The 144,179-nt window shown below is 47.7% G+C and overlaps 3 protein-coding genes, 3 long non-coding RNA genes and 1 gene segment (V, D, J or C); 4 read left to right on the top strand and 3 right to left on the bottom strand.

The window, feature by feature from the left end:
• The first annotated feature begins 3,636 nt into the window (after positions 1-3,636).
• LOC140419393 (Ig heavy chain C region-like) lies at positions 3,637-51,458 on the top strand. The segment is given in 5 exon segments: positions 3,637-3,716; positions 47,346-47,645; positions 47,845-48,156; positions 49,008-49,316; positions 51,009-51,458. Coding segments are annotated over 5 exon segments (1,356 nt in total).
• An 8,925-nt stretch (positions 51,459-60,383) lies between these two features.
• On the top strand, positions 60,384-104,047 carry LOC140419401 (uncharacterized). Its single transcript, XM_072503280.1, has 3 exons — positions 60,384-61,305; positions 67,541-68,520; positions 100,817-104,047. Exons 1-3 carry the CDS (start codon positions 61,210-61,212, stop codon positions 101,496-101,498), a joined length of 1,758 nt encoding a protein of 585 aa, XP_072359381.1. The 5' UTR covers positions 60,384-61,209; the 3' UTR covers positions 101,499-104,047.
• A 192-nt stretch (positions 104,048-104,239) lies between these two features.
• On the bottom strand, positions 104,240-109,569 carry LOC140419396 (uncharacterized). Its single transcript, XM_072503263.1, has 2 exons — positions 109,457-109,569; positions 104,240-108,120 (listed from the first exon to the last, which is right to left on the bottom strand). Exon 2 carries the CDS (start codon positions 108,012-108,014, stop codon positions 106,641-106,643), a length of 1,374 nt encoding a protein of 457 aa, XP_072359364.1. The 5' UTR covers positions 108,015-108,120; positions 109,457-109,569; the 3' UTR covers positions 104,240-106,640.
• A 174-nt stretch (positions 109,570-109,743) lies between these two features.
• LOC140419398 (uncharacterized) lies at positions 109,744-126,879 on the top strand. Of its 6 annotated transcripts, none has more exons than XM_072503277.1 (3): positions 109,744-110,134; positions 110,261-111,191; positions 113,767-116,872. In XM_072503277.1, the coding sequence occupies exon 3, from the start codon at positions 114,076-114,078 to the stop codon at positions 114,907-114,909; it is 834 nt and encodes a 277-aa protein (XP_072359378.1). In that variant the 5' UTR covers positions 109,744-110,134; positions 110,261-111,191; positions 113,767-114,075; the 3' UTR covers positions 114,910-116,872. The 6 variants fall into 6 exon arrangements, 5 of the variants coding, with proteins under 5 accessions (XP_072359378.1, XP_072359376.1, XP_072359379.1 ...); XM_072503275.1 differs by lacking the exons at positions 109,744-110,134; positions 110,261-111,191 and adding exons at positions 112,537-113,181; positions 113,529-113,600; XR_011945758.1 differs by lacking the exons at positions 109,744-110,134; positions 110,261-111,191; positions 113,767-116,872 and adding exons at positions 111,475-113,181; positions 123,478-126,879.
• Positions 118,348-122,432, bottom strand: LOC140419402 (uncharacterized). The gene is made up of 2 exons (XR_011945759.1): positions 121,679-122,432; positions 118,348-120,534 (listed from the first exon to the last, which is right to left on the bottom strand). It is a non-coding gene; the product is annotated as an uncharacterized lncRNA (long non-coding RNA).
• Positions 126,880-128,198: 1,319 nt separating the features above from the next.
• On the bottom strand, positions 128,199-140,204 carry LOC140419390 (uncharacterized). Its single transcript, XR_011945754.1, has 2 exons — positions 140,115-140,204; positions 128,199-129,998 (listed from the first exon to the last, which is right to left on the bottom strand). It is a non-coding gene; the product is annotated as an uncharacterized lncRNA (long non-coding RNA).
• LOC140419391 (uncharacterized) lies at positions 139,961-143,505 on the top strand. Its single transcript, XR_011945755.1, has 2 exons — positions 139,961-140,018; positions 140,841-143,505. It is a non-coding gene; the product is annotated as an uncharacterized lncRNA (long non-coding RNA).
• Positions 143,506-144,179: the final 674 nt, after the last annotated feature.

Here is a 144,179-nt window from a genome sequence, read left to right as displayed (position 1 = left end):
TACATGTGGCTCCAGTCAGACAGCAACATGTCTGACTCTTCAGTTCCTTCTGAGCTGCCCCAGCAAACCACTCAGTTCAACAGCAATTAGGGACAGGGAACACATGGTGGTCTTGCCGGTGAGTCCCACATTCCATGGAAGCATGTAGGAAAAAATACAGAATATACATGTTGATCTGTTGCAAATGGGCCCTTGTCTGATAGTCTAATTGTATTTCTATCCATCATCACAATGTTATGAGATGTGGGAGAGAGCTCCAGCCGGCTGTTGTTGCTAAGAGAGGCTAGAAAAGCTGGATAACTCTCCTTTCCTGAGATGGGAACAGTTCAGATAGGTTCGCAATTTAAAACGTAAAATGATCTCCAGTACTGTTGCTGGGTAGATTTGTTTATAAATAGTCCTCATTGACAATGTTAAGAATTTGAAGTTGGCTTGCAGCCAAACGGTCAGTACTGAGGAAACAGATCTCTGAAAAAAAATCCAGATGTTTCCTGTAAACAACTTTGAACATTCGAGCCTGCCTGCTGCAAGCGGTTGGATTGCTGCCAAATACTGTGTGGGGCAGATTAGCCTGAATATGAATGGACAGAATGGGATTTATCCATTCAAACAATAAATGTTTCAGTCGCACATGAAGTAAACGTTTTAAATGGTGTTCCATCGAAATAAATATATTCAGTGAATGCTGTGATCACGCTGAGATTAGACGCGATCGGAACATTGTAAACTGACCAGATGCTATTTAATTTATATTAGTTTCGAGTAAAGGTCACTGTAGTTATTGAAGTCCGTTTGTTAAAAACCTAATGAAGTGAGAGTGAGTGGTGTTGATGGACCCAATCCACAAGCCCAATAAGACGAGGTACTTAAATAAAATCATAAAACTGCCTTGAACCCGCCTGAATTCCTGGAATATTCTCCGAGTTGTTGACTTCATTTAAACGGAGGCGTCTCTTATACCTGATTCGCACCGTGTTCTGTGCAGTTTAATTTGTGCTGATTTCCATTATTATTTAACCGTCCCTCTCATTTCTGCCAATGAGTGGAGAAATGACCAGTTCATGACCTGCTTCAGTGGAAGATAAAACATTTATTCTTGTGATATTGTGTAATATTCCGCAAAATCCTGATATCCTGTGTTCCCAACATAGCGAATGTTAGACAGCCGGTGCTCAGTGAAATTAGCGGCATTGATTTGGATGCTGAAGGATAACTTTGCTGATCGCCCTGTCCGTTCTGATTCATTCTGTCAAATGTTAATGTCAATTTTATGTTTGCAAGCGGGTTTCTTTTACCGCCTATTTTCACAGGACTGTGTGAGGCTCAGGGGCAGTTCCAGAAATGTAAGGAGAGTCATTGTGTAATGTTAGGAGCCTTGTCTGCAGACCCGCAATGCTCAGTGATGGCCATCCGCACTGCAAATGGAATCACCTTGTTCATTCCCGCATTCCGACATAAATCGTCAACAATTCCTCTGATAAATGATACATGTTTACAAATGGAATAGGGACCCGGAGTGTTGCAAATCAGACTGACACACAGCCTATTCCCTGACAAAATAATTAGTCTTTTTAAGATCATCTCAATATATTGGAGTAGAAATAAAGGGACTGAATTTGCAATGGAATCGTTATTTTCTTAACAGATGAGCAAAAGTAATTTCGCAATGGGGACATTATAAAGAATCGATTCAGGGAAACAAATATCCCGCTACAGATAAATGTCTATTTAATAATAACCCATAGTAAATCTCTGGGTCCATTCTGTAGGAGGGGGGGGGGGGCCGTGGGGGGGGGGGGGGGGGAGGTGGGACGTGGATCCAGTCGCCGCCTCCACCAGGGAATCAACAGGCGGCGCCTGGAAACCCGCCCCCTTCTGCCGGGTATTTAAATGCCGCTCACTGGGACCCGAATCCAACAGTCCGGGAGCTGGTTTGTTCACTGAGTTCCTGACACAACCATTTCCCCCAAATGACCAGAAGGATGAGGTGGGCCATTTCTCTCAGTGTGTTGCTGACTTTCTTATCCCGTGAGTAGTTTTTATTGTCTAAGTCTCTCACTGTTACTGTCTCAGTGTTAGTCTCTCTCTGGAATGTTCCAGAGTCACCAATCATTTCACCAGCATTAATCCTCGGGGTTTTGATATATTTTTACAGGTGTCCAGTCGGAGGTTGTGTTGACTCAGCCAGAGGCAGAGACCGGGCGTCCCGGAGGCTCCCTGAGACTGACCTGTAAAACCAGCGGCTTCGATCTTGGCAGCTACAGCATGTACTGGGTCCGCCAGGTCCCCGGACAGGGGCTGGAGTGGCTGGTTCGGTACAAGAGTTCATCCAGCAACAACTACGCTCCAGCAATTAAAGATCGATTCACTGCGTCCAAAGACACTTCAAACAACATCTTCTCTTTGGCCATGACGAACCTGAAGACCGAAGACACCGCCATCTATTACTGTGCAAGAGATCACAGCGAGAGGAACCAGGGCTGGACCCGCACAAGAACAGCTCGAGAGGGAATTCAGCAACTTACACCTTAACCTGAAGGTCAGTACTTGATTCAAATGTAATATTGATGTCAGTGATCAGAGTCAAAACACAAGCTGCTTCTTACATAACTAACACAGAGAAAATTAAACAGTAAAACCGAACAAACCAATCGATCTGAAAGTATTAGCTTCTGTCTGTTGATGTTTACTGTTAACAGTTTCAGTAATTACAGGCCTGGATATACTCATCGTTGTATTATTTCTGATACTTGGAGAAAGTCTATTTGCATTGCGTTTTATGAACTGCTGTCTAAATTGTAAATTCGATCAGAAGTAATCGTCTATTTGAAGTGAATATTGAGCGGCAGGGCTGAACAGGGAGTGAGTGCAGTTTTTGTGCGGGTGTCTGTCACTGTGACTACAGGGGGTCACAGTGCTGTGCACAGCGACATCCTCATACAAAAACCTCAGTGAAAGAGTTTGTCCAAATTTGTGATCAGGGCCACAGCAGGATTGTCAACGTAAATGAGGCTTAAATAAAACACAATATTAGTTTGTGAAAAGGTAGAACAATCTTCCACTTTATCTCTGTGGAACGACACGCTAAATGTTTAAAAGTGTTCCGATCCTCTTTATAAATATATTGACCAGGACAAGCTGAAATAACTCAGATTCGCTCTTGGAAGAGACAGAGTTAGTTTTTTGAACGCGCAGTGAAATTAAATCTCTGTATTTTACAGTTAACAGTCTGCCGCAGTATTTGACACGCTGTGTCTCACTGTGATAACTGGATCACAGCAGTTACTGTCAATACAAAAAGCCCCTCAGCACTAATTAACTGAGGCTGGCTCAGTGATCGCTTTTACAATCCAACTTTATTTACAGTGAAGTATTATTCATATCCAGCATTGACAAAATGACAATAATTAACATGGAAATCTGTGACAATTATTCACTCGTTAGTTGGTGATTTCAAGAACATGATCATGTGTTACTCTGAAATATAAAACATTAGGGTCATTTCTGAACAGCAAGCGATCTCCACAAGTACAATTCTAGTTTAATGAAAATTTACCGTGATTTTACCTTGTCTCTGGTTTGTGAATATTCAAAATAATGGTGGATTTCTGTCTATTTTGTGCAGGTGCGGTTATTGTACGGAGCTGCCCAGGGAATGTGACACTGTGACGCTATGGACTACTGGGGACAAGGCACCATGGTGACGGTGACTGCAGGTAAGAACAATTCCATTATTTATGAACTGTTTTACTTGAGTCTTTGTTTTATTTATTTTTTCTATTTTAACTACGCATTCGTTCACTGAATTGCGGGTTTGCTGGATTCTGTATTGAGATTTTGTTGGAATGCTTTATGTGATTCAGCTGAAAAAGGAATTATTCTGCCTCTTGACAAAAGGTTCTGCTGAGGGATTCAGTCCCTGGTTGTTGTGATTTGATGTTTATTTGCTGAGGATACTGTGGCCGGGTTACTTTAAATACCTCACGCCTGTTAAACAGTTTGGTATTTCTGCAATGTTTAATCTCGGTGACATCTGGTGGCTGCAGATTTTACCGCCTCCTGCACAAGTGTTAGAAATCTACCCAATATTCACAAAATATGCTGAAGTATCTGTATCAATTTATTGAACACTTCCCGCGTATTGACAATGCTGATGATATTCTTCCATATTTCTGTTTGTTTTAATTGTTCATTCACTTGCTGAAAGGCGAATTTGGTGGGTTCTAGATATAAATTTTCTTGAAATGCTGTTTGATTCTATTGAAAGTGTTTGAAGAATTGAGCTGGTTCTCCATGAGACGAGTTTCAGCCTCTCGGTGATGTAATTTGATGTATTTCTGCTGAGGAGATTGTGTCTGGGTGATTTTGAATTAGTAAAATTTGTGAAACGATTCTGGCGTTTCTATATTCTTTAAACTCGGTGATATTGAGCGTTTCCATGTTTTGTAATTGAATGAAATAAGATACGTATTTGAAACTGTTTGGCACACGATTGTGGGTGGAAAACAGTTAGGATTTTAGAGTGTTTTATAAAAGTGATGATTGCAGATTAAACTAAGCCACAGTTTAAAATGCTCTTTCCGAACATAATTTGTTACTGAAATCACAGTCTGGCTTTTCTTCAATGTTCCATCTTGGTAGGATTGATGGATGCAGCTTTTATCTCTCCTGTCAACTGTTTAAATGCGTTTGAAATATGGTCCAACATGAATAAAATGTGGTAAAGTTTCAAAAATATTTTGCACATACCCCACATCCTCACAATGATGTTACTGTTGTTCTGTATTTCTATTTAGTTTGATAATTCATACATTTGGTGTCGAACTGGTTTGCTGGATTCGATATTCAGCTGTTTTTGAAATGTTACATTTGATTCTGTTGAATGTAGAATTGAGCTGCTTCTCAATGAAACGGGTTCAGTCCTTACAATGAGTTTTGGTGTTTTGCTGCTGAGGAGATGGTGTGTCTGGGTGACTTTGAATAAGTACAATTTGTGAAGCGGTTTTCTGTTTCTACGTTGTCTCTGCATTGTTCAAACTGGGTGACATTGAGCAGTTACACGTTTTCTGGTTAAATGTAAAAAGGTTTGCGCGTTTGAATCTCATTGAAACACAATTGTGGGGAGTAAACGCGTCAGGTTTCGAAAATAAAGAAAGGAATTAAAGATTTGATAGACATTTTTAAATTTTACCTACTGATTACTGATTAAACTAAACCATGGCGTCATTAAGATCGCAATTCGTTACTGCAGTCTGAAACTATTTAATTAAACCGTTTTCAAATTCGTGAGTAAAATTAATATGACAAACAATTATAATGCGGTATTATCACCATATTATCCAAATATATTTTCATATTAATATCATTAATCATCAATCTCCTTTCACAATTCTGCTGTGCTTTGTACACCATCAGCATGACCGGAAAAGTTTCTAGGCTGGGAATATTTTGTGATTATTTCTGAAACTGTTTTAATAATAACATACTGATTCTACAGCACTGTTCAGTTACAAAAGATATATTTGAATTATTTTTTATTTCTCTGATTTCGTTTGCAGTTACTTAAATATGAGTTTTATATTGCAGTTTGGCAATTTATTTACCCGGTTATTGTATTAATTATGTGCAGCAGCAAGAATATTATCTCTTCAATATTTGTAGTTGTCTCTAACCTAATCATAGAGTTTTCTCAGAGGCGGAAGTCGCTGACAGTGCAGGAATTGTTCTTATGATTTTATTTAAATTGTAGGAATGTTCATACTGCACAGTGCTGGAGATTGACAAGTAAAAGCTTGAAATTCAAAGAGATTAATTTAATTACAAAAGGAGAATATTAGCTTTTGCAATAATAATAACATCGTGTCTCGCAGAGCTGTGCTGTACACAATATAACATTATAGAAATAAAACAAATTATACAATAGAAGAATAGATTATATCTGAGCCTCAAGCTCGTAAATTGAACAAGAACATTTCTCGATCATTTTCTCACCATGTTTCAGGGCTGTGGAGGATCTGACTGAACTGTTTTCATTAAGTTGTGCACTGATTAATTTGGATCTCCTTTTCTTCAGCAATATTTTCAATAATAAAGTTACTCGAATTGCCTGAATGATTAAATCTCAGAAACACTTTATTGATCACAAACTACCAAGGACTTTATTGTTTTATATATATATATAGTTTCGAGTTACAACAGTTTATCAATTCGGGAATACCACTTTAACAAACAGATGAGATATTACACATGTCTGAATTATTCCATCCGATAATTTGAAGTTTAATATTTAATTAAATCCAAATTATTTATCAAATTTCAGGCAGGAGCAGGTTTTGAATTACAGAGAACCATGTTTTATTATTTATATTATAGAGTACAAATCAGCTGACAGGTCAACTAATTGACAATTGGCAATAACTTGCAATGCGACATTAGTACTAACTAATTCAACATAAATTAACTGCTACAATTGAGTAGCATACTGGTGTGTGATATCAAAGCTATTGGAGAATGGTTAATTGGACTGAAAATAATTTAGAAAACAATACATTTATTTGCTCCGGTTGAATAGGTGGCCCGCCTCCATTGTTTTGTTGATTGTATTTAATTAAGACATTGGATCAAATCAGGTAATCAGTTTCCAATGTGAATGTTTCCTGGTTTGTTTATTTCTTATCAAACACTGGATCTCTGTCACAGACATTAAACTCCCCTCAATCTGTTAAATTTAATGGGTTCATTCTCAGTGAAAATATATTTTGCCCAGAAATGTCTGAAAGGCGAAGGGAGTTTGAAATTAATATGAGTTTAATTTCAAAGAGGTTATTAAATTTCTTTTGTCGTAAGTTGACTATTTATCAATTAGAATCAAGCAGTTTGAATGATTCGTTCCCCTGTGTTTCAGAGTGAAATTTGACACACTAGGTACGCTCTCATCCGCACACTCTTTCTCCCTCACACACTCCCTCTCTCCCAGAAACCCGGACTATTCCTCAAACACACAGACACTCTCTCTCACAGAGACTCTCACATACACGATAGCTCTTCAAAAACACACAGTCTCTCACACACACACTCGGTCACACACACGCACTGCCTCACACATTCATTCTCTTACATACTCTCTGTCTCCAACTTTCTCTCTCTCCAACTCTCCCTCACACACCAACAGACTGTCACTCACTCTCTCACATACACAGGCACATTATCCCTCTCTCTCTTCACAGACAATCTCCCTCTCTCACACTCTCTCACAAACACACTCTCTCTTTCACGTTTTACCAATCTCACTCACATACACAATCATTCACAGACACACTCTCACACACATGCACTCTCGCACACATTATCTCTTGCACACACATGCCCTGTCACACACATCTCTCTCACACAAAAACCCTCTCTCACACATACACACTCTCACGCATACGCTCTCTCTCACACACTCTCTCTGACATGCATGGTCTCTCGCACGCACGCTCTCTCACACACACGCTCTCTCACACACACGCTCTCTCACACACACGCTCTCTCACACACACGCTCTCTCGCACACACGCTCTCTCGCACACACGGCCTCTCGCGCACACGGCCTCTCGCGCACACGGCCTCTCGCACACACGGCCTCTCGCACACATGGCCTCTCGCACACACATGCTCTCTTGTACACCTGCTCTCTCACACATATATCCTCTCTTGCATACATGCTCTCTCATACACATGCGCTCTGATACTCACACTCTCTCGCACACACTCTCTCACTCACTTGCTCACTCACACTCATTCTCTCTTGCAGACACACTCCCTGACACACAATCCCTCTCACTCACATGCTCTCTCATACACTTGCTCCCTCACATACATGCTCTCTCAAACACTCACTCTCTCACACACACACCCTCTCTCACTCACAAGCTCTCTCACAGACACGCTCTCTCATTCTCTCTTGCACTTACGCTCTCTGACACACATGCTCTCTCACACATGCTCTCTCGCACTCATGCACTCACGCACACATGCTCTCTCATACACATGTTCTTTTGCACACATGCTGTCCCATGCACACATTCTCTCACGCACATGCTCTCTCGCACACATACTCTCACACATGTTCTGTTACACCCTCTCTCACACACATTCTCACACACATGCTCTCACACACGTGATCTCTCGCACACATGCTCTCTCACATACATGCTGTCTCACTCACATGCTTTGGTGCATACATGCTCTCTCACACATGCTCTCTTGTGAAAGCACTCTTTCACACACATGCTCTCACACACACAATTTTGTGCATACAGTCTCTCTCCTGTGCACACTATTTTGCTCCTCACACAGACACACATCCACTCGCTCGCATAAATACACACAATCGCGCTCTCACACACAGATATTCTCTCACGCAGATATTCCCTCACACACAGATACACTCTCACACCCACACTCACACGTGTACTCTCTCTCTCCCACTCTCTTGATTCATCTCTTGCAGAAACACACACGCATTCACACACATGCATGCAGACACATGCATAGACACACTCACAGGCTCTCAGACACATACCCCCACACTCCCTCACACACACACACACTCAGATACGCACACACATTCACATATACAGGTGAGAGCAACTGAACTAACATCAATAATAAAAATAATAATCTTTATTACTGTCACAAGTAGGCTTACATTAACACTGTAATGCAGTTACTGTGAAAGGCCCCTAGTCGCCACACTCTGGCGCCTGTTCGGGTACACAGAGGGAGAATTCAGAATGTCCAAACCACCTAACAGGTCGTTTTTCAGGACTTGTGGGAGGAAAGTGGAGCCCCCGGAGAAAATCCACCCAGACACGGGGAGAACGTGCAGACTCCACACAGGCACTGACCCAAGTGGGAATCGAGCCCGGGTCCCTGGTGCTGTGAAGCAACAGGGTTAACCACTGTGCAGCCGTGCCGCCAAATCAAGGCAGCATTGAAACGTGTGACCTCAAGCAACCCAACCAAAGAATGAATGGATAGGAATCAGGGGAAGAATCTCCGCTGGTTGGAGTCACAACCAGCACCAAGGTGGATGGATTCCATTGCTGGAGGCCAATCAGCTCAGTTCCAGGACATCACTGCGAGACTTCTTCAGGGCAGTGTCCCAGGTCCAACCATCTTCAGCTTATTCATCAATGGCCTTCTTTCCATCATCAGGTCTGAACAGGGGTTGATGGCAGATGATTGCACCATGCTCAGCACAATTTGCAACTGTGCAGTCACTAAATAAACCTGTAAATAAAGCAACATGGAGGCTCTATCCGGTTCTGGCTGACAAGTGGTAAGTAACAGTCAAGTCACCCAATTGAAGGCAATGCCCACCTCCAGTAAGAACGGATCTAAACACCGCCCCTTGACATTCACTGGCATTACCATCATTGAATCCCCACTAACAACCTCTTGGGGATTAACATGGACCAGAATGTGATCTGGACGAGTCATATAAATGTTGAGGCCAGAAGAACAGATCAAAGGTGAGGAATCCTGCGGTGAAAAACTCATCTCCTGACTCCCCAAAGCCTGTCCGCCATTTAAAGATCCGCTGCAGAAGCTCATCATGTCTCCCTAGACAGCACCTTCCAAACCCATGACAGCGGCCACCTGGACAAGGACAGCAGAGACATGGGAACACCACCAACTGGAAGTTCAATCCCAAGCCATTCAGCATCATGACTATAAAATATATCACCGTTCCTGCACTGCCGCTGGTTCAAAATCATGTAACTGACTCGGGGAAACACCACCTGGACTGCAATGGTTGACGGAAGCTCGCCACCTTCTCAAAGTCAATGAGGGATGGGAAATAAATGCTGGCCGAGCCAGAGACGCCTACATCACAAGAATGAATAAACACAACACACTCTCTCTGACACAATATGACAAGAATGTTGCAGGCAGAAAAATCCCATTTACAAAATGAAAATCCGTTAAGTCGCAGGAATGCTCCTTGTCCCAGTTCTAAATTGTTTTGTGAAAAATGAAATTATATCGGCATTAAAGCAGCTGCCCAGTGATCTACACTGCTGTCTGACTGTACACAGCCGGTGTTACTGAAAGTATTAAAGCAGCTGTCCAGTGATCTACACTGCTGTCTGACTGTACACAGCCGGTGTTACTGAAAGTATTAAAGCAGCTGTCCAGTGATCTACACTGCTGTCTGACTGTACACAGCCAGTGTTACTGAAAGTATTAAAGCAGCTGCCCAGTGATCTACACTGCTGTCTGACTGTACACAGCCAGTGTTACTGAAAGTATTAAAGCAGCTGCCCAGTGATCTACACTGCTGTCTGACTGTACACAGCCGGTGTTACTGAAAGTATTAAAGCAGCTGCCCAGTGAGCTACACTGCTGTCTGACTGTACACAGCCAGTGTTACTGAAAGTATTAAAGCAGCTGCCCAGTGATCTACACTGCTGTCTGACTGTACACAGCCGGTGTTACTGAAAGTATTAAAGCAGCTGCTCAGTGATCTGCACTGCTGTCTGACTGTACACAGCCGGTGTTACTGAAAGTATTAAAGCAGCTGTCCAGTGATCTACACTGCTGTCTGACTGTACACAGCCCATGTTACTGAAAGTATTAAAGCAGCTGTCCAGTGATCTACACTGCTGTCTGACTGTACACAGCCGGTGTTACTGAAAGTATTAAAGCAGCTGCCCAGTGATCTACACTGCTGTCTGACTGTACACAGCCGGTGTTACTGAAAGTATTAAAGCAGCTGCTCAGTGATCTACACTGCTGTCTGACTGTACACAGCTGGTGTTACTGAAAGTATTAAAGCAGCTGTCCAGTGATCCACACTGCTGTCTGACTTTACACAGCCGGTGTTACTGAAAGTATTAAAGCAGCTGCCCAGTGATCTACACTGCTGTCTGACTGTACACAGCAGGTGTTACTGAAAGTATTAAAGCAGCTGCCCAGTGATCTACACTGCTGTCTGACTGTACACAGCCGGTGTTACTGAAAGTATTATAGCAGCTGCTCAGTGATCTACACTGCTGTCTGACTGTACACAACCGGTGTTACTGAAAGTATTAAAGCAGCTGCTCAGTGATCTACACTGCTGTCTGACTGTACACAGCTGGTGTTACTGAAAGTATTAAAGCAGCTGCCCAGGGATCTACACTGCTGTCTGACTGTGCATAGCCCGTGTTACTGAAAGTATTAAAGCAGCTGCCCAGTGATCTACACTGCTGTCTGACTTTACACAGCCGGTGTTACTGAAAGTATTAAAGCAGCTGCCCAGTGATCTACACTGCTGTCTGACTGTACACAGCCAGTGTTACTGAAAGTATTAAAGCAGCTGCCCAGTGATCTACACTGCTGTCTGACTTTACACAGCCGGTGTTACTGAAAGTATTAAAGCAGCTGCCCAGTGATCTACACTGCTGTCTGACTGTACACAGCCGGTGTTACTGAAAGTATTAAAGCAGCTGTCCAGTGATCTACACTGCTGTCTGACTTTACACAGCCGGTGTTACTGAAAGTATTAAAGCAGCTGCCCAGTGATCTACACTGCTGTCTGACTGTACACAGCCGGTGTTCCTGAAAGTATTAAAGCAGCTGTCCAGTGATCTACACTGCTGTCTGACTGTACGCAGCCGGTGTTCCTGAAAGTATTAAAGCAGCTGCCCAGTGAGCTACACTGCTGTCTGATTGTACACAGCCGGTGTTACTGAAAGTATTAAAGCAGCTGTCCAGTGATCTACACTGCTGTCTGACTGTACACAGCCGGTGTTACTGAAAGTATTAAAGCAGCTGCTCAGTTATCTACACTGCTGTCTGACTTTACACAGCCGGTGTTACTGAAAGTATTAAAGCAGCTGCCCAGGGATCTACACTGCTGTCTGACTGTACACAGCCGGTGTTACTGAAAGTATTAAAGCAGCTGCTCAGTGATCTACACTGCTGTCTGACTGTACACAGCCGGTGTTACTGAAAGTATTAAAGCAGCTGCCCAGTGATCTACACTGCTGTCTGACTTTACACAGCCCATGTTACTGAAAGTATTAAAGCAGCTGCCCAGTGATCTACACTGCTGTCTGACTGTACACAGCCGGTGTTACTGAAAGTATTAAAGCAGCTGTCCAGTGATCTACACTGCTGTCTGACTGTACACAGCCGGTGTTACTGAAAGTATTAAAGCAGCTGCCCAGTGAGCTACACTGCTGTCTGACTTTACACAGCCGGTGTTACTGAAAGTATTAAAGCAGCTGCCCAGTGATCTACACTGCTGTCTGACTTTACACAGCCGGTGTTACTGAAAGTATTAAAGCAGCTGCCCAGGGATCTACACTGCTATCTGACTGTACACAGCCGGTGTTACTGAAAGTATTAAAGCAGCTGTCCAGTGATCTACACTGCTGTCTGACTTTACACAGCCGGTGTTACTGAAAGTATTAAAGCAGTGCCCAGGGATCTACACTGCTATCTGACTGTACACAGCCGGTGTTACTGAAAGTATTAAAGCAGCTGCCCAGTGATCTACACTGCTGTCTGACTTTACACAGCCCGTGTTACTGAAAGTATTAAAGCAGCTGTCCAGTGATCTACACTGCTGTCTGACTGTACACAGCTGGTGTTACTGAAAGTATTAAAGCAGCTGTCCAGTGATCTACACTGCTGTCTGACTGTACACAGCCGGTGTTACTGAAAGTATTAAAGCAGCTGCCCAGTGATCTACACTGCTGTCTGACTGTACACAGCCGGTGTTACTGAAAGTATTAAAGCAACTGCCCAGTGAGCTACACTGCTGTCTGACTGTACACAGCCGGTGTTACTGAAAGTATGAAAGCAGCTGCCCAGTGATCTACACTGCTGTCTGACTGTACACAGCCGGTGTTACTGAAAGTATTAAAGCAGCTGTCCAGTGATCTACACTGCTGTCTGACTGTACACAGCCGGTGTTACTGAAAGTATTAAAGCAGCTGCCCAGTGAGCTACACTGCTGTCCGACTGTACACAGCCGGTGTTACTGAAAGCTGATCAATGTGGATAATCAGGACAGGATCGATGGAGAGGAAGAGGAGGAGGTGGGGGTGGTGGACCCGAATGGAGGATCTCCCAGCTCGGCTGTGGACAACTGGCAACAGAAAGCTGAGCCTGAGCGGAAAATCAGCCAGAGAAATATCGTCCTAATGGGCGGGGAGCACTTGGGAATGATCACTCCCCCACACTCACTCACTCTCACTCACTCAGTCTTACTCACTCACACACACCCTGTTTCACACACCCTCACTCACTCACCTACCCTCACTTACTCGCCCTCCCTGAATCTCTCTCACCCACCCACCCTCGCTCACACTCACTCACCCTCTTTCCGCAACCCGCACTCACTCACTCTAACTCTTCAACCCTCAATCAGACACCTTCACTCACACACACTCACTCACGCATTCTCACACACAGACCCTCATACACCCTCACTCACACCATCACTCACACCCTCACTCATACACCCTCACACACACACCCTCATACACCCTCACTCACACACCCTCGTACACACCCTCACTCACACACCCTCACTCACACACCCTCACTCACACACCCTCACTCACACACCCTCACTCACACACCCTCACTCACACAGCCTCACTCACTCACACACCCTCACTCACACACACTCACTCACACACCCTCATACACCCTCACTCACACACACTCACTCACACACTCTCACTCACACACACCCTCACTTACACACCCTCACTCACACACCCTCACTCACATACCCTCACTCACACAGCTCTCTCACCCACAGACCCTCATACACCCTCACTCACACCCTCACTCACACACCCTCACACACACACCCTCATACACCCTCACTCACACACCCTCGTACACACACTCACACACACCCTCACCCACACACCCTCACCCACACACCCTCACTCACACACCCTCACTCACACACCCTCACTCAAGCACACTCACTCACTCACACAGCCTCACTCACTCACACACCCTCACTCACTCACACACCGTCACTCACATACCCTCACTCACACAGCTCACTCATACACCCTCACTCACACACCCTCACTCACACACCCTCACTCACACACCCTCCCTCACACAGCTCACTCACACACCCTCACTCATACACCCTCACTCACACACCCTCACTCACACAGCTCACTCACACACCCTCACTCACACACCCTCACTCACACACCCTCACTCACACACCCTCACTCACACACCCTCACTCACACACACTCCCTCACACAGCTCACTCACACACCCTCACTCACACACTCTCACTCACACACCCTCACTCACACACCCTCACTCACACAGCTCACTCACACACCCTCACTCACTCACCCTCACTCACATACCCTCACTCACATACCCTCACTCACACAGCTCACTCACACACCCTCACTCACACATTCTCACTCACACACCCTCTCTCACACACCCTCTCACACACACCCTCACTCACACACTCTCACTCACCTTTTTTCAGCACCGCGCACTCACCCACTCTAACTCATCAACCCTAAGACATACATTCTCACTCACTCACCCTCTATCAGCAAAGTGCAATCACCCACTCTAACACATCAACCCCCACTCACACACCGTCACTCACACACCCACACTCACACACCCTCACTCACACACCCTCACTCACACACCCTCACTGACACACCCTCACTCACACACCCTCACTCACACACCCTCACTCACACACCCTCACTCACACACTCTCACTCACACACCCACACTCGCACACCCTCACTCACACAACCTCACTCACACACCCTCTCTCACACACCCTCACTCACACACCGTCACTCACACACCCTCACTCACACACCCTCACTCACACACCCTCACTCACAGACCGTCACTCACACACCCACACTCACACACACCTTCACTCACACACCCTCAGTCACACACCCTCACTCACACAGCTCACTCACATAGCCTCACTCACACACCCTCACACACACACCCTCACTCAGACACCCTCACTCACACACACCCTCACTCACACACACTCACTCACATACACCCTCACTCACACACCCTCACTCACTCACCCTCACTCACATACCCTCACTCACACAGCTCACTCACACTCCCTCACTCACACACCCTCACTCACACCCTCACTCACACACCCTCATTCACACCCTCACTCACACACCCTCACTCACACACCCTCACTCACATACCCTCACTCACACAGCTCACTCACACTCCCTCACTCACACAGTTCACTCACTCACCCTCACTCACATACCCTCACACACTCACACAGCCTCACAAACACACCATCACTCACACACCTTCACTCACTCACACACCCTCACTCACAAACCCTCACTCACACACCTTCACTCACACACCCTCACTCACTCACCCTCACACACATACCCTCACTCACACACCCACACTCACACACCCTCACTCACACACCCTCACTCACACACCCTCACTGACACACCCTCACTCACACACCCTCACTCACACACCCTCACTCACACACCCTCACCCACACACTCTCACTCACACACCCACACTCGCACACCCTCACTCACACAACCTCACTCACACACCCTCTCTCACACACCCTCACTCACACACCGTCACTCACACACCCTCACTCACACACCCTCACTCACACACCCTCACTCACAGACCGTCACTCACACACCCACACTCACACACACCTTCACTCACACACCCTCAGTCACACACCCTCACTCACACAGCTCACTCACATAGCCTCACTCACACACCCTCACACACACACCCTCACTCAGACACCCTCACTCACACACACCCTCACTCACACACACTCACTCACATACCCTCACTCATTCACCCTCACTCACACACCGTCACTCACACACCCTCACTCACATACACCCTCACTCACACACCCTCACTCACTCACCCTCACTCACATACCCTCACTCACACAGCTCACTCACACTCCCTCACTCACACACCCTCACTCACACCCTCACTCACACACCCTCATTCACACCCTCACTCACACACCCTCACTCACACACCCTCACTCACATACCCTCACTCACACAGCTCACTCACACTCCCTCACTCACACAGTTCACTCACTCACCCTCACTCACATACCCTCACACACTCACACAGCCTCACAAACACACCATCACTCACACACCTTCACTCACTCACACACCCTCACTCACAAACCCTCACTCACACACCTTCACTCACACACCCTCACTCACTCACCCTCACACACATACCCTCACTCACACACCCACACTCACACACCCTCACTCACACACCCTCACTCACACACCCTCACACACATACCCTCACTCACACAGCTCACTCACACTCCCTCACTCACACAGTTCACTCACTCACCCTCACTCACATACCCTCACACACTCACACAGCCTCACAAACACACCATCACTCACACACCTTCACTCACTCACACACCCTCACTCACACACCCTCACTCACTCACCCTCACACACATACCCTCACTCACACAGTTCACTCACACACCCTCACTCACACACCCTCACCCACACAACCTCACTCACACACCCTCACAAACACTCCGTCACCCACACAACCTCACTCACATGCCCACACTCACACGGCTCACTCACACACTCTCACTCACTCACTCGCCTTCACAAACACACAGTCACTCACTCACCCTCACACACATACCCTCACTCACACAGTTCACTCACACACCCTCACTCACACAGCTCACTCACACAGCCTCACTCACACACCCTCACACACACACCCTCACTCAGACACCCTCACTCACAGACACTCACTCACATACCCTCACTCATTCACCCTCACTCACACAACGTCACTCACACACCCTCACTCACACACCCTCACTCACACACCCTCAATCACACACCCTCACTCACACACACCCTCACTCACACACTCTCACCCACACACCCTCACTCACACCCTCCCTCACACACCCTCACTCACTCACCCTCACTCACACAGCTCACTCACACTCCCTCACTCACACACCTTCACTCACACACTCTCACTCACTCACCCTCACTCACATACCCTCACACACTCACACAGCCTCACAAACACACCATCACTCACCCACCTTCACTCACACACCCTCACTCACTCACCCTTACACACATACCCTCACTCACACACCCTCACTCACACACCCTCACTCGCACACCCTCACTCACACACCCTCGCTCACTCACACACCCTCACTCGCACACCCTCACTCACACACCCTCACTCACACACCCTCACTCGCACACCCTCACTCACACACCCTCACTCACCCACACACCCTCACTCACATACCCACACTCACACGGCTAACTCACACACTCTCACTCACTCACTCGCCCTCACAAAAACACAGTCACTCACTCACCCTCACACACATACCCTCACTCACACAGTTCACTCACACACCCTCACTCACACACCCTCACTCACACACCCTCACTCACACACCCTCACTCACACACCCTCACTCACACACCCTCACTCACTCACACACCCTCACTCACACATTCTCACTCACACACCCTCTCTCACACACCCTCTCACACACACCCTCACTCACACACTCTCACTCACCTTTTTTCAGCACCGCGCACTCACCCACTCTAACTCATCAACCCTAAAACATACATTCTCACTCACTCACCCTCTATCAGCAAAGTGCAATCACCCACTCTAACACATCAACCCCCACTCACACACCGTCACTCACACACCCACACTCACACACCCTCACTCACACACCCTCACTCACACACCCTCACTCACACACCCTCACTCACACACCCTCACTCACACACCCTCACTCACACACCCTCACTCACACACCCTCACTCACACTCTCACTCACACACCCACACTCGCACACCCTCACTCGCACACCCTCACTCACACACCCTCTCTCACACACCCTCACTCACACACCGTCACTCACACACCCTCACTCACACACCCTCACTCACACACCCTCACTCACACCCTCACTCACACACCCTCACTCACAGACCGTCACTCACACACCCACACTCACTCACACCTTCACTCACACACCCTCACTCACACACCCTCACTCACACAGCTCACTCACATAGCCTCACTCACACACCCTCACACACACACCCTCACTCAGACACCCTCACTCACACACACCCTCACTCACACACACTCACTCACATACCCTCACTCATTCACCCTCACTCACACACCGTCACTCACACACCCTCACTCACATACACCCTCACTCACACACCCTCACTCACTCACCCTCACTCACATACCCTCACTCACACAGCTCACTCACACTCCCTCACTCACACACCCTCACTCACATCCTCACTCACACACCCTCATTCACACCCTCACTCACACACCCTCACTCACTCACCCTCACTCACATACCCTCACTCACACAGCTCACTCACACTCCCTCACTCACACAGTTCACTCACTCACCCTCACTCACATACCCTCACACACTCACACAGCCTCACAAACACACCATCACTCACACACCTTCACTCACTCACACACCCTCACTCACAAACCCTCACTCACACACCTTCACTCACACACCCTCACTCACTCACCCTCACACACATACCCTCACTCACACAGTTCACTCACACACCCTCACTCACACACCCTCACCCACACAACCTCACTCACACACCCTCACAAACACTCCGTCACCCACACAACCTCACTCACATGCCCACACTCACACGGCTCACTCACACACTCTCACTCACTCACTCGCCTTCACAAACACACAGTCACTCACTCACCCTCACACACATACCCTCACTCACACAGTTCACTCACACACCCTCACTCACACAGCTCACTCACACACCCTCACTCACACACCCTCAATCACACACCCTCACTCACACACACCCTCACTCACACACTCTCACCCACACACCCTCACTCACACCCTCCCTCACACACCCTCACTCACTCACCCTCACTCACACAGCTCACTCACACTCCCTCACTCACACACCTTCACTCACACACTCTCACTCACTCACCCTTACTCACATACCCTCACACACTCACACAGCCTCACAAACACACCATCACTCACCCACCTTCACTCACACACCCTCACTCACTCAATCTTACACACATACCCTCACTCACACACCCTCACTCACACACCCTCACTCGCACACCCTCACTCACACACCCTCGCTCACTCACACACCCTCACTCGCACACCCTCACTCGCACACCCTCACTCACACACCCTCACTCGCACACCCTCACTCACACACCCTCACTCACCCACACACCCTCACTCACATACCCACACTCACACGGCTCACTCACACACTCTCACTCACTCACTCGCCCTCACAAAAACACAGTCACTCACTCACCCTCACACACATACCCTCACTCACACAGTTCACTCACACACACTCACTCACACACCCTCACTCACACACCCTCACTCACACACACTCACTCACACACCCTCACTCACACACCCTCACTCACACACCCTCACAAACACACCGTCACTCACACACCCACACTCACTCACACACCCTCACTCACACATTCTCACTCACACACCCTCTCTCACACACCCTCTCACACACACCCTCACTCACACACTCTCACTCACCTTTTTTCAGCACCGCGCACTCACCCACTCTAACTCATCAACCCTAAAACATACATTCTCACTCACTCACCCTCTATCAGCAAAGTGCAATCACCCACTCTAACACATCAACCCCCACTCACACACCGTCACTCACACACCCACACTCACACACCCTCACTCACACACCCTCACTCACACACCCTCACTCACACACCCTCACTCACACACCCTCACTCACACACCCTCACTCACACACCCTCACTCACACACCCTCACTCACACTCTCACTCACACACCCACACTCGCACACCCTCACTCGCACACCCTCACTCACACACCCTCTCTCACACACCCTCACTCACACACCGTCACTCACACACCCTCACTCACACACCCTCACTCACACACCCTCACTCACACCCTCACTCACACACCCTCACTCACAGACCGTCACTCACACACCCACACTCACTCACACCTTCACTCACACACCCTCACTCACACACCCTCACTCACACAGCTCACTCACATAGCCTCACTCACACACCCTCACACACACACCCTCACTCAGACACCCTCACTCACACACACCCTCACTCACACACACTCACTCACATACCCTCACTCATTCACCCTCACTCACACACCGTCACTCACACACCCTCACTCACATACACCCTCACTCACACACCCTCACTCACTCACCCTCACTCACACAGCTCACTCACACTCCCTCACTCACACACCCTCACTCACATCCTCACTCACACACCCTCATTCACACCCTCACTCACACACCCTCACTCACTCACCCTCACTCACATACCCTCACTCACACAGCTCACTCACACTCCCTCACTCACACAGTTCACTCACTCACCCTCACTCACATACCCTCACACACTCACACAGCCTCACAAACACACCATCACTCACACACCTTCACTCACTCACACACCCTCACTCACAAACCCTCACTCACACACCTTCACTCACACACCCTCACTCACTCACCCTCACACACATACCCTCACTCACACAGTTCACTCACACACCCTCACTCACACACCCTCACCCACACAACCTCACTCACACACCCTCACAAACACTCCGTCACCCACACAACCTCACTCACATGCCCACACTCACACGGCTCACTCACACACTCTCACTCACTCACTCGCCTTCACAAACACACAGTCACTCACTCACCCTCACACACATACCCTCACTCACACAGTTCACTCACACACCCTCACTCACACAGCTCACTCACACAGCCTCACTCACACACCCTCACACACACACCCTCACTCAGACACCCTCACTCACAGACACTCACTCACATACCCTCACTCATTCACCCTCACTCACACAACGTCACTCACACACCCTCACTCACACACACTCACTCACACACCCTCAATCACACACCCTCACTCACACACACCCTCACTCACACACTCTCACCCACACACCCTCACTCACACCCTCACTCACACACCCTCACTCACTCACCCTCACTCACACAGCTCACTCACACTCCCTCACTCACACACCTTCACTCACACACTCTCACTCACTCACCCTCACTCACATACCCTCACACACTCACACAGCCTCACAAACACACCATCACTCACCCACCTTCACTCACACACCCTCACTCACTCACCCTTACACACATTCCCGCACACACCCTCACTCACACACCCTCACTCACACACCCTCACTCGCACACCCTCACTCACTCACCCTCACTCACACAGCTCACTCACACTCCCTCACTCACACACCTTCACTCACACACTCTCACTCACTCACCCTCACTCACATACCCTCACACTCTCACACAGCCTCACAAACACACCATCACTCACCCACCTTCACTCACACACCCTCACTCACTCACCCTTACACACATACCCTCACTCACACAGTTCACTCACACACCCTCACTCACACACTCTCACTCACTCACCCTCACTCACATACCCTCACACACTCACACAGCCTCACAAACACACCATCACTCACCCACCTTCACTCACACACCCTCACTCACACACCCTCACTCGCACACCCTCACTCACACACCCTCACTCGCACACCCTCACTCGCACACCCTCACTCACACACCCTCACTCACCCACACACCCTCACTCACCCACACACCCTCACTCACATACCCACACTCACACGGCTCACTCACACACTCTCACTCACTCACTCGCCCTCACAAAAACACAGTCACTCACTCACCCTCACACACATACCCTCACTCACACAGTTCACTCACACACCCTCACTCACACACCCTCACTCACACACCCTCACTCACACACCCTCACTCACACACCCTCACTCACACACCCTCACTCACACACCATCACTCACACACCATCACTCACACACCCACACTCACTCACACACCCTCACTCACATACCCTCACTCACACAGCTCACTCACACACTCTCACTCACACAGCCTCACAAACACACCATCACTCACCCACCTTCACTCACAGACCCTCACTCACTCACCCTTACACACACACCCTCACTCACACAGTTCACTCACACACCCTCACTCACACACCCTCACTCACACACCCTCACTCACTCACACACCCTCACTCACTCACACACCCTCACTCACCCACACACCCTCACTCACACACCCTCACTCACACACCCTCACTCACTCACACACTCTCACTCACTCACTCGCCCTCACAAAAACACAGTCACTCACTCACCCTCACACACATACCCTCACTCACACAGTTCACTCTCACCCTCACTCACACACCCTCACTCACACACCCTCACTCACACACCCTCACTCACACACCCTCACTCACACACCCTCACTCACACACCCTCACTCACACACCCTCACTCACACACCCTCACAAACACACCGTCACTCACACACCCACACTCACTCACACACCCTCACTCACATACCCTCACTCACACACTCTCACTCACACACCCTCACTCACACACCCTCACTCACACACCCTCACAAACAGACCAACACTCAAACACCCTCTCACACACACTCTCATAGATCTCACTGACTCACCCCCCCCCCCCCACATTCATTCGCGCTCACTCACGTAGCCTCACTCACACACCGTCACTCACACACCCTCACAAACACACGGTCACTTACACACCTTGACTCACTCTCACACCTTCACTCACACACCCTCTCACACAAGCACACCCTCACTCACACACCCTCACTCACACACCCTCACTCACTCACCCTCACTCACATACGCTCACTCACACTCCCTCACTCACACACCCTCACTCACACACCCTCACTCACACACCCTCACTCACACACCGTCACTCACACACCCTCACAAACACACCCTCACAAACACACCCTCACTCACTCAGACACCCTCACTCACACACCCTCACTCACACACCCTCACTCACACACCCTCACTCACACACCCACACTCACAAACCCTCACTCACACGCTCTCATTCACACACCCTCACTCACACACCCTCACTCACACACCCTCACTCACACACCCTCACTCACACACCCTCACTCACACACCCTCACTCACACACCCTCACTCACACACCCTCACTCACACACACCCTCACTCACACACCCTCACTCACACACCCTCACTCACATACCCTCACTCACACACCCTCACAAACACACCCTCACTCACACACCCTCACTCACACACCCTCACTCACTCAGACACCCTCACTCACACACGCTCACTCACACACCCTCACTCACACACCCTCAATCACACACCCACACTCACACACACCCTCACTCACACACACCCTCACTCACACACCCACACTCACACACACCCTCACTCACAGACCCTCACTCACGCACCCTCACAAACACACCCTCACTCACACACCCTCACTCACACACCCTCACAAACAGTCCAACACTCAAACACCCTCTCACACACCCTCTCACACACACTCTCATAGATCTCACTCACTCAGCCACCCACATTCATTCGCCCTCACTCACACAGCCTCACTCACACACCCTAACTCACACACCCTAACTCACACACCCTCACTCACACACCCTCACTCACTCACACACACTCACTCACACAGCCTCACTCACACACCCTGACTCACACAACCTCATACACCCACACTCACATACCCTCACTCACATACCCTCACGCACAGAACCTCACTCACACACCCTCACACACACACCCTCACTCACACACCCTCACTCACACACCCTCACTCACACACCCTCACACACACACCCTCACTCACATGCCCTCACTCACCCACCCTCACTCATCCACCCTCACTCACACACCCTCACTCACACACCCTCACTCACACACCCTCACTCACACACCCTCTCACACACGCACACCCTCACTCACACACCCTCACTCACACACCCTCACACCACTCACTCACACATCCTCACTCACACTCCCTCACTCACTCACCCTCACTCACACACCCTCACTCACTCACGCTCACTCACTCACCCTCACTCACACACTCTCACTCAGGCACCCTCACACACACACACACCCTAACTCACACACCCTCACTCACAAACCCTCACTCACACACCCTCACTCACTCACCCTCACTCACATACCCTCACTCACACACCCTCACTCACACACCCTCACAAACAGACCGACACTCACACACCCTCTCACACACGCACACCCTCACACACACACCCTCACAAACACACCCTGACTCACACATCCTCACTCACACACACTCACTCACACACACACACTCACTCACACACACTCACTCACCCTCACTTACATACCCTCACTCACACAGCTCACTCACACACCCTCACTCACACACCCTCAGTCACACAGCTCACTCACACACACTCTCTCACACACCCTCACTCGCACACCCTCATTCACACACCCTCACTCACACAGCTCACTCAGACACCCTCACTCACACACCCTCACTCACACACCCTCACTCACACAGCTCACTCACACACCGTCACTCACACACCCTCGCACACATACCCTCACTCTCACACCCTCACTCACACACCCTCACTCACACAGCCTCACTCACACAGCCTCACTCACACAGCCTCACTCACACAGCCTCACTCACACACCCTCACTCACACACCCTCACTCACACACCCTCACTCACACACCTTCACTCACACACCAAAACTCACACACCCTCACTCACTCACCCTCACTCACACACCCTCACTCACACACCCTCACTCACTCACCCTCACTTACTCACCCTCACACACACACCCTCACACACACACCCTCACTCACACACATCCTCACTCACACACACTCACTCACACACCCTCCCTCACACACCCTCACAAACAGACCGACACTTAAACACCCTCACTCACTCACACACCCTCTCACACACACTCACATAGATCTCACTCACTCACCCACCCACATTCATTCGCCCTCACTCACACACCCTAACTCACACACCCTCTTTCACACACCCGCACTCACACACCCTCACTCACACACACCCTCACTCACACACCCTCACTCACACACCCTCACTCACACACCCTCACTCACACACCCTCACTCACACAGCCTCACTCACACACCCTCACTCACACAGCCTCACTCACACTCCCTCACTCACACACCCTCACTCACTCACCCTCACTCACACACCCTCATTCACACACCCACATACACCCTCACTCACACACCCTCACTCACATACCCTCACTCACAGACCGTCACTCACACATCTTCTCACACACGCACTGCCTCACTCACACACACACACTCACTCACCCTCACTCACATAGCCTCACTCACACACCCTCACTCACACACCCTCACTCACACACCCTCACTCACACACCCTCATACACCCTCACTCACACACCCTCACTCACACACCCTCACTCACACACCCTCACTCACACACCCACACTCACATACCCTCGCTCACACACCCTCACTCACACACCCTCACTCACACACCCTCACTCACACACCCTCATAAACCCTCACTCACACACCCTCACTCACACACCCTCACTCACACATCTTCTCACACGCGCACTCCCTCACTCACACACCCTCACTCACACACCCTCACTCACTCACCCTCACTCACACACCCTCACTCACACACCCTCACTCACACACCCTCACTCACACACCCTCACTCACACACCCTCACTCACACACCCTCACTCACACACCCTCACTCACACACCCACACTCACTCACACACACTCTCACTCACACACACTCTCACTCACACACCGTCACTCACACACCGTCACTCACACACCGTCACTCACACACACTCACTCACACACACTCACTCACACACCCTCACTCACACACCCTCACTCCCACTCCCTCACTCACACACCCTCACTCACACACCCTCACCCACACACCCTCACTCACAGACCCTCACTCACACATCTTCTCATACACGCTCACTCACACACCCTCACTCCCACTCCCTCACTCACACACCCTCACTCACACACCCTCACCCACACACCCTCACTTACTCACCCTCACTCACACACCCTCACTCACACACCCTCTCTCACACACCCTCACCCACACACCCTCTCTCACACGCCCTCACTCACACACCCTCTCTCACATACCCTCACTCACTCACCCTCACTCACACACCCTCACTCACACACCCTCACTCACACACCCTCACTCACATACCCTCACTCACATAGCTCACTCACACACTCTCACTCAGACACTCTCACTCACACACCCTCTCACTCAGACACTCTCACTCACACACCCTCTCACACACCCTCTCACACACCCTCCCTCACTCACCCTCACAAACAGACCGACACTCAAACACCCTCTCACACACCCTCTCACACACACTCACATAGATCTCACTCACTCACCCACCCACATTCATTCGGCCTCACTCACACACCCGCACTCACACACCCTCACTCACACACCCTCATACACCCAAACTCACACACCCTCACTCACACACCCTCACTCACACACCCTCACTCACAGACCCTCACTCACACACCTTCTCACACACGCACTCCCTCACTCACACACCCTCACTCACCCACCCACATTCATTCGCCCTCATCACACACCCTCACTCTCACACCCTCACTCACACACCCTCACTCACACACCCTCACTCACACACCCTCACTCACACACCCTCACTCACACACCCTCACTCACATACCCTCACTCACATACCCTCACTCACACACCCTCACTCACACACCCTCACTCACATACCCTCACTCACATACCTTCACTCACACACCCTCACTCACACACCCTCACTCACACACCCTCACTCACACACCCTCACTCACACACCCTCACTCACTCACCCTCACTCACATACCCTCACTCACACAGCTCACTCACACTCTCACTCACACACACTCACTCACACAGCCTCACTCACACTCCCTCACTCACACACTCTCACTCACACACCCTCACTCACACATCCTCACTCACTCACCCTCACTCACACACCCTCACTCACACAACCTCACTCACACACACCCACTCTCATAGATCTCACTCACACACACTCACTCACTCACCCACACTCACACACCCTCACTCATACACCCTCACTCACACACCCTCACTCACACCCTCACTCACATACCCTCACTCACTCACACACCCTCACTCACACACCCTCACTCACACACCCTCATTCACACACCCTCATTCACACACCCTCATTCACACACCCTCACTCACACACCCTCATTCACACACCCTCATTCACACACCCTCACTCACACACCCTCACTCACACACCCTCACTCACACACCCTCATTCACACACCCTCACTCACACAGACTCACTCACACACCCTCACTCACACAGACTCACTCACACACCCTCTCACACACACACTCTCACACACACCCTCTCACACACCCTCTCACACACACCATCATTCACACACCCTCACTCACACACTCTCACTCACACACTCTCACTCACACACCCTCACTCACACACCCTCACTCACACACCCTCACTCACACACCCTCACACACCCTCACTCACACAGCTCACTCACACACCCTCACTCACACACCCTCACACACACACCCTCACTCACACACCCTCACTCACACACCCTCACTCACACACCCTCACTCACACACCCTCACTCACACACCCTCACTCACACACCCTCACTCACACACCCTCTCTCACACACCCTCACTCACACACCCTCACTTACGCACCCTCACTCACGCACCCTCACTCACGCACCCTCACTCACGCACCCTCACTCACGCACCCTCACTCACGCACCCTCACTCACGCAGCCTCACTCACGCACCCTCACTCACGCACACTCACTCACGCACCCTCACTCACACACCCTCACTCACACACCCTCACTCACACACCCTCACTCACGCAGCTCACTCACACACCCTCACTCACACACCCTCACCCACACAGCCTCACTCACAGACCCTCACTCATACACCCTCACTCACACACCCTCACTCACACACCCTCACTCACTCACACACCCTCACTCACACACTCTCACTCACACACACTCACTCACACACCCTCACTCACACAGCTCACTCACACACCCTCACTCACACACCCTCACTCACACACCCTCACTCACACACCCTCACCCACACACCCTCACTCACACACCCTCACTCACACACCCTCACACACCCTCACTCACTCACCCTCACTCACTCACCCTCACTCACACACTCTCACTCACACAACCTCACTCACACACACCCACTCTCATAATCTCATTCACACACCCTCACTCACTCACCCACACTCACACACCCTCACTCACACCCTCACTCACACACCCTCACTCACACACCCTCACTCACACACCCTCACTCACACACCCTCATTCACACACCCTCACTAATACACCCTCACACACACACCCTCACACACACACCCTCACTCACACCCTCACTCACTCACACACCCTCACTCACACACTCTCACTCACACACCCTCACTCACACACCCTCACTCACATACCCTCACTCACACACCCTCACTCACACAGCTCACTCACACAGCACACTCACACACCCTCACTCACACACCCTCACTCACACACCCCCACTCACACACCCTCACTCACACACCCTCACTCACACACCCTCACTCACACACCCTCACTCACACACCCTCACTCACACACCCTCACTCACACACCCTCACTCACACACCCTCACTCACACACCCTCACTCACACACCCTCACTCACTCACCCTCACTCACACACCCTCACTCACACAACCTCACTCACACAACCTCACTCACACACACCCACTCTCATAGATCTCACTCACACACCCTCACTCACTCACCCACACTCACACACCCTCACTCACACACCCTCACTCACACACCCTCACTCACACACCCTCACTCACTCACACACCCTCACTCACACTCCCTCAATCACACACCCTCATTCACACACCCTCACTCACACACCCTCATTCACACACCCTCACTCACACACCCTCACTCACACACCCTCACTCACACCCCCTCACTCACACACCCTCATTCACACACCCTCACTCACACAGACTGACTCACACACCCTCTCACACACACCCTCTCACACACACCCTCATTCACACACCCTCTCACACACCCTCTCACACACCCTCACTCACACACCCTCACTCACACACTCTCACTCACACACTCTCACTCACACACCCTCACTCACACACCCTCACTCACACACCCTCACTCACACACCCTCACACACCCTCACTCACACAGCTCACTCACACACCCTCACTCACACACCCTCACACACCCTCACTCACACAGCTCACTCACACACCCTCACTCACACACCCTCACACACACACCCTCACACACACAGCCTCACACACACACCCTCACTCACACACCGTCACTCACACACCCTCACTCACACACCCTCACTCACACACCCTCACTCACACCCTCACTGACACACCCTCACTCACAAACCGTCACTCACACACCCTCACTCACACACCCTCACTCACACACCCTCACTCACACACCCTCACTCACACACCCTCACTCACACACCCTCACTCAAGCACCCTCACTCACGCACCCTCACTCACACACCCTCACTCACACACCCTCACTCACACACCCTCACACACACACCCTCACTCACACACTCTCACTCACACAGCTCACTCACACACCCTCACTCACACACCCTCACTCACACACCCTCACTCACACACCCTCACTCACACACCCTCACTCACACACCCTCACTCACACACCCTCACTCACTCACGCACCCTCACTCACACACTCTCACTCACGCACCCTCACTCACGCACCCTCACTCACGCACCCTCACTCACACACCGTCACTCACACACCCTCACTCACACACCCTCACTCACACACCCTCACTCACACACCCTCATTCACACACCCTCACTCATACACCCTCACACACACACCCTCACACACACACCCTCACTCACACCCTCACTCACTCACACACCCTCACTCACACACTCTCACTCACACACCCTCACTCACACACCCTCACTCACATACCCTCACTCACACACCCTCACTCACACAGCTCACTCACACAGCACACTCACACACCCTCACTCACACACCCTCACTCACACACCCCCACTCACACACCCTCACTCACACACCCTCACTCACACACCCTCACTCACACACCCTCACTCACACACCCTCACTCACACACCCTCACTCACACACCCTCACTCACACACCCTCACTCACACACCCTCACTCACACACCCTCACTCACTCACCCTCACTCACACACCCTCACTCACACAACCTCACTCACACAACCTCACTCACACACACCCACTCTCATAGATCTCACTCACACACCCTCACTCACTCACCCACACTCACACACCCTCACTCACACACCCTCACTCACACACCCTCACTCACACACCCTCACTCACTCACACACCCTCACTCACACTCCCTCAATCACACACCCTCATTCACACACCCTCACTCACACACCCTCATTCACACACCCTCACTCACACACCCTCACTCACACACCCTCACTCACACCCCCTCACTCACACACCCTCATTCACACACCCTCACTCACACAGACTGACTCACACACCCTCTCACACACACCCTCTCACACACACCCTCATTCACACACCCTCTCACACACCCTCTCACACACCCTCACTCACACACCCTCACTCACACACTCTCACTCACACACTCTCACTCACACACCCTCACTCACACACCCTCACTCACACACCCTCACTCACACACCCTCACACACCCTCACTCACACAGCTCACTCACACACCCTCACTCACACACCCTCACACACCCTCACTCACACAGCTCACTCACACACCCTCACTCACACACCCTCACACACACACCCTCACACACACAGCCTCACACACACACCCTCACTCACACACCGTCACTCACACACCCTCACTCACACACCCTCACTCACACACCCTCACTCACACCCTCACTGACACACCCTCACTCACAAACCGTCACTCACACACCCTCACTCACACACCCTCACTCACACACCCTCACTCACACACCCTCACTCACACACCCTCACTCACACACCCTCACTCAAGCACCCTCACTCACGCACCCTCACTCACACACCCTCACTCACACACCCTCACTCACACACCCTCACACACACACCCTCACTCACACACTCTCACTCACACAGCTCACTCACACACCCTCACTCACACACCCTCACTCACACACCCTCACTCACACACCCTCACTCACACACCCTCACTCACACACCCTCACTCACACACCCTCACTCACTCACGCACCCTCACTCACACACTCTCACTCACGCACCCTCACTCACGCACCCTCACTCACGCACCCTCACTCACACACCGTCACTCACACACCCTCACTCACACACCCTCACTCACACAGCTCACTCACACACCCTCACTCACACACCCTCACTCACACACTCTCACTCACACACCCTCACTCACACACCCTCACTCACTCACCCACACTCTCACACCCTCACTCACACACCCTCACTCACACACCCTCACTCACACACCCTCACTCACACCCTCACTCACTCACACACCCTCACTCACTCACACACCCTCACTCACACACCCTCATTCACACACCCTCACTCACACACCCTCACTCACACACCCTCATTCACGCACCCTCACTCACACAGACTCACTCACACACCCTCACTCACGCACCCTCACTCACGCACCCTCACTCACGCACCCTCACTCACGCACCCTCACTCACGCACCCTCACTCACGCACCCTCGCTCACGCACCCTCACTCACACACCCTCACTCACACACCCTCACTCACACACCCTCACACACACACCCTCACTCACACAGCTCACTCACACACCCTCACTCACACACCCTCACTCACACACCCTCACTCACACACCCTCACTCATACACCCTCACTCACACACCCTCACTCACTCACACACCCTCACTCACTCACACACCCTCACTCACACACTCTCACTCACACACCCTCACTCACACACACTCACTCACTCACACACCCTCACTCACACACCCTCACTCACACACCCTCACTCACACACCCTCACTCACTCACACACACTCACACACCCTCACTCACACACCCTCACTCACACACCCTCACTCACTCACCCTCACTCACACACCCTCACTCACACACCCTCACTCACACAACCTCACTCACACACACCCACTCTCATAGATCTCACTCACACACCCTCACTCACTCACCCACACTCACACCCTCACTCACACACCCTCACTCACACACCCTCACTCACACACCCTCACTCACACCCTCACTCACACACCCTCACTCACACACCCTCACTCACTCACACACCCTCACTCACACACCCTCACTCACACACCCTCATTCACACACCCTCACTCACACCCTCACTCACACACCCTCACTCACACCCTCACTCACACACCCTCACTCACACACCCTCACTCACTCACACACCCTCACTCACACACCCTCACTCACACACCCTCATTCACACACATTCATTCACACACCCTCATTCACACACCCTCACTCACACACCCTCACTCACACACCCTTATTCACACACCCTCACTCACACAGACTCACTCACACACCCTCACTCACACACCCTCACTCACACACCCTCACTCACACACACCCTCTCACACACACCCTCATTCACACACCCTCACTCACACACCCTCACTCACACACCCTCTCACACACCCTCACTCACACACCCTCACTCTCACACTCTCACTCACACACTCTCACTCACACACCCTCACTCACACACCCTCACTCACACACCCTCACTCACACACCCTCACTCACACACCCTCACACACCCTCACTCACACAGCTCACTCACACACCCTCACTCACACACCCTCACACACACACCCTCACTCACACACCCTCACTCACACACCGTCACGCACACACCCTCACTCACACACCCTCACTCACACCCTCACTCACTCACCCTCACTCACACACCCTCACTCAGACACCCTCACTCACGCACCCTCACTCACGCACCCTCACTCACGCACCCTCACTCACGCACCCTCACTCACACACCCTCACTCACACACCCTCACTCACACACCCTCACTCACACACCCTCACACACACACCCTCACTCACAACCCTCACTCACAACCCTCACTCACACACCCTCACTCACACACCCTCACTCACACACCCTCACTCACACACCCTCACTCACACACCCTCACTCACACACCCTCACTCACACACCCTCACTCACACACCCTCACTCACACACCCTCACTCACTCACACACCCTCACTCACACACTCTCACTCACACACCCTCCCTCACACACCCTCACTCACACACTCTCACTCACACAGCCTCACTCACACACCCTCACTCACACACCCTCACTCACACACTCACACTCACACACCTTCACTCACAACCCTCACTCACAACCCTCACTCACACACCCTCACTCACACACCCTCACTCACACACCCTCACTCACACACCCTCACTCACACACCCTCACTCACACACCCTCACTCACACACCCTCACTCACACACCCTCACTCACACACCCTCACTCACTCACACACCCTCACTCACACACTCTCACTCACACACCCTCCCTCACACACCCTCACTCACACAGCCTCACTCACACCCCCTCACTCACACCCCCTCACTCACACACCCTCACTCACACACTCACACTCACACACCCTCACTCACACACCCTCACTCACACAGCTCACTCACACAGCTCACTCACACACCCTCACTCACACCCCCTCACTCACACCCCCACTCACACACCCCCACTCACACACCCTCACTCACACACCCTCACTCACACACCCTCACTCACTCACACACACTCACACACCCTCACTCACACACCCTCACTCACTCACCCTCACTCACACACACCACTCACACAGCTCACTCACACACCCTCACTCACTCACCCTCACTCACACACTCTGACTCACACACCCTCACTCACACACCCTCACTCACACAGCCTCACTCACACACCCTCACTCACACACCCTCACTCACACACCCTCACTCACACACTCTCATTCACACACCCTCACTCACTCACACACCCTCACTCACACACGCTCACTCACACACGCTCACTCACACACCCTCACTCACTCACACACCCTCACTCACACACTCTCACTCACACACCCTCACTCACACACTCTCACTCACACACCCTCACTCACACACCCTCACTCACACCCCCTCACTCACACCCCCTCACTCACACACCCTCACTCACACATCCTCACTCACACACCCTCACTCACACACCCTCACTCACATACCCTCACTCACACAGCTCACTCACACACTCTCACTCACTCACCCTCACTCACACAGCCTCTCTCACACATCCTCACTCACACACCCTCACTCACACACCCTCACTCACACACCCTCACTCACACATCCTCACTCACACACCCTCACTCACACACCCTCACTCACACACCCTCAGCCACACACCCTCACTCAATCACCCTCACTCACACACCCTCACTCACACACCCTCACTCACACCCTCACTCACAAACCCTCAATCACACACCCTCACTCACACACCCTCACTCACACACCCTCACTCACACACCCTCACTCACACACCCTCACTCACACACCCTCACCCACACACCCTCACTCACTCACTCACCCTCACTCACTCACTCACCCTCACTCACTCACCCTCACTCACACACCCTCACTCACACAGCTCACTCACACACCCTCACTCACACACCCTCACTCACACACCCTCACTCACACACCCTCACACACACACCCTCATACACCCTCACTCACACAGCTCACTCACACACCCTCACTCACTCACATACCCTCACTCACAACCTCACTCACACACCCTCACTCACACACCCTCACACACACACCCTCACTCACACAGCTCACTCACACACCCTCACTCACTCACACACCCTCACTCACACACCCTCACTCACACACCCTCACTCACACACCCTCACTCACACACACTCACTCACATACCCTCACTCACACACCCTCACTCACATAACCTCACTCACACAGCTCACTCACACACCCTCACTCACACACCCTCACTCACACACCCTCACTCACACACCTTCACTCACACACCCTCACTCACACACCCTCACTCACACACCCTCACTCACACACCCTCACTCACACACCCTCACTCACACACCCTCACTCACTCAACCTCACTCACACACCCACACTCACAGACCCTCACTCACAGACCCTCACTCACACACCCTCACTCACACACTCTCACTCACACACCCTCACTCACACACCCTCTCACACAGCCTCACTCACACACCCTCACTCACTCACCCTCACTCACACAGCTCACTCACACACCCTCACACACACACCCTACTCACACATCCTCACTCACACCCCCTCACTCACTCACACCCCCTCACTCACTCACACACCCTCACTCACACACCCTCACTCACACACCCTCACTCACACACCCTCACTCACACACCCTCACTCACACACACCCTCACTCACACACACCCTCACTCACACACCCTCACTCACACACCCTCACTCACACACCCTCACTCACACACCCTCACTCACACACCCTCACTCACACACCCTCACTCACATAACCTCACTCACACACCCTCACTCACACACCCTCTCACACGCACTCACACACACACACTCACTCACGCACCCTCACTCACGCACCCTCACTCACACACCCTCACTCACACACCCTCACTCACACCCTCACTCACACACCCTCACTCACGCACCCTCACTCACACACCCTCACTCACACACCCTCACTCACACCCTCACTCACACACCCTCTCACACACACCCTCACTCACACACCCTCTCACACACCCTCACTCACACACCCTCTCACACACCCTCACTCACACACCCTCACTCACTCACCCTCACTCACACACCCTCACTCACGCACCCTCACTCACACACCCTCACTCACACACCCTCACTCACACCCTCACTCACACACCCTCTCACACACACCCTCACTCACACACCCTCTCACACATCCTCACTCACACACCCTCTCACACACCCTCACTCACACACCCTCACTCACTCACCCTCACTCACACACCCTCACTCACACACCCTCACTCACACACTCTCACTCACCTTTTTTCAGCACCGCGCACTCACCAACTCTAACTCATGAAACCTAAATCACACATCCTCACTCACTCCTCCACTGTCAGCAAAGTGCATTCACCCTCTCTAACACATCAACCTCACTCACATATGCTCACTCACCCTTTCGCACACACAAACTCACACACCCTCACTCACTCACACACCATCACTCACTCACACACCCTCACTCACTCACCCACACTCACTCTCCTACCCTCACTCAGTTACTCACTCACCCACATTCACTCTCCTACCCTCACTCAGTTACTGACTCCCCCACACTCACTTTCCTACCCTCACTCAGTCACTCACACACCCTCACTCACTCACCCACACTCACTCTCCTACCCTCACTCAGTTACTGACTCACCCACAGTCACTCTCCTACCCTTACTCAGTTAATCACTCACCCGCACTCACTCTCCTACCCTCACTCAGTCACTCACACACCCTCACTCACTCACCCACACTCACTCTCCTACCCTCACTCAGTTACTGACTCACCCACAGTCACTCTCCTACCCTCACTCAGTTAATCACTCACCCGCACTCACTCTCCTACCCTCACTCAGTTACTCACTCACCCGCACTCACTCTCCTACCCTCACTCAGTCACTCACTCACCCACACTCACTCTCCTACCCTCACTCAGTTATTCACTCACCCGCACTCATTCTCCTACCCGCACTCAGTTACTCACTGAACCACACTCACTCTCCTACCCTCACTCAGTTACTCACTCACCCACACTCACTCTCCTACCCTCACTCAGTTACTCACTCACCCACACTCACTCTCCTACCCTCACTCAGTTACTCACTCACCCACACTCATTCTCCTACCCTCACTCAGTTACTCATTCACCCGCACTCACCCTCCATCCTCACTCAGTTACTCACTCACCCGCACTCATTCTCCTACCCTCACTCAGTTACTCACTCACCCACACTCACTCTCCTACCCTCACTCAGTTACTGACTCACCCACACTCACTCGCCTACCCTCACTCAGTTACTCACTCACCCACACTCACTCTCCTACCCTCACTCAGTTACTCACTCACCCGCACTCACTCTCCTACCCTCACTCAGTTACTCATCCGCACTCACTCTCCTACCCTCTCTCAGTTACTCACTCACCCGCACTCACTCTCCTACTCTCACTCAGTTGCTCACTGACCTGCACTCACTCTCCTACCCTCATTTAGTTACTCACTCACACGCACTCACTTTCCTACCCTCACTCAGTTACTCACTCACCCACACTCACTCTCCTACCCTCACTCAGTTACTCACTGACCTGCACTCAGTCTCCTACCCTCACTCAGTTACTCACTCGCCCACACTCACTCTCCTACCCTCCCTCAGTTACGCACTCGCCCACCTCATTCTCCTACCCTCACTCAGTTACTGACTCACCCGCACTCACTCTCCTACCCTCACTCAGTTACTCACTCACCCGCACTCACTCTCCTACCCTCACTCAGTTGCTCACTCACCCACACTCGCTCTCCTACCCTCACTCAGTTACTCACTCACCCACACTCACTCTCCTACCCTCACTCAGTTACTCACTCACCCGCACTCACTCCCCTACCCTCGCTCAGTTACTCACTCACCCACACTGACTCTCCTACCCTCACTCAGTTACTCACTCACCCACACTCACTCTCCTACCCTCACTCAGTTACTCACTCACCCGCACTCACTCTCCTACCCTCACTCAGTTACTCACTCCCCCACACTCACCCTCCTACCCTCACTCAGTTACTCACTCACCCACACTCACTCTCCTACCCTCACTCAGTTACTCACTCACCCGCTCTCACTCTCCTACCCTCACTCAGTTACTCACTCACCCGCACTCACTCTACTACCCTCACTCAGTTACTCACTCCCCTGCACTCACTCTCCTACCCTCACTCAGTTACTCATCCGCACTCACTCTCCTACCCTCACTCAGTTACTCACTCACCCGCACTCACTCTCCTACCCTCACTCAGTTACTCACACGCACTCACTCTACTACCCTCACTCAGTTACTCACTCACACGCACTCACTCTCCTACCCTCACTCAGTTACTCACTCACCCGCAATCGCTCTCCTACCCTCACTCAGTTACTCACTCACCCGCACTCACTCTCCTACCCTCACTCAGTTACTCACTCACCTGCACTCACTCTCCTACCCTCACTCAGTTACTCACTCACCCGCACTCACTCTCCTACCCTCACTCAGTTACTCACTCACCCGCACTCACTCTCCTACCCTCACTCAGTTACTCACTCACCCGCACTCACTCTTCTACCCTCACTCAGTTACTCACTCACCCGCACTCACTCTTCGACCCTCACTCAGTTACTGACTCACTCGCACACACTCTCCTACCCTCACTCAGTTACTCACTCACCCGCATTCACTCTCCTACCCTCACTCAGTTACTCACTCACCCGCACTCACTCTCCGACCCTCACTCACTTACTCACTCACCCTCACTCACTCTCCTACCCTCACTCAGTTACTCACTCACCCACACTCACTCTCCTAGCCTCACTCAGTTACTCACTCACCCACACTCACTCTCATACCCTCATTCAGTTACTCACTCACCCACACTCACTCTCCTCCCCTCACTCAGTTACGCACTCACCCGCACTCACCCTCCTACCCTCACTCAGTTACTCACTCACCCACACTCACTCTCCTAGCCTCACTCAGTTACTCACTCGCCCACACTCACTCTCCTACCCTCACTCAGTTGCTCACTCACCCACACTCACTCTCCTACCCTCACTCAGTTACTCACTCACCCACACTCACTCTCCTCCCCTCACTCAGTTCCTCACTCACCCGCACTCACTCTCCTACCCACACTCAGTTACTCACTCACCCATACTCACTCTCCTACCCTCACTCAGTTACTCACTCACCCACACTCACTCTCCTACAGTCACTCAGTTACTCACCCACACTCACTCTCCTACTCTCACTCAGTTACTCACCCGCACTCACTCTCCTACCCTCACTCAGTTACTCACTCAACCGCACTCACTCTCCTAGCCTCACTCAGTTACTCACTCACCCGCACTCACTCTCCTATCCTCACTCAGTTACTCACTCACCCACACTCACTCTCCTATCGTCACTCAGTTACTCACTCACCCACACTCACTCTCCTACCCTCACTCAGTTACTCACTCCCCCGCTCTCACTCTCCTACCCTCACTCAGTTACTCACTCACCCACACTCACTCTCCTACCCTCACTCAGTTACTCACTCACCCGCACTCACTCTCCTACCCTCACTCAGTTACTCACTCAACCGCACTCACTCTCCTAGCCTCACTCAGTTACTCACTCACCCGCACTCACTCTCCTATCCTCACTCAGTTACTCACTCACCCACACTGACTCTCCTACCCTCACTCAGTTACTCACTCACCCACACTCACTCTCCTACCCTCACTTTGTTACTCACTCACCCGCACTCACTCTCCTATCCTCACTCAGTTACTCACTCACCCACACTCACTCTCCTACCCTCACTCAGTTACTCACTCACCCACACTCACTCTCCTCCCCTCACTCAGTTACGCACTCACCCGCACTCACCCTCCTACCCTCACTCAGTTACTCACTCACCCACACTCACTCTCCTAGCCTCACTCAGTTACTCACTCGCCCACACTCACTCTCCTACCCTCACTCAGTTGCTCACTCACCCACACTCACTCTCCTACCCTCACTCAGTTACTCACTCACCCACACTCACTCTCCTCCCCTCACTCAGTTCCTCACTCACCCGCACTCACTCTCCTACCCACACTCAGTTACTCACTCACCCATACTCACTCTCCTACCCTCACTCAGTTACTCACTCACCCACACTCACTCTCCTACCGTCACTCAGTTACTCACCCACACTCAGTCTCCTACTCTCACTCAGTTACTCACCCGCACTCACTCTCCTACCCTCACTCAGTTACTCACTCAACCGCACTCACTCTCCTAGCCTCACTCAGTTACTCACTCACCCGCACTCACTCTCCTATCCTCACTCAGTTACTCACTCACCCACACTCACTCTCCTATCGTCACTCAGTTACTCACTCACCCACACTCACTCTCCTACCCTCACTCAGTTACTCACTCCCCCGCTCTCACTCTCCTACCCTCACTCAGTTACTCACTCACCCACACTCACTCTCCTACCCTCACTCAGTTACTCACTCACCCGCACTCACTCTCCTACCCTCACTCAGTTACTCACTCAACCGCACTCACTCTCCTAGCCTCACTCAGTTACTCACTCACCCGCACTCACTCTCCTATCCTCACTCAGTTACTCACTCACCCACACTGACTCTCCTACCCTCACTCAGTTACTCACTCACCCACACTCACTCTCCTACCCTCACTTTGTTACTCACTCACCCGCACTCACTCTCCTATCCTCACTCAGTTACTCACTCACCCACACTCACTCTCCTACCCTCACTCAGTTACTCAGTCACCCACACTCACTCTCCTCCCCTCACTCAGTTACGCACTCACCCGCACTCACCCTCCTACCCTCACTCAGTTACTCACTCACCCACACTAACTCTCCTAGCCTCACTCAGTTACTCACTCGCCCACACTCACTCTCCTACCCTCACTCAGTTGCTCACTCACCCACACTCACTCTCCTACCCTCACTCAGTTACTCACTCACCCACACTCACTCTCCTCCCCTCACTCAGTTCCTCACTCACCCGCACTCACTCTCCTACCCACACTCAGTTACTCACTCACCCATACTCACTCTCCTACCCTCACTCAGTTACTCACTCACCCACACTCACTCTCCTACCGTCACTCAGTTACTCACCCACACTCACTCTCCTACTCTCACTCAGTTACTCACCCGCACTCACTCTCCTACCCTCACTCAGTTACTCACTCAACCGCACTCACTCTCCTAGCCTCACTCAGTTACTCACTCACCCGCACTCACTCTCCTATCCTCACTCAGTTACTCACTCACCCACACTCACTCTCCTATCGTCACTCAGTTACTCACCCACACTCACTCTCCTACCCTCACTCGGTTACTCACTCACCCACACTCACTCTCCTACTCTCACTCAGTTACTCACCCGCACTCACTCTCCTACCCTCACTCAGTTACTCACTCAACCGCACTCACTCTCCTAGCCTCACTCAGTTACTCACTCACCCACACTCACTCTCCTACCCTCACTCAGTTACTCACTCCCCCGCTCTCACTCTCCTACCCTCACTCAGTTACTCACTCACCCACACTCACTCTCCTACCCTCACTCAGTTACTCACTCACCCGCACTCACTCTCCTACCCTCACTCAGTTACTCACTCAACCGCACTCACTCTCCTAGCCTCACTCAGTTACTCACTCACCCGCACTCACTCTCCTATCCTCACTCAGTTACTCACTCACCCACACTGACTCTCCTACCCTCACTCAGTTACTCACTCACCCACACTCACTCTCCTACCCTCACTTTGTTACTCACTCACCCGCACTCACTCTCCTATCCTCACTCAGTTACTCACTCACCCACACTCACTCTCCTATCGTCACTCAGTTACTCACTCACCCACACTCACTCTCCTACCCTCACTCAGTTACTCACTCATCCACTCTCAATCACGGTCAGTTTTCGGTAAGTGAGTGTCTGCAACGAGAGAGGAAGAGAGAATTGGAGCGTGGCGCCCCAATGTGGCTCCATGACACGGGAGTGGCGGGAGCCGCTGGAAAACGCTGGATCTGGGAGAAAGACCAACGAGGCAGGGAACAGGCAGAGTTGGGGCGAAGCACAAAGATCCGGGGGAAACGGTAGAGATGCAGTGGAACGCACAGAAAGCCGTACAGAAGAACAGAGTTGGAAGAAAGGGGAGAGAGCAAGGAATGTGCAGCGAGCCTTGGAAGGTGCAGGAAACCGGGGGAAGTGCAGAGAGCCGATGGAAGCCGTAGATATCCGGAGGAAAGTCCGTGGAGTGGACAATAAGTGATAAGAATCGGGGTGAGGGGCAGAGTGATGGCGAAAAGTGCAAAGAGCTCGCAGAAAGCGCCGGGAACAGGGAAAAACCTCAAGGAACCGGGAAAAGTGCAGAGCACGTGAACACAGAGAGCCGGAGGAAAGCGCAGAGTCGAGGGAAAGCGCAGAGATGCGAAGGAAAACAAAACAAACCGTGAAAAATGGCATAAAGCTGACAGAAAGCGAAGGCAGCAGGCGAATGGTGCCGAGATCCAGCGGGAACCGCAGAGAGATGGGGGACGCACAGGGAGCGCGGGGCGGGGTGCGGGGGGGTTGCAGACAGCCCGGTCTCAGTGGCAGGCGGAATGTGGAGTTAACACCACAATCAGCACAGCCAGGAGCTTACTGAATGGGGGAGGAGGCTCGACGGGCCGAATGGCCGCCTCCTGCTGTTAATGTGCATGATCCTAAAATTAGTGAAAGTTATTATTACTCAAATTTACAGTTTTATTGAAATTACGTGAGTGTGCATTCCGAAGGCAATTTTGAAGCAAAGCTTTGGGCGTGGTTGGCAGTGAGGTGGAGAGAGGAGGGGGCATCAGGCAGCTTGAAAACAGGGAATTTCCCAAACTGCAATGATAGAAATAAAGAGATAATTTCTTTATAATCCCTATTATTGTCACAAGTTGGCTTACATTAACACTGCAATAAAGTTACTGAGAAAAAACCCCAGTCGCCAAATTCTGGCGCCCGTTCGGGTACACTGAGAACTCAGAATGTCCAATCCAGCTACCCAGCACATCTTTGGACTGTGGGAGGAAACCGGAGCACCCGGAGGAAACCCACGCAGACACGTGCCATCTCCGCACAGGCAGTGACCCAGCTGGGAATTGAAGCTGGGATCCAGGCGCTGTGAAGCAACAGTGCCAACACTGTGCCGACCATCACGAAGTGCTGTTAACTGTGAAATACACAGCTCAGATAGCTGTATTGTGACGTACACAGCTCAGTTAGCTGGATTGTGACATCGACAGCTCAGTGAGCTGGATTGTGACGTACACAGCTCAGTTAGCTGGATTGTGACGTGCGCAGCTCAGTTAGCTGGATTGTGACGTACACAGCTCAGTTAGCTGGATTGTGACGTACACAGCTCAGCTAGCTGGATTGTGACGTACGCAGCTCAGTTAGCTGGACTGTGGCGTACACAGCTCAGTTAGCTGGAATGTGACGTACACAGCTCAGTGAGCTGCATTGTGATGTACACAGCTCAGTTAGCTGGATTGTGACGTTCACAGCTCAGTTAGCTGGATTGTGACGTACACAGCTCAGTTAGCTGGATTGTGACGTTCACAGCTCAGTTAGCTGGATTGTGATGTACACAGCTCAGTTAGCTTGATTGTGATGTACACAGCTCAGTTAGCTGGATTGTGACATCGACAGCTCAGATAGCTGGATTGTGACGTACACAGCTCAGTTAGCTGGATTGTGACATCGACAGCTCAGATAGCTGGATTGTGACGTACACAGCTCAGTGAGCTGGATTGTGACGTACACAGCTCAGTTAGCTGGATTGTGACGTACACGGCTCAGTTAGCTGGATTGTGATGTACACAGCTCAGTTAGCTGGATTGTGACGTACACGGCTCAGTTAGCTGGATTGTGACGTACACAGCTCAGTTAGCTGGATTGTGACGTACACAGCTCAGTTAGCTGGATTGTGACGTACACAGCTCAGTTAGCTGGATTGTGACATCGACAGCTCAGATAGCTGGATTGTGACGTACACAGCTCAGTTAGCTGGATTGTGACATCGACAGCTCAGATAGCTGGATTGTGACGTCCACAGCTCAGTTAGCTGGATTGTGACGTACACAGCTCAGTGAGCTGGATTGTGACGTACACAGCTCAGTTAGCTGGATTGTGACGTACTCAGCTCAGATAGCTGCATTGTGATGTACACAGCTCAGTTAGCTGGATTGTGACGTACACAGCTCAGTTAGCTGGATTGTGACGTACACAGCTCAGATAGCTGCATTGTGATGTACACAGCTCAGTTAGCTGGATTGTGACGTACACAGCTCAGTTAGCTGGATTGTGACGTACACAGCTCAGTTAGCTGGATTGTGACGTACACAGCTCAGTTAGCTGGATTGTGACATCGACAGCTCAGATAGCTGGATTGTGACGTACACAGCTCAGTTAGCAGGATTGTGACATCGACAGCTCAGATAGCTGGATTGTGACGTACACAGCTCAGTTAGCTGGATTGTGACGTACACAGCTCAGATAGCTGCATTGTGATGTACACAGCTCAGTTAGCTGGATTGTGACGTACACAGCTCAGTTAGCTGGATTGTGACGTACACAGCTCAGTGAGCTGGATTGTGACGTTCACAGCTCAGTTAGATGGATTGTGACGTACACAGCTCAGATAGCTGGATTGTGACGTACACAGCTCAGTTAGCTGGATTGTGACGTACACAGCTCAGTTAGCTGGACTGTGACGTACACAGCTCAGTTAGCTGGATTGTGACGTACACAGCTCAGTTAGCTGGATTGTGACGTACACAGCTCAGTTAGTTGGATTGTGATGTACACAGCTCAGATAGCTGCATTGTGATGTACACAGCTCAGTTAGCTGGATTGTGACGTCCACAGCTCAGTTAGCTGGATTGTGACGTACACAGCTCAGTTAGCTGGATTGTGACGTACACAGCTCAGTTAGCTGGATTGTGACGGACACAGCTCAGTGAGCTGGATTGTGACGTTCACAGCTCAGTTAGCTGGATTGTGACGTACACAGCTCAGTTAGCTGGATTGTGACATCGACAGCTCAGATAGCTGGATTGTGACGTACACAGCTCAGTTAGCTGGATTGTGACGTACACAGCTCAGATAGCTGCATTGTGATGTACACAGCTCAGTTAGCTGGATTGTGACGTCCACAGCTCAGATCGCTGGATTGTGACGTACACAGCTCTGAGCTGGATTGTGACGTTTGCAGCTCAGATAGCTGCATTGTGATGGACACAGCTCAGTTAGCTGGATTGTGACGTACACAGCTCAGTTAGCTGGATTGTGACGTACACAGCTCAGTTAGCTGGATTGTGACGTACACAGCTCAGTTAGCTGGATTGTGACGTACACAGCTCAGTGAGCTGGATTGTGACGTTCACAGCTCAGTTAGCTGGATTGTGTCGTACACAGCTCAGTTAGCTGGATTGTGACATCGACAGCTCGGATAGCTGGATTGTGACGTACACAGCTCAGTTAGCTGGATTGTGACATCGATAGCTCAGATATCTGGATTGTGACGTACACAGCTCAGTTAGCTGGATTGTGACGTACACAGCTCAGTTAGCTGGATTGTGACGTACACAGCTCAGTTCGCTGGATTGTGACGTTCACAGCTCAGTTAGCTGGACTGTGACGTACACAGCTCAGTTAGCTGGATTGTGACGTACACAGCTCAGTTAGCTGGATTGTGACGTACACAGCTCAGATAGCTGCATTGTGATGTACACAGCTCAGTTAGCTGGATTGTGACGTCCACAGCTCAGTTAGCTGGATTGTGACGTACACAGCTCAGTGAGCTGGATTGTGACGTACACAGCTCAGTTAGCTGGATTGTGACGTACACAGCTCAGTTAGCTGGATTGTGACGTACACAGCTCAGTGAGCTGGATTGTGACGTTCACAGCTCAGTTAGCTGGATTGTGTCGTACACAGCTCAGTAAGCTGGATTGTGACATCGACAGCTCGGATAGCTGGATTGTGACGTACACAGCTCAGTTAGCTGGATTGTGACATCGACAGCTCAGATATCTGGATTGTGACGTACACAGCTCAGTTAGCTGGATTGTGACGTACACAGCTCAGTTAGCTGGATTGTGACGTACACAGCTCAGTTCGCTGGATTGTGACGTACACAGCTCAGTTAGCTGGATTGTGACGTACACAGCTCAGATAGCTGGATTGTGACGTACACAGCTCAGATAGCTGCATTGTGATGTACACAGCTCAGTTAGCTGGATTGTGACGTCCACAGCTCAGTTAGCTGGATTGTGACGTACACAGCTCAGTTAGCTGGATTGTGACGTACACAGCTCAGTTAGCTGGATTGTGACGTACACAGCTCAGATAGCTGCATTGTGATGTACACAGCTCAGTTAGCTGGATTGTGACGTCCACAGCTCAGTTAGCTGGATTGTGACGTACACAGCTCAGCTAGCTGGATGGCTGGTTTGTGATGAAGAGCGATCCTAACAGCGTGAGTTCAATTGCTGCACCGGCTGAGGTTATTCATAAAGACCCCCATTCTCAACCTTGCCCCTCGCCTGAGGTGTGGTGACCCTCAGGTTAAATCACCACCAGTCAGCTCTCAGAAGGAAAGGGCAGTCTCCGGGACTATGACGACATTTCTATTTTATTTTACATGGTGGCTGAAATAATGGGGGAAACTCTCTGCTCCTCTCCTTCAATCCAATGACAGTTACACCATTCAGGCGGCATCAAATGTTATTTTTTGTCTGTGTTAGAAACGGAGAAAGGGATGCGAGTTTCTAATGAGGGGGCAAAGAGATGGTGATTCTCAAATCATAGAACTAATAGACGCTGAAATATGGATGTAACAGTTAATGAGAAAATGTTAGGATAAATGTATCGTCACATTTTGATGTGCTTGGTAACTTATAGATCACAAATAACAGAGTCTAACTTGTTGATCGGGCCATTCTCTCCCAGCAACACCGTCTCCGCCCACTCTCTACAGCCTGGTCTCCTCCTGTCAGCAACACAACAGCGACAACTCCGTGACCTTCGGTTGTTTGGCGATGGACTACTCCCCAGAAATCACCAGCCTTACCTGGAAGAAAGATGGGCAGCTGATCACCACGGGAGTTAAGAAATACCCGTCAGTAAGAAACAAGAAGGGAGCCTACACCCTGAGCAGTCAGTTAACCATCACCGAGTCAGAGGGAGCATGCAGCAACATCAGCTGTGAAGTTCGACACAGCGGCTCAGACAAGAGCATTGGAATGAAATGTAAGTGTTGTGGAATCTGTGAGAAACAGACGCTTTGATTGCTTTATTTACATCTTTGGTCATAACACATTTATGGTTCTCTGCATAGTTCTGATTCCTGCGAGAAATAGTGACCACAGAGAAACTGTTCAAATATAATTAGTCATGTTATTCGTTACAACATCTTCTTCAAGAAATGTCTAACTTGTGTTTCTTGAAGGCCCTCCACCTGTCAACACACCAAATGTTCTCCTCACCGTGAGTTCCAATGAAGAAATCTCAAGCAAGAAATTTGCAACCATGGTCTGTTCAATCAACGATTTCCAGCCAAAGTCAATGACGGTGAAGTGGCTGAAGAATGGACAACCCATGGGTTCAGGATTTGTCACCTCGCCCCCCTGTGAAGTGAATGGGAACTTCTCGGCGAGCAGTCGGCTGATAGTCTCCGCTGGGGAATGGTTCAGCAAAGCGGTCTATACCTGCCAGGTCACTCATCAAGGAGTCACCCAAAGTCAAAACATCACCGCGTCTGGTAAGAGACACAAACAGAGGAAACAATAAATCTGCACTCTGAAGTTAATCCAAATCAGGAATTTATTGAAGTTAGTACAAAGCACAGAACAACTTCTAATTTACTGCCATGCAGTTTGTGTTTCATTCTGATGTAAGAGCTGCATGAGGGTTGCTTATCATTCACGATTTTATGAATATAGAAATAAATGTATCCCTATAATTTGAAGTCATTTAGTGAGTGAGGTGAATGAATGAAATGAAAATCTCTTATTGTCACAAGTAGGCTTCAAATGAAGTTACTGTGAAAAGCCCCTAGTCGCCACATTCCGGCGCCTGTTCGGGGAGGCTGGTATGGGAATTGGACCCGCGCTGGTGGCCTGCCTTGGTCTGCTCTAAAAACCAGCGATTTAGCCCTGTGCTAAACCAGCCCCTGGTGGACTTGATACCAGCTTTATCCTGAGACAGCTGATTATATTTGAGAGTCAGTGGGTGTCTCAAACACTTAACTGATAACAGCTCCGGGGGAAAGTGTTGGTAAGTTCATCCAACCTATTTATGGATCAGCCTCCAGTACTTCGTTCCTGAGATCAGGAATGGAATATTTGTATTGGGAATGCTGAAATATTGATTCGTTAGAATGATATCGGGGCTGACTGTATTTCACAATGAGAATAGTTTTCACAAACCAAACTGATTTTCCATTGCGTAAAGAAGATTAAAGGCAGTCTTTAGAGGTTGATGTTTCGAAGTTGATTATTTAGAGGTTGATGTTTCGAAGTTGATATATTCCCATTTAGAGTTCAGGCTGAATACTGCTGTCCTGATTCTGAAGACCAAACTTAGGTTGATTTCCACTTTTTTCATTCACAGATCCTTCCCTTTGCACTGATGCCTCAGTAACAATACTGCCACCACAAATAGAACAGGTCTTATTGGAGGCGACCGTAACCTTAACCTGCGTCATTTCGAATGCTCCTTATGGAGTCAGTGTGTCCTGGAGTGAAGCGAAGAAGCCGCTGAAATCAGAGATTGCCGAGCAGCCTGGGGCAGATGCTGAGAGTGTGGTCAACAAATTAAACATCTCCACACAAGCCTGGCTGAGTGGGGCTGTGTTTGATTGTGTGGCGAGCCATCAGGACCTGCCAACTCCTTTAAGAATTTCAATCCACAAAAAAATAGGTGAGCGGTGAGACTGAAGCAATAAGTGAGTCATTGTGTCTATTTCTAGTGTCAGTGCAGCGGTCAGTCGTTAGTATTCAGTGTATTTATGGTCCATTCTGATTGGTAATTCCACTAACTAAATACTCTGGGCGTTTAGAGTTTAAGGGGGAAATTGATATGCAGATGAATGAACAATGAAACCCAACAGTGATATTGGGTTTAGATGGAGCGAGACCATAGACCACAAGACTTAGGAGCAGACGTAGGCCATTGGGCCCATCAACACCGGTCCAGCCGGCAGTGAGGTCATGACTGATCTGATGTGATAACCTTCAATTCCTCTTTCCCGACTTATCCCCATATCTCTTGATGCGTTCACTGATTTAAAATATGTCTCCCTCAACCTTGAACATGCTGAACAACCCAGAATCTACAGCCCCCTGCGTTAAATAATTCCACAGCTTCACTCCCCTCTGAGAGAGGAAATTCCACCTCATCTCTGTGTTAAATCGGTGAACCCTTACATTGTGATCCTGCGCTCTGGTCCTAGACGCTCCCACAAGGGAAAACAACCACTCAGCGTCTATCCTAAGGAGCTCCCTGAGAATCTTTCATGTCTCAATTAGGTCGCCTTCATTCCTCTAAACTCCAATAAGTACAACCCAGCCTATTTAACCTCTCCCCATAAGAAAATCCCTCCATACTCGCGATCAACCTCGTGATCCTTCTCTGGACTGCCTTCAAAACCAATTGTCTTCCGTAGATAAGGGCACCAAAACGATTCAAAGTATACCAGGTGTAGACTAACTAGTGCCTTGTATAGTTTTAGCCAGACTTCCCCATGTTTATATTCTATTCCCTTTGAAATAAATGTCAACATTCAATTTGTCTCCATATTACCTGCAGAACTTGCTTTATGTGGTTTCTGCACGAGGACCCCCAATTCCCCAGTTACTTCAGCTTTCTCCATCTAAATAATATTCCGTTATGTTCCTCCTCTACCAAATGTATAACCTCACATTCTCTGTCCCTCTGTGGATTTTCTGTAATCCTCACCACTTGCCTTTCTACCAATTTTTTGTCATCTGCAAACGTGGGAATAGAACATTCATTTATTAAACACAGTTTTGAAATTCATGTATATTACTCCTCCTGGCTCCCCTCTCTCTCGCCTTCTCGTTATCACCTCAAATAAGGGCAATAAATTTGTCAGGCATGATTTACCCTTCAAGAGGCCGCGCTGACTCTGTTGATTATATTGTGTATTTCTAAATGCTCAGCTATTGGATCCGTTATAATCGACTCGAACCGTTTCCCACTGACAGATGTTAAGGTCACTGGCCTATAGTTTCCTGTTTTTGACTCCCTCCCTTTTGAATAAGGGAGTTACATTGGCAGTTTCCCAATCCTCGAGGGATAAGGTGGGAGGAGCCTGGTGTGGAGCTTATACACCAGCACAGAACAGGTGGGCCGAATGGCCTGTTTCCCTGCTGTACACTTTCTGAAACTTTCGAATCCAATATCCATAAATTCTCAGGGCAAAGGATTGTGTCCACCTCAGCTCCGAGCTGGGAAACCGGACAGATCCCAAACTGGGAAATGGAAACCGTTAAAATCCAACACAAAACACATTTCTCTCACATCTGACCTGCGTTTCCATTGCCTCCAGAATTCCCCATTTTATTGACATTTATTGTACATTTTCTGCAGATCCCAATCCGCGGGAACCGTCCGTCTCTGTCCTCCTGCCCTCGGCTGAAGACGTCTCCGCTCAGAGATTCGTCTCCCTCAGCTGCTTAGTGAGAGGTTTCTCCCCCCGAGAGATCTTCGTCAAGTGGACCGTCAATGACAAGCCGGTGAATCCCGGGAACTACAAGAACACCGAGGTGATGGCGGAGAACGGCAATAGCTCCTTCTTCATGTACAGCCTGTTATCCATTGCAGCGGAGGAGTGGGCCAGCGGCGCTTCTTACTCCTGTGTGGTGGGACATGAAGCCATCCCCTTGAAGATCATCAACAGAACGGTTGATAAATCCAGCGGTAAACCGAGTTTTGTGAACATTTCCCTCGCTCTGATGGACACCGTTAATTCATGTCAATGAGAATCTATCAATTGCATTTCGAACTAAATTAAAAATAATAAAGTTTTTTTTCCTCTAATTGTGATTTAATTGCACAGCCGCTTAATTAATGGAGCTTCCACTTTGCTGATATTAGATCTGTTCAATGAGACCCGGATTTCTACAGGTCTCGGCTCCAAGTCTGATACAACCAGTGCTCCCATCTCACTTACACCCTGGGTTAGAGACAGAGTAAAACTCATTAATTCCAGGATTCAACAAAATATTGACTTTCCTCCCGCTGAGAAGAAATCTGTCAATTTCCCATTTCAGACAAACAAACCCATCACATTTAAATCTCGGTGTTCCTGCTTCTCCCATTATCCATCCGTTTAAATATGATGTCAGATACAAGTTGCTGCATCACCCCCAGTGGGAACTGAATTGAGGGTCACACAGAAACATGGACCAACAATCCTCCATCAAAGAGAGGGGAAAGGGAAATTGTTACTCCACTGTACCCCACTTCCCCAACAGAGAGAGGGGAGGGGAATTAGTTAACTCACTGTCTCCCACTTCCCCAACGAAGAGAGGGGAGGGGCATTAGTTAATCCTTGTACCCCCACTTCCCCAATAAAGAGCGAGGGGGAGGGGTATTAGTTAACCTACTGTCACCCACTTCCCCAACGAAGAGAGGGGAGGGGCATTAGTTAATCCACCGTTCCCCCACTTCCCCAACAAAGAGAAGGTGGGGGCTTTAGGTAACACACTGTACTCCCACTTCCCCAACAAAGAGAATGTGGGGGCAAAGAACAAAGAACAAAGAAATGTACAGCACAGGAACAGGCCCTTCGGCCCTCCAAGCCCGTGCCGACCATGCTGCCCGACTAAACTACAATCTTCTACACTTCCTGGGTCCGTATCCTTCTATTCCCACCCTATTCATATATTTGTCAAGATGCCCCTTAAATGTCCCTATCGTCCCTGCTTCCACTACCTCCTCCGGTAGCGAGTTCCAGGCACGCACTACCCTCTGCGTAAAAAACTTGCCTTGTACATCTACTCTAAACCTTGTTCCTCTCACCTTAAACCTATGCCCCCTAGTAATTAGAACATAGAACATAGAACAATACAGCGCAGTACAGGCCCTTCGGCCCACGATGTTGCACCGAAACAAAAGCCATCTAACCGACACTATACCATTATCATCCATATGTTCATCCAATAAACTTTTAAATGCCCTCAATGTTGGCGAGTTCACTACTGTAGCAGGTAGGGCATTCCACGGCCTCACTACTCTTTGCGTAAAGAACCTACCCCTGACCTCTGTCCTATATCTATTACCCCTCAGTCTAAGACTATGTCCCCTCGTGCTAGCCATTTCCATCCGCGGGAGAAGGCTCTCACTGTCCACCCTATCTATCCCTCTGATCATTTTGTATCCCTCTATTAAGTCTCCTCTTAACCTTCTTCTCTCTAACGAAAACAACCTCAAGTCCATCAGCCTTTCCTCATAAGATTTTCCCTCCATACCAGGCAAGATCCTGGTAAATCTCCTCTGCACCCGTTCCAAAGCCTCCACGTCCTTCCTATAATGCGGTGACCAGAACTGTACGCAATACTCCACATGCGGCCATACCAGAGTTCTGTACAGCTGCAACATAACCTCCTGACTCCGGAACTCAATCCCTCTACCAATAAAGGCCAACACTCCATAGGCCTTCTTCACCACCCTATCAACCTGGGTGGCAACTTTCAGGGATCTATGTACATGGACACCTAGATCCCTCTGCTCATCCACACTTTCAAGAACTTTTCCATTAGCCAAATATTCCACATTCCTGTTTTTCCTTCCAAAGTGAATCACCTCACACTTCTCTACATTAAACTCCATTTGCCACCTCTCAGCCCAGCACTGCAGCTTATCTATATCCCTCTGTAACCTGCTACTTCCTTCCACACTATCAACAACACCACCGACTTTAGTATCGTCTGCAAATTTACTCACCCACCCTTCTGCGCCTTCCTCTAGGTCATTGATAAAAATGACAAACAGCAACGGCCCCAGAACAGATCCTTGTGGTACTCCACTTGTGACAGAACTCCATTCTGAACATTTCCCATCAACCACCACCCTCTGTCTTCTTTCAGCTAGCCAATTTCTGATCCACATCTCTAAATCGCCCTCAATCCCCAGCCTCCGTATTTTCTGCAATAGCCTACCGTGGGGAACCTTATCAAACGCTTTGCTGAAATCCATATACACCACATCAACTGCTCTACCCTCGTCTACCTGTTCAGTCACCTTCTCAAAGAACTCGATAAGGTTTGTGAGGCATGACCTACCCTTCACAAAGCCATGCTGACTATCCCTGATCATATTATTCCTATCTAGATGATTATAAATCTTGTCTCTTATAATCCCCTCCAAGGCTTTACCCACTACAGACGTGAGGCTCACCGGTCTATAGTTGCCGGGGTTGTCTCTGCTCCCCTTTTTGAACAAAGGGACCATATTTGCTATCCTCCAGTCCTCTGGCACTATTCCTGTATCCAATGATGACATAAAAATCAAAGCCAATGGTCCAGCAATCTCTTCCCTGGCCTCCCAGAGAATCCTAGGATAAATCCCATCAGGTCCCGGGGACTTATCTATTTTCAGCCTGTCCAGAATTGCCAACACCTCTTCCCTACGTACCTCAATGCCATCTAATCTATTTACCTGGAGATCAGCATTCTCCTCCACAACATTATCTTTTTCCTGAGTGAATACTGACGAAAAATATTCATTTAGTATCTCGCCTATCTCTTCAGACTCTACACACAACTTCCCATCCCTGTCCTTGACTGGTCCTACTCTGTCCCTAGTCATTTGCTTATTCCTGACATACCTATAGAAAGCTTTTGGGTTTTCCTTGATCCTTCCTGCCAAATACTTCTCATGTCCCCTCCTTGCTCGTCTTAGCTCTCTCTTTAGATCCTTCCTCGCTACCTTGTAACTATCCATCGCCCCAACTGAAACTTCACACCTCATCTTCACATAGGCCTCCTTCTTCCTCTTAACAAGAGATTCCACTTCTTTGGTAAACCACGGTTCCCTCGCTCGGCACCTTCCTCCCTGCCTGACCGGTACATACTTATCAAGAACACGCAGTCGCTGATCCTTGAACAAGCTCCACTTATCCAGTGTGTCCAAAACTTGCAGCCTACTTCTCCACCTTATCCCCCCCAAGTCACGTCTAATGGCATCATAATTTCCCTTCCCCCAGCTATAACTCTTGCCCTGCGGTGTATACTTATCCCTTTCCATCCTTAACGTAAACGTCACCGAATTGTGGTCACTGTCCCCAAAGTGCTCACCTACCTCCAAATCCAACACCTGGCCTGGTTCATTACCCAAAACCAAATCCAATGTGGCCTCGCCTCTTGTTGGCCTGTCAACAAACTGTGTCAGGAAACCCTCCTGCACACACTGTACAAAAAACGACCAATCTATTGTACTCGAACTATATCTTTTCCAGTCAATATTTGGAAAGTTAAAGTCTCCCATAATAACTACCCTATTACTTTCGCTCTTATCCAGGATCATCCTCGCCATCCTTTCCTCTACATCCCTAGAACTATTTGGAGGCCTATAGAAAACTCCCAACAGGGTGACCTCTCCTTTCCTGTTTCTAACCTCAGCCCATACTACCTCGGAAGATGAGTCCCCATCTAGCATCCTCTCCGCCACCGTAATACTGCTCTTGACTAGCAGCGCCACACCTCCCCCTCTTTTGCCTCCTTCTCTGAGCTTACTAAAACACCTAAACCCCGGAACCTGCAACATCCATTCCTGTCCCTGCTCTATCCATGTCTCCGAAATGGCCACAACATCGAAGGCCCAGGTACCAACCCATGCTGCCAGTTCCCCTACCTTATTTCGTATACTCCTGGCATTGAAGTAGACACACTTCAAACCACCTACCTGAACACTGGCCCCCTCCTGCGACGTCAAATCTGAGCTCCTGACCTCTATACTCTCATTCTCCCTTACCCTAAAACTACAATCCAGGTTCCCATGCCCCCTCTACCCTGGGGAAAAGCCTCTGACTATCCACTCTGTCTATGCCCCTCATAATTTTGTATACCTCTATCAGGTCTCCCCTCAACCTCCTTCGTTCCAGTGAGAACAAACCGAGTTTATTCAGCCGCTCCTCATAGCTAATGCCCTCCATACCAGGCAACATTCTGGTAAATCTCTTCTGCACCCTCTCTAAAGCCTCCACATCCTTCTGGTAGTGTGGCGACCAGAATTGAACACTATACTCCAAGTGTGGCCTAACTAGGGTTCTATACAGCTGCAACATGACTTGCCAATTCTTATACTCAATGCCCCGGCCAATGAAGGCAAGCATGCCGTATGCCTTCTTGACTACCTTCTCCACCTGTGTTGCCCCTTTCAATGACCTGTGGACCTGTACTCCTAAATCTCTTTGCAAAATGAAGTTACTGTGAAAAGCCCCTAGTCACCACATTCCGGCACCTGTTCAGGGAAGCTGGTACAGGAATTGAACCCGCGCTGCTGGCCTGCCTTGGTCTGCTTTAAATGCCAGCTATTTAGCCCAGTGTGCTAAACCAGCCCCTGAATTAGTTAACACACTGTACTCCCACTTCCCCAACAAAGAGAAGGTGGGGGCTGAGTTAATCCACTGTACACCCGTTTCCAACAATGATTGGAGCGGCATTATTTAATCCACTTTACCCACACTTCCCCAGCAAAGAGGCAATACTAACTCATTTTACCTCCACTTCCTCGACCAAAAGAGAGGAAGGTGATGAGTGAATTATCTGTCTTTCCACCTCCAGCAGGGAGAACCCAAAGGCAATTTGCTGAGCTGACCAGAGAGAGGGAGATTATTAACTCAATATCCTCCCAGTCCCCAAGCAGGGAGTTTGAAAGGAAACGGTTCTCTAGACTAAGAACTCAGTTATTGACATTACAAGACGTCATGGAGCTTACTGGCTGAAGGGTTTAAAAGACCATCATGATCAAGATGTTCTTAAAATATCTATTTATGCAACAGAATTCCTTCAGCACCCTTGTTCCTCTTATCCGTCTGCTAAAACTGATTCCCCATAATCTAAATCCAGACTGGTGATTGAATTCTCTCTGGGGTTTCACTGTTCTCTCCTGAGGCACCGCCTTGTATTTTTGCATTAGGTCACCTGATGTCAGCTTGCAACTCACAGAAAACACATTTATAAGCAGAAAGTTCAACATATTCTACCTCGGTATCAATAATACCCACAACTGGCAAAGCTACAGGCAGCTGATACAAACACACAGACAGATAAAGACACAGACTCCACACACACATGCACAGAGACCCACAAACGTACACACGCTCACACATAGACACAAACACACGCCTAGACACACACATAGAAACACATGCATAAACATACATCCAGGCACAACAAACCACACATATTTTGACACAAAAACACACGCAAACGTGCGCAAAAATTCACAGACATGCACATAAACACAAAAAAAGCACACGTTTAGACACGCACATACACACGTGCACATACACAAATCCACACACGAGCGGCTGCACAAATGTATACAAACAGACACATACAACCACATGTCCACACAGATACACAAACATATGAAACGAGACAAGCCGATTGACTGAAGAATATGAAACACAAATGCAACCAATAACATATACATTAGCAGAATTTCACGATGACAGAAAGATTTCCATTCAAACAGAGACAATAATCCACACTAACACACTTTTGGGCACACGTGGACACATATTAGCATACTCATACACATGCTAGCACAAACACACGTTAGTGCACATAGAGGCATCAATACACATCAATAGATAGTTATAAACAATCATCAACGCATAAATAGCACTGCTGCCTCACAGCACCATAAACCCGGGTTCAATTCCAGCCTCGGGTGATTGTCGGTGTGGAGTTTCCACGTTCTGCCGCGTCTATTCCTGTTTCCACTGCGTGCTCCAGTTACCTCCCACAGTCTAAAGATGTGCAGGTTAGGTGGATTGGCCATGCTATATTACCCCTTAGTGCCCACAACGTTAGGTGGGGTTACGAGGTTCTGGAGATAGGGCAGGGGCATGCGTCCAGTTGGAGTGCTCTTTCGGAGGGTTGGTGCAGACTCAATGGGCCGAATAGCCTCGTTTGGCACAGTAGGGATTATATGATGATGATTCCATGATGAAATACACACATCAACAAACACACGCACACACAAATGCACTTATCCAGACACAAACATTAAGACACTGACATGCATGTTGAACGTATAAAGACACATTAACACTTTTATTACTGGGCAGGGAAGTATAAACTTATATTGACACAGGCATTAATAGATAAACATAGACTTCAACACACAAACACACACACTAAAACACTCATACATACAGATTGACAGAAGATAAACAAAGTTTGCATACAGACGCTGACACACAAATACACAGATCAAGACTAACTGACACAGGAACACACACAATGACACTTATAAAGACATCGGGACACACAAAAGACTAAAGCAAAACACGAATTTCGCATCTACACAGACACAAAAGATAAGGAACAAACACAAACATCAGGCAATGGCGGCACGGTGGCATAATGGTTAGCACTGATGCCTCACGCCACCATGGACCTGGGGTTCATCCCGATCCTGGGTCTCTGTCCCAGTGGAGTTTCCTCGTGACCTGTGGGTCTCACCCCCACAACCCAAAGATGTGCAGGGTAGGTGGATTGGCCATGCTAACTTGCCCCTTAATTGGAAGAAAAAAGCTAAGGAGATCGATTTCTGAGTGTCATGAACTCAACAATAGATATGCAATGGAAATATATTGAAGAATTAATTAGCAGCGGGAGAAAATGAAGCGAGAATATTAAAAACATATCCTGGATTAATAAACAATCTAATTATATTTATTTGCTCTATCCCCGTAGATACCACAGAGCGCATCTGGACTGAAGACAATGAGGATGATAACGGCAACATCTGGACAACCGCTTCCACATTCATCACCCTGTTCATCCTGAGCATTTCCTACAGCGCTGCAGTCACTCTGGCGAAGGTGAGAAGATTCAATCCACTCACACTTCAAACTGACAGAAGCCGTTTAAAAAATCTCTAAATGTTTTATTGATTCAAAACTGTAACATCAATGTCCCCAATCATAAACATCTGCTTCATCATTCTCTCTCTCTTTTACAGATCAAGTGATCGGTTGACGTTCGGACGCTGTAGATTTTCCTCAGCTGTTTATTATGGTCTGTGTGTGACACAAATACAATATTTCCTCTTGGTGACTCTAACAGTAAAATCCTCTCAGTTTATTATTCTGCATCTGTAACTGAGACAATCTTGGACAATATTTCTGTTTTCCGTTTAAAATGTATGAGATACTTTTGGCTGTAATGTAATTGTAGCTAGTAATTTCTCTCAATCTCATGTCTAAGTAAATAACTTATCTCGTACCTTATTTACAACAGTTGCCTTCCCTTTATGTTGAGCTCCCGTTCTCTCTTTCTTGTGTCTGTTACAGTTGTACATACATTTGGCAGCTCAGAGGGCATGTGTTCTGTTCTCACTGTGACCCTCAATCATTATGTTCCCTTTTGTTAACTTCAAAATTAACTTTTGTGTAATATTTTCTCTGAATTTTTAATAAATATTGAATGAAAAATGAAGAAATAAAGACTTTGCTGAACTCCTTTCTCTCAGGTCCGTCGGCACCGCACCATTTTCCCGATTATACAGTTGTCTCCCCTTTCCCAGACAGATATTTCTCACCAGTCCTGCCTGGGATGTGTCTGAACTCAAGGCCCCTCAGTGTAAGAGCCACTGCGCCACCAAGCGGCCCATCCGGGTTATGCCGCCTTCACCTTTGTCTTATTTTGTTAAACTCCAGAGCCAGCTAAAGAATTCCACAGATTCACTACCCTCTGAGAGAAGAAATGTCTCCTCATCTCTGTCCTAAATTTGAGATCCCTTACTCTGAGATTATGCCCTTTGGTCCTAGACTCTCCCACCAGAGGAAACACGATGATTTTTCAGGTTGTGTAACTGGTTAAAGCTCTTTCCACAGTCAGTTCACTGGAACACACTCACTCAGGTGTGTGTGTGTCTCGGGGCTTTTCCAGTCACACTGATGTTTGAAATCTCTTCCCACAGTCAGAACAGACAAGCACATTGACAGTTTGTGATATTTACATCCTAATGAATTGAGTGACTGTCAGATCTCGATGTTATATTTGGCTCGAGTTGCCAGGCTGCCAATCCTCCCGTTCTAATGCCTGAAAAAGGTTACAAAACTGATCACTCTAAGAATCGGATAGAAATTCACAATAGATCATTCTAGTTTCTATAGAACCTTCTTTCCTCTCTTGCTTTCCCCAAACATGTGGTCCAGTCAAAATAAAAGACCAAAATCAGCGAGTCCCAACAAAAGTGTCACTGCCTGTGCGGAGTCTGCCCGTTCTCCCCGTGTCTGCGTGGGCTTCCTCCGGGTGCTCCGGTTTCCTCCCACAGTCCAAAGCTGCGCAGGTTAGGTGGATTGGCCATGCTAAATTGCCCTTATGTTAGATGGGGTTGTTGGGTTATAGGGACAGGGTGGAGGTGTGGGCTTAAGTAGGGTGCGCTTTCCAAGAGCCGGTGCAGACTCGATGGGCCGAATGGCGTCCTGCTGCACTGTAAATTATATGATTGTACCTCTATGATTATTGGACAATCAGCGAGTCAGCCTGAGCCTGTGGCCGATCTCACCAATCGTAACCGTCACAATGCCCGGGTGATTGACGGCAGATCCGGACCAATACGAAGCGGAGGGGCGGGGCTGGAGGACCGACCGGGAGCAGCTCGTCCTCCAACCAATCGGAGTGAATGAGGGGCGGGCCCGTTGTGATTTAAGCATGCGCAGTGTGGGTAATGGCGATGCAGAAGAACGTTTTTTTCTGATCAGAAATTGGTGAGAGGCGTTTAACAATATGGAGGGAGCGAGAGATCGCGGGGGTGGGCAGAAATGTTGTGTAAAGCTGTTGAAATCGCAAACCTCGGAAAGGTTTACGGCACCATATTTGTACCGAGCGGAGCTGCAGCGCCTCATCTTCGGCTCGGGTTAACGGCCGCCATCTTTATTGGATGTGCATCAGGGCGCATGCGCATCTGTTGTCTTTGTCAGGGCGATGTTTCAATGAGTGGGAGGAGCTTGTTCTCCATTGGTCAGAAAGGAGATAACTTGTCCATCAAACTGGATTAGTCTTTGAGTCCCAATGTCTTATTGATGATACAAACTTTCAGAATTGGAGCCGGTGGGTGGCCGGGGAGCGATAGAAGCTGTGGAGTGAGCTGGGAGGCTTCATAAATACCCCGTGGAGGCTTCAACTCCCGAGGAAAATGTTAACGGTCCCGTCTTAAACAGCACCAAACAGAGTGAGAGCTGAGCGGTGACAGGCCCGGAATACCGGCCGCCATCTTTACAGAGGAGAATGTGCCGCAGGGAAGGGGCTGGTTTAGCACAGTGGGCTAAAGACAGCTGGCTTGTAATGAAGAACAAGACCAGCAGCGCGGGTTCATTTCCCGTTCCAGGCTCCCCGAACAGGCGCCGGAAAGTGGCGACTAGGGCCTTTTGACAGGAACTTCATTGAAGCCTCCTTGTGACAATAAGGGATTATTATTATTATTTTGCGCTGCATGTCTGCACCGGATGCCAACTCTTCCAGATTGACTGACTGGAGTCGCCGGTATTTTATTTTAATCATTTGTGGGAGTCACTGGCTGGGCCAACATTTATTGCCCATCCCTAATGTTCCTTAAACCGAGTGGCTTGCTCGGCCATCTTGGAGGACATTTAAAGAATCAACCATATTGCTGTGGTTTGGAATCGTGTCGGCCAGACCAGGTAAGGATGGCAGATTTTCTTTTCTATTCATTCACGGGATGTGGGTGTCATTGGCTGGGCCAGCATTCACTGCCCATCACTAATTGCCTTGAACTGAGGGCATCTCGGAGAGCATTTTAAGGGTCAACCAGCTGACTGTGGATCTGGAATCACCTGTAGGCCAGACCAGGTAAGATAAGAAGATTTCCTTCACTGAAGGACATGAGTGAACCAGTTGGGTCTTTGCAACAATTGACAATGGTTTCATGGTCATCAGTAAACTTTCAATGAGGGCAGCACGGTGGCGCAGTGGTAGCCCTGCAGCCTCACGGCGCCGACGACCCAGGTTCGATCCCGGCTCTGGGTCACTGTCCGTGTGGAGTTGCCACATTCACGCTGTGTTTGCGTGGGTTTCACCACCACAACCCAAAAGATGTGTAGGGTAGAGAGATTGGCCATGCTAAATTGCCCCTTAATTGGAAAGAATGAATTGGGTACATTAAATTTATTTTTTTTAAAGTAAACTTTCAACAAATTCAAATTTTACCTTCTGCCTTGGTGAGATTCATGTCTGGGTGTCTGGAAAATCATTGGGACAGTACAAAATATTTTTGTGACACTGGAACGTGATTAGGACAGTAAAAATATTAATTTTGGGTCTCTGGAAAATCATTAGGGCAGTAAAAAATATTTTTCAACATTTCTCTTCAGCGGATATAAAAATATTGAAAATGGGATGAAGGTTGTTTGGCTGACGGTCAATCACTGTCCTTTTTAAAAATAAATTTGGAGTGCCCAATTCATTTTTTCCAAATAAGGGGCAATTTAGCCTGTCCAATCCACCTAATCTGCACATCTTTGGGTTGTGGGGGTGAAACCCACGCAAACAATGTGCAAACTCCACACGAACAGTGACCCAGAGCCGGGATCGAACCTGTGACCTCGGCGCGGTGACACAGAGTGCTAACCACTGTGCCACCGTGCTGCCCCAGTCAAACACTGTCCTGTAAGGTAATGAGTCCTTTTGCTTCCAATTGGCCGAGGAAGGCAGTGTGTCACAAGGGTGGATGTGTTGACCGATTAATGGCTGGAGGATGAGGGCAGGTCATGTGATCGAACCTCCAGGAATACATTTAATCAAATTTGGCGAGGAGAGAATGTTGTGAATTTCTATCCTAAACTGACAGTGAGGTTTCTGTAAATTTACAGGATACTGGAAGAGGACGTTTAACAGAAGGGAAACGCAAACCAAACGTCACATTGCAATATGAGAGTCACTCGGTTCATTAGAAGCTGAATTTCAGCAGCATCTGGGTGTGGAAGGTAAAAGGTTTGTCTGTTCTGTCTGTGAGGGACGATTTCAGGTCTCAGTGTGACTGGAAAAGCCCCGAGATTCACAAACCCTGGTTTGACCAAACCTGGAGAACTGTGTTCAGTTCTGGGCAACAAACCTGAGGAAGGATAGAATGGCCTCGGAGGGAGTGTAGCACAGATTTACCTGAGTGATATCTGAACCCTCCGGGGTTAAAATACAAGGCGAGATTAGACAAAAATGTCAGTGTCAGCTGGCAGCACGGTGACGCAGTGAGCAGCACTGCTGCCTCACAGAGCCGAGGTCCCAGGTTCGATCCCGGCTCTGAGTCACTGTCCATGTGGAGTTTTCACATTCTCCCCGTGTTTGTGTGGGTTTCGCCCCCGCAACCCAAAGATAAAAGATGTGCAGGGTAGGTGGATTGACCACGCTAAATTGTCCCTTAATTGGAAATAATGAATTGGGTACTCTAAATTTATTATAAAATATATATATTTTAAATTATGGGCAGAGAAGGGCATTCAGTCCATTGAGTCCATGCTAGCTCTCTAATCGACACGGTGGTTAGCACTGTTGCTTCCCAGCGGCAGGGACCCGGGTTTGATTCCCGGCTTTGGTCACTGTCTGTGCGGAGTCTGCACGTTCTCCCCGTGTCTGCGTGGGTTTCCTCCAGGTGCTGCGGTTTCCTCCCACAAGTCCCGAAAGACGTGCTTGTTAGGTGAATTGGACATTCTGAATTCTCGCTCAGTGCACCCGAACAGGCGCCGGAGTGTGACGACCTGGGGATTTTCACAGTAACCTCATTGCAGTGTTAATGTAAGCCTACTTTTGACACTAATAAATATTATTATTATTATCTGGAGCAATCCAGTCAGAGTCATTCTCCTGCTCTGTCTCTGTATCCTCACAGCTTTATTTCTCTCAGGGATCTATCCAATTTTTAAATAAATCATTTATTGTCTATTTCCAAACTCCATCATAGGCAGCAGGTTTACGGTCATTGCCACTGGTTGTGTAAAAACATTCTTCCTCATACCTCCTGGACCATTTACATGCATAGATATGGAGCAACGTAGAAAATAGGAGCAGGAGGAGACCATTCGGCCCTTCGAGCCTGCTCCACCATTCATTACGATCAGAGCTGATTAGGCTCAATAGCCTAATCCCGCTTTCCCCCCATATCCTTTGATCCCCTTCACCCTCAGTGCTGTATCTAACTACTTCTTGAAAACATGCAATGTTTTGGCCTTAATTAGTTCCTGTGGCGATGAATTCCATCGGCTCACCACTCTCTGGGTGAAGAAATTTCTCCTCTTCTCCGTCCTAAATGGTCTACCCAGTATCCTCAGATTGTGATCCCTATTTCTGGACACACGCACTATCGGGAACATCCTTCCTGAATCTACTCTGTCTCGCCCTGTTTTTTTTTCAACATTAATTTGGAGTGCCCAATTCTTTTTTTGCAATTAAGGGGCATATTTAGAGTGGCCAATCTACCTACCCTGCACATCTTTGGATTTGTGGGGTTTTTTTTAAAATATGTTTTATTGAAATTTTTTTCCCAAACAACAATTTTTCCCCTCTTACAAAGAAAACGCAACAATAACAATACAGAAATTTTTAACAATACACAAGTAACAAAACCCCTTTATCTTTGACCTAAACTAAACTAAACCCCCCCCCCCTCCCCATGGGTTACTGCTGCTGGTCATCTGTCTTCCCTCTAACGTTCCTCTAGGTAGTCGAGAAATGGCTGCCACCGCCTGGTGAACCCTTGAGCCGATCCTCTCAGGGCAAACTTTATCTGCTCCAGTTTAATGAACCCCGCCATATCATTTACCCAGGCCTCCAGTCCGGGGGGTTTCGCCTCCTTCCACATGAGTAGGATCCTGCGCCGGGCTACTAGGGACGCAAAGGCCACAACGTTGGCCTCTTTCACCTCCTGCACTCCCGGCTCTTCCGCAACTCCAAATAAAGCTAACCCCCAGCCTGGTTTGACCCGGGCCTTCACCACCCGCGAAATCACTCCCGTCACTCCCTTCCAATATCCTTCCAGTGCCGGGCACGCCAAAAACATATGTGCGTGGTTTGCCGTGTTCCCGCCACACCTCCCACATTTGTCCTCCACTCCAAAGAACCTGCTCAATCTTGCTCCCGTTATGTGTGCTCTATGTAGCACCTTAAATTGAATCAGGCTAAGCCTGGCGCATGAGGAAGAGGAATTTACCCTGCTTAGGGCATCAGCCCACATACCCTCCTCTATCTCCTCCCCTAGTTCTTCTTCCCACTTTCCTTTAAGTTCGCCCACCGACTCCTCCCCCTCTTCCCTCATCTCTCGGTAAATCTCTGACATCTTGCCCTCTCCGACCCACACCCCTGAAAGCACCCTGTCCTGTATCCCCTGTGTCGGGAGCAACGGAAATTCCCTCACCTGTTGTCTAATAAACGCCCTCACCTGCATATGTCTCAAGAAATTTCCCCGGGGCAACTTACACTTTTCCTCCAATGCTCCCAAGCTCGCAAAAGTCCCATCTATAAATAAATCTCCCACCCTCCTAATTCCCAACTGGTACCAGCTCTGAAATCCTCCATCCATTCTTCCTGGGGCGAACCTATGGTTGTTCCTGATTGGGGACCCCACCAGGGCTCCCCGCACCCCTCTCTGTCGCCTCCACTGTCCCCAGATATTCAATGTTGCCGCCACCACCGGGTTCGTGGTAAACTTTTTAGGTGAGATCGGTAGCGGCGCCGTCACCAGCGCCTCTAAACTCGTCCCTTTACAGGACTTTCTCTCCAGTCTTTTCCACGCCGCTCCCTCACCCTCCATCATCCATTTACGTATCATTGCCACATTGGCGGCCCAATAGTAATGGATTTGTGGGGTTGAGACCCACACAACCACAGGGAGAATGTGCAAACTCCACACAGACAGTGACCCGGAGCTGTGATCGAACCCGGGTCCTCGGCGACAGGAGGTAGCTGTGCTAGCCACTGTGCCACCCACTTTTTATAGGTTTCTATGAGATCCTCCTCATTCTTCTGAACTCCAGCGAATATGGGCAGCACGGTAGCAAAGTGGTTAGCACAATTGCTTCATAGCTCCAGGGTCCAAGGTTCGATTCCCAGCTTGGGTCACTGTCTGTGCAGAGCCTGCACGTTCTCCCCGTGTGTGCGTGGGTTTCCTCCGGGTGCTCCTGTTTCCTCCCACAGTCCAAAGATGTGCAAGTTAGGTGGACTGGCCATGCTAAATTGTGCTTGGTGTCCAAAATTTCCCTTAGTGTTGGGTGGGGTTACTGGTTTATGGGGATAGTGTGGAGGTGTGGGCTTGGGTAGGGTGTTCTTTCAAAGAGCCGGTGCAGACTCGATGGGCCGAATGGCCTCCTTCTACACTGTAAATTCTATGATATATGAATACAATCCTAACCAATTCAATCTAATCTGTACATCTTTGAACTGTGGGAGGAAACCGGAGCACCCGGAGGAAACCCACACAGACACGGGGAGAAAGTGCAAACTCCACACAGTCAGGGTGGGAATTGAACCCTGGTGCTTTGAGGCAGCAGTGCTAAGCACTTTGCCACCCCCTGTCTTGCAACCCTCAAGCGAAAAATAAATCCTTATCCCCATTTGAATTGGGTGACCCCCTTGTTCCAGATTCTCCCACAAGAGGAAACATCCTCTCCACATCCACCCTGTCAAGACCCCTCAGGATCTTATATAGTTCAATCCAGGTTTTACCCCAACCTTTAAATCTGTGTCCCGACTGCTTGTACGATCACTGAATGGAAACAGAGTTTCTTTGTCCACCCAATGGAAATCTGGTATAATCTTGTGTTCCTGAATCAAATCTCCCCTCAACCTCCTTTGCTGGAACCATTCTGGTAAATCTCCTCTGCACCTTCTTCAAGAACCTTCACATTCTTCCTGCAGAGTGGTGACCAGAGTTTTATAAAGATTCAGAGAATAGAATTAGAACCATAGAATTCCTGCAGTGCAGAAGGAGGCCATTCGGCCCATCAAGTGTGCACTGATTCACTGAAAGGGCACCCTGCCTAGGCCCACACCCCTACCCTGTCCCTGTAACCCCATAGCCCCACCAAACCTGCACATCCCTGGACACTAAGGGGCAATTTATCAAGGCCAATCGATCTAACTTGCTCCCCTATCAGCCTCCCCAAACAGGCGCCGGAATGTGGCGACTAGGGGCTTTGGGGCTGGTATAGCACAGTGGGCTAAGACAGCTGGCTTGTAATGCAGAACAAGACCAGCAGCGCGGGTTCAAGTCCCGTACCGGCCTCCTCGAACAGGCGCCAGAATGTGGCGACTAGGAGCTTTTCACAGTAACTTCATTGAAGCCTACTTCCTGGAAGTGTGCACTGATTCACTGAAAGGGCACCCTGCCTAGGCCCACACCCCTACCCTGTCCCTGTAACCCCATAGCCCCACTGAACCTGCACATCCCGGACAATTTATCAAGGTCAATCCACCTAACTTGCTCTTCTTTGGAGTGTTGGAGGAAACCTGAGCACCGGGTGGAAACCCACGCAAACACGGGGAAAAAGTGGTGTAACCTCCACACACAGTCACCAAGGCCAGAATTGAACCCGGGTCACGGCACTGTGAGGCAGCAGTGCTAACCACCATACCACCAGAAGCATAGTTTTGGTATCTATATTGCTGTTTATGAAGCTCAAGATCGAATTTGCTTTGCCAACTACTCTCTCGATATGTCTTGTGAGTATACAAAATCCGTCTTCACCTCTTTCTCTCTCCTCCCAAAGAGGCCAGTTAGGTTTTTATGACAATCCAGCAGTTTTCATGGTCACTTTTTCCCAGTGCCGGCCCCACAAATGACCAGATTCATTCAGCTCAATTTCACAATCTGCCTTTGTGTTTTTGTGGGTTCTCTCACTCCCTATTTTCTGTTTTGAATCCGTTTCACAGGGTGTTCGAAGGGGACGCTTCAAAATCCGGAAACTCAAAGCAAGCATCACATCAGGATCTGAGAGAGTCCTCAATTTATCATATCCTGAATATCATCATACTTTGAACATGGAAGGAAAAAGCACCATTCACAGTGAGGAGAAATCGTACGCGTGTTGTGTGTGTGGACGAGGATTCAGTCGATCATCAGGCCTCACAAGCAACAAATGCAGTCACACTGAGGAGAAACCGTGGAAATGTGCGGACTGTGGGAGAGGATTCACTTACCCATCCAAGCTGGAAACTCATCGACGCAGTCACACTGGGGAGAGACCATTCACCTGCTCCAAGTGTGGGAAGGGATTCACTCAGGCATCCAACCTGATGAAACACAAGCGAGTTCACACTGGGGAGAGGCCGTTCACCTGCTCTCAGTGTGGGAAGGGATTCATTAATTCAACCAATCGGCTGACACACCAGAGAATTCACACTGGGGAGAGACCATTCACCTGCTCCGAGTGTGGGAAGGGATTCACTCACGTAGCCAACCTGCTGAGACACCAGCGAATTCACACTGGGGAGAGACCATTCACCTGCTCCAAGTGTGGGAAAGGATTCACTCAAACATCCGACCTGCAGGAGCACCAGCGAATTCACACTGGGGAGAGACCGTTCCAATGTCCCGACTGCGGGAAGTGCTTTAAAAGTTCTGGGGAACTGATGCTCCATCAACGTGTTCACACTGACGAGAGACCGTTTAGATGCTCTCACTGTGGGACTGGGTTCAGGCGATCAACTCAGCTCACTGTACATCAGCGAATTCACACTGGGGAGAGGCTATTCACCTGTTCAGAGTGTGGGAAGGGATTCACTCAGTCATCCGTTCTGCTGAATCACCAGCGAATTCACACTGGAGAGAGACCGTTCACCTGTTCAGAGTGTGGGAAGGGATTCACTCAGTCATCCTCTCTACTGAGACACCAACGAGGCCACAAACCACAGTGAATGGGTTTTGCTGTTAACTCACATTCAGGACTGAACCATGTTCATTTGGGTCTCTTTCTGCTGATAACAAACTCCAGCCCACTTACAGGGGCTAATATTCTGGCTGAATGTCAAATAAATTAGATTTGTGTTAAATACACAGTGTGCTGAAACATTTTAATATCTCTGACAAAAGTTATTTCCTTTGAAGTTCTCTCGCTCTCCCCTGTCTCTTCCATCCTCACCTCCAACAAGAAGTGTGAGGAGCTTGTGGAGCTTCTTTGTGACTGAGATTGAGTAAATCCGATCAGCTGCCTCTGCTGCTTCCCTCCCTTCCACGAGCCCACCGGACCAAACTGTCTCTAAATGTCATCCTTTCCCGAGCACTGAACCCACATCTTTCTCTAGTTTCTCTCCCATCTCCCGTTATTTTATCTGGTGTATTATGATTTGAATGAATACTCAACTTCTATATTCATGAAAGAAAATTAATCTGACTAGCTTGCTGCAGGGCTAGATTTTTCTGAATTTTGTATTAAAAACAAGTTTTCCAGTGGCACAGCTGACAAATAAAGTTCAACTGGACTTTACCAAAAAGCACAGACTGACCTCTGTTATTTGGGAGCTGAGAAGGGATAACGCATATCCAGGGTTCCGAATAGACACCAAGATCTGTTGTCCCTCTTCCACTCCCAATCCTCTGCGAATTATTTTAAATCTAAACCCTTTGGTTATTGATCTGTTCATGAAATAGATCCTTCTTATCCATTCTATTCGAGCACCTCATAATGTTAAACACCTCAGTTAATCTCTCCTCAGCGTTCTCTGTTCCACAGAAAACAACCTCGGCCTCTCCAATCTTTCCTCATTATTAAAATTCTCCATTTGTGTCAACATCCTGGTCAATCTCCTCTGCATTCTCTCTGGTATGAACACATCCTTCCTGTAATGTGGTGACCAGAACTGTACTCAGTAATGCAGCTGTGGTTTAACTAGTTATTTGGACAGCTCCAGTATAATCTCCCTGATCTTATAATAAAAACAGAAAATGCTGGAAATACTCAGCAACTCTGGCAGCATCTGTGGAGAGAGGGGTTTCAGGTCTTTCCTCCAATAGAAATTGCTGGGAATATTCCCTGCTCCAGTACTCTATGTCACCGTGAATAACAAAGTATCCTCTCTGCCTTTACAATCACTGTATCTACCTCAAGGGGCTGGTTTAGCACAGGGCTAAATCATTGGCTTTGAAAGCAGACCAAAAAAGGCCAGCAGCACGGTTCAATTCCCATACCAGCCTCCCCGAACAGGCGCCGGAATGTGGCGACTAGGGGCTTTTCACAGTAACTTCCTTTGAAGCCGACTTGTGACAATAAGCAATTTTCATTTTATTTCATTCTCCCGTCATCTTCAGGGATCTGTGGACATGAACTCTAATGCCCCTCTGTCCCTCTACACCTCACTATCAAACCATTCATATTGTTTCCCTTTGCCGTGTTTGTCCTCCCCAAATGTAATTATTACCCCGCGCTTCTCTGGATTGACCTCAGTTTACTACTTTTCTGGCCCGCTGATCAGTCTATTGATGTCTTCCTGCAGTCATTACAGCATTGGTTCAAACATGCACAAAAGCGCTGAATGCCAGAGGTGAGGTGAGAGTGTCTGCCCTTGACATCAAGGCAGCACTTGACCGAGTATGGCATCAAGGAGCCCTAGCTAATCTGGAGTCAATGGGAATCAGGGTGAAAACTCTCTGCTGGTTGGAGTCGGACCTGGCACAAAGCAAGATGGTTGTGGTGGTTGGAGGCTAACCATTTCAGCTCCAGGACATCACTGGAGGAGTTCCTCAGGGTAGTGTCCTCGGCCCAACCATCTTCAGCTGCTTCATCAATGATCTGCCTTCATCATAAGGTCAGAAGTGGGGATGTTTGCGGAACACTGTACAATGTTCAGCACCATTCGCGACTCCTCAAATAATGAAGCAGCCCTTGTCCAAATGCAGCAAGACCTGGACAATATCCAAGCTTGGGCTGATCAGTGGCAAGTTACATTCGTGCCACACAAGTGGCAGACAATGACCATCTCCTCCAGGGACACGTCCACTGTCCCTGGCTCCTTCACGTGCAAGAAGTGTGTCCAGTTGCAACTCCTGTTAGACCGCTTGACGGCTCTGGAGCTGCGGATGGACTAACTTTGGAGCATCCGCGATGCTGAGGACGTCGTGGATAGCACGTTTAGCGAGTTGGTCACACCGCAGGTGAAAGGTACTGAGGGAGAGAGAAAATGGGTGACCAAAACACAGAGCAAGAGTAGGAAGGCAGTGCAGGTGTCCTCTGCGATCATCTCCCTGCAAAACAGATATACCGCTTTGGATACTGTTGAGGGAGATGGCTCACCAGGGGAAGGCAGCAGCAGCCAGGCTCATGGCACCATGTCTGGCTCTGCTGTGCAGCTGGGCAGGAAGAAGAATGGCAGGGCTATAGTGATAGGGGACTCAATTGTAAGGGGAATAGACAGGTGGTTCTGCGGACGCAATCGAGACTCCAGGATGGTATGTTGCCTCCCTGGTGCAAGGGTCAAGGATGTCTTGGAGCGGTTGCAGGACATTCTGGGGAGGTGTGGGGGGTGAACAGCCAGCTGTCGTGGTGCACATAGGCACCAACGATATAGGTAAAAAATGGGACGAGGTCCTACAAGCTGAATTTAGGGAGTTAGGAGTTAAACTAAAAAGTAGGACCTCAAAGGTAGTAATCTCAGGATTGCTACCAGTGCCACGAGCTAGTCAGAGCAGGAATGTCAGGATAGATAGGATGAATGCGTGGCTCGAGAGATGGTGCAAGAGGGAGGGATTCAAATTCCTGGGACATTGGAACCAGTTCTGGGGAGGTGTGACCAGTACAAACCGGACGGTCTGCACATGGGCAGGACTGGAACCGATGTCCTGGGGGGGGGTTTGCTAGAGCTGTTGGGGAGAGTTTAAACTAATGTGGCAGGGGGATGGGAACCGATGCAGGAAGTTGGAAGGTAGTAAAACAGGGACAGAAACAAAAGGCAGTAAGGGGGAAAGTGTACGGCAAAGAAGCCATAGTCAAAAATCAAAAAGGGCGACAGTACAAGGTACAGTGACTGAGGGGAGGGGGGGGGGCGGGCTCAGTGAATAGGACCAGGAATACTAAAAGGAATAAAACGGGAAGTGAAAACATTAATGGTAAATGACGCGGCAGGTTGTTACATGAAGATATGGGTTGAACGACAAGGAAAATTAGGAGAAAGGTTAAAAAGAAATATAACTTAGAAGAGATTACTGATCGAGGTGTTAAGATTCAGAACAGAGGTAAAAAAGCCAACATAAGTGTACTTTACCTGAATGCTCACAGTATTCGGATTAAGGTAAATGAGTTGATGGCGCAAATCATCGTGAATGACTATGATTTAGTGGCCATTACTGAAACATGGTTAAAGGATGGTCACGACTGGGAGTTAAATATCTGAGGGTATCAAACTATTCGGAAGGACTGAGTGGATGGTAAGGGATGTGGTTTAGCTCTGTTATTTAAGGATGACATCCGGGCAACAGTAAGGGATGACATCGGTGCTGTGGAGGATAAGGTTGAATCCATTTGGGTGGAAATCAGGAATAGTGAGGCGAAAAAGTCACTGATAGGAGTAGTCTATAGGCCACCAAATAGTAACATTATGGTGGGGCAGGCAATAAACAAAGAAATAACCGATGCATGTAGAAATGGTACAGCAGTTATCATGGGGGATTTTAATCTACATGTCGATTCGTTTAACCAGGTCGGTCAAGGCAGCCTTGAGGAGGAGTTTATAGAATGTATCCGCGATAGTTTCCTAGAACAGTATGTAATGGAACCTACAAGGGAACAAGCGGTCCTAGATCTGGTCCTGTGTAATGAGACAGGATTGATTCAGGATCTCGTAGTTAGGGATCCTCTCGGAAGGAGCAATCACAATATGGTGGAATTTAAAATACAGATGGAGGGTGAGAAGGTAAAATCAAGCACTAGTGTTTTGTGCTTAAACAAAGGAGATTACAATGGGATGAGAGAAGAACTAGCTAAGGTAGACTGGGAGCAAAGACTTTATGGTGAAACAGTTGAGGACCAGTGGAGAACCTTCCAAGTGATTTTTCACAGTGCTCAGCAAAGGTTTATACCAACAAAAAGGAAGGACGGTAAAAAGAGGGAAAATCGACCTTGGATATCTAAGGAAATAAGGGAGAGTTTCAAATTGAAGGAAAAAACATACAAAGTAGCAAAAATCAGTGGGAGACTAGAGGACTGGGAAATCTTTAGGGGGGCAACAGAAAGCTACTAAAAAACTATCAAGAAGAGTAAAATAGATTATGAGAGTAAACTTGCTCAATATAAAAACAGATAGTAAAAGTTTCTACAAATATATAAAACAAAAAAGAGCGGCTAAGGTAAATATTGGTCCTTTAGAGCGTGAGAAGGGAGATTTAATAATGGGAGATGAGGAACAGGTTTTTTGGGTCGGTCTTCACAGTGGAAGACACAAATAACATGCCAGTGACTGATGGAAATGAGGCTATGACAGGTGAGGACCTTGAGAGGATTGTTATCACCAAGCAGGTAGTGATGGGCAAGCTAATGGGGCTAAAGGTAGACAAGTCTCCTGGACCTGATGGAATGCATCCCAGAGTGCTAAAAGAGATGGCTAGGGAAATTGCAAATGCACTAGTGCTAATTTACCAAAATTCACTAGACTCTGGGGTGGTCCCGGCGGATTGGAAATTAGCAAACGTGACACCACTGTTTAAAAAAGGAGGTAGGCAGAAAGTGGGTAATTATAGGCCAGTGAGCTTAACTTCGGTAGTAGGGAAGATGCTGGAATCTATCATCAAGGAAGAAATAGCGAGGCATCTGGATGGAAATTGTCCCATTGGGCAAACGCAGCATGGGTTCATAAAGGGCAGGTCGTGCCTAACTAATTGAGTGGAATTTTTTGAGGACATTAACAGTGCGGTAGATAACGGGGAGACAATGGATGTGGTACATCTGGATTTCCAGAAAGCCTTTGACAAGGTGCCACACAAAAGATTACTTCATAAGATAAAGATGCATGGCATTAAGGGGAAAGTAGTAGCATGGATAGAGGATTGGTTAATTAATAGAAAGCAAAGAGTGGGGATTAATGGGTGTTTCTCATAGAATTTACAGTGCAGAAAGAGGCCATTCAGTAGCTAGTGGTGTCCCTCAGGGATCAGTGTTGGGCCCACAACTGTTCACAATTTACATAGATGATTTGGAGTTGGGGACCAAGGGCAATGTGTCCAAGTTTGCAGACGACACTAAGATAAGTCTTAAAGCAAAAAGTGCAGAGGATACTGGAAGTCTGCAGAGGGATGTGGATAGGCTAAGTGAATGGGCTAGGTTCTGGCAGATGGAATACAATGTTGACAAATGTGAGGTTATCCATTTTGGTAGGAATAACAGCAAAAGGGATTATTATTTAAATGATAAAATATTAAAACATGCTGCTGTGCAGAGAGACCTGGGTGTGCTAGTGCATGAGTCGCAAAAAGTTGGTTTACAGGTGCAACAGGTGATTAAGAAGGCAAATGGAATTTTGTCCTTCATTGCTAGAGGGATGGAGTTTAAGACTAGGGAGGTTATGCTGCAATTGTGTACCGTGTTAGTGAGGCCACACCTGGAGTATTGTGTTCCGTTTTGGTCTCCTTACTTGAGCAAGGACGTACTGGCACTGGAGGGTGTGCAGAGGAGATTCACTAGGTTAATCCCAGAGCTGAAGGGGTTGGATTACGAGGAGAGGTTGAGTAGACTGGGACTGTACTCGTTGGAATTTAGAAGGATGAGGGGGGATCTTATAGAAACATATAAGATTATGAAGGGAATAGATAGGATAGATGCGGGCAGGTTGTTTCCACTGGCGGGTGAAAGCAGAACTAGGGGGCATAGCCTCAAAATAAGGGGAAGTAGATTTAGGACTGAGTTTAGGAGGAACTTCTTCACCTAAAGGGTTGTGAGTCTATGGAATTCCTTGCCCAGTGAAGCAGTAGAGGCTCCTTCATTAAATGTTTTTAAGATAAAGATAGATAGTTTTTTGAAGAATAAAGGGATTAAGGGTTATGGTGTTTGGGCCGGAAAGTGGAGCTGAGTCCACAAAAGATCAGCCATGATCTCATTGAATGGTGGAGCAGGCTCGAGGGGCCAGATGGCCTACTCCTGCTCCTAGTTCTTATGTTCTTAAGAGAGGATCTAACGATCGCCCCTTGACATTTGTTGTAACCTGCCTGCTTACCATTGGCTGGGGACTAATGACAATCCCACAATCCTGTGGGAGTATGAGCTTCCCCAATGAGGGGGGCAGAGAAACCATTAGTAAACTCCAAGTATAAATAAAGCTGGACAGTTTGGAACCAGCAGGAAGAAGTGTGCAGCAAGGGAAGTTGCTGCTGCTGTTATATATATATATGTTATTGTAAATAAATGTTATTACATTGTATCCTTAAAACTCGTGCTGGGTTCTTCGTGGCCCTCACAAAACATTGAATTACATTACCATCGCTGAATCCCCCACAATCAACATCCTGGGGGGTGCCATTGATCAAAAACTGAACTGGACGAGCCACAATAATACTGCGGCTACCAGGGCAGGTCAAAGACTAGGAATCCTGCAAAGGGTAACTCATGTCTTCCCACCCCTCCCCCCCGCCCCGCCCCACCCCAAAGCCTGCCCCCCCCCCACCCCGCCCCCACCCCAAAGCCTGTCCACCATCTGCAATGCACAAGTCAGGAGTGTAATAGAATACTCTCCACTTGCCTGGATGAGTTCAGCTCCAACAACATCAAGAAGCTCAACAGCATCCAGGACAAAGCAGCCCGCTTGATTGCTCCTCCTCCACAAACATTCAAACCATCCACCTCCGATGAACAGTGGCAGCTGTGTGCACCACATACAAGATGCACTGCAGTAACTCACCAATGTTCCTTAGTCAGCACCTTCCAAACCCATGACCACTACCATCTAAAAGGCCAAGAGCAGATCACTAGGAACCCCACAACCTGGAGGCTCCCCTCCAAGTCACTCACCACCCTGACTGGGAAATATATCCCCGTTCCTTCGCCGTCGCTGGCAGAAAATCCTGGAACTCTCTCCCTAACAGCACAGTGGGTGTACTGACACCTGAAGGACTGCAGCGGTTCAAGAAAGAACCTTCCCACCACGTTCTGAAGGGCATCTAGGGATGGGCAATAAATGCTGGCCTAACCAGTGAAGCCCACGTCCCATAAATTAATAATAAATGTCTGCAGCTTTGTCTGCAGCACGGTTTTGTGAAGGGGAGGTCGTGTCTCACTAACTTGATAGAGTTTTTCGAGGAGGTCACTAAGATGATTGATGCAGGTAGGGCAGTAGATGTTGTCTATATGGACTTCAGTAAGGCCTTTGACAAGGTCCCTCATGGTAGACTATTACAAAAGGAGAAGTCACACGGGATCAGGGGTGAGCTGGCAAGGTGGATACAGAACTGGCTAGGCCATAGAAGGCAGAGAGTAGCAATGGAGGGGTGCTTTTCTAATTGGAGGGCTGTGACCAGTGGTGTTCCACAGGGATCAGTGCTGGGACCTTTGCTCTTTGTAGTATATATAAATGATTTGGAGGAAAATGTACCCGGTCTGATTAGTAAGTTTGCAGACGACACAAAGGTTGGTGGAATTGCGGATAGCGATGAGGACTGTCGGAGGATACAGCAGGATTTAGATTGTCTGGAGACTTCGGCGGAGAGATGGCAGATGGAGTTTGATCCGGACAAATGTGAGGTAATGCATTTTGGAAGGTCTAATGCAGGTAGGGAATATACAGTGAATGGAAGAACCCTCAAGAGTATTGAAAGTCAAAGAAATCTAGGAGTACAGGTCCACAGGTCATTGAAAGGGGCAACACAGGTGGAGAAGGTAGTCAAGAAGGCATACGGCATGCTTGCCTTCATTGGCCGGGGCATTGAGTATAAGAATTGGCAAGTCATGTTGCAGCTGTATAGAACCTTAGTTAGGCCACACTTGGAGTATAGTGTTCAATTCTGGTCGCCACACTACCAGAAGGATGTGGAGGCTTTAGAGAGGGTGCAGAAGAGATTTACCAGAATGTTGCCTGGTATGGAGGGCATTAGCTATGAGGAGCAGTTGAATAAACTTGGTTTGTTCTCACTGGAACGAAGGAGGTTGAGGGGAGACCTGATAGAGGTATACAAAATTATGAGGGGCATAGACAGAGTGGATAGTCAGAGGCTTTTCCCCAGGGTAGAGGGGTCAATTACTAGGGGGCACAGTTTTAAGGTGAGAGGGGCAAGGTTTAGAGTAGATGTACGAGGCAAGTTTTTTACGCAGAGGGTAGTGGGTGCCTGGAACTCGCTACCGGAGGAGGTAGTGGAAGCAAGGACGATAGGGACATTTAAGGGGCATCTTGACAAATATATGAATAGGATGGGAATAGAAGGATACGGACCCAGGAAGTGTAGAAGATTGAAGTTTAGTCGGGAAGCATGGTCGGCACGGGCTTGGAGGGCCGAAGGGCCTGTTCCTGTGCTGTACATTTCTTTGTTCTTTGTTCTTTGCAACTTTCTTTCTCACTGTCAAAAACAGGACCACAAATGACTTAATCCTGTCCCCATGTTAAAGTCTAAAGCATTGATACATAACTCAAGAAGCACGGAATCATGTCCTGAGAAATCTAGAATCCCACTGGAAATACCCCACCAATCACAAACATGCCTCTCAACCACTGCCTTGCTCGCTGCTCCAGCTGATGTCACTTCCTGCACTTGTGATTGTTCTGGACATGAGCAGTATCCTGGTTTTCCCACGTGGAGCAGGATTGGAATCCCCTGCCAGGTCTTTAGTTATTTGATTAGTTGACTTAAGCAAAATAAACTTCAGATTAAAATAAATAAAGATTCATCAGCTTCTCACCAATCAGTTTCTTCCATTGAGCTGAAGTTACTTTTTATCCGGAATTAACTGAAATGTTTTTGATAATTTTTTTTTACATAAATTTAGCGTATCCAATTCTTTTTTTTTCAATTAAGGGGTAATTTAGCGTGGCCAATTCACCTACCCTGCACATCTTTGAGTTGTGGGGGTAAAACACACGCAGACACGGGGAGAATGTGCAAACTCCACACGGACAGTGACACGGGGCCGAAACCAGGTCCGCAGCACTGTGAGGCAGCAGTGCTAACCAGTGTGCCACCGTGCTACCATTTTTGTTGACTGTTAATATCTAAACCTCTCAAGGCGGCATGTAGCGCAGTGGATAGCACTGGGATTGTGGCGCTGAGGAGCCGGGTTCGAATCCCGACCCTGGGTCACTGACCGTGTAGAGTTTGCACATTCTCCCCATGTCTGCATGGGATCACCGCCACAACCCAAAGATGTGCAGGTTAGGTGGATTGGCCTTGCTAAATTGCCCCTTAATTGGAAAAAAAATAATTGGATACTCTCAATTTTTGAAAAAAATATCTAAACCTCTCAAATGATTAATTGACTGAAAAATGCAGATGTCTTCACTCTTACAATGCCAACTTCATCTGTATCCCCTAGATTTGATTAATGGACCACGTACCGTAATTCTATGAACAATGATCAGATTGATTTCAGTTTTGTGATAATTAATGAATTGTCTCACTTTATAATTGATGAATGCAGTGACCAGGATGTGCTCTCCACAGGACTGGGATGCCCTGTCATTGCCTTTATTTATTCCATTATTAATTGACTGAAGCAACAATAAACTTCAGGTTAAAATAAATAAAGATTCATCAGCCACACACCTATCAGCTCGTTCCATTTCCCTGCACCTTATTTTTATCAGGAATTAACTGAAATGATTTTCTTAATTTTTGTTATATCAACAGTTCGGATTTTAACTTGCTGAAGAATTCAGATTTTTTCACTGTTGCAATCGCTTGTCATTCAGTTTCAACTTTATCCCCAAGATTTGATCAACAGAACACTGACTGCAATTATATAAATGATCAAATTGACTTCAGGTTTATACTAATTAATGAATCATGACTTATAGTTCATTAATACAGTGACCACAATGCTTCGCCCTCCTCTAGCTGTACTCTTCGCCTTTTATAAAGTTCTGGCATAATCTCCTTGCTCTTATATTCCAGGCCGCGCCCAAGAAAGGATTCTTGGCTGCCTGATCGATCTATCCAGCTACCTGTGGATAGGGACACTAATACCTCCCTGTTGCTCACCTGTTCGAAGTCTCATCCTATTTATAGTTCATTCACTTGTCTTGTTTTCACTCTGAAATTCATTATCTCTCACTATTTGTAGCACAGTGGTTAACACTGTTACTTCACAGCGCCAGGGTCCAGGGTCAATTCCCAGCTTCGGTCACTGTGTTGTAATGCAGAACAAGGCCAGCAGCGCGGGTTCAATTCCCGCACCACCTTACCCCAACAGGTGCCGGAATGTGACGACTTGGGGCTTTTCACAGTAACCTCATACTTGTGGCAATAAAAGATTATTATTATGTCTGTGCGGAGTCTGCACGTTCTCTTCGTGTCTGCCTGGATTACTCCAGTTTCCTCCCTCAAGTCCTGAAAGATTTGCTTGTTTGGTGAATCGGACATTCTGAATTGTCCCTGTGTACCTGAAAAGGCGCTGGAGTTTTAAAAAGATTGAATTCCATTTGCAATTGTTTTGCCCATCTGACCAGTCCACTGATATCTTCCTGCAGTCCATGGTTTTCTCCCGCAATGTCAACCATACGCAGAATTGTTGTATCATCTGCAAATTTCATAATCATTCATATGTACCAGAGAACTGTGGAACCCCACTGGAAACAGGCATCCAGACATCATTCAGTCCTGGATGTGATTCACAGCAGCAATAACAGCAGAATCCATCCCCTGCTGTCGCCTGTGAACTTGCTGATGTCTCAGCAGGTTGTTTGACTGAGCGAATCCCCTCCCACACACAGAGCAGGTGTACGGCCTCTCCCCACTGTGAACCATGTGTCAGCAGATTCCATTTACTTTTAAATCCTTTCTCGCAATCAGAGCATTTGAAAGACCTCTGATCAGTGTGAATAAGTTGGTGTGTTGTAAGGTGGGATGACTGAGTGAATTTCTTGTTACACAAGGGGCAAGTGTATAGTCTCTCCCCAGTGTGAACCCGCTGGTGTATCAGAAGGTCGGATGAATCAATGAATTCCTGCCCACACACAGGGCAGATGAATGGTCTCCCCCAGTGTGAATTCGATGGTGCCCCAGAAGGTGAGGTGATTGGGTGAATTCCTTCCCGAACTTGGAGCAGGTGAATGGCCTGTCCCCAGTTTGAGTGCGCTGGTGTTTCAGAAGATCCTTTTTGCTTTTAAATGTTTTCTCACAATCAGAACAATTAATTGGTCTCTGATCAGTGTGAACAAATTGGTGAATCAGAAGGTGGGAGGGACAAGTGAATCTCTTCCCACACTTGGAGCAGGTGAATGGCCTCTCCCCAGTGTGAGTGCCTTGATGTATCAGCAAATTCTTTCTGCTTTTCTCGTTCTTCTCACATTTAAAAGGTCTCTGATCAGTATGAACAAGTTGGTGTGTCAGGAGGTGTGATGACTGAGTGAATCCCTTCCCACACGCAGAGCAGGTGAACGGCCTCTCCACATTGGCTGAAACTCTGCATCATGTCTCAAACTCCAGGAGAAAAATGGACCTTTCTGTTTGTGGCTTTAAACAGATGAAACCCTGTGGGTGTGGAGCAAACATTTCAACATTTGTTGTTGAAATATGGCAGCATGATGAAACAATCCACCAACAATTCAGGGGTTGATTTAAAGGAATAACTAGGCAGACAGGGAATGTCACCCTGAGGTCAAGGAGTCTCTGGTTTCAGTTGGTGAATGGACAGAAGGGTTAGGACAGGTTAGGGAGAAGGTTAATACTGTCATCATTCAGAACAACACAGACTTTCAAGCAACAACTGAGGAACTTTACTGTCCAATTTAATATTCACATAATATTTGTAGATCAGACACAGAAGAACAGGAATTTGCAATCAGTTTGGAGATTAATCTGATATTTTCCATTCTTAAACATTTTGTCTTGAAAGATACCAAATGGGATGAAGCCAAATCTTGAAAAGGCAAAGTCTTGAGTTTAAATCATCACTGTGCTGTCAGTGGAAAGGGTTAACTTCTCTGCTCTCAAAGGTGTTGGAGCAAACGTGCTCAAATGCGCACAACTGTGTTGACTTTACGTAACTTTATTTTCAGATATGAAATGAATCAAACACCATTTTAAACTTTGTATTCTCAATTCATTTGTCAACTTTTTCAGCTTTGCCCAAATTAGTTTTTTCCCCTCTTTCTTCAGGCACTTTTCCAAGTGACTCAAATAAAACAAAAGAAAAGTAAAAGTAAAACGATCAGCTTTCACAGGTAACCAAAGCTTCAACGTTCTTAGACCAAAAAGACTTAAAGAGGGCGGAGCTTCCAGAAGATTGTGAAATTCAATGCACAACATTAAGGCTGAAGATTAACTTCAGTGAATCCAACTTTTCACTGCCTTTTACAATTGTACAAGTAAATTACAATTCATACTTAAAGATTTACTTTCACTCAGTAATTAGTACTTCAAATTTCTCAGCACAGACTCTTTAGATTAAACACCAATTGTTCACTTTGGGCGGCACGGTAGCACAGTGGGCAGGTTGCACTGTTGCTTCACAGCGCCAGGGTCCAAGCTTTGATTCCCAGCTTGGGTGACTGAATGTGCGGAGTCAGCACGTTCTATTCATGTCTGCGTGGGTTTCCTTCCACAAGTCCCGAAAGAGGTGCTGTTGGGTAATTTGGACATTCTCAATTTTCCCTCCGTGTACCCGAACAGGTGCTGGAATGTGGCGATAAGAGGCTTTTCACAGGACCTTCTTTGCAGTGTTAATATAAGCCTACTTGTGACAGTACAGATTATTATTATCAGCTGGTGTGTGGAGAAGGTCATGTTCCTGTCGATCTGTCAGCACAGAAACCGTACTGCAAGTAGATGAATCTTTTAAACATGACCCTAGTGAAGGTCTTCCAGGTGCTGCTAAGGAGTGAGACATCCCTGTAGTCGCTGCAATCTCCTCTGTCACTGCTGTTTTTATCAGTTGTGATAATTTTTACATCATGCACATGGAATGGTTCCGACCTCCCAACAGAGGAGGAGATCGTGACGGTGTGACAGTCAATGGGGCTTTGTGTTTGAGCAGTTCAGCTGGAATTCCATCCTTGCCACGCACCTTTCTGCTTGTTGATCAATCAATGACCTTGTCCAACTGAAACATGACTGGAAGCTGCAGGAGCGTCAGAAAGAGACTGGGAGAAGTCTACATCTGACAGTCATGTTCAACCCAGCAGGACATCTGTTTACATCCGTAAGGATGTCACCATCTGGGATTTCAGGGGAACGACTTTGATGATGGTCAGACCCATTTTTGCTTCAATGACAGGTTCATCTCTGCTGAGTGGCTCTCAAACCAGTCTGTGTTGTGGGCTCCATCTCTATCGTAGAATCTGTAGGATCTTTACAGTGCAGAAGGAGGTCATTTGGCCCATCGAGTCTGCACCGACCCTGTGAAAGAGCACTCAACCTCGGCCCATTCTCCCGCCCTATCCCTGGCTGCTGCTGCTGTGTCAGAAATCATTGAACTCAGTGACTTCTAAGTTTCATCAATATCAATGTTGATTGATGAAGTTTTTATTGATGTGCCTGTGAAATATTTCACTGTTTCGTTTAATGCTCCTTGATAATGTAATTTCACAATGGACATGTTACTGTGAGGAACGTGTGAGTAACAATTGTCAGCAATGATTAATCAGCACTTTCTAATTGGAGAGGTTAATCAGTGGAACCTTTCAAACTCTGAATTGTAGATGTTGTATCAAACATCAATTTAGGATTGAAGTAAAAGTTCAGAATTGTAGTGTTTCTGTTCAGAGTTCCTGAATGAAGCTTCACCTTCCGCGGGACTCCTGACACCTGGTGCTTCTCAACTCCACTGCCACCGCCCCCCACCCCCCCCCCCCCCGCACCCCCTCTCCCCACGCCCCCCCCCCCGCACCTCCCCCATGCTCCCCCACGCCCCCCTGGCCCCCCCACGCCCCCCCCCCTCCGCGCCCCCCCACGTCCACCCCCCCCGCCATGCGCCCCCGCCGCGCGCCCCCCCCCCCGCCGTGCCCCCCCAAAGAATTACACCGAACTTGCAGAAGAGTTGTAAATAAATTATAATCCATTTATTATTCCCATTCATTGTGCAGCAAAGAAAGAAGACCGAGATAAAATTGGACGTGTGAAATAGTTTTCATAGAATTTACAGTGCAGAAGGAGGCCATTCGATCCATCGAGTCTGCACCGGCTCTTGGAAAGAGCTCCCTACCCAAGGTTCACACCTCCACCCTATCCCCATAACCCAGTAAGCCCACCCAACACTAAGGGCAATTTTGGACACTAAGGGAAATTTATCATGGCCAATCCACCTAACCTGCACAACTTTGGACTGGGAGGATTCAGCAGCTTTCCTTTGCAGTGCTACCCATACATGGCAAGCGTCTGCAGGAAAAATACCTTCAGTTCTTTGTTGCTATTCAGTTTATAAACGTCAAACAGAACACGGACGTGCACATTGAGTGTAAAGTGTATGGTGAAAATATTAACTATAGTCACAAGGACCACTTTGGGGCTGGTTTAGCACAAGGCTAAATCGCTGGCTTTGAAAGCAGACCAAGGCAGGCCAGCAGCACGGTTCAATTCCCGTACCAGCCTCCCTGAACAGGCGCCGGAATGTGGCGACTAGGGGCTTTTCACAGTAACTTCATTTGAAGCCTACTTGTGACAATAAGCAATTTTCATTTCTGGGATGTTTTGAAGTAGAATTTGAGATCACGAACTGATAACTGCATAATACAATTTGCTCCATTATTTCAAATTAGTCTTGAACAAACTGTCGTATATATGGGACCTACACTTAATCTATATGATTTACCTAGGTATGTAACTGTGGACTTCACTGCCCCAGAGTGCGGTGGATGCTGGGACAGTGAGTAAATTTCAAGAGGAGTCAGACAGATTTTTAATTGGTAATGGGTTGAAGGGTTATGGAGAATGGGAAGGACAGTGGAATTACGGCCAGGATAAGATCAGACATGATTGAATGGCGGAGCAGATTCGATTGGCCAAATGGCCTAATTCTGCTCCTATATCTTATGAACTTATCGACACAACCAGACCTCACTTCCCTTGGAACAACATGAAGTGTCTACTGCTTTCCAGATCCCTTCCTTTCAAATCTTTCAAACCAGGATTCTTTAAAAACACCACTGCAGCAGTCATACACACACTAACCCAGGCTTTAACCCTTACTGCACCAAATACCTATAATACAATATATCTGAAATCCCTCCATTCATCACAAGGCTCATTTTCCCAAATGTTTAGTTGACGTATAGAAATCCTTTAGTTCTCACTGGGACAGGCACCTATCAATATGTTTTGAAAAATAAACTGCTGGTTTATGTTTTCATAGTGGCTGCAAAAGCTTGGAACACAGTTAATGAAAAGGATACTAAGTGACACACAGCCTTAAACTAATACAGAAATTACAAAGTTATCTCACATACAATTTATAACAAGTGTGCATAAAATCAGTGCATAAAGGTGTCAGTGAGTAAATGTTGAGAGAGCAAAATATATTACAAAATACAGCATGACATATTCAAATAAAACATATTTGTAAGTAATATGAGTTAAACTAACGAAAGAACTATGAAAACTGATTGGAGAACTTAAATTCTTTAAGTTCACAAACCAAAGGTGGTTACATAGTGTGACAGAAAGTGACTGCTTCTTTCCAGAAACTACAAGTTAAAGGTTAAACTAATTTAAGACACAAGGCTGAAGGTTTGAAATCTCACAGTTTTCTTCACTCAAACTGATGTATAACTGTTAATTTTCAATGGCAGGAGAGTTAACGGTTCCAGACCTTTGCTCATCCAACCTTTATGGGATTCACAGCAGTTGCCCTGTAATTAAACCATTAAAGTGTAACTTTGTCCTGGCCTCGGGCCATGGGATGTATTTCACTTGTCCAGTGTGGCAGGAAGAATCGAAAAAACAACATTCTTGTGATCTTATGAGACAAAATCCCATCTTCACACTGAGGATACCCTCCATTGTCCCGTGTGACACTATCACTATGCTAAATGGGGTAGATTCAGAACACATCTCGATAAAAACAGGGTATCCAAGAGGTGCTGTGGCCATCAGCAGCCTAATATTCAATTACAATCAAACCTCATAGAACATAGAACATTACAGCGCAGAACAGGCCCTTCGGCCCTCGATGTTGCACCGACCTGTGAAACCACTCTAAAGCCCATCTACACTATTCCCTTATCGTCCATATGTCTATCCAATGACCATTTGAATGCCCTTCGTGTTGGCGAGTCCACTACTGTTGCAGGCAGGGCATTCCATGCCCTTACTACTCTATGAGTAAAGAACCTACTTCTGCCATCTGTCCTATATCTATCTCCCCTCAATTTAAAGCTATGTCCCCTTGTGCTAGACATCACCATCTGGGGAAAAAGGCTCTCACTGTCCACCCTAACTAATCCTCTGATCATCTTGTCTGCCTCAATTAAGTCACCTCTTAACCTTTTTCTCTCTAACGAAAACAGCATCAAGTCCCTCAGCCTTCCCTTATAAGATCTTCCCTCCATACCAGGCAACATTTTGGTAAATCTCCTCTGCATCCTTTCCAATGCTTCCACATCCTTCTTATAATGCGGCAACCAGAATTGTGCGCAATACTCCAAATGCGGCCGCACCAGAGTTTTGTACAGCTGCAACATGACCTCATGGCTCCGAAACTCAATCCCTCTACTAATAAAAGCTAACACACCGTACGCCTTCTTAACAACCCTCTCAACCTGGGTGGAAACTTTCAGGGATCTATGTACATGGACACCGAGATCTCTCTGCTCATCCACACTACCAAGAGTCTTACCATTAGCCCAGTACTGTCTTCCTGTTATTCCTTCCAAAATGAATCACCTCACACTTTTCTGCATTAAACGCCATTTGCCACCTCTCAGCCCAGCGCTGCAGCTTATCTATGTCTCTCTGTAACTTCTAACATCCTTCCACACTGTCCACAACTCCACTGACTTTAGTGTCATCTGCAAATTTACTCACCCATCCTTCTACACCCTCCTCCAGGTCATTTATATAAATGACAAACAGCAGTGGCCCCAAACAGATCCTTGTGGTACACCACGAGTAACTGGACTCCAGTCTGAACATTTCCCATCAGCCTTGATTTCCAGCTAGCCAATTTCTGATCCAAACTGCTAAATCACCCTGAATCCCATGCCTCCGTATTTTCTGCTGTAGCCGACCGTGGGGAACCTTATCAAACACTTTACTGAAATCCATATACACCACATCAACTGCTTTACCCTCATCCACCTGTTTGGTCACCTTCTCAAAGAACTCAATAAGGTTTGTGAGGCACGACCTACCCTTCACAAAATCGTGTTGACTATCTCTAATCAAATTATTCCTTTCCAGATGATTATACATCCTATCTCAGAATTTACAGCGCAGAAGGAGGCCATTCGGCCCATCGAGTCTGCACCGGCTCTTTGAAAGAGCACGCCACCCAAGCCCACACTCCCACCCCATCCCCATATCCCCATAACCCAGTAACCCCACCCAACAGTAAGGGCAATTTTGGACACTAAGGGCAATTTTAGCATGGCCAATCCAGCTAACGTGCACATCTTTGGACTGTGGGAGGAAACCGGAGCACAACGGAGGAAACCCACACACACACGGGGAGAATGTGCAGACTCCGCACAGACAGTGACCCAGTGGGGAATCGAACCTGGGACCCTGGAGCTGTGAAGCAATTCTGCTAACCACTATGCTACCGTGCTGCCCCTTTATATCTCTTATAAACCTTTCCAAGACTTTGCCCACAACAGAAGTAAGGCTCACTGGTCTATAGTTGCCGGGGTTGTCTCTACGCCCCTTCTTGAACAAGAGGACAACATTTGTTATAGGCCGGCATAATCCCTCACTCTACTGCTGGGAACACACAAAGCAAGTGTGGAGTACAAGGAAAGTAGAAAGAAACTTAAGGAAGGAGTCTGGAGGGCTAAAAGGAGTCACAAAAAGTCGTTGGCCAGCATGATTAAGGAAAATCCCAAGTCTTCTTCATTTTAATAATCTTTATTGTCACAAGTAGGCTTATATTAACACTGCAATGAAGTTACTGTGAAAAGCCTCTAGCCGCCACATTCCGGTGCCTGAGGGAGAATTCAGAATATCCAAATTACCTAACAGCATGCCTTTAGGGACTTGTGGGAGGAAACCGGAGCATCCGGAGGAAACCCACGCAGACACAGGGAGAACTTGCAGACTCTCCACAGTGTCCCAAGCCCGGAATCGAACCTGGGACCCTGGCGCTGTGAAGCCATAGTGCTAACCACTATGCTACCGTGCTGCCCATATATTAACATATATAAAGAGCAAGGGGTTAGCCAGGGAGAAGGTTGACCCACTCCAGGACAGGGGAGGGAATCTATGCGTGGAGCCAGAGGAAATGGACAAGGTATTAAATGAGTACTTTGCATCAGTGCTCACCAAAGAGCAGAACTTGGTGGATGATGAGTCTGGGGGTGTGTAAATAGTTTGCGTCATGCTAAGATTAAAAAGGAGGTACTGGGGTCTTGAAAAATATGATGGTCGACACATCCCCAGGGCCTGATGGGATATATCACAGAATACTGTGAGAGGCAAGGGAGGAAATTGCTGGGGCCTTGAGATAAATCTTTGTATCCTTACTGGCTACAGGGGAGGTCCCAGAGGATTGGAGAATATCCAATGTTGTTCCTTTGTTTAAGAAGGGTAGCAAAGACAATCCATGTAATTACAGGCCGGTGAGCCTTACGTCAATGGTAGGGAAATTATTGGAGGGGATTCTTTGAGACACAATTTACTCCCACTTGGAAATAAGTGGACATATTAGTGAGAGGCAACATGGTTTTGTGAAGCGGAGGTCGTGTCTCACGAACTTGATCGAGTTTTCGAGGAAGTGACAAAGATGATTGACGAGGGTAGGGCAGTGGATGTTGTCTACATGGACCTCAGTAAGGGCTTTGACAAGGTCCCTCATGGCAGACTGTTACAGAAGATGAAGTCTCACAGGATCAGAGGTGAGCTGACGAGATGGATACAGAAATGGCCGGTACAGGAATTGAACCCGTGCTGCTGGCCTTGTTCTACATTACAAACCAGCTGTCTAGCCCACTGAGCTAAACCGGCCCTAATTTTTATTGTCACAAGTATGATGTTATTGTGAAAAGCCCCTCGTCGCCAGAGTCCGGCGCCTTTTCAGGTAAGTCGGTACGGGAATTGAACCCACGCTGCTGGCCTTGTTCTGCATTACAAACCTGCTGTCTAGTCCACTGAGCTAGACCAGCCCATAAACCCTGGTGTCCTGGCAAATATTTATCCCTCAATCAACATCGCCAAAATCCGATCATCTGCTCATTGCCACATTGCTGTGTGTGGCATCTTGCTTTGTTGAAATTGGCTGCTGCTTCGAGAGGTTGATCATGAAGCGCATACTCCCAGAACGCCTTGATCCACTGCAATTCGCATACTGCTGCAACCGGTCCACATCAGACACCATTTCCCTGGCCTTACACTCATCCCTAGAGCATCTCGAAAACAAGGACTCCTACATTAGATTCCTATTTATTGACTACAGCTCCGCCTTCAACACCATAATCCCAGCCAAGCTCATAGCAAAGCTCCAAAACCTAGGACTTGGCTCCCCACTCTGCAACTGGATCCTCGATTTTATGACCAACAGACCACAATCAGTAAGAATGAACAACACCTCCTCCACAATAGTCCTCAACACCGGCGCCCCGCAAGGCTGCGTACTTAGCCCCCTACTCTACTCCCTGTACACACACGACTGCGTGGCAAAACTTGGTTCCAACTCCATCTACAAGTTTGCTGACGATACGACCATAGTGGGCCGGATCTCGAATAACGATGAGTCCGAATACAGAAGGGAGATCGAGAACCTAGTGGAGTGGTGAAGTGACAACAATCTCTCCCTCAATGCCAGCAAAACTAAAGAGCTGGTCATTGACTTCAGGAAGCAAAGTACTGTACACACCCCTGTCAGCATCAACGGGGCCGAGATGGAGATGGTTAGCAGTTTCAAATTCCTCGGGGTGCACATCTCCAAAAATCTGTCCTGGTCCACCCACATCGACGCTACCACCAAGAAAGCACAACAGCGCCTATACTTCCTCAGGAAACTAAGGAAATTTGGCATGTCCACATTGACTCTTACCAACTTTTACAGATGCACCATAGAAAGCATCCTATCAGGCTGCATCACAGCCTGGTATGGCAACTGCTCGGCCCAGGACCGCAAGAAACTTCAGAGAGTCGTGAAGACCGCCCAGTCCATCACACAAACTTGCCTCCCATCCATTGACTCCATCTACACCTCCCGTTGCCTGGGGAAAGCGGGCAGTATAATCAAAGATCCCTCCCACCTGGCTTACTCACTCTTCCAACTTCTTCCATTGGGCAGGAGACACAGAAGTCTGAGAACACGCACGAAGAGACTCAAAAACAGCTTCTTCCCCACTGTCACCCGACTCCTAAATGACCCTCTTACGGACTGACTTCATTAACACTACACCCTGTATGCTTCATCCGATGCCAGTGCTCATGTAGTTACATTGTATATGTTGTGTTGCCCTATTATGTATTTTATTTTATTCCCTTTTCTTCTCATGTACTTAATGATCTGTTGAGCTGCTCGCAGAAAAATACTTTTCACTGTACCTTGGTACACATGACAATAAACAAATCCAATCCAATCCAATCCATTTCCGACAACAGTGACCACACTTCAGAAGCTCTTTGGGACATGTTGTGGTTATGAAAGGCACTACAGAAGTGAAAGTTTTAAATTGAAGATTAATGCTTTCTGATCCTAAATTTATTTCAGCGATCCCCAACTTACCATTTAATAAATTTGCTTTGGTTTGGACAAGAATTGTTTTTTTAAATTTAGAGTACCCAATTCATTTTTTCCAATTAAGGGGCAATTTAGCGTGGCCAATCCACCTACGCTGCATATCGTTGGGTTGTGGGGGTGAAACCCAAGCAAACACGGGGAGAATGTGCAAACTCCACATGGACAGTGACCCAGAGCCGGGATCGAACCTGGGACCTCGGCACCGTGAGGCAGTGTAACAACTGTGCCACCGTGCTGCCTTCGGATAAGAATTTTAACCAATTAAAGAAAAGGCAGAATTCTCTGGCTAGTCAATTTAAAAAGTTTATTAACAGAAAAAGTTTACTGAACAACTTGAAGACAGTGACGTTTGCAAATTCAAGGTGGTGATCAGTCTGTAGAAGCGTAACCCTCTCTGGCTTCACCTTTGACAGTAATTTCCTTGGAACTCAGCCTCGAGTCTTCAGTACTTGGCCAGCAAGGAAGACCTTCGGAACATCGACCTTTATCCCCAAAGTGACCATTACCTCATGTCAGAGTTGGGCCTGTTGTAACATGACCATTGGTCAATTGGGCACTAGTTTAATTTACTTGAATCTCCAATTCCTGACACCACCTTAGACAGGAATACAATTGAACTGTTTCATACAGTTCCTTTATCTGATTCTGTACAATTCCTTTTTCATACAGTTTCAAATGTTGAGGCTAATCAGGGCTGGAAGGAGACGCCAATAGGCTATTAAGTTGGATGATCAGCCATGATCATAATGAATGGCAGAGCAGGTACGAAGGGCCAAATGGTCTCATCCTACTCCTATTTTCTATGTTTCCATGTAATCCCTTCCCACACTGAGAGCAGGTGAATGGCTTCTCCCCAGTGTGAACTTGCTGGTGTGTCTGCAGGTTGGATAAATCAATGAATCCCTTCCCACACTGAGAGCAGGTGAATGGTCTCTTCCCGGTGTGAATTCGCTGATGTGTCTGCAGATTGGATAACCCTGTGAATCCCTTCCCACACTGAGAGCAGGTGAATGGCCTCTCCCCAGTGTGAGCTTGCTGGTGTCTCTGCAGACTGGATAATCAAGTGAATCGCTTCTCACACTGAGAGCAGGTGAATGGTGTCTCCGCAGTGTGAACTCGCTCATGTTTCCACAGGGTGGATAACTGAGTGAATCCCTTCTCACACTCAAGAGCAGATGAAGTGGCATTGCATCGATGAATCTCCAGCTCAGATGGGAATCTGTATTCATTCCCACAGTCCCCACATTTCCACGGTTTCTCCATGTTTTGGGTCTCATCACGTCTCTCCAGATTGGACAATTAGTGGAAGCTTTTCTAAACACAGAGCATGTGCACTGTCTCTCCTCACTGTGAATGGTGTGATGTTTTTTCAAGCTGTGTAACTGGTTAAAGCTCTTTCCACAGTCAGTTCACTGGAACACTCTCACTCGGGTGTGTGTTGTGTGGGTCTCGGTGCTTTTCCAGTCACGCTCACGTTTAAAATCTTTTGAAGCCGACAGATTGGACAAACATTTCTCCTTCTCGCCGATGATATTCAGAGCCCGATGATGTTCAGGTCAGAAGGAATCGAGTGAGTTTGTCACATCGAGACGTAATGTTTGAGATTTCTGTCTATAATTCCTCCTCTTCCAATATCCTTTAAAAACAATTTACAAAAGTCATCAGTTAGTACAGGATAGAAATTCAGAACAGACAATTCTCGTTCCTATGGAACATTATTTCCTCTCCCGTTCTCCAAAAGCTGTAAATCTCCATCTCACACACTCTCCCTCCATTCTCACTCTGCTGTATCTAATATTCACCCTCCCAATTCTCCTGAAGGTGCTGATTCATGTTGATTGACAGATCCGAGCTCAGCTCACTGCTTCCTGACCAGGACACAGAGATTAGAATGGGAGCAAGGGTCGGCCATTCGGCCCACTGAGTCTGCTCCATTATTCAATGCTATCCTTGGCCGATCTACCTCAGCACCATTTTTCCACATGATCCCCATAGCCCTCGATATCTTCAATATCTAGAAACCTAGCAATATTTGTCTTGAACATACCTGATGACTGAGGCTCCACATTTCTGTGGGGTAGAGAATTCCAAAGCTTCACCACATCCTCGAGTGAAGAGATCCCTCCTCATCTCAGCTTTCACTCTATTTTCCCCATAACCCTTCGCTCCATTGTCAATAAAATATCTGTCAAACTTGTGCTTCAATATATTCAATGACCCCCAGATACAACTGGTCCCTGTGGAAGAGAAATTCAAAGACTCACAACCCTTTGAGGAAGAGATGACTGGAAATCTATAACGTAGCTACAGTCTTATATTACAAGACGAGAAATAATAATACATTTACTTTATTACAGAACGATAAATAATATATATAATCTGGACCATGTAACAACACTAGACATATCTCTGTCCATTATTAATTTAATGTCCCCTGAAATGTCAGCCATCTCCTGGGGAACCCACCCCTTTAAATGTGAACATTATGAAAGAGACAAGCCTTTTTTGAAATAAAATTAGAGTAACCAATTATTTTTTTTGCAATGAAGGTGCAATTTAGCGAGGCCAATCCACCCACCCTGCACATCATTGGGTGGCGGAGGTGACACCCACGCAGACACGGGAGAATGTGCAAACTCCACGCGGAAAGTGACCTGGGGCCGGGATCGAACCAGGGTCCTTAGCGCCATGAGGCAGCAGTGCTAACCACTGTGCCATTCTTTTAGTCAGTCAAATAAATGCGTCAACCTATTAAGGCGATCGGTGGGAGTAGTTGGAAACACTTTGTGGAGCCGCGAATCATGTAATTTTTTTCCCCCAATTAAGGGGCAATGTAGCGTGGTTCCAGGTTGGGCTCAACTCATCAATGCGAACTCTGATCTCTGGCAAGGGAGGAAACCCTGGCAGGTGGGCAGGGAGGATTCACAAACACCCGCTGGAGGCCCCAAACCCCCAATAAGACCCATTGGTTTTATTGTCAGTCTGCAGACAGGAGCTGGAGAACTGAACCCAGGTAGAGGAGAGGGAGGGAGAAAACTGAGAGTGTAGGAAAGAAATGGTGCAGTTGGTGAGATGGGATTGGATTTCAGCCCAGGGAGGAGGGAGTGTGTGTGGGACAGGGATTTACAGCTTTGGGGGAACAAGAGAGGGAAAAATGTTCCAGAAAAACTAAAATTGTCTGCTCTGAATTTCTATCCTGGACTGACAGTGATGGCTTTTGTTTGTTTCAATTACAAAAAAAATAAATTTAGAGTACCCAATTCTTTTTTTCCAATTAAGGAGTAATTTTAGCGTGGACAATTCACTTACCCGGCACATCTTTTTGGATTGTGGGGGTGAGACCCACGCAGACACGGGGAGAATGTGCAAACTCCATATGGACAGTGACCCAGGGCGGGGATCTAACCCGGGTCCTTGGCTAACCACTGAGCCACCGTACCTGTCCCTAGTGATGACTTTTGTAAACTCCTTTTAGTGGATATTACAAGAGGAGGATTTACAGATGGAAAATCAAATCAAATTTCACATCAAGATTTCAGAGTCACTCCATTCATCAGGACCTGAATATCAGTGGCCTGTGAATGTGGAAGAAGAAATGTTTGTCTGTTCTCTCTGTCGGAAAAGATTTTCAAGATCAGTGTGACTGAAAAAACCCCAATACACACACAGCCGACTCGAGTGAGAGTGTTCCAGTAAACTGACTGTGGAAAGAGCTTTAACCAGTTCCATCTGAAAATACATCACACCATTCAGAGCAGGAGAGACCGTACACATGCTCTCTGTGGGGACGACATAAACTGATCGTCAAACGTGGAGGGACAAGGACACCTGCAGCTTGCTGAAACCATGGAATTGAGGGGACTGTGGGAAGGGATTCAAGTCCTTATGTGAGCTGGGGACTCATCGCCACAGTCACACCAGCGACAGACCATTCACCTGTTCTGAGTGTGGGAAGGGACTCACTCAGTTATCCGAATGAGGATGTGGGAGCCGAGCTGGCGAGGAAGCGAGCGGCCTTTAATCAGGTGCAGGATGTTCTGTGTAAGAAAGGAGTTTGATTCGGGGGGTATGCCCGGCAAAGCTGCGGCACACATATGAGTCCAAAGACTTCCATTTCGAGACTATGGAGGAGGTGAATATTGTAAAGCATGGACTGGGGTCCAGATATCTGTATTGGACAAGATCTACGTTTCCTGTGGGGTGGGATGGGTGTTGTGAATTTTTAGAAAATCTGTTTTCTGTGTGGAGATGAATATATATGGGGGAGTCAGCTGGTGAATGGATAGTGAGATGGGGGAGTGGGGGGGTGAAGCTGCAGCCGGTGAACCAGTTTTGGCTGGTTCAACAAGCTTAGCTTCTGGGCCGGAGGCCTGGGGGGTGGGTTTGGATCTTGGGTTTGGTTTCAATTTGTGTGTCTAGGTGGGGCGTTGGTGGGAAATGGGGGGAGACGTGTTAGCTCGCTGATGATGATTATAGAACTGTTTTTGTTTCACTCCGAAGGTGTGTGTGTGGTGGCCATCTTGGGTGGACCCTATGCCTCTACTTTTTCAAGATTGGAGAAACCCCTGATTCGAGGCTGGTCACCTGGAACGTAAAGGGATTGGGTGGGCCAGTGAAGATCGAGGGTTTTCGCTCATCTGAAGATTCTAAATGCTGGTGTGGTGTTCTTGCAGGAGATTGACTTGCGGATTAGAGATCAGGCCAGACTGTGAAGGGGTGAGCCAAGTGTTTCACTCGGGCTTTGACGGAAGGGCTCGATGTGCTGCAATTCTAATCAATAAGCAGGTCCCTCTTTCGGTCGCTAGGATCATTACGAACACTAATGGGAAATACGTGGTGGTCACGACTGGGAGTTAAATATCCAAGGGTATCAAACTGTACGAAAGGATAGAATGGACGGTAAAGGCGGTGGTGTAGCTTTGTTGTTTAAGGATGGCATCCGGGCAATAGTAAGGGATGATATTGGTGCTATGGAGGACAAGGTTGAATCAATTTGGGTGGAAATCAGGAATAGTAAGGCGAAAAGGTCACTGATAGGAGTAGTCTATAGGCCACCAAATAGTAACAGGATGGTAGGGCAGGCAATAAGCAAAGAAATAACGGATGCATGTAGAAATGGTACAGCGGTTATCATGGGGGATTTTAATCTACATGTCGATTGGTTTAACCAGGTTGGTAAAGGCAGCCTTGAGGAGGAGTCTATAGAATGTGTCCTGGATAATTTCCTGGAACAGTATGTAATGGAACCTACGAGGGAACAAGCGGTCCTAAATCTGGTCCTGTGTAATGAGGCAGGATTGATTAATGATCTCATAGTTCGGGATCCTCTTGGAAGGAGCGACCACAATATGGTGGAATTTAAAATACAGTTGGAGGATGACAAGGTAAAATCAAACACTAGTGTTTTGTGCTTAAACAAAGGCGATTACAATGGGATGAGAGAAGAACTAGCTAAGGTAGATTGGGAGCAAAGACTTCATGGTGAAGCAGTTGAGGAACAGTGGAGAACCTTCCGAGCGATCTTTCACAGTGTTCAGAAAAGGTTCATACCGACAAAAAAGAAAGACAGTAGAAAGGGGAAAAATCGACCGTGGATATCTAAGGAGGTGAGGGAGAGTATCAAATTGAAGGAAAAAACATACAAAGTGGCAAAAATTAGTGGGAGGCTAGAGGACTGGGAAGTCTTTAGGGGACAACAGAAAGCTACTAAAAAAGCTATAAAGAAGAGTAAGGTAGACTATGAAAGTAAACTGGCTCAGAACATAAAAGCAGATAGTAAAAGCTTCTACAAATATATAAGACAAAAAAAGTGGCTAAGGTAAATATTGGTCCTTTGGAAAATGAGAAGGGAGATTTAATAATAGGAGACGGGGAAATGGCTGAGGAGCTGAACAGGTTTTCTGGGTCAGTCTTCACAGTGGAAGACACAAATAACATGCCAGTGACTGATGGAAATAAAGATATGATAGGCGAGGACCTGGAGATGATTGTAATCACTAAGGAGGCAGTATTGGGCAAGCTAATGGGGCATAGCCTCAAAATAAGGGGAAGTAGATTTAAGACCGAGTTTAGGAGGAACTTCTTCACCCAAAGGGTTGTGAATCTCTGGAATTCCTTGCCCAGTGAAGCAGTTGAGGCTCCTTCTTTAAACGTTTTTAAGAAAATGATAGATACCTTTCATAAGAATAAAGGGATTCGGGGATATGGTGTACGGGCCGGAGAGTGGAGCTGAGTCCACAAAGATCAGCCATGATCTCATTAAATGGCGGAGCAGGCTCGAGGGGCCAGATTGCCTACTCCTGTTCCTAGTTCTTATATTCTTATGTCAGTGGGTCATTGGCGGGTAGATTGGTGGAGCTGGTGAATGTCTATGCCCCTAACTGGGACGATGTGGCATATGTAGAAAAATTGTTGGGATCCATCCCAGACTTGGATACACATCAATTGATTCTTGGAGAATCATAGAATCATAGAAGTTTACAGCATGGAAACAGGCCCTTCGGCCCAACCAGTCCATGCCGCCCAGTTTTTACCATTAAGCTAGTCCCAGTTGCCCGCACTTGGCCCATAACCCTTATACCCATCTTACCCATGTAACTATCTAAATGCTTTTTAAAAGACACAATTGTACCCGCCTCTACTACTACCTCTGGCAGCACATTCCAGACACTCACTACCCTCTGAGTGAAGAAATTGCCCCTCTGGGCCCTTCTGAATCTCTCCCCTCTCACCTTAAACCTATGCCCTCTAGTTTTAGACTCCCCTACCTTTGGGAAAAGATGTTGACTATCTACCTTATCTATGCCTCTCATTATTTTATAGACCTCTATAAGATCACCCCTAAGCCTCCTACGCTCCAGGGAAAAAAGTCCCAGTCTATCCAGCCTCTCCTTATAACTCAAACCATCAAGTCCCGGTAACATCCTAGTAAATCTTTTCTGCACTCTTTCTAGTTTAATAATATCCTTTCTATAATAGGGTGACCAGAACTGCACACAGTATTCCAAGTGTGGCCGTACCAATGTCTTGTACAACTTCAACAAGACGTCCCAACTCCTGTATTCAATGTTCTGACCAATGAAACCAAGCATGCCGAATGTCTTCTTCACCACCCTGTCCACCTGCGACTCCACCTTCAAGGAGCTATGATCCTGTACTCCTAGATCTCTTTGTTCTATAACTCTCCCCAACGCCATACCATTAACTGAGTAGGTCCTGGCCTGATTCGATCTGCCAAAATGCATCACCTCACATTTATCTAAATTAAACTCCATCTGCCATTCGTCGGCCCACTGGCCTAATTGATCAAGATCCCGTTGCAATCCTAGATAACCTTCTTCAACATCCACTGTGCCACCAATCTTGGTGTCATCTGCAAACTTACCAACCATGCCTCCTAAATTCTCATCCAAATCATTAATATAAATCACAAATAACAGTGGACCCAGCACCGATCCCTGAGGCACACCACTGGTCACAGGCCTCCAGTTTGAAAAACAACCCTCTACAACCACCCTCTGTCTTCTGTCGTCCAGACAATTTTGAATCCAATTGGCAACCTCACCCTGGATCCCATGAGCTTTAACCTTCTGCAACAACCTACCATGCGGTACCTTGTCAAAGGCTTTGCTAAAGTCCATGTAGACAACGTCTACTGCACTGCCCTCATCTACCTTCTTGGTCACCCCCTCAAAAAACTCAATCAAATTTGTGAGACATGATTTTCCACGCACAAAGCCATGCTGACTGCCCCGAATCAGTCCTTGCCTCTCTAAATGCTTGTAGATCCTGTCTCTCAGAATACCTTCTAGCAACTTACCTACTACAGACGTTAGGCTCACCGGTCTGTAGTTCCCAGGCTTTTCCCTGCTGCCCTTCTTAAACAAGGGCACAACATTGGCCACTCTCCAATCTTCAGGCACCTCACCTGTGGCTGCCGATGACTCAAATATCGTAGAATTTACAGAGCAGAAGGAGGCCATTCAGCCCATCGAGTCTGCACCGGCTCTTGGAAAGCGCACCCTACCCAAGGTCAACACCGCCACCCTATCCCCATAACCCAGTAACCCCACCCAACACTAAGGGCAATTTTGGACACTAAGGGCAATTTATCATGGCCAATCCACCTAACCCGCACATCTTTGGACTGTGGGAGGAAACCGGAGCACCCGGAGGAAACCCACGCACACACGGGGAGGATGTGCAGACTCCGCACAGACAGTGACCCAAGCCAGAATTGAACCTGGGACCCTGGAGCTGTGAAGCAATTGTGCTATCCACAAGGCTACCGTGCTGCCCCTAATATCTCTGTTAGGGGACCCGCAATTTCCTCCCTAGCCTCCCTCAACATCCTGGGATACATTTCATCAGGTCCCGGGGATTTATCTACCTTGATGTGCTTTAAGACTTCCAGCACCTCCTCCTCTGTAATATGCATCTTCAATTATGTACTGGATCCTAAAATGGACTGGTCTAAGCTGATTCAACCACGACAAAAAGAAAAATGGAGTGAAATCTGGACAGACCACCCGGTATCGACCCAGGCACCGGAAATGACAACAGCAAACCCAGCAAAAGGTAAAGAAATTTGTTCCCATCTGCAGTTTATAAAGGAATTGTGGGACACAGATTTAAGATTGTGAGCAAGATCTACAGGGGAGATATGAGGAAGAAATTTTACACAGTAAGTGGTAATGATCTGAACTCAATGCTTACACACAAATCTTGATAATCTCCAGATCCTGATAGAACATACAGTGCAGGAGGAGGCCATTCGGCCCATCGAGTCTGCACCGACCCACTTAAGCCCTCATTTCCACCCTATCCCCATAACCCAATAACCCCTCCTAACCTTTCTGGTCACGAAGGGCAATTTATCATGGCCAATCCACCTAACCTGTACATCTTTGGACTGTGGGAGGAAACCTGAGCACCAGGAGGAAACCCAAGCAGACACGGGGAGAACGTGCAGACTCCGCATAGACAGTGACCCAACGGGGAATTGAACCTCGGACCCTGGCGCTGTGAAGCCACAGTGCTATCCACTTGTTCTACAGTGCTGCCCGATAACCCGAATGGAGCTGTCAGAATTTGATATGAGGATTGGTTGTGAGTTTCCTGTCTGCGAATCCCTTTCGAAGCCCCTGTGAAAGAGGTTTACAAAGGCATCACTGTCAGTCCAGAAATAAAATTCAGGAAAGATAACCATTTCTCCTGGTTTAAATTTGCTGTGTGTAAATCCTCCCCTACTAATCCCCTGTAAAAGGAGTTTCCACAATTAATCACTGTCAGTCCAGGATAGAAATGCAGGACATTCTCCCCTCCTGCTCCCTGGTCGAGGATGACCGCTCACACCCCCGCTGCACACTGACCCTCATCGACATCAGCAGTCCCCTGATTTGAGGGTGATGTTGACTCAGGATTGCAAGTTTCTGCCCTGGGTCTTCATGTGACTGAACAGCGCCGCAGAACTTTGGACACATGGGACAGGGCGTCCAATGAGACAGTGAAATCTGGAGAGCAGGTTTTCTTCCTTTTCTTTCCATCTCTGCCACCACTCTGCCCCATCAATAAGACATTGGGAGTCAAAGACTAATACCGCTTGATGGACAAGTTGTCTCCATTCTGAACAATGGGGAACAAGCTCCTCCCACTCATTGAAACATCGCCCCGACAAAGATGACAAACGCGCATGCGCCGTGATGCACATCCAATAAAGATGGCGGCCGTTATTCCGAGCCAAACATGAGGAGCTGCAGCTCCGCTCGGTCCAAACTGGGTCCCGTAAACTTTTCCGAGCTTTGCGATTGCAACAACTTTACACAACATGTCCGCCCACTGCCAAGATCTCTCGCTCCTTCCATATTGTTAAACGCCTCTTACCAATTTCGGATGTGAAGACACAGCCCTTCTCGATTGCCATTCCCCACACTGCGCATGCCTCAATCACAGCCCCTCGTTCACTCCGATTGGTGGGAGAACCAGCCGCCCTCACTCGGCCCTCCAGACCCGCCCCCTCTTCCTATTGGTCCGAAGCTGCCGCCAATCAATCCCCGGGCATTGACTGACATTGGAGCATGCGCGGTACAATTGCTGTAGTTGGACACCTGTGCGCAGGCGCGGAGATGGAATTTGGAGCATGCGCAGTTCCAGTGTTGGCCTCGGGGAGAGTGTCCTTTGTCCTGGAGAAGCGGAGTCAGCGTCAGGCGGTGGGTGGGAGGATTTGGAAATACTTTGTGGATCCGCAAATCCTTCACAATTGGTAGCTCCTGTTTTGCAGCTGCGGGGCTTCTCCCTCCCTCCCGGGAACAGGCCCAAGTTAACGGGCACCATCCTGCTTCAGACACTGGAGGATGGTTCACATCAGAGGATGGGGGAGGGGACAAGAAATAAGAGCTTCCACTTTGCACTCAAATCAATGAGGACTCTTATCTCTGGCAAGGAAGGAAACCCTGGCAGGTGGGCGCGGAGGATTCACAAACACCCGCTGGAGGCCCCAAACCCCCAATAAGACCCATTGGTTTTATTGTCAGTCTGCAGATAGGAGCTGGAGAACTGAACCCAGGCAGAGGAGAGGGAGGGAGAAAACTGGGAGTGGAGGAAAGAAATGGTGCCGATGGTGAGATGGGTTTGGATTTCAGCCCAGGGAGGAGGGAATGTGTGTGGGACGGGGATTTACAGCTTTGGGGGAACAAGAGAGGAAAAAATGTTACAGAGAAACGAGAATTTTCTCTTCAAAATTTCGATCCTCTGCTGGACTGGCAGTGATGAGTTTTGTAAATTCCTTTTATAGATTGAGCGAGGAAACTAAAATGAAACAATCGCTGAAAGACCTGAATCAGGACCTGAATATCATCAGCGTTTCAATGTGGAAAGAGAAACAATTGTTCTATCTGAAAAAAATATTTAAAACAGCAATGTGGCAGGAAAAGCATCAAGACGCACACACACGTGAGTGAGTGTGTTCCAGTGAACATACTGTGAAAAGAGCTTTAACCAGTTACAGCCTGACAAAACATCACACCATTCACAGTGAGGAGAAACCATACACGTGTTCTGTGTGTGGATGGGACAACTGATCATCCAACCTGGACAGACACAAGGACACCTGCACCATGGAGAAACCGTGGAAATGTCGGGACTGTGGGTTGGGATTCAAATGCCCATCCACGCTAGAAACTCACCGACGCAGTCACACTGGGGAGAGACCATTCACCTGCTCTGTGTGTTGCAAGGGATTCACCGAGTTATCCAGTCTCCAGTCACACCAGCTCATTCACACTCAGGAGAAGCCATTCAGCTGCACTTTCTGTGGAAAGAGCTTCAGGCAGTCAGGCACCCTCATTACACACCGACGGATCCACACAGGGGAGAGGCCGTTCACCTGCTCCTTGTGTGGGAAGGGATTCACAAAATCATCCAACTTGCTGACGCACAAGCAAATTCACACTGGGGAGAGGCCGTTCGCCTGCTCTGTGTGTAAGAAGGGATTCAGTCGGTCATCCCACCTGCTGATACACCAGCGGGTTCACACTGGGGAGAGACCATTCACCTGTTCCGCGTGTGGAAAAGGATTTACTGATTCATCCTGCCTCCTGTCACACCAACGAACTCACACTGAGGAGAGACCATTCAGCTGCACATACTGTGGAAAGAGGTTCAGGAGTTCATCACACCTCATTTCACACCGACGTGTTCATACCGGAGAGAGACCATTCACCTGTCCTGAGTGTGGGAAGGGATTCAAAAAGTCATCTAACCTGCTGACACACCAGCGAGTTCACACTGGAGAGCGACCATTCACCTGCTCCGAGTGTGGGAAGAGTTTCATTAATTCGTCCAACCTTTTGGCGCACCAACAAATTCACAAGTGATTGTAGAGATTGGATTCTTCTCTTAATCACGCCCAGCACTGAAACATGCTCATTCTGACAGTTCCTGTTTGTTTCTGCTGTTTTAATACTCTCAGTAACTGGGCTGCTTGTGTTCCTGGGGCTGCAGTTCCGCTGTCTGTGACCTTCCCTATAATTCAGGAACATTCATCAGAAATAGGTTTTGATGAACTTTTACTTCACTTGTAAAATTGATCTTTGATACATTTATAATCCAATATCTGGAAGATTATACTGATGACCATCTCCAATTAGAAAGTGCTGATTGATCATTGCTGACAATTCTTACTGGTTTGTACATTACACACAGCGACACCTCCATTATCCAGCAGGAAGAATGAGAATAGGAATTGGTGGAGAATCGAGAGTCTCCAAATGTTACCCCTGCCGTCTGGTACAGAAACCCCCGAGGACAGGAATGGAGACACATTCAATTCAAGTACTGGACTGTAAGAAATCACCGTCTAATAATCTTCAGAACGTTATTGAATATTATTGAAATAGCTCTCTCTCTCTCACTCTCCAGAAGAGCTTGTCATGTGAGGAGCTGCTGAGGACTCTGGGTGTTACTCATTGGTGTTTAGAAGGATGAAGCGGGATCCTATTGAAACTTACAAGATACTGAGAGGCCTCGGTAGAGTGGAGGGGGAGAGGATGTTTCCACTGGCAGGAAGAACTAGAACGTGAGGGCACAGCCTCAGACTGAAGGGATGATCGTTCGAGATTAGGAGGAGTTTCTTCAGCCAAAGGGTGGTGAATCTGTGGAACTCTTTGCCGCAAAAGGCTGTGGAGGCCAAATCACTGAGTCTCTTTAAGACAGAGATCGCTAGGTACTTCATTAATAAGGGGATCAGGGTTATGGGGAGAAGGCAGGAGAATGGGGCAGACTCGACAGGCCAAATGGCCTAATTCTGCTCCTACGACTTATGGTCTTATGAAGACAGATTCCAGAGTAGCTTGCTGGCCGACAAACACAGGATAGGTCTGTATTCTAAGGATATGTCTCTCGCACAGGCCCTGAAAAAGTCATTTCTAACCTGAATACAATTGGATGTGATGACCCATAGTAAACCAACTATCTGTGGTTTGACTCTGTAAAGGTTAAAACTGGCTTTCGCAAGGAAAAATACCACTTTGTCAGGAAGATGAGCTTCAGCCCAACACCAACACATTGGCTTCTGCCAGTTAAAAATTCAGAGGAGACGGCCGCCACCAGCTACAGAGACCAGCTCTCACTCTGCAGCATCTGTCTGTCTGTCCTCTGGGACTGGTAAACCATTCTCACTCCCTGAGCTTCAAGACTCTCTTTCTGAAAGGGCTCCAGCCATGAGTCTGTAGCATGTTGAGCATTTATAACATTATAACGATGCCCTGGAATGAGTTGCTTCACCATTCCCACAATGGCGGCCATCAGCAATTAATATTAGTCGACTCTGACTCCCCCACCACCATCATCTATGATCCTCACCCTGACTCCATGAAGGGTGAGCTCCAGGTTTCCCCAGGCTTTGCAGCAGAGTGTGAACCAGTCACCTCTGATGATCCTGAGCTCCAGGTTTTCCCAGGCTTTGCAGCAGAGTGTGAACCAGTCACCTCTGATGATCCTGAGCTCCAGGTTTTCCCAGGCTTTGCAGCAGAGTGTGAACCAGTCACCACTGATGATTCTGAGCTCCAGGTTTTCCCAGGCTTTGCAGCAGAGTATGGACCAATCACCTCTGATGATCCTGAGTTCCAGGTTTTCCCAGGCTTTGCAGCAGAGTATGGACCAATCACCTCTGATGATCCTGAGGTCCCGGCAGTTCTCGAGTCTGTGCCGGGTGTATTCACAATCCATAAACATGGTTATGGAGACGTGTCCAAACTCAAAGATATAAGCGGACCGACACAGTGTCCCATGAAACAGTACCTTCTCCCTGCTGAGAGTACGCCAGACACTCAAAACACCGTCCGGTCATTGTTAAAGAAGTGTGTTGTACATAAACATCAAAAATCCAAAAGTAAATTGATTTGAGGAAGAAGTTTGAAAACAATTGTTATTTAATCTAAAATGTTGCCAGCTTCTGTACTAATAAAAATTAAACAGTAAAATTACAACTGAGAAAAGGATTATGTTTGATTCCCAAAGGATAAGCTTCAGCCTTGAAGGATGTCCGGCAGAAATCCTGTTTGAATTTGGAATCATTTTGAAATGATAAAACATCAGGAGCTTTTACAATGGGTTAAAGTGAAAAATAAACAAACAAAATATATTAATGCCTGGAATCAATGGGAATGTTGGATCTCTGATCTCAAGGTTTTCTGAGCATATTGTTGGACAGGAAAGTTTATCCAGAGCTCATCAATGAGAGAGGGTGGGAATTAATGAGATGTCTCAGATTGAGAAGAAGTGAGGGAGGATAGGGGAAGAGACAGGAAATCACAGCAGCAAATGAATGTAATTCAATGTAACATCTCAATCCGGTATTAATGTACCTTCTAGTGAAAGGAAAGTGTGAATGAGATGAATAAATTGACAGCATTCTTTTGAAGAAGTTTGTATCTTTGTCATTGATCATTTTTAAAAGGAAACTACATTTGTTATATTACAATCCCAGACCAGACCCCAGCAGTCGCTAGTGTACTGGACCAAAACCCCAATATTTTAGTTTATTTTGTAAGGCTGTGCAAAAAGAATACTTTGCACCAGGAGTGATTGCACAAAGAAATAGAAATTTGGTGTTTTAAAACAAAACTTTATTATTAACGCAACATTAAACACTTTAACATCACACCCAAAAATAGCTTCCAATGACCCCGTAAACAACATTACCCAACACAATAAATACCCTTAATTACCATCTCTATTCCCAAGTAAATAACAAGAAAGGAAAACCCCACAGCTCTCAATCCACCCCACATCCCAATGGCACAGAGTAATATTAGTTTTCCAGAACAAGTTTGACTCCTGTTAGAACCCCTGCAGACTCTCTTATATAATCCCCACAGTACAGAAAGAGGCCATTCAGCCCAACAAGTCTGCACCAACCCTCTGAAAGAGCCCCCTACCTAGCCACACTTGCCCGCCCTATCCCTGTAACCCCACATGGCCTGAACATCTCTGGACACCAAGGGGCAATTTTTGCGTGGCCAATCCACTGAACCTGCATATCTTTGGACTGTGGGAGGAAACTGTAGCACCCGGTGGAACCCCACACAGACACGGGGAGAAAGTGAAAACTCCACACAGACAGTCACCCAAGGTCAGAATTGAACCCGGGTCCCTGGCGCTGTGAGACAGCTGTGTTAACCACCGTGTCAGCCTGGCTGGATGTCTTCTGGCAGGAATTCTTCAAAAAGCTGTTTCAAATGGTTTGTTTTCCCTTGTCCTCATACAATTCTGCTCTGCATTAAATACTATTATTCTCCTTTAACTATCTGACAGTGAGAGCAAAATACCTTTCTTGTAGTCCAAATGGTAGCCAGATCAGACCTCAACTCAAAATGCTTTCGCAAAATGTCTGAATACCGTAGCTCCACCCAGCAATGACATCATATCCCAAGCTAAAAACAAATTAACTCCCCAAGCTGAAAACACATTAACTCCCCAGGGATTCCCCCTCGTCAAACAGCATTGCATTACCCCAGGCTGAAAACACATTCCACTGGTTAATTTCATCTCTGGCTCCTAAAAACTTTCTGGTCTTGCAAAACAAGGTTCTTTTTAAAAACATGACTACAGCAGTCAGACACACTGTAACCCTAGCTGTTAACCCTTAAATTGCCAAATACTTATAATCTAATATATCTAAAATCCTGCATTTGTTACAGTGAGCCTGGCCACTGCCCAAGAGACTGAGACCATTCAGAGGGAGAGAGAATATAGGAATTAGGAGCAGAGGCAGGCAATTCAGCACTTCGAGCCTGCTCCACCATTCAGTCAGATCATGGCTGATCTCTTCCTGGTTTCAAATCCACCTGTCTACCTGTTCCCCATATTCCTCTAACCCGTTAAGATAAACAAAGATCTCGAGACAGACACCACCTTGAACTTTTGACAAGATCACCTGAAAGTCTATGAATGGTTGTAATCATAGGGAACGTGTGCATGATAATGGGATACCAGTGTGAGTGGACAGATTTATTTATTAGGCGTGGATTAACTAACATGCGGATGTGCATAGTGAGTCTGGGCTGAAGAACAGGTCTCAAGACTTGCTCAGTGAATTGGTCACTAGAACATCTCTAATGGTTCCTTCTCTTCCCCAGTGATGAGAAACAATATCTCCAAGCATCCGTCAAGCATCTTCCCTGTAATCGAGGTCACACTCATGAACCTGTCGTTCCCTGGCTCTGATTTGGAAAATGGGAACGACGTGAGCTATATTCCAATCTCGGAACAATCCCTGACTCTATTGAGCTTTTGACGATATGGGCAGCGGGCTCACAGAGTCAGACAAGGGGGAACTAGAGAGAGTTTTAACCTGTGGGCTAGTGGAAGGGAGGAAAGCAGCAGAGGCAGCTGATCAGATTGTCTCGCTCTTACTGACAAAGATGCACAATGAGCTCCTCACACTTGTTGTTGGAGGTGAGGGTGGAGGAGACTGGGGAGAGGGAGAGACCTTTAAGGAATGACCGTAGTGTGCATTTAACACAAATCCAATTTATTTCACATTTATATAGAATATTAACTCGGCTGAAGTTTGTTAACACAGAACATACAGTGCAGAAGGAGGCCATTCGGCCCATTGAGTCTGCACCGACCCACTTAAACCCTCACTTCCACCCTATCCCTGTCATCCAATAATCCCTCCTAACCTTTTTTGGTCACTGAGGGCAATTTATCATGGCCAATCTACCTAACCTGCACTTCTTTGGGCTGTGGGAGGAAACTGGAGCATCTGGAGGAAACCCATGCAGACATTGGGAGAAAGTGCAAACTCCACACAGTGACCCAGCAGGGAATCTAACCTGGGACCCAGGTGCTGTGAAGTCACAGTGCTAATCACTTGTGCTACTGTGCTTCCATCAGCAGATATTACCGTGCTGCCATCAGCAGATATTACCGTGCTAACATCAGCAGAAACAGAGCACAATGAACATGGTTCATTTCTGGATGTAACTGACAGCAAAATCCAATTACTGTCGTCATTTGTGAATTCGCTGGTGTGCCCGCAGGTTGGATGAATGACTGAATCTCTTCCCACAATCGGAGCAGGTGAACGGTCTCTCTCCCGTGTGAGTGCGCTGGTGTACGGTGAGATGAGCTGATTCTCTGAACCTAGTCCCACAGTGAGAGCACCTGAACGGTCTCTCGTCAGTGTGAACACGTTGATGGGACATCAGATTGGTGGAACTTCTAAAGCACTTCCCACAGTCTGAGCATTTAAATGGTCTTTCCTCTGTGTGCGCATGTTGATGGCGTATCAGTTCACTGGAACTTTTGTAGCATTTCTCACAGTCCTGGCATTTAAAAGGTTTCTCCTCACTGTGAGTGCGCTGGTGTGCAGTGAGGGTAGACGATGTCTTGAACCTATTCCCACAGTGAGAGCAACTGAACGGTCTCTCGTCAGTGTGAACACGTTGATGGCGCATCAGTTCCGCAGAACTTTTGTAGCATTTCCCACAGTCTGGACATTTAAATGGCCTCTCAGTGGTGTGAGCTTGCTGGTGTCTCAGCAGGATGGATGACTGATTGAATCCCTTCCCACACTGGGAGCAGATGAAAGGTCTCTCATTAGTGTGAACTCGCTGGTGTCTCAGCACGCTAGAAGAGTGAGAGAACCACTTCCCACAGTGGGAGCAGGTGAATGGCCTCTCCCCAGTGTGAGTGCGCTGGTGTACAGCGAGGTCACTCGATTGCCTGAACGCTGTCCCACAGTGAGAACACTTGAACGGTCTCTCATCAGTGTGAGTGCGCTGGTGTTTGGTGAGGGCGAAAGATGTCTTGAACCCACTCTCACAGTGAGAGCACCTGAACGGTCTCTCGTCAGTGTGGACACGTTGATGGGACATCAGTTCCCCAGAACTTTTATAGCACTTGCCGCAATCTGGACATTTAAAGGGTCTGTCGTCGGTGTGAACCCGCTGGTGTGCCAGCAGGTTAGATGACCTTGAGAATCCCTTCCCACACTCGGAGCAGGTGAATGGCTTCTTCCCAGAGTAAACTCGCTGGTGTCCCAGCAGGTTGGAAGAGTGAGAGATTCTGTTCCCAGACTCAGAGCAGGTGAATAGCCTCTCCGCAGTGTGAACTCGCTGGTGTCTCAGCATGTTGGATGACTGAGTGAATCCTTTCCCACAGTCGGAGCAGGTGAATGGTTTCTTCCCCGTGTGAATGCGGCAATGCTTTTCAAGATGAGATGGAGATTGGAATCCCTTCCTACACACTCCACATTTCCACAGTTTCTTCACAGTGTGACTGCGCTTGTGTATCAACAGGTCAGATGATTGTCTGAATCCTCGTCCACACACGGAACACGTGTACAGTTCTTCTCCACTGGGAATGATTCCTTTATCTCCCATGTTCAAAATCCAATAATATTCCGGTCCCTATAAAATGGGCAACTGTCTAATCCTGATGTGATGTTTGGGTCCAGTTTCCCAACTGCAAATCTCCTCTTCTAATATCCTGTGGAATTGATATAAAACAGAAAAAGGGAGTGAGAGAACCCACAAAAACACAAGGGCAGGTTGTAAAATTGAGCTGAATGAATCTGGTCATTTGTGGGGCCGACACTGGGAAAAAGTGACCATGAAAACTGGATTATCATAAAAAACCCAACTGGTTCACTAATGTCTTTCAGGGAAGAAAATCTGCCACACAGTCTTGGCCCACACAGGATTCTGGCCAATATGTGGGAGAAGAGGACAAGAGAGAGAAGGGGCAGTGTGTAAGAACCAATGGGCAAAAGAGAGGGATTTTATTTATCTCTTGAGAGAATTTTGACAAACCCTCAATCTAACCACCCAGAGGATCAGGGTATCAGGTGAATGTGGAAACCATCACCTCTAGTTTTTCTCCAACTCACACACCATCCTGATTCTGTGATATCCAGTACTGGATGAGCAGACATTTCCTCCAAATAAATATTGGGAAGCCCAAAGCCATTGTCATCAGACCCATCTACAAAGTCCATACCCTCACCAATGACTCCATTTCGCTCCCTGGTAACTGAGTCTGAACCAGACTGTTCAGTCATGGCAAAATATTTCAACCCAAACTGAGCTACCAGCCACATATCTACATTATCACTATTTTCATCTCAGTAACATCGCTCAACTCTATCTGAGTCTCAGCTCATTTGCTGCTGAGATTGTCACTCATTCTTCTGATACCTCGGGACTGAACTCTCCTAATGACTCATAGTCGTCTCCCACTACCACTGTCAGTCAAGCAGAGAAATTCACAATATTTCCTCTGGCTGTCTGGTCCAGGATGACTGCTCATACTCCCTGTTGCACATTTCCCGTAGTCATCAGCAGTCTCTCGATTTGATGTCTACTCAGGGTCTGTGTTTTTGCCATGGATCTTCATGTGACTGCACAGACCTGCAGTTTTTTGGACACATGGGGCAGGACATCCGAAGAGGGAGTGGGAGTCACTGAGCAGGATTTGCTTCATGCTAAATTGACCCTTAGTACCCAAAGGTAACGTGGGCCTTGGTAGAGTGGTCTTTCAGATAGTCGGTGCAGACTCGATGGGCCGAATAGCCTCCTTCTGCACTGTAGGGATTCTATAATGTGATTCCAATGATCTCATTTTCGCGCGATATAGTTACCTCCCCATTCATTGAAAACATTGCCCCGTACAAAGATGGTGACTGCACATGCGTCCTCCTGCAGATTGCCCCTATTAAAGATGGCGGTCTTTAAAACGGGCAGGTGAGGGCCAGCTCGGTTCAAATGGGAAGACTTTTTCCGAAGTTTGTGCTTGCACAACATGTATACAAAAATACTCCACACACCTGGCAGATCAATCGGTGACTGCTTTCCGCAATTTTCCGTTTACCGGTCGCGGACCGAAGAAAAAACCGTCAACATTACCACATCACCATAACCGGAACTGCACCTGCGTCATTCACAGCCCGGCTCCGCCCCTCATTCAATCCGATTGGTTGGAGGACCAGCCTCTCCCGCTCGGTCCTCCAGACCCGCCCCCTCTTTCTATTGGCCTAAAGCTTTATCAACCACACCCCTGGCATTGTAATGTGGAGCATGCGCAGCGAGGCTCATGTCCAGGGACAGACTCTTCTTTGTCTCATCTTCAGGCGGATAAGCGGAGGCAGCGTTAGGGGCAGTTGGGGGGGGGGGAGGAGGCTTCACAAACATCCAGTGGAGGCCTCAACACCCCCATTAACAAACTGGCGGCACCGCCTCAACACCCAACACAACGGCAGCTGCCGCTTTCTCCCGGTGCCGGGCCCCAGTGGACAAATGTGGCTTCAGGAAGGAAATGCAGCAATGGATTTGTTCAGGAGAAATTATCTTTAACTCACTTTACTGATCCTGGAGCAGGAGGAGAGAATGGGGGCAATTTCTATCCTGCACTCACACTGATGTAACGTAGATGGTCGAATTTAAATTCAGTGAATAATCTGAAATTCAAAACTCCATTCCGTATTAATGACCTTGAAACCATTGTGGTGAGTTTGTGGGAAGGGGAAACTGGGACTGGGATTTGCAGCTTTGGGAAATGAGAGAAACAATTACTCCCCAGGGACGAGAATTATCTGTTCTGAATTTCTGACCTGTGTAAACTGATTTTACAGGGTTACAAGGAATGGATTGACAGACTGGAAACTCAAATCAATCATTACATCAAGATCTGATAGTCACTCAATTGATCAGGATCTGAATGTCATCAACTTTTGAATGTGGAAGGATAAATGTTTGTTCTGTCTGTGGGAAAAGATTTTAACCATCAGTGTGACTGGAAAAGCACAAAGAAACACACACACCCGAGTGAGAGTGTTCCAGTGAACTGACTGTGGAAAGAGCTTTAACCAGTTACACAGCCTGAAAAACAGCCCACCATTCACAGCGAGGAGAAACTGTACACGTGTTCTGTGTGTGGAAGAAGCTTCAACTGATCATCCAAAATGGAGAGACACAAGGACGCCGGCATCATTGAGAAACCGTGTAAATGTGGGGATTGTGGGAAGGGATTCAGTTACCCTTCTGAGCTGGAAACCCATCACCGCAGTCACACCGGGGAGAGACCATTCACCTGTTCCGAGTGTGGAAAGGGATTCACTCGACTAACACATCTTACTGCACACCAACTTGTTCACTCTGACATGAGACCTTTCAAATGTTCCGATTGTGAGAAGAGCTTTAAAAACAAATTTAATCTTCTGATACACCAGCGAGTTCACACTGGGGAGAGGCCGTTCACCTGTTCCGAGTGTGGAAAGCGATTCGCTCGACTAACACATCTGACTGCACACCAACGTGTTCACTCTGATTTGAGACCTTTTAAATGTTCCGCCTGTGAGAAGAGCTTTAAAGGCAAAATGGATCTGCTGATTCACCAGTGCAATCACACTGGAGAGAGGCATTCACCTGCTCAGTGTGTGGGAAGGGATTCACTCAGCATTCCCTCCAACTGAAACATCAGCGCATTCACACCAGGGAGACATTATTCATCTGCTCTGTGTGTGGGAAGGGATTCACTCGTTCATTCACCCTGCAGAAACACCAGTGAGTTCACAAGAGGTTGGATTCTGTTATTGCTACTGTTAATCACATCCAGGACTGAACCATGTTCATTCTGACAGTTATAATAATAATCGCTTATTGTCACACGTAGGCTTCAATGAAGTTACTGTGAAAAGCCCCTAGTCACCACATTCCGGCGCCTGTTTGGGGAGGTTGGTGCGGGAATTGAACCGTACTGCTGGCCTGCCTTGGTCCGCTTTAAAAGCCAGCGATTTAGCCCAGTGTGCTAAACCAGCTGGAAACCCATTAAGGGTTCATACAGATCATGCCGCAGATTCACCTCCCTCTGGCTGAAGAAATTCCTCCTCATCTCTGTTTTAAAGGATCATCCCTTTAGTCTGAGATTCTGAAAGTTAGAAAGTTTATTTTAAGCTTGTTTCCGACTTGCTTGCCCTCTTCCTCTGGTTCTAGTTTTTCCTACAAGTGGAAACATCCTCTCCACATCCATTCTATCCAGGCCTCACAGTATCCTGTAAGTTTCAATAAGGTCCCCCCTCATCCTTCTGAACTCCCAACGAGTGCAGACCAGAGTCCTCAATTGTTCCTCATACAACAAGTTCTTCATTCCAGGGATCATTCTTGTGAACCTCTGGACCCTTTCCCAAGGTCGGCAAGGTTTGGGCCCCGTATCGTTCCTTTGATACGGGGCCCAAAACTCCAAATGTTGTCTGACCAGAGCCTTATACAGCCTCAGAAGTACTGCTTTTGTATTCTAGCCCTCTCAACATGAATGCTAACATTGCATTTGCCTTCCTAACTGCCCATTGAACCTGCACGTTAACCTTCAGAGAATCTTGAAAGTCAATGTCTTTAAGAGAGAGAGGGAGAGACCTGGTCCAACCTTTCCAGAGTCTGCACCCTCCCTGGATTCACTTCCTTTCCCTTCAGTTCCTGCAAGTCACAAATTTATCCCAGAACGAGAAAAGAAATGAAGCTGGACTGGGATGGGCAAAGTCAGAAGTCTCACAACACCAGGTTAAAGTCCAACAGGTTTATTTTTAAGTCACAAGCTTTCGAGCGCCGTGCCTGCGCTGCAAGCTGCTCCTTCAAAAGCTTCTGATTTGACATAAACCTATTGTACTTTAAGCTGCTGTTGCGAGAGGAGACATGGAAAAGGGACAAACACGGATTTCCTCCAACACAACTTCCGCATTGTGACGTCACAATGCACCCCTCCTGAATCAGCCAAAGGAATCACTCTTCCGCGGTGACATCTCCGGCTTGCAGCTCCGGCCCGGCGCTCGGAGACAAGGAGCCCCCCAACTCAGAGATAGAAGCCCCGCCCCGCCCCGCCCCTTGGAATCACCAGGCCCGCCCGCCCCTTGGAGTCACGAGCCCCGCCCCTCGGAGACACGAGCCCCGCCCCTCGGAGACAGGAGACCCGTCCCTCGGAGACAGTGGCCCCGCCCCATTGTTGCCCCGCCCCTGCACCCCCTCGCGGGACATTTCCATGCGCAGGGCGGAGCTGTGAATAGAGCATGCGCGGTGACGTTATGCGCAGTGCTGATGCTGGAACTGGACAGAGTGGATGGGAGATGACCGCCAGCGCTTTGGATAATGCAGCCGCTGAGTGAGCGGGAGGAATGAAGTCTGCAGAATAACCTGAGAGAATTCAAACCCATTCCGTGGAAGATTCAAAGCCCGAATAAACAGTTAGTAGACCCGTGCTTGCGGCTGAGCGACTTTTCCTGGTGAATATCGCAGATAACGGCTGCCATTGTCTTTATATTGGGCCGTGCGGGAAGGCGCATGCGCAGTCGCCATCTTTCTATTGATGCGCCACCATTCAGGCTCAGAATTCAGGGAGAGAAATCTGTGAATTGGAGTCCTGGACATTTTTTAAGTTCGTTGATGGGACGTGGACGTCGTAGGCTGTGCCAGCATTTATTGCCCATCCCTAATTGCCCTTGAGGGGGCATTTAAAGATCAACCATATTGCTGTGGGTCTGGAATCACATGTAGGCCAGCCAAGGTAAGGGTAGCAGATTTCCTTCCTTAAATGACTAGATTTTTTTTTTACAACAATCAACAATGGTTTCATGGTCATCATTAGTCTTTTAATTCCAGATTTTTATTGAATTCAAATTTCGCCATCTGCAGTGGCAGGATTTGAACCTGAGATCCCCAGAGCATTGTTCTGGGTCTCTGGTTATTTAGTCCATTACGCCACCACCGCCCCATTGAGTGACACTGATGGATTCTGGAAACTCCTGTACAGGGTGAGAAGGGGAAAAGATTTTCACACAGCAAACTGAAACAAAGAAGAATTTGGGTAACTTCTGAATGTCTATCTGGGACTGACAGAAATTCCCTTTTCAGGGTGTTTGGAGAACTGAACTCGAGGAGAGGGAGGAAGAAAACTTGGAGTTGAGGAAAGAAACGGAGAAGATGGTGAGATGGGTTTGGATTTCAGCCCAAGGAGGGAGAGTGTGTGGGGTGGGGATTTACAGCTTTGGGGGAACAAGAGAGGAAAAAATGTTCCAGAGAAACTAGAATTGTCTGTTCAGAATTTCTATCCTGGACTGACAGTGATGACTTTTGTAAACTCCTTTTACAGGATATTAGGCGAGGAGAATTTGCCATCGGGAATGTCAAACATAACATCAGATCAACATCCAACAAATTAACTCTATTCTTCAGGACCTGAATATCATCAGTTTCTGAATGTGGAAAGAAGGTTTTCATTTGGAAAAAGATTTAAACTATCAGTGTGACTGGAAGAACACGGAGAAACACTAACACCCGAATGAGAGTGTTCCAGAAAACTGACTGTACCGCTTACACAGCCTGAAAACATATAACTCAATTGCTCTGGGAACAAACTGTACACTTGTTCTGTGTGGATAGACACAAGGACACTGGCACCATGGAGAAACTGTGGCAATGTGGGGAGGTATTCACTTTCCCCTCCCAGCTAGTAACTCATCGACGCATTCACACTGGGGACAGGCCGTTCACCTGCTCCGTGTGTGGGAAGGGATTCACTCGGTCATCAAACTTAGCATTACACCAGCGGGTTCACACTGGGGAGAGGCCATTCACCTGCTCTGTGTGTGGGAAGGGATTCACTCGGTCATCACACTTAGCATTACACAAGCGGGTTCACACTGGGGAGAGGCCATTCACCTGCTCTGTGTGTGGGAAGGGATTCATTAACTCATCCAACCTAGTGTCACACCAGCGAGTTCACACTGGGGAGAAACCATTCAGCTGCACTGACTGTGGAATGAGCTTTAGGCTTTCATCCACCCTGCAGAAACACCAGCGAGTTCATACTGGTGAGAAACCATTCAACTGCCCTGACTGTGGAAAGAGCTTCAGGCATTCTAGCAGCTTCACCGTGCACCAACGAATTCACAGAGGGGAGCGACCATTCACCTGCTCTTTGTGTGGGAGGGGATTCACTCAGTCATCTAATCTAGCATTACACCAGCGAGGTCACAGTGGGGAGAGGCCGTTCACCTGCCCCGAGTGTGGGAAGGGATTCATTGATTCATGCCAGTTGCTGAGACATGAACGGGTTCACACTGGAGAGAGGCCGTTCACCTGCTCCGAGTGTGGGAAGGGATTCACTGAGTTATCCCAACTGCTGAGACATGAACGGGTTCACACTGGGGAGAGGCCGTTCACCTGCTCCGAGTGTGGGAAGGGATTCATTGATTCATCACAACTACTGAAACACCAGCGACGTCACAAGTGACTCAGGGATTGGATTCTGCTGTTATTGCTGCTGTTAATGACAACCAGGCCCCAATCACATTCATTCTGACAGTCGGGGTTTGTTTCTGCTAATGTTAATCCACTGTTTAACTGGGCTGGAGTTTATTATTCTGGATCTATAGCTGATTGTATTCTTGGGGCTGCAGAATTCTGGAACTGCTGTGTGTGATCTCTCTCCATAATCCAGAAACTCTCATCAGAAATTAGTTCACAACAAGATTCTGGATTTTTCTTCAATCCCAAAATGACCTTTGGTACAAAATCTACAATTCAGTGTCTGATTTGTTCCACTGATTAACATTTCCGATTAGAAAGTGCTGATCAGCCCTTGCTGCCAATTCTTACTGATTTGTACATTACACACAGTGAAGCCTCCGTTATCTCCCAGAAAGAAAGGGAATGGGAATTGGTGGGGAATTGAGAGGCCAGAATGTTATCCCTCCCATCTCCCATCTAGTCCAGAAATCCCCTCAGACCGGGAATGGAGACAAGTTCAATCCAAGTAATAGATTGTGAGAAATCACAGTTTAATCGACTTGTGTAAAATCATCAGAAATCTATGGAATATTTGAGAAATAGTTCTCCCTCTGTATTCTGAAGAAAGCTTCTATGTCAGCTTGCTGAATGACAAACACAGGACAGACCTGTTATCTCTGCCAAGGACAATGTCTTGAGTATAGCCCCTGAAAGAAGACATTTTGAACCCTGATATAATTGGACATGATGAGCCATTCGTAACCCAATTGTGTGTGTGAAGATTAACACACGCTCTCAAGAACAAGGAGATTTCAAAGTGATTGGCTTCACCCAAACATCAAAATCTGGCTCACACCAGTGATCCGTTCAGAGGCGGCGGCAGCCACCAGCCATGGACACCAACACCAGTGAACCGTTCAGAGGAGACGGCAGCCACCAGCCATGGACACCAACACCAGTGAACCGTTCAGAGGACACTGCAGCCACCAGCCATGGACACCAACACCAGTGAACTGTTCAGAGAGGATGGCAGCCACCAGCCATGGACACCAACATCACTCAGCACCATCCTTCTGTTTGTCCTCCAGGAGCCAGAAACCATCATCACCTAAAGAAATGTTTACTTTTTCTGTCCATTTAACTCATGTTTGTTGCTTCTCAATAATTTGTTTTAAAATCACTCCTGAGCTCAATCCTCTTTTCGGGTAAGTTATGATTCCTCACTCTGTATCTTTCAAGTGGTGTTAGGAGTGGAATCACATCGCTTCTCGGCCTTTTGGCGAAGGTGAGCGTGAGGTCAGGTGAAATGCCTGCATCTGGTATGTCTCTCTGGTGGGGACCATGAATTGGATTCAATTTGAATTGTTTTTTGGAGCAGGCAAAGAGCTGGATTAGGGATTTGCTCCTGGCCACACTCTGAGATATGGCTTTGTAATTCTGATAAAGTAATTAAAAAACAGTTTAAATAAGGAGTGGGATCACAGTGGTCGGGATCATTGACTTGGGAAACAACAGCCTGAATTAAATGTGAATGGAGAATTTGAGTCAGTTACAAAGCTGATTGTAAATATTTCTGTAGGTGCATAGATAGGAAGAGTGAAAGTAAACATGCCTCCATGAGAGACGGGGAAATTATAATCGGAATAAGGAAATAAGACACAAAACAAATACTTTTTATCTGTCTTCATCGTAGGAAACAGAAAAGTTCCAATTACAAGGGGGAACTGAGGGTTTGGTGCAGGGGGCGGATGGCAACCTTAGTACAAGAACGAGTCATATTTTTAAAAATTGGTCAACAGTACAATATCTGAAGAGCCACAACTATGTTAATCAGATGCCAGTAATAATGAAAATCCAGTCAGACACACGTTTCAACATTATTTTATAGAATTTTACAGAAAAGTTGTTAATTGAATCATGCTTTCTGACAATTATAATGTGAATAAAAGTTTAAAAAATGAAAAAGACCATTTAATTCCCATTGAAAATGTGTTTGATTGATCAAGAATGGAAGCTGCATGAATCCTGACTGAGCTGCATACAGCTTTGCAGATGCAGGTTACAGACTCCCTTATCCAGTCAGAATGATGAACTTCTAGAATTATAGAGTGGAGAAATTAATGGGACTAAATAGTGACTATATCCTCTGGTCCAGACACCCTATATCCTTGGGATTTAAGAGGCAGCTGCATAAATATTGGATCTTCCAGAATTCCTTACTTCTAGAACAATCCCCAAGGATTGGAAAGTAGAAAACATAGCCTCACTATTCCAGAAATGAGAAGGAGATAAAATGGGAAACTACCATCCAGTTAGCCTAACATCAAGCGTAGGCAAAATGCTAGAATCTATCCTTATTATTAGGGACTTGGTGACTGGGTACTAATAAAATCAGACTAGGTCCAAATTTTGTGGTTGTTAGAAAAATGAGAGGTGATCTAATTAGAACATATGATTGATAAAGATCCAGAGAGGTTAGACGCTGTAAAGATGGGTTTTTTTCCTGACTGGGGAATCTGGAACACTGACTCTCAGAATAAAGGGTTGCCCATTTCAAATTGTGATGAGCAATTTCTTCACCAAGGTTGTGAATTTCTGGAATTCTCTCTCCCAGAGAGCAATAGATGCTCAGTCAGTGAGTGTAGTTAAGACATATTGATAGATTTTTGCGTATAAAGGGAATTGAGAGGTATGGGGAGAGTACAGGGAGGTGGAATTGGAGTAGCCAATCAGTGATGATCGAGGAGACGGTGATGTAGTGGTATTGTCACAGGGTCAGAAATCCAGAGACCCAGGGGACTGCTCCTGGGATCTGGGTTCGAATCCCACCATGGCAGATGGTCAGATTTGAATTCAATAAAAATCTCAAATTAAAATCTTTTGATGACCATGAAAACCATTATCAAATGTTGTAAAAACCTATCTGATGCCCTTGAGGGAAGTAAATATGTCACCCTTACCTGGTCTGGTCTACGTGACTCCAGACCCACAGAAATGACTTCTGAACTGGCAAATCAATTCAAGGGCAATCAGGAATGGGCAATAAATGCTAGCCAGTGATACACACATCCCCTAGACAAATAAAAGAATAGTAGGACAGGCTCGAACGACCGAAAGGCCTCTTCCTGCTCATTATGTTCGTTAAACCTCAATCTGAGGGCGGCACAGTGGTTAGCACTTCTGCCTCACGGTGTTGAGGTCCCAGGTTCCGGGCTCTGGGTCACTGTCTGTGTGGAGTTTGCATATTCTCCCCGTGTTTGCGTGGGTTTCATCCCCACAACCCAAAGATGTGCAGGGCAGGTGGATTGAACAGGCGAAATTGCCCCTTAATTGGAAAATTGGGTACTCTAAATTCATTTTTTAAAAACTCAGTCTGGTTCCCCTCAAGCTGCTGAGTGAGTGAATTAAATCTTCACAAATCACAAAGACGCCAGACTACAAGTCAGGACATAAACATTGTTTATTGGTTACAAATTACCCATTTATCTGGGCTCACATACCCTTTCTTGTCATAGAATCCCTACATTGCAGAAGGAGGCCATTCAGCCCATTGAGTCTGTACCGATGCTCCGAAACAGCACCCTACCTGGGCCCACTCCCCTGCCCTATCCCTGTAACCCCACCCAACCTGCACATCTTTGGACACTAAGGGGCAATTTAGCACAGCCAATCCCAGCTAACCTGCACTTTGAACTAAATCCAAATCATGTTGAAATATAATCAGATTTATCCAGCAGTTCAGCACTAATGGGCAGAGATATTTCACAAAACAAAGATCCCACAGGATATTCAGTGATTCACTGTAAATCAGCACTAATGGATGCTGAGTGTTCATTACAGCAGGACCAGAGTCTGAGGTGAGAAATCGGTGAGTTTACTTTCAGAGTAATTCCTTCAATGTCTGATAAGTTAGGTGTCTATCACATAGCTTAAACCTAATGATTACAAACATTCAGAGCATACACGGCCTTATCCTCAAGTTACAGAACAGACTTTCCCCTGTCAATATGCAGCTGCAGGATTGGACTGAGATCTGTTTATTGTTCATGTTCAGTTCAATGCAAATTTAAAACAAGGTTTGCGGAGATGATGTTCTATTCACACATGAATGAGAAATGCTGTGGGGCACACACCAAGTCCAATAGGGCTGCTTTACATCAGAAATAAACTCCAACTATCAGAATAAACAGTCCTGGATGTGATTAACAGCAGCAATAACAGCAGAATCACACCCCTGTAATCACTGGTGAACTCGCTGGTGTCTCAGCAGGTTGTATGACCGGGTAAATCCCTTCCGGCACATGGAACAAGTGACTGGCTTCTCTTCGCTGTGAACCTGCTGGCCTCAGCAGAGTGGATGACCGGGTAAATCCTTTCCCACACTGTGCAGGTGAATGGTCTGTCTCCAGAGTGATTACGCTGCTGTATAAGCAGAAGTTTTCTGCTTTTAAAGCTCTTCTCACAGTCAGGACATTTAAACGGTTTCTCAGTCATGTGAACATGCTGGTGTGCAGTGAGATGGGATAAACAACTGAATCCCTTCCCACACACATGGCAGGTGAACGGCCTCTCCCCAGTGTGAATTCGCTGGTGTACAGTGAGGTCGCCTGTTCTCCTGAACCCAGTCCCGTAGTGAGAGTACCTGAACGGTCTCTCGTCAGAGTGAACACGCTGATGGTGCTGCAGTTCCTCAGAACTTTTATAGCACTTCCCGCAATCGGGGCATTTAAACGGTCTCTCTTCACCGTGAACATGTTGGTGTTTCTGCAGGTTGGATGACCAATTAAATCCCTTCCCACATTCAGAGCAGGTGAACGGCCTGTCCCCAGTGTGAATGTTCTCATGTGCCACAAGGTGGAAAGATGTCCTGTACCCCTTCTGGCAGTGAGAGCAGCTGAACGGTGTGGAATCGGTGTGAATGTAGTGGTGCTCCCTCAGTGTGCGTGGACTTATAAAACTCTTTCCACAATCAGAGCATTTAAACTCTCTCTTGTTGGTGTGAACTCGCTGGTGTGACTGCAGGGCAGAGAAATCAGTGCTTCCCTTCCCACACACAGAGCAGGTGAACGGCCTCTCCCCTGTGTGAATGTGCCAATGTATCAGCAGGGCCGATGACTGAGTAAATCCCTTTCCACATTCGGAGCAGGTGAACTATATCGCCCTGCTGTGAATGCACTGGTATCAACAGGCCAGCTGATTGAGTAAATCCCTTCCCCCACACGGAGCAGGTGAACTGCCTCTCCCTGTTATGAATACGCTGGTGTATCAACAGGCCAGCCCACTGAGTGAATCCCTTCCCACACACTCAGCAGGTGAAACATCTCTCTCCAGTGTGAGTGCGCCGGTGACTTTCCAGGTCAACTGGATAATGGAATCCTCTCCCACAGTCTCCACATTTATACGGTCTTTCCCCGGTGTGACTGTGCTTGTATCTCGTCAGGCCAAATGAACGGTTGAAACCTTGTCCACACACAGAACACATATGCAGTTTTACCCCATGGTGAACGGTGCTTTTTCCTTCCATGTTCAAAAGCTGATGATATTCAGATCCTGGAGAATCGAATGACTGAGTCAGATCTTGACCTGATCTTTGATTTACGATTGTCTGTAATTTCTCATCTTCTAATACCTTCAAAAATGAATTGAAAACAGAAAGAGGGAAACATGAGAGACAAGCCACAAAAACACAAAGGTAAGTTGTGAAATTGAGCTGAACATATCTGGTAAATTGTGGGGTTGGAACTAAGGTGAAGTGGATAACAAAGTTGCTGGAATTGTTTCAAATGTTCACTAACATACTTCCAAAGATTTTATTTTGAAAATCTATATAAAACCTGCAATAAAATAAAATCCAAGCCCACTGCCACCGAAAAGGATAAGGGCAGCAGACACTTGGGGGAAAAAACACCACCTGGAAATTTCCCTCCAAACCACTCACCACCCTGACAAGGAGATATATTGCCATTCCTCCAGGAAAATCCCGAATTCCCTCCCTAACAACACCGTGAGTGTTCCTACACAACATTGACTGCAGCAGTTCAAGAAGGCAACTCACCAGCAACATCTCAAGGGCAACCAGGGATTGGCAATAAAAGCTGGCTGAACCAGCCGCACCCACCTCCCATGAATGCATTTTTAAAACTGACCTGGAATATCCACGCAAATACAATCCTGACAGTAACTTGGTGCAATAGAACCAAGAATTCCTATAGTGCAGAAGGAGGCTACTCGACCCATCAAGTCTGCACCTGCCCTCTGCAAGAGCACACTACCTAGGCCCACTTCCCTGCCCTATCCCCGTAACCCCAGATAAATTGACATCCCTGGACAAAGGGACAATTTAGCATTGCCAGTCCACCTAACCTGCACATCTTTGGACTGTGGGAGCAAACCAGAGCACCCAGAGGCAAGGCACGCAGACATGGGGATAAAGTGCAAATTCCACACAGTCACCCAATGCCGGAATTGAATTTGAGTCTCTGGCACTGTGAGGCAATAGTGCTTACCATTGTATCACCAAAATGCTTCACTCAGTCACCCCACCTTCTGCGTTTGCATTGGACTCTGTCATTGCTGCTGTTTTGGAAAACTTTGGGGCATTTGAAATTCTCCACCAATTATCACTCCATCTTACAGGAATTGAACCCACGCTGTTGGCCTTATTTTGCATCACAAACCAGCTATCTAGCCCACTGAGCAAAACCAGTTATATAGCCCCTGTATAGTCACCTGAGGAAGGAGCAGTGCTCCGAAAGCTAGCGTTTGAAACAAACCTGTTGGACTTTAACCAGGTGTTGTGAGACTTCTTACTGTGCTCACTCCAGTCCCACGCCGGCATCTCCACATCATCACTCCATCTTTCTGATGGATAATGAAGGGTCTGTGCACATGGGTTTATTACTTGGTTCCTAATTTTATAAATTTCCCATTTTCTCCCAATATCCACATCACAGCAAAAAAGATCACGACTAACTAATTAGTATTTTTGATTAGTATTTCCAGCTTTGACAAAAGGTCACCTGGACTCGAAACGTCAGCTCTTTTCTCTCCCTACAGATGCTGCCAGACCTGCTGAGATTTTCCAGCATTTTCTTTGGTTTTAGTATTTTCGATGCCGGGTGTTTACCCAGCATTCCCCGCGGCAGTGAATGTCCCCTCTTCACGCCAGAGGAATAGGAATAGGCTGCGCATATGCAGTGTAAGTAATGGCGAGGGGGAGGGTCGCTCTTTTGTCGTCTGCAGTGGGAAGGATGTGGAAACTCTGAGGGAACAATGGGGCCGGATCTGGATAGGGAGGGTTTCTAAACACCCGGTGAGGGCCTCAAACCCTGAATGAGACTCTGCAGATCCCGCGTTTCCAGCTCCGGGTCTTTTTTCCCCAGACCCAGATTCTGGCTAATGGTCGCCATCTTGTTTCAGGGCGGAGTGCATGCGCTGTAGCCTTAAGACGCAGAGTAGGCGGAGCTACAGGTTTCTGTTCTCACCGGGTCCTAGTGTCCGGGGCCGAATTGTTGATAGCACGTTTTTAAACATATTTCCCACTTAACGGGTTGCGCTTGATGTTCGCGGCCTAGAGGGGTATTTGGGTCATATAATTTTATTTTAAAAAATAAATTTAGAGCACCCAGTTCTTTTATTCCAATTAAGGGGCAATATAGCCCCAATTCAGCTCCCCTTTCAGCTTTGACAAAGAGTCATCGGACTCCAAACATTAGCTCTTTTCTCTCCCTACAGATGCTGCCAGACTTGCTGAGATTTTCCAGCATTTTCTCTTTCGTTTCAGCTTCCCTTTCTTTTGAGACTCACGCAGACACGGGGAATATGTACAAACTTCACACAGATAGTGACCAGGGGCTGGGTTCGAATCTGGGTTCTCGGCACCGTGCTTCCCACTTTGGGCCTTATATTTATTTTCAGTGAAAGGTTACAGCCCCTAATAATAACCTTTTATTGTCACAATTATGAAGTTACTGTGAAAAGCCCCTAATCGCCACATTCCGGCACCTGTTTGGGTAAGCTGGTACAGGAATTGAACCCGCACTGTTGGCCTTATTCTGCATCACAAACCAGCTATCTAGCCGACTGAGCTAAACCAGCTATATAGCCCCTGTATGGTTACCTGAAGGAGCTGCTTCTCCATTTGGTTTTGCACTTCAACCTCACACTACTAATCACTGCCTGCCCAGTGTGGAGGGGACTGAATAAGTCAGAGGATCTGCTCCTGGACCTGCTCTTGGGCCTGATTAAAGCAGCAGCCTGTAGATCGGCAGGGGGTAACTCTGGCTGTCGGCCCCTCTTCTGTGGTCTTGTCGGTCCCTGGGTTGTCCTGGAGAGGGGGCATGCGGTGTCTAGCGGAACACTTGAGACCTTCCACACTGGTGGCCACCTCAGGGTGCAGAATGTCCCATAGACACTGGAAACAACATTCTGGTGTAGTTGAGAAGGAAGTTTGATTGGACCACAAGTTTGGGGAAACAAGAGAGAAACAAAATTCATAGAAACTGGAATTGTTGGTTCTAAATTTCTATCCTGTACAAATGGGAATACTGACACTGTCAATGTCTTTTACAAGGTACAAGAGGTCGTTGATTTGCAGATGGGAAACTCAAACCAAACATCATATCGAGATCTGACAGAGTCACTTAATTCATGAGGACCTGAATATCATCGGTCTTTGAATGTGGAATGAGAAATATTTGTCTGTTCTGTCTGTGGGAAAAGATTTCAAACATCAGTGTGACAGGAAAAGCCCCGAGACCCACACACACCTGAGTGAGAGTGTTCCAGTGAACTGACTGTGGAAAGAGTTTTAACCAGTTACACAGCCTGAAACAAACATCACCCCATTCACTGTAGGGAGAAACACGTGTTCTGTTTGTGGACGAGGTTTCCACTGATCATCCAACCTGGATGGACACAACAACACTGACGCCATGGAGAAACCGTGGAAATGTGGGGACTGTGGGAAGGGATTCAATTACCCATCCCTGCTGGAAATGCGTTGACGCAGTCACACTGGAGAGAGGCCGTTCACCTGCTCCATGTGTGGGAAGGAATTCATTCAGTCATTCCACCTGCTGACCCACCAGCAAGTTCATATTGATGAGTGGCTGTTTAACCAGTCAGACTGTGATAACTCTAAATTCTCCGAGGACCTGGTCAAGCACCAGGTTGTTGGCACTGAGAGACAGTTCAGTTGCTCTCACTGTGGGAAGCTATTCAAACGATCACAGATTCTCATTGAACACGAACGCACTCACACTGGGGAGAGACCATTCACCTGCTCTGTGTGTGGGAAAGGATTCACACGATCATCCCACCTCGCTACTCACAGACTGGTTCACAGTGATAACAGACCTTTCAAATGTACTGAATGTGAGAAGAGTTATAAAACCACAAATGATCTGCTGATACACCAGCGGGTTCACAACGAGGAGAGGCCGTTCAGATGTACAGTGTGTGGGAAGGGATTTACTCAGTTATCTGGCCTCCAGAAACACCAGCGAGTTCACACAGGGGAGAGGTCATTCACCTGCTCTTTATGTGGAAAGGGATTCATTTATTTAACCAGCCTCCGATCACACCAACTTGTTCACTCGGATAAGAAACCTTTCAAATGTTCTGAATGTGAGAAGAGCTTTAAAATCACATGACGGCAGCATTGCTGCAACAGCCTCAGTACTCAACACCGACAACTGCCAATCTCCAGACGCAATTCTGCAACTCATCCGCTTCATTCTGGATCACGACGTCTTCACCTTCGACAACAAGTTCTTCATCCAGACGCACGGAACAGCCGTGGGGACCAAATTCGCACCTCAATTTGCCAACATCTTCATGCACAAGTTTGAACAAGACCTCCTCACCGCACAGGACCTTCAATCGGCGTTATACACCAGATACATCGATGACATTTTTTTCCTTTGGACCCACGGCGAAGATTCACTGAAACAAATACACGATGACATCATTAAGTTCCATCCCACCATCAGACTCACTATGGACTACTCTCCAAAATCAGTTGCATTCTTGGACACACTCATCTCCATCAAGGAGGGTCACCTCAGCAGTTCGCTTTACCGCAAGCCCACGGATAACCTCATGATGCTCCACTTCTCCAGCTTCCACCCTAAACACATTAAGGAAGCCATCCCCTATGGACAGGCCCTCCGTATACACAGGATCTGCTCAGACGAGGAGGAGCGCAACAGACATCTACAGACGCTGAAAGGTGCCCTCGTATGAATGGGTTATGGCGCTCGACTCATCGATCGACAGTTCCAATGCGCCACAGCAAAAAAACGCATCAACCTCCTCAGAAGACAAACATGGGACACAACCGACAGAGTACCCTTCGTCGTCCAGTACTTTCCTGGACCGAGAAACTACGACATCTTCTTCGTAGCCTTCAACACGTCATCGATGAAGATGAATATCTTGCCTAGGTCATTCCCACACCCCCACTACTTGCCTTCAAACAACCGCGCAACCTCAAACAAACCATTGCAGCAAACTACCCAGCCTTCAGAACAGCAACCACGACACCACACAACCCTGCCATGGCAATCTCTGCAAGACGCAATTGCCAGATCATCAACATGTATACCACCATTACACGTGAGAACACCACCCACCAGGTACGCGGTACATACTCGTGCGACTCGGCCAACGTTGTCTACCTCATACGCTGCAGGAAAGGATGTCCCGAAGCATGGTACATTGGCGAGACCATGCAGACGCTGCGACAACGAATGAACGGACATTGCGTGACAATCACCAGGCAGGAATGTTCCCTTCCACTCAGGGAACACTTCAGCAGTCAAAGGCATTCAGCCTCTGATCTCCGGGTAAGCGTTCTCGAAAGCGGCCTTCAGGACGCGCGACAACGCAGAATCGCCGAGCAGAAACTTATAGCCAAGTTCCGCACACGAGTGCGGCCTCAACCGCGACCTGGGATTCATGTCGCATTACATTCACCCCCCACCATCTGGACTGGGCTTGCGAACTCCTACCAACTGTCCTGGCTTGAGACAATTCACACCTATTTAACCTGGGGTTACTCATTTCTCTGGATCTATAAACACTTAATTAACTGCAAATGCTCGCATTCCAAGCATTGTCTTGCATCTTTGAATTTGTCTATATATATGTTTCTGGAACATACCTCTTCATTCACCTGAGGAAGGGGCAGTGTTCTGGAAGCTAGTGTTTGAAACAAACCTGTTGGACTTTAACCTGGTGTTGTAAGACTTCTTACTAAAATCCAGCAACAGCATTGCCCATGCGCCAGACCACAATGACCGGGGAGTGATTGACGGCACCTCTCGACCAATAGGAAGATGGGCGGGGTGGAGGACTGAGCGGGAGCGACTGGTCCTCCAACCAATCAGAGTGAATGAGGGGAGGGGCTGAGCCCAGACCTCCCTCATTGGCTGAGACTCTGCATCATTTTGAAAGCTAATTTGTCTCAAAATCCAGGAGAAAACTGGGCCTTTGTTTGTGGCTTTAAACAGATGAAACCCTGTGGGTGTGGAGCAAACATTTCATCATTTGTTACTGAAGTGTGGGAACTCACCAGATAGGAGCTTCCAAACCCTGGTCACCATCACCTGGAAGGACAAGGGCAGCAGATTCTTAAGGAGCAGCCTTCCCAGGGAGGCAGTGGACAAGCAATCCAGACAGCCAGGGTAATGATTTTGTGATTAACACTCCAATGCGTAAAAGAAACATGACAATGTAAATGTTTAAGAAGGAATTGTAACGTAAAGAGCGATATCTGTGGAAGGTTATCAAAATTGAATGGAAGAAAGTCAAGGGAATGTGTAACTCTGATGGAAATGTACAGTCAAGACAATTCAATGTTCTGTAATGTTTATGATCGATTTTATGAATAAAGTATATTTTTTGAAAAAAATAATAATAAAAGCAAGATACCGCAGATGCTGGAAATCTAATAAAATCAGAAATTACCGAAGGAGACTCAAAATGTTTATTATTTTTCTCTCTCCACAGATACTGCCAGACCCGCTGAGTTAATGCCACAAATCAGCTGTTTTTATTATAATGGTACCTGAGTTTGAATCCTACCACGGCTGAATTTAATTCAATAAAAATATTGTGAGCATGGATCAAATGTCATAAAAACGCATCTGGTTCTCTTAATGCCCTTTTGGGAAGGAAATCAGCCATCCTTACCCAGTCAGGTCTACATGTGACACGATTCACAAACAATTCAAGGGCTTAAAGGGATAACTGGACAGACGTGAATGTCCCCATTAGAACAAGGAGTCTCCCTGGTCAGCAGAAGAATTAGGCCAGGTTAGGGAGAAGGTTGATAATGCCGTCATTGTGAACAACACAAAGTATCTCCTGTACCTTGTGAATCAGATTTAACGGTGTGAATTTATATATATTTTCTGTATTGGACAATCACATTTAAATCTGGGACTCAGGTGACGATATGAATTTGTGTTAGGTAACAAGATGTAGATCCATGTTTTATCCCACGAAGCCTTACACCTAGAGTGATAGTATTTCAGAACCAGGTGTGAATCATGAATTCATCCTCAAAAGGACCACGAAAGTTCTATCATGGGAGAATCCACTCGAAGAATACCTGCCCCTGTATATGGGAGCGACAGAATCTGTGAAGAACAGCTCTTCCAATCACAGATTCTGTCTCTCCCAATGTTGTTGCTTCTGCAGCGACAGAATCTGTGATTGGAGGAACAGCTTTGTCGTCCATTTTGAGGAAAGAAGCTGGCTGACGTGCTGCCTGAGTCAGTGCTGTGTGGAGGAACCGTGTCTCCCTGGGACACAACTAGAGGGTTTCATAGCAGTGTGAGCTTCGGAAGGAGATGCAGACACTTAGAGCTTTCCCTTCTGCTGAGCAATATTTCATTATTTTTATACATCTCAGGAGGTGGGATGCACAGCTCAGGAATTGGCGTAATCTCTGCTGTGAACTTACTCACTAATCACATCTGTCAAATTAGAAGTTGTGATCCAGGTTTCATTCTTCACTGCTGTTATTTGCAATTGAACGCTCACAGACAACAAACAAAACCCCCGGTCTGAGCTGATCTCAGTGGGTGCAGTGAGGTTATCGATGGGTTTTGAATGTAAATCCACATAATAAAGATCAGAATTGGTGAGTTTTTTCCTGCTTCACCGTCTGATCCAATAAACACTCGGCATCTGTTGAGTTTCATTGTGTCAGATAGTTTGAATTCTCATTTTGGAAATGGAGTAAGTTAAGGGTGTTTCCTTTTTAAATAAATTAACCAAAACATCTTATTGCTTTCAATTTAAAACATTTAATATGTACACAGTCTTTGGTATTTGTGCTATCTTCTGTACGAAAATAAGTAAACTCAAAAAATACTCAACACAAATGTTGACGGTAATGTGATTGCGTGACTACATCACTTAATAAAGGAGTCAGTGAGAGTGGAAAAGGAGACCCTGGAAACCAAAAATTAACTCCTGAAAATCAGAGAGCATCTCTCGAGAAAATCTCAAGAAGAGCCATTGAAAAACATATATATTAAGCCCTGCAGTTGGATCTTTCAGACAATTGTAGATTATGCACCAAAAGTTGATTTAGAATTGAAGCAAAAGTTCAGAAATTTATTCTAAACAGGTTTCTGCTGAGAGTTCCTGGATTAAGGGGAAAGATCACAGATGGTGCTTTTAAAAATAGACACTGTAGCCCCCACAATAAATGCCATTTTCAGCATATTGAGTTCCAGCAGTTATAGGGGTTAACATCAGCAGGAACAAAATATTGTCAGACTGTCAATACTAAACAACAGCAGAATCCAACCCCTACAGTCATTTATGAACTTGCTGGAGGCATCGTGACTGAGTGAATCCCTTCCCACACACACACAGCATTTGAATTGTCTCTTAATGTGAGTGCGTTGGTGTGTCAGCAAGTTGAAAGACTTTGCGAATCCCTTCCCACACACTAAGCAGGTAAACGGTTTATCCCCAGTGTGAATACGCTGGTGAGCAGTGACGACTAATTGAATCCCTTCCCACACACGGAGCATGTGAATGGTCTCTCCGCAGTGTGAGTGTGTTGGTGAGCAGTGAGGTTGGATGACTGCCTGAAACTCTTTCCACAGGAGGTGCAGCCGAATGGTTTCTCTTCAGTGTGAATTCGCTGGTGTCTCAGAAGGGTGGGTAAAACTGTGAATCCCTTCCCACACACAAAGCAAGTAAACGGTCTTTCCCCAGTATGGAGCCGCTGCTGTGCAATGAGGGAGGATGCCTGTCTGAAACTCTTTCCACAGGAAGTGCAGCTGAATGGTTTCTCCTTAATGTGAACTCGCTGGTGTGACAGCAAGTGGGATGATCCGGTGAATCCCTTCCCACACACAGAGCAGGTGAATGGCCGCTCACCTCTATGAACACGCTGGTGTGACAGCAGGTGGAATGACTGAGTGAATCTCTTCCCACAGTCGGAGCAGACGAACGGCCTCTCCCCAGTGTGAGTGCGTTGATGTATAGTGAGTGCTGAAGAATGCCTGAACCTCTTTCCACAGGAGGGGCAGATGAATAGCTTTTCCTCAGTGTGAATCCGCTAGTGAGACCAAGGCCAGATGACTGAATTGATCTCTCCCCACACACAGAGCAGGTGAATGGCCTCTCCCCAGTGCGACTGCCGATGGTTTTCCAGCAGGGAAGGGTAACTGAATCCCTTCCCACAGTCCTCACATTTCCATGGTTTCTCCATGGCGCCTGTGTCCTTGTGTCTCTCCAAGGTGGATGATCGCTTGAAGTCTTCGCCACGTACAGGACACGTGTATGGTTTCTCCTCACTGTGAAGGTCGTGATGTTTCTTCAGGCTGTGTAACTGGTTAAAGCTCTTTCCTCGGTCAGTTCACTGGAACACTCTCGCTCGGGTGTGTTTGTCTTGATATCTTTCCAGTCACACTGATGTTTAAAATTGTTTCTCACAGACAGAAGAGACAATCGTTTCTCCTTCAACATTCAAAGTCTGAGGATTTTCAGGTCCTGATGAATTGAGTGACTGTCAGATGATGTTTGGTTTCAGTCTCACATCTGTAAATCCTCCTTTCCAATATCCTGTAAAAGGAATTTACAAACGTCATCACTGTCAGTGCAGCATATAAATTCTGAACAGACAATTCTAGTTTCTCTGGAACATTTTTCCCTCTCTTGTTCCCCCAAAGCTGTAAATCCCCGTCCCACACACTCTCCCTCCTCCCTGGGCTGAAATCCAAACCCATCTCACCATCTGCACCATTTCTTTCCTCCACTCCCAGTTTTCTCCCTCCCTCTCCTCTGTCTGGGTTCAGTTCTCCAGCTCCTGTCTGAAGACTGACAATAAAATCAATTATTTTCTTTGTCAATTATCCTTTTTGTCTACTGTGTACGTACTGTGGATGTTCCCTTGGCCACAGAAAAATACTTTTCACTGTACTTCGGTACATATGACAATAAATCTGTCACAGTCACACTGGGCTAAATTGCTGGCTTTAAAAGCAGGCCAAGGCAGGCCAGCAGCATGGTTCAATTCCCTACCAGCCTCCCCGAACAGGTGCCGGAATGTGGCGACTAGGGGCTTTTCACAGTAACTTCATTGAAGCCTACTTGTGACAATAAGCGATTTTCATTTCATTTCATTTCATGTTCATTTGACTGATTGATTTATTGTCATATGTACCGAATATGGCCTGCCTTGGTCTGCTTTAAAAGCCAGCAATTTAGCCCAGTGTGCTAAACCAGCTCCTGATCAATCAGCTGTGTGTACCATCTACAAGATGCACTGCAGTAACTCACCAAGGTTCCTGAGACAGCATCTTCCAAACCCACAACCACTACCATCTGGAAGGACATGAGCAACGGACACCGGGAACCCCATCACCTGGAGGTTCACCAAGTCATTCAGTGGCCTGATATTGAAATATATCACCGCTCCTTCACTGTCTCTGGGGCAACATCCTGGAACTACCTCCCTGACAGCACAGCGGGTGTACCTACACCTCAAGGACAGCAGCGGTTCAAGAAGGCAACTCACCATCACCGTCTGAAGGGAAACTAAGAATGGGTAATAAATCCTGGACGAGCCAGTGACGACCACATCTTGTAAAAATTGAATTTTAAAAAATATATCTGCTGCTCCTGTCCCTCTAGATGGTAGTGGCTGCATGCCTGAGTGTGTGTGTCTGTTTGTGTGGGTGTGTCAGTCAGTGTGTGCGGTGAGTGTCTGGTGTGTTCTTGATGTCAGGGTATCTGCTGATTATGTTCTTCTAGATAGTCATGTCATTGGTTTGGAAGGTGCTGCCCAAGGAGTCTTGGTGATTTCCCGCAGTGCATCTTGTAGATGGTACACCCACTGCTACTACCGTGCGTCAGTGGTGGAGGGAGTGAATGTTTGTGGAAGGCATGCCAATCAAGTGTGCTGCCTTATCCTGGATGGTGTTGAGCTTCTTGAGTGTGGTTGGAGCTGCACTCATCCAGGTAAGTGGTGAGCATTCCATCACACTCCTGACTTGTACCTTGTAGATGGTGGACAGGCTTTGGGGAGTGAGGAAGTGAGTTATTCCATGCAGAATCCCTAGCTTCTGACCTGCTCTTGTAGCCACACTATTTATATGGCTATTCCAGTTTAGTTTCAGATCAATGGTCACCCAACCCCACGATGTTGACAGTGGGGGATTCAGTGATGGTAATGCCATTGCATGTCAAGGGGCGATGGTTAGATTGTCTCTTATTGGAGATGGTCATTGCCTGACACTTGTGTGTTACTTGGCACTAGTTAGCCCAAGCCTGGATATTTTGTCTGACATCCCAAAACATTTCATGGGAGACGCTATCAATCATCATTTAACACTGAGCAATGAAAGGATACAATAGAGCAGATGTGACCAAAGGCTGGTCAAAGAAGTAGGAATTAAGGAGTATCCAAAGGAGGAAAATGAGGTGGGGATAGTTAGCGAAGGAATTCCAGAGTTTACTGACTCTCCTAACAGTGGAAACGTTTTCTTCCGATCTGCCTGCAGAAACCTCTCATCATTTTGATCACCAGCAATAAATTTTCCTCGAACCTTCTCTGTGTAAGAAAGGAAATCTCAACTTCTCCAGTCTCTCTACAAAACTGAAATCCCTCAACCTTGGTACCATTCTGGTGAATCTCCCCTGCTCCCTCTCTAAGACATTGGCCTCCTTTCTAAATTGTGCTGCCCACAGCTGGTCACGAGATCCAGCTAAGGCCCAAACGTTTAATAAACGTTTCCCATAGCTTCCCTGTACTCCTGCCCATTTCAATGATAACAAGGATCGTTTGTGCATTTTTGACACCTCATCAACTTGTCCTGCCACCTTCTAACATTTGTGTCCATAAACTTCAGGCCACTCTGTTCCTGCTCTGTTTAAAATTCTACTGTTTAGTTTATACTGCCTCTCCTCATTATTCCTTCCAGAATCCATCATTGGCTGTGAACCATATTGGATATTCTGAAGGTGTGAAAGGTTCTACATGAGCTCAACAGAATCACAGACTGTTGCAGTGCAGAAGGAGGCCATTCGGTCCCTCGTGTCTGCTATGTCTTTCTGAATGAGCCTTTCACCCAGTGCTGTTCTCCTGCCTTCTCCCTGTAACACTGCACATTGTTTAAAAAGTTATAGATTTTGAACCAAAGATTAAATTGGGATTGATATTCAAAGTTCAAAGAAAACAGCGCGGGAGCTGAGTGAGCCGGGACTCTGAAAACAGCGCGGGAGCTGAGTGAGCCGGGACTCTGAAAACAGCGCGGGAGGTGAGTGAGCCGGGACTCTGAAAACAGCGCGGGAGGTGAGTGAGCCGGGACTCTGAAAACAGCGCGGGAGCTGAGTGAGCCGGGACTCTGAAAACAGCGCGGGAGCTGAGTGAGCCGGGACTCTGAAAACAGCGCGGGAGGTGAGTGAGCCGGGACTCTGAAAACAGCGCGGGAGGTGAGTGAGCCGGGACTCTGAAAACAGCGCGGGAGGTGAGTGAGCCGGGACTCTGAAAACAGCGCGGGAGCTGAGTGAGCCGGGACTCTGAAAACAGCGCGGGAGCTGAGTGAGCCGGGACTCTGAAAACAGCGCGGGAGGTGAGTGAGCCGGGACTCTGAAAACAGCGCGGGAGGTGAGTGAGCCGGGACTCTGAAAACAGCGCGGGAGATTTAAAAAGCGCAGGAGCTGCGAGTCGGAGCGGAGATTTTAAAAGATTGCGGCCTAGTTTCGGGAGCCGTTCGGAGGTGGAGGAGCAGTCTCTGTCAGGGAGAGAACCTGAGAACATCTAAGACACTCAGAGGGTAAGAAGGTAAGTAAGTGATTTTTACTCATTTTTACTTTTATACCTTTTTCAAATTGTGTGTGTCGGGGGGAAACTGAAGTGACATCACAGAAAAGCTGTGGCCTGAGTGGCTGGTTGGGAATCTACACTAAATTAAAAAAATTAAGCATTGGTAACTAATTAAACATAATTACTTAATTATAATTTAGAGGGATATCTAAGCCAGAATCGGAGAGTACTATATTTAGCTTTCGCATTTCTATTAGAAATCTAGTGCTAGGAAACAGATAGTTAACAGTAACTTTGAAATTTAAAAAAATATATATATATTTAAAAAAAAAAAAAAAATTTAATTTTAATTAATTGACGCAATGTCAGTTAGAGGGGTGCAGTGCTCTGACTATGAGATGTGGCAGGTCCGGGAGGCTTCCAGCATCCCGGATGGCTTCATCTGCAGAAAGTGCACCCAACTGGAGCTCCTCACAGACCGCATGGTTCGGTTGGAGCAGCAACTGGATGCACTTAGGAGCATGCAGGTGGCGGAAAGCGTCATCGATCGCAGTTATGTAAATGTGGTCACACCCAAGGTGCAGGCAGAGAAATGGGTGACCACCAGAAAGGGCAGGCAGTCAGTGCAGGAATCCCCTGTGGTTGTCCCCCTCTCGAACAGGTATACCCCTTTGGATACTGTCGGGGGGGATAGCTTATCAGGGGAAAACAGCAGCAGCCAGAGCAGTGGCACCACGGCTGGCTCTGATGTTCAGAAGGGAGGGTCAAAGCGCAGAAGAGTAATAGTAATAGGGGACTCTATAGTCAGGGGCACAGATAGGCGCTTCTGTGGACGTGAAAGAGACTCCAGGATGGTATGTTGCCTCCCTGGTGCCAGGGTCCAGGATGTCTCCGAACGGGTAGAGGGCATCCTGAAGGGGGAGGGCAAACAGGCAGAGGTCGTTGTACATATTGGTACTAACGACATAGGCAGGAAGGGGCATGAGGTCCTGCAGCAGGAGTTCAGGGAGCTAGGCAGAAAGTTAAAAGACAGGACCTCGAGGGTTGTAATCTCGGGATTACTCCCTGTGCCACGTGCCAGTGAGGCTAGAAACAGGAAGATAGAGCAAGTAAACACGTGGCTAAACAGCTGGTGTAGGAGGGAGGGTTTCCGTTATCTGGACCACTGGGAGCTCTTCCGGGGCAGGTGTGACCTATATAAGGACGGGTTGCATCTAAACCGGAGAGGCATAAATATCCTGGCCGCGAGGTTTGCTAGTGTCACACGGGAGGGTTTAAACTAGTATGGCAGGGGGGTGGGCATGGGAGCAATAGGTCAGAAGGTGAGAGCATTGAGGGAGAACTAGGGAATAGGAACAGTGGGGCTCTGAGGCAGAGCAGACAGGGAGAAGTTGATGAACACAGCGGGTCTGGTGGCCTGAAGTGCATATGTTTTAATGCAAGAAGTATTACGGGTAAGGCAGATGAACTTAGAGCTTGGATTAGTACTTGGAACTATGATGTTGTTGCCATTACAGAGACCTGGTTGAGGGAAGGGCAGGATTGGCAGCTAAACGTTCCAGGATTTAGATGTTTCAGGCGGGATAGAGGGGGATGTAAAAGGGGAGGCAGAGTTCTGCTACTGGTTCGGGAGAATATCACAGCTGTACTGCGGGAGGACACCTCAGAGGGCAGTGAGGCTATATGGGTAGAGATCAGGAATAAGAAGGGTGCAGTCACAATGTTGGGGGTTTACTACAGGCCTCCCAACAGCCAGCGGGAGATAGAGGAGTAGATAGGTAGACAGATTTTGGAAAAGAGTAAAAACAACAGGGTTGTGGTGAAGGGAGACTTCAACTTCCCCAATATTGACTGGGACTCACTTAGTGCCAGGGGCTTAGACGGGGCGGAGTTTGTAAGGAGCATCCAGGAGGGCTTCTTAAAACAATATGTAGACAGTCCAACTAGGGAAGGGGCGGTACTGGACCTGGTATTGGGGAATGAGCCCGGCCAGGTGGTAGAAGTTTCAGTAGGGGAGCATTTCGGTAACAGTGACCACAATTCAGTAAATTTTAAAGTACTGGTGGACAAGGATAAGAGTGGTCCTAGGATGAATGTGCTAAATTGGAGGAAGGCTAATTTTAACAATATTAGGCGGGAACTTAAGAACATAGATTGGGGGCGGATGTTTGAGGGCAAATCAACAGCTGACATGTGGGAGGCTTTCAAGTGGCAGTTGAAAGGAATTCAGGACCGGCATGTTCCTGTGAGGAATAAGGATAAATACGGCAATTTTCGGGAACCTTGGATAACGAGAGATATTGTAGGCCTCGTCAAAAAGAAAAAGGAGGCATTTGTCAGGGCTAAAAGGCTGGGAACAGACGAAGCCTGCGTGGAATATAAGGAAAGTAGGAAGGAACTTAAGCAAGGAGTCAGGAGGGCTAGAAGGGGTCACGAAAAGTCATTGGCAAATAGGGTTAAGGAAAATCACAAGGCTTTTTACACGTACATAAAAAGCAAGAGGGTGGCCAGGGAAAGGGTTGGCCCACTGAAGGATAGGCAAGGGAATCTATGTGTGGAGCCAGAAGAAATGGGCGAGGTACTAAATGAATACTTTGCATCAGTATTCACCAAAGAGAAGAAATTGGTAGATGTTGAGTCTGGAGAAGGGTGTGTAGATAGCCTGGGTAACATTGAGATCCAAAAAGACAATGTGTTGGGTGTCTTAAAAAATATTAAGGTAGATAAGTCCCCAGGGCCTGATGGGATCTACCCCAGAATACTGAAGGAGGCTGGAGAGGAAATTGCTGAGGCCTTGACAGAAATCTTTGGATCCTCACTGTCTTCAGGGAATGTCTCGGAGGACTGGAGAATAGCCCATGTTGTTCCTCTGTTTAAGAAGGGTAGCAAGGATAATCCCGGGAACTACAGGCCGGTGAGCCTTACTTCAGTGGTAGGGAAATTACTGGAGAGAATTCTTTGAGACAGGGTCTACTCCCATTTGGAAGCAAATGGACGTATTAGTGAGAGACAGCACGGTTTTGTGAAGGGAAGGTCGTGTCTCACTAACTTGACAGAGTTTTTCGAGGAGGTCACTAAGATGATTGATGCAGGTAGGGCAGTGGATGTTGTCTATATGGACTTCAGTAAGGCATTTGACAAGGTCCCTCATGGTAGATTAGTACAAAAGGTGAAGTCACACGGGATCAGGGGTGAGCTGGCAAGGTGGATACAGAACTGGCTAGGTCATAGAAGGCAGAGAGTAGCAATGGAAGGATGCTTTTCTAATTGGAGGGCTGTGACCAGTGGTGTTCCACAGGGATCAGTGCTGGGACCTTTGCTCTTTGTAGTATATATAAATGATTTGGAGGAAAATGTAACTGGTCTGATTAGTAAGTTTGCAGACGACACAAAGGTTGGTGGAATTGCGGATAGCGATGAGGACTGTCAGAGGATACAGCAGGATTTAGATTGTTTGGAGACTTGGGCGGAGAGATGGCAGATGGAGTTTAATCCGGACAAATGTGAGGTAATGCATTTTGGAAGGTCTAATGCAGGCAGGGAATATACAGTGAATGGTAGAACCCTCAAGATTATTGAAAGTCAAAGAGATCTAGGAGTACAGGTCCACAGGTCAGTGAAAGGGGCAACACAGGTGGAGAAGGTAGTCAAGAAGGCATATGGCATGCTTGCCTTCATTGGCCGGGGCATTGAGTATAAGAATTGGCAAGTCATGTTGCAGCTGTATAGAATCTTAGTTAGGCCACACTTGGAGTAGAGTGTTCAATTCTGGTCGCCACACTACCAGAAGGATGTGGAGGCTTTAGAGAGGGTGCAGAAGAGATTTACCAGAATGTTGCCTGGTATGGAGGGCATTAGCTATGAGGAGCGGTTGAATAAACTCGGTTTGTTCTCACTGGAACGAAGGAGGTTGAGGGGAGACCTGATAGAGGTCTACAAAATTATGAGGGGCATAGACAGAGTGGATAGTCAGAGGCTTTTCCCCAGTGTAGAGGGGTCAATTACTAGGGGGCATAGGTTTAAGGTGAGAGGGGCAAGGTTTAGAGTAGATGTATGAGGCAAGTTTTTTACGCAGAGGGTAGTGTGTGCCTGGAACTCGCTACCGGAGGAGGTGGTGGAAGCAGGGGCGATAGTGACATTTAAGGGGCATCTTGACAAATACATGAATAGGATGGGAATAGAGGGATACGGACCCAGGAAGTGTAGAAGATTGTAGTTTAGTCGGGCAGCATGGTCGGCACGGGCTTGGAGGGCCGAAGGGCCTGTTCCTGTGCTGTACATTTCTTTGTTCTTTGTTTGTTTTGTTAACTATTTTACTGCAGAAACAGCTTCAGCTGGGAGTCTGAATGAAGAGGAAAGATCCCAGGCAGCGGTTCTTCACGGTTCACTGCAGGCGCAACAGCTCAATCAGCTCCACTTTCAGCTTGGGAGAGCTCAGCAGCTCCACACACTGTCCACAGGGGAGATTTCCTGGTCCAGTGGGACCAGCATTCATGTTTTAACTGACACCACCAGAAAACTGGATCAATCGGTCGCTTGTCTCCTTGCTGTTCGGATCTTGTTGTGCACACACTAGTTGTTGTGAAACAACAGAGAACTTTTTGAAAGGAACTAACTTGTCTTCACATATTAAAAAAGACATAACACACTCACACTGTGTTTAATACAAAACAGATAATACTGGACAATCTCAGGTGGTCTGGCAGCCTCTGTGGAGAGCATCTTGGAGAGACCTGCTGAGATTGTCCTGTATTTTCTGTTTTTGTTTCAGGTTCCAGCGTCTGCAGTAATTTGCTTTTATCTTTGTGTTTAAGATAAAGCTGATTTGACAGTTATCCAGAATCTGAATAATTTTAACTGGGCTGGAGTTTATTCAAATCTTCAGAAACAGATCCCAATGGTCATAATGAACATGGTTCAGTTCTGGACATGATTAACAGGAGGAATAACAGCAGAATCCAACCCCTGCAGTCACTTGTGAACTTGTTGGTGTGTCAGCAGAGTGGATTAACGAGTGAATCTCTTCCCACACACAGATCAGGTGAACAGCCTCTCTCCACTGTGAACTTGCAGGTGCCTCCACAGGTTGCATGAACGAACAAATCCCTTTCCCCATTCGGAGCAGGAAAACGGCTTCGCCCCAGTGTGAACTCGCTGATGTACACTGAGGTCAGATGATCGCCTGAACCCAGCCCCGCAGTGAGAGCCCCTGAACGGTCTCTCATCAGTGTGAACACGTTGATGGTGCACCAGGTCTCCAGAACTTTGTTAGCTCTTCCCACAGTCTGGGCATTTAAAAGGTCTCTCCCCAGCGTGAACTCGCCGGTGTATCAGCAGATTGGATGAATTAATGAATCCCTTCTCACACACATGACAAGTGAATGGCCTCTCCCCAGTGTGAACTCGCTGATGTATCAACAGGCTGGACGATCTGCTGAAGCTCTTTGTGCGGTGAGAGCAGCTGAATGGTGAGTAACCAGTGTGAATGTGCTGGTGCTCCCTCAGCCCATACAAACATTTAAAGCTCCTATCACAGTCAGAGCAATGAAACCATCTCTTGTCATTGTGTACTTGCTGGTATCTCCGCAGCCCAGATAAAAACATGCATCTCTTCCCACACACGGAACAGGTGAATGGCCTCTCCCCAGTGTGAACTTGCTGGTGTGTCACCAGGGTGGATGAATGTGTAAATGCTTTCCCACATTCAGTACAACTGAACGGCATCTCACCATTGTGACTGCGTTGATGATTTTTCAGCTCAAAGTCCACCATTTAAATGTGATAAAAAAGAAAGATTATGTGTCAAAATCATAGAAAAGTAGATTGATATAAAATAATGAGCATAATTTACTCCCATTGCCCACAAGTGTCAGGCAAAATGAATGTGTTAATTGCAATCAAGTACTTTGAATTTCAATGAAAATACTTCAGTTTACAAATGGAATCATGTTTCTTTAACTGTATTTCCAAATTCAGATCCATGTCCTCATTCTTTTTTTTCCTCTGAGCCTCTGAACTCCATTTGACAGAGTAATGTTGGAGAGTCGACACTGATTGTCCTGGGAAACAGCAGCAAGAGGTGCTCAGAGGCCGGAGGGGCAAGGGAGCAGTAAGGTCTGTTGCCAGACTTGAGGGCTGGAACCTGAATTCGCAAGTTAAGTGAGTGAGTGTGAATCCCTGGTAAACAATTTGTAATTTAAAAATGTCTTCCATCAACCTAGTAGTTTCATATTTGTCAGGGTTTTCATAGAATTTACAGCGCAGAAGGAGGCAATTCGGCCCATCGAGTCTGCACCGGCTCTTGGAAAGAGCACTCTACCCAAGGTCAGTATTGATTTCCTGAAGCTCCTGTTTTGCGTTTCAAGACATTTCTTGCCCAGTGTGTGAGGTGTTTAAAGATCTTTAATCTTCCTCTTTGCTTTTCGATGTTCATTAAAGATACATAAATTGATTTCCCTCATTATATATCTATTTTCCATACTTGGATGGCTGGTGTTTCATTAATTTCCACTACTTTTCTTTCTGGTTGATAATTGAGGGTCTGCTCACTTGGATTTACCTATGATTATATTCCGAATTTTATTGGTTGTCCCACCAGCTCCAACTTTCACAACGTAACAAACAAAAATCACTAATCACGTAATTGGGATTATCGATGGCGGACTCTATACCCAGCATTCCCCGCGGTGGTGAATGTTCCCTATCTGCACCGCAGGACAGCAATGCCCAGGCGTAATATCTAGCGGAATTGGAGCATGCGCAGTGTGTGATGGCGCCTGCGAGAGAGAGACGGTTCTTTGTCTCATGGGCAGCGGGTAAGGAAGCGGAAACCTGGAGGAAGCGATGGAGCCGGGTCTGGATGGGGAGAGTGTCTAAACACCGGGTGAAAGCCCTAAACCAGGAATACGTACCTGGAAGTCCTGCGTTTGCAGCTTCGGGTCGTTTTCCCGGGAACAGGCCCGGCTTGACGGTCGCCATCTTGATTCAATTGAATCGGTGCGCATGCGCGGGTGGTTTGTGGGCTTCGGGTTCTCTATTCCCGCCCGGGTCCTAGTGCTCGGGGAATACTAGAGACCGGGTCACAGATTGTTTAACAACTTCACTCATCCCCAGGCTGCAGTGCAGAAGAGTGCATGGAGCCATGTTTCTGTTCAATGTGAGAGGTTGCAGCCTCTGTATAGTTTCCAGAAGGGGTTGCTCTTCAACTTTGCTTACACTTGGCTCCGAATCCTTGGAAGAGGCTGGGTAAATCAGAAGTACTTCTCCTAGACCTGTTCTTGGACCTGGTTAACACAAATTTGTTGGAGCTGAATTTGCAGTCCCTATGGAGGTTCGGTGGCTGTCACACTGCCTAACAGCCTGTCTGGAAAGGGAGCAGTGGTGTCCACTGGTACGCTTGCTACCTTCCACAACTGTTGGGAACTTCAGGCTACAGAACAACTACAAGACACTGGAAACAACGTTCTGGTTGAGTTCGGAAGCTTCCCTTTGCTTTTGTTGCTAATTTTGTCTTCTTTCAGTTTGTTTGCCCCACATATTTGGGGTAACAAGAGGTCAGAGGTTACTCCATAGAAACTGGAATTGTCTGTTCTGAATTTCTAATATACTGTACAGTGATGATGTTTGTAAACTTACAGGGTATTAGAAGAGGAAATTTTGCAAGTGGGAAACTCAAATAAAACATCGCAGAGATCTAACAGAATCACTCGCTACATCAGAATCTGAATAACATCGAAAAATGTGGAAGGAGAAATGTTTCTCTGTTCTGTTCATGGGAAAAGATTTCAAATATCAGTGTGACTGGAAAAGCACCTGAGTGAGTGTCCCAGTGAACTGACTGTGGAAAGAGCTGTAACCAGTTAGACAGCCAGAAACAATATCACACCATTAAAAGTGAGGAGAAACTACACATGTTCTGTGTGTGGACAAGACTTCAACTGATCACCTATCCTGGAGAGACACAACAACACTGACGCCATGGAGAAACCGTGGAAATGTGGGGACTGTGGAAAGGGATTAAATTATCCATCCCTGCTTGAAAATCATCGACACAGTCACACTGGGGAGAGGCCATTCATCTGCTCCATATGTGGGATGGGATTCATTCAGTCATCCCACCTGCTGACACACCAGCAAGTTCACATTGACGAGAGGCTCTTTAAGCCCTCAGGCTGTGATAACAACTCTAAAAGCTCCAAGGACTTGGTTACGCACCAGGTTGTTCCCACCGAGAGACAATTCAGTTGCTCTCACTGTGCGAAGCGGTTCATACGATCATAGACACTCATTGAACATGAACGTACTCACACTGGGGAGAGGCCATTCATCTGCTCTGTGTGTGGGAAAGGATTCACCCGATCATCCTACCTCATGACACACCGACTGGTTCACACTGATAACAGACCTTTCAAATGTACTGAATGTGAGAAGAGTTATAAAACCACAAGTGAATTGCTGATACACCAGAGAGTCCACAATGGGGAGAGGCCATTCACCTGCTCTGTATGGGGGAAGGGATTCTCACGATCATCCCACCTTGCTAAACACCAACTGGTTCACACGGATAAAAGACTTTTCAAATGTTCTGAATGTGAGAAGATTTACAAAACCTCAACTGATCTGCTAACACACCAGCGAGTTCACAATGAGGAGAGGCCATTCAGGTGTACTGTGTGTGGGAACGGATTCACCCTGTCATCCAGCCTCCAGAAACACCAGCGAGTTCACACTGGGGAGAGGTTGTTCACCTGCTCCACGTGTGGGAGGGGATTCATTCATCCATCCAATCTTCTGACACACCAGCGAGTTCACACTGGGGAAAGGCCGTTTCTTTGCTCTGACTGTGGGAAGACATTCATCCACTCGTCCCACCTCTTAAGACACCAGAGAGTTCACAAACAAAAACTGTTTGCTGCAGTTTAATATTCTGATCTGTGTCAAATGAATTTATGTTTTTTCAGACACACAGCAGGGCCAGTAATTTCTCGAGGATAAGAGGAAACTAATTGGTATCCTGTTCCCAACTGCTCCATTTTCGGGTCTTTTCTCCTTTTTAATCCAGTTCTCATACATTCAGTTACTCCCATGGACAGGCCCCAGCTCCCCACACCTTCCAGAGTGTTTCCGAACCCTAGGATCCAGGGAAGGTATTGGGAACACTCCCGGGACCACTAAACACAAGAGCCAGTTATTTTGACTGATGTACTGGATCTGTACTGAATCTCATCATTCAGGATGGGATGTTTGCAAAGCCTCCTCTTCCTGTGGTTACACTTTGGGCTGAAATTAATGAAGCCTCAGATCTCTGATTGGGAAGTGGATCATTGTAAACATGAGCTCAGGGTTTTATTGTGCAGGAAGAGAAACAGAAACCAAAACCGCACAAGAGGCTGACTTGTTGCTGATTTTAGTGAACTCCTTTCCCAGGATATTCAAAACTAACTGGGCTGTAATTGTTGGAACTGTCCTTTTTGAACAAGTGCATAACATTTGCAATTCTCCAGTCCTCTGGCACCTCCAGGAATGACTCGGAGATTATTGCCAGCGCTGCTGTAATTTACATTCTCACTTCAACACTTCCTCAATTTTGAACTGATCAAGGGACAGGGTTTCCTAGCCTGTCTCCATGGCCTGGGTAGTGTTCTAACCCTACAGAAGGCCCAGGGATCTGCAACCTCAGAGTCCCTGTGGCCTCACCTGAGTGAGGGGAGGGGGAGCTGCCACACGTTTTCCTCAGACTGCTGGAACATAAATATCCTGACCCAGCTGTGGGTAGACGCGGGACACCCTTTGGTGAGTAGAAGATGTAAATAGTAAGAGGAATAAATCTAAACTTTTCTACAGTCATCGCTTCCGAGTGGTCGCTTGCCTGAGACTTTACAGATAGCACCTATCTCCTTGGTAAAGACAGTGAGTTTAGTTTGATTTTGAACAAGGTGACAGTTACTGTGACTCAATCTTTAAAAGCTCCTTCTTCATGAGTATGAGGGGATGAGAAAAATATCAGCCATGATTGAATGGCGGAGCAGACTCGATGGGCCGAGAGGCCTAATTCTTCTCCCATGTCTCATGATCATTGATGATTCCAAAGTAATACCTGTTTCTGTAGAGCATTTAAACCTGCTGTCTTTATTTTAAAAAGGATTTACCTTATGGATGTTGTTTGGAAAGTTATCAAGGGTGATCTATAGAGTACTGTATTCTTTTGGGGGGAGTGGTCAGGATTGGTAGTTGATAAATTGTTTACTGTGTGTTTATAAAATGTTAACTGGATTCATAGAATAAACATTGTTTTGTTTTAAACATACTTTAGCTCTCTGTTGCATCACACCTGTAAAGTGGGCCCTTGTGCTCCCCATAACCACAATCTATTTAAAGTTGTGGGTCAGATGAACTCCATGATATACTTTGGTGTTCTCTAAACCCTGGCCCATAAGAGGCTGGATTCTCCGATCGCCGAAATTGCGTTTGGCGATTGGCCGGACAATCCATTTTTATGCTGGAATCAGAGGGGACACCGTTTTTCTGATGCTCCGCCCCCTAAAACGGCATACTCGAGGAGTGCACTGTACGGCGTATGGACGGCCCCAGGACTTCACCCGGGACCCTCCCCCGATGCTCCGCCACCAATTGGCCGACTCCCCGATGGTGTGAGACAAGTGTCCTCACAACTTTCAGGGACCTCCCGTGGCGACTGAGGACTGTGTCCAGCGCTTTCACTGTCGGGGGTTGGTGGGGGGGGGGGGGGTCGTTCCGCTGGCAGGGGAGGCTTCGGCGGGGCCTGGGGGGACTAGTGGGGGTGGTCTGGGGGGTGACAGAGATGCAGATTTTGACAAGCCCGTCCAAGCGCGGCCAGTGCCATGCTGTAGGAGGCCACAGCCGTGTGCATGCGCGGCTATTGAGCCAACTATTCTGCAGCCGTATCCGCAGGTCGAGCCAGGGGCTTTATGCGGAGCGGCTGCTGGCCCCCCCCACCG

The sequence above is a fragment of the Scyliorhinus torazame genome, chromosome 5, assembly GCF_047496885.1.
Source record: "Scyliorhinus torazame isolate Kashiwa2021f chromosome 5, sScyTor2.1, whole genome shotgun sequence".
Classification (NCBI taxonomy): domain Eukaryota; kingdom Metazoa; phylum Chordata; class Chondrichthyes; order Carcharhiniformes; family Scyliorhinidae; genus Scyliorhinus; species Scyliorhinus torazame.
This window is presented reverse-complemented; position numbering and strand designations above follow the sequence as displayed.

Bases quoted from the DNA above. Each gene is read 5' to 3' on its own strand.
- LOC140419401 (XM_072503280.1), top strand. From the start codon at position 61,210: ATGTTCCTTAAACCGAGTGGCTTGCTCGGCCATCTTGGAGGACATTTA. The intron at 61,306-67,540 runs GTAAGGATGGCA...TCCGTTTCACAG, and splicing joins AATCGTGTCGGCCAGACCAG to GGTGTTCGAAGGGGACGCTT. The intron at 68,521-100,816 runs GTGAATGGGTTT...TCACCGACGCAG, and splicing joins CAACGAGGCCACAAACCACA to TCACACTGGGGAGAGACCAT.
- LOC140419396 (XM_072503263.1), bottom strand. From the start codon at position 108,014: ATGGGAGATAAAGGAATCATTCCCAGTGGAGAAGAACTGTACACGTGT.
- LOC140419398 (XM_072503277.1), top strand. From the start codon at position 114,076: ATGGAGAAACTGTGGCAATGTGGGGAGGTATTCACTTTCCCCTCCCAG.